Source organism: Melitaea cinxia, chromosome 9, assembly GCF_905220565.1.
Source record: "Melitaea cinxia chromosome 9, ilMelCinx1.1, whole genome shotgun sequence".
Lineage (NCBI taxonomy): Eukaryota > Metazoa > Arthropoda > Insecta > Lepidoptera > Nymphalidae > Melitaea > Melitaea cinxia.
Genome location: NC_059402.1, coordinates 14,757,639 through 14,901,817, shown reverse-complemented (window position 1 = coordinate 14,901,817; position 144,179 = coordinate 14,757,639). Strand labels below are relative to the sequence as shown.

At 33.7% G+C, this 144,179-nt stretch overlaps 1 long non-coding RNA gene across 1 annotated transcript; it reads left to right on the top strand.

The window, feature by feature from the left end:
• The first annotated feature begins 67,065 nt into the window (after positions 1 to 67,065).
• On the top strand, positions 67,066 to 123,233 carry LOC123656260. Its single transcript, XR_006743505.1, has 3 exons — positions 67,066 to 67,144; positions 76,174 to 76,241; positions 122,752 to 123,233. It is a non-coding gene; the product is annotated as an uncharacterized LOC123656260 (long non-coding RNA).
• Positions 123,234 to 144,179: the final 20,946 nt, after the last annotated feature.

Below are 144,179 nucleotides of genomic sequence, written 5' to 3'. Positions count from 1 at the left end.
TAGGTATTTTTACTTGTTTTTATTAAAATACATATTAGGCTACTCGAAAACATTAAATTTTTAGTCACCTTAATTATCTTTAGGATAATATGGGCCAATCAACATAACCACTAATTAAATCGAACTAAAATACCGTTTATCTCAGAATAATGAATTTGTCACATAATGACTTCTTGCAATAAGCCGACGAAATACACTTACAATTATTGAAAATTAAATAAAATACAGTTGAATTTAGAAATACTGAAAACTATTATTTCTTTTAAATAACAAAACAAAAGCGCGTAATGGTCAAATTCAAGTCGATATTTTCAAAATTAAATTAAGTTAAATGCTAGACATTTCTGCTAAAAATTCATTATTATTCTTTGTTATTGTCATTTATTTACTATATATTTATGTTATTTATTTATTTTCATAGTACCATTGATTTTATTTTTAGTCTTAAAACACAAGGAAGTTGCCACAGTCACTTGAAGAAAAGATTGATTGCAAAGAGTTTTTACAGAAGAATACCAATTTTTTAGCATTCGCTTGAACTACGTTTAAGCTTTTCATTTCCTGGCATCAACTTAATTCATTACGTTAATGTAAATTGCGGGCAGTAGCTAAGTTAAACAATATTTAAATTCGATTTATTGAAATCTTTAAAATAACGTAGGTACATATTTTTCAAATTTTTCGTTTAAATTAAAAGCTTTTTATAGTATATTCTATATATATAGGAAACTAAATCCATCAAAAATGACATGCAATTTAGTTCCAAGATTCTATAAAAAAAAAAAACAAAAGAAAATTGAACACGAAGTCTTGTCGAGGAATAAATCTAGCACTACATCATACACAAGCTTTCTCTTGCAGCTTCACATCTATAGATTTTTACTGCTACTTTTAGCTATTCATCGTCACGGGGCCTTGTTTCATTGACTATTCTACTTCTGAATAATTCAGCTTCCTAATGGTAAAAGGTATAATAAAATGAATTTAGTACTTCAAAAGTTTTTCGATTACAAACAAACCTAACTTTTCTCTTTGTAAAATTATTATACTAGAAGGTCTGATAGAATAAGAAACTGTAGAGGACCCTGGGGAACGCCATAATGGATTCTATCAGGCGGCAGACGACAATATCGGCAGTCCAACATTCGAAAGGTCATTTGTTACTTCGATGATACACTTGACTCGGACGTTTTGATAAACAGGAATTTACAAGCTCAACGCTGAGTAAATCGAGACGTTGGATTGAGTAAATTGAGTCGTAGGATTTCGATTTGAGCATTTGTATAAAGTTAGTTCGATTGGAAAATATTTGTTGTTACGATTAGGGACGGTTCGATTTCAGAATAGTAATCATATGTTAAAGTATATATTACTCCGCATTTTACTACGTACTACATCTATACAAATAAATAAAATTGGAGTGTCTGTTTGTAATATTACAATAATCGCTTACTAAATGCATATGGATGTATCCACGTTACATATACCAAAATAACATTTTTTATAATTTTTGTCGTTCTGTCTGTCTGTCTGATCGATTTTGACGGGACTTTTACTAGTAGATAGCTGATGTAATAAGGAGTAACACAGGTTTTATTTTAGAATTTTTTATTGTTACTCTGCGAACTGAACAATAATTATTTTTAAATTCCACGTGGACGAAGTCGCGGGCACAGCTGCTAGTATTTACATATGATCGATTGGTTAAGTTCGTCTTTTATATTTTTATCATAATTATATCGTATGTTATCTCAAAGTTTCTTAACATTTCTGTTGAATAGATAAAAGATTATTAGTTATAATAATATAAAATTTCAATAACTCGTATTTTCATTTTGTAAATAAATAAATTAATATACGACAGCGATATAAAGCGGGATTTCATAGGATTTTTAAACTTTGGAACGCATTTTGTTCGCACGTTGTACTGTTGCTATGGAAACAGAGTAAAACTAATGGGATGTCTAGATTTTACAGTAGTTTTCAACTGACGTGTGACTGACGTAAATATTGGACATTATACTACACAGAAACAAGGACTAAGTGATTAAATTTGTTGTCCTCTTCATATGTATATGTAGTTATCAAAAATAAATAGCTATAATAGTCGGCCGTGAACTATAACATAAGCATTAAGTGAACCTTAGGAATAGGTGACCGTGCGTGAATTTTATATGACATTTTATATTTTCATTTATTTGTATTATGTTTCATTGGCAGAATTATGTGTGCTATTTTTCCATTGTTGAATAAACTAAATGATCACCTTGTTTTTAAACAAAAAAATAAAATAAAAATACGTTAACAAGGTTTTGGGCGGTTTTCAATCACAACTTTCAGTTAAGTTAATCTTATTCAAGTCAAATAAAAAAGTGTTAAAGAAAACAACGCGGTTAAATTCGAATTTGAATTGAATTTGACACAATCAGTGAAATAATATAAATGAAAACAATATTCACTAATGACTTACGTGCTGTGTTTTATAATTGTTAAGATGAAACCAGATTGACTTAAATGTAATTAAATGCGATAAAAAAATAAAAAGCGCAACGTAGTCATCAGAAAAAAAATAGTTCCATGCCATCTAGTGGTATAGAGTATAAGATTATATATTGAACACAAAGTAATCAAGAATATAAAGCGTCTCGTTGAAGCTTAGAACAGCGTGACATTGTCACGTTAGTATTCCGTAAAAGCTATTAGAGTTTAGACATCGGTCCTAATGATAGCGATTTTACGATTGTGTATAATTATATTATAAAATAAATAAAAATGTAGCTATGTACTTTATATAACTACTAAAAATTTAATATGTGTGTAAAGATGCGCAGAATTAAAAATTTTATATAATTACTAGCTGTGTTGGGTAGTTTCATATGCGTTAATTTAAGGAAAAAGTGTACTAATATAAAATATGGCACATAGCCTTCTCGGTAAATGGACTATCCAACACAAAAATAGTTTTGGAGTTAACTACTTAATTCGGCCGTTTTTATTAAATTCCATGCGGACGAAGTCGCGAGCACAGCTAATAAATATATATAATACACATTATTTTGACATTAAGTATTATGTACATTTTGATATAAAACTACAGTATCATACCTTATTCTGAAAAAAATTCAAGTGTTTACCTACTAACTATGACAAAGTTACAAGAACGCAAAAGATCTTTTATAGAATGTCTTCAGAAGAAATTCTAAGTAAAAAAGTTGTGTTAACATCCTATTAGTATAAAATATGTATCTGTACTTTAAATCTACCTTAGAACACAATCAGAGATTATGTTATAGATTTCATTTTATCAATCCATTTATTCCAGTTCTACCAATCGTGCCTCTCTTTCTCTTATTGTACATACTTGTTCTTACATCATTCAAACTCCGGCTGGACTTGGACTATCTAAAGCCTATGCCTTTTTTGTACCCAGAGGAAATCCCTAACGGATGCCTCCAGCCCGAGGAGCTGGAGGGTATGTCTGATTCGCACGGACTAAAACCTCTGGGGTGTTCCTTTGACACGCCTGGGCGGAATCACTGGGACGCGGTTGCACTTCCGTGATACCGCTAGCGGTTCCCTTAAAAGCTCGATGCGATTAGTAACTCCTGAGAGGCTCCCTCGAAATCTAAAGCCTAAGCCTAATTTTAGTTTAGTTAAGCCTATATTTTATTTTACTTATCTAATGAACAGGGTTAATAAAAGAAAGTAAACATATATTTACTGCAATTTTCCTAGTTTTAGTACAAACACAATAATGTTAAAAATATTTATTTTAAAAAATCGCTTGTAATACAGCCATCCCTTAACATTTCGATATCGCGATAGCGTCGAGCGCTGAGTGCAAACCATTCTTTTGATGTTCGCCCATTTGGCCGAGGACTTTCAGAAAAACTACGCCCTTGCTTCAGCTGAGACTTGAACAAATCTTTTACAACACATCTTAATACTGCGCAGGTGACATGTAAGAGTGATGAATATTTGCTGTTAAATATGTCAACGTTGACGAGGGATTTTTAATACGGAATTTTTTAGGTGGAAACTAAGTTTTTATGTATGGTTATACTAGAGTATGCGATTTTACTTACGAATTTTTTTGTTTAAGAAAACATGTTGAGAATTTTTTTCCAACTTTTGTATTTTATGCAATTCATCATCATCATCATCACAGCCTATACAGTCCACTGCTGGACATAGGCCTCCACAAGTTTACGCCAAAAATAACGTGAACTCATGTGTTTTGCCCATAGTCACCACGCTGGGCAGGCGGGTTGGTGACCGCAGTACTGGCTTTGTCGCACCGAAGACGCTGCTGCCCGTCTTTGGCCTGTGTATTTCAAAGCCAGCATTGCCAGCTAACCATCCAGCCAAGCTTGGATGGTTATCCCGCCATCGGTCGGCTTATTAGGTTCCAAGGTGGTTGTGGAACCTTGTTATCCCTTAGTCGCCTCTTACGACACCCACGGGAAGAGAGGGGGTGGCTAAATTCTTTAGTGCCGTAGCCACACAGTACATTTTATGCAATTCTTGAAGGTTTATGAAGAGTTTTGATTGTGTGTTGTGTTTGAAGTGTTTGATAATTAAAATAAAAATCAAAAATAACCTTATTCAAATAGGCCCCAAGAGCACTTTAAAATCGTCATTTATAAAAATAAGATTTTAAATTGATTATTATTTTTGTAAAAGGTAAGCTACCACCGATTCGGAATGTAGATTTTGCAGAGAAATATCCGCAAGTAACTTCGTAATTACTCCATAATGTAATCATGAAAGCCGTAATATTTGATTAGTTTGTAAATACTGGTCTTTTTATTTGATTATATCTTCATAGAACATAAATATATACGCTTTTCTGAACATGGTTGGATAGACGGATTATGTAAAATAATAACATTTACTCTGACTTTGCCACGTCTATGTACTGTAGTTAACAAGTGCGTAAAATATTTTAAAATTTTATGTGAAATTTACAATCTAAGAGCAATAGAGAACGATAACTTAGATACAACTTTTATCATAATAAAACATTATTTTTTTTATTTCATAATACATTCATTAATCGTGGGCTTGAAAGGCGTCATTCACGAAGTTTGATAGATTTTTTTTTTCAGCGTCAAAGATTTAATATCTACGAAGAAATTTCGAAATTATGAAACTTTTTCGCCTCCTGTCACCGGCAGGAAATTAAATTTGCGGTGTTGTGTTTGAAAAGTCTTTTTTTTACTATCGTAACTTCAATTAGAATAACAAAGACGAGTCGAGTTATTTTTACGTTTCTAAGAATTTTAAAAGCGTAATCCATTGTGTACAGGACTTAATTCACGATTAAAAGTTTCAAATGATCTGTTTTAAATTCGTGATATTTTTGTTGGCGGCCGAACGCATAGATTCTTGTTTATTAATTTATTTATTTGTATTTATAATTCGAAACACACTTTCCTTTATCTTCCTCTTTTCTCCTATACCTTTGCTGAAGGAAGAAAAGGAAAACGCATAATGACGAGTCAACGGTGTTCACGTCGACTCGTGGACATGCTTGACGTAATATTAGTGATCATAACCATCTATGAGTGTATGCTCTACTTGAAGAGATTTGAAAAAATGAATTACATAAATAAAATTAGAAATATTGGCTACTAATGATAGGCCATACAGAATCGTACGTATTAAAACTTTGACTGCACACAAAATACTATTATAAATAAAATAAAATTACAAAAATAAACATTAATATAATTCTTATGATAACGAGATTAAATATAGTATAAATCGTAGAAACAGTACTTTTATCAAACTTTATGTAATGCAATCCATTTTCTTTTACCCTACTTAGAGAAATGATAACCTGACATGTCTATACACTCTCACATAACTATAGTTTATAAGCACATAAAGGGACAAATATGTAAAAATGATAGCTCGTAAAATAGATGTGTATCACTAAGCACCGCGGCGTCAGAGGATGTTTTAACTCAAGGTATATTATAAAGTTGAAAGTTAACGAGGATTAGGTACTTCAACGTTTAAACTACGGAACGATTTTGATGTAACTTTGTATACATGTTTTTTATTATATACTAAATATAAAATATAAAATAAATATTTGCAATGTAAGCGCAAAAATATGCTTATTTACGACATCACATTACAAACCTCTAAAACTATCAGTGTTTCTCTACTATATTATGCATTATACATATAAACCTTTCTCTGGAATCACTCTATTTACTAAAGAAAACCGCATCAAAATCTGTTGCGTAGTTTTAAAGATCTAAGCATGCAGAAAGCGGGAAGCGACTTTGTTTTATACTATGTAATGATTTACAACATCCATGGGCTCTTAGTTCCCTATGCCATTTATACAACATAAATATTTTATTTTATTATTGGCGTACGATTTCTTAGGTAAATAAGAATTATTCGAATTGAAGCTGTAGTTTAGAAACAAGATAGGTTTTACGATATAGATGTTTCAGATCTTTTTATATAAAACCTATTTGAAGATAAACTTCTTCACGCAGGCTTGACTTCAAGGAAAAGCTGGTGAATACGTGACGAGAACATTACGAAAAGTGTGATCAAGCGCCGCGAATGGAAGTTGAAGGGCTATGAGTAAGTGAAGATAGAAAGAAAGAGAGCTATATTTTGTGGGTTTTACTTCAGTCGTATGGTCTAAAACACACACAGTTTTTATAGGTATTTTATTTCTATAGGTATAAATTTTTATAGCATTGACGTAGTTGCAGGTACGTTGCCACTCTGATGAGTACCTTATTTACGCAATCCTGTATATAGTAAGAGAAAAAATAAGATTCATCATCATCATCATTTTAGCCTATTGCAGTACACTGCTGGATATAGGCCTCCACAAGTTTGGTCCAAAAATGACGTTAACTCATGTGTGTTGCCCATAGTCATTACGCTGGGCAGGTGGTGACCGCATGGCTGGCTTTGTCGCACCGAAGACGCTGCTGCCCGTCTTCGGCCTGTGTATTTCAAAGCCAGCAGTCGGATGGTTATCCCGTCATCGGTCGGTTTTATAAGTTCCAAGGTGGTAGTGGAACTGTTTTATCCCTTAGTCACCTCTTACGACACCCACGGGACGAGAGAGGGTGGCTATATTCTTTAATGCTGTAGCCACACAGCATACAAATAAGATTAAGCTCGATTAATCGAGTAAAACTGACTGGGGCAGATTAATATATATATCATTCTCAAGTAGTGTTCTGTCATTATGTACCAGTGTAAATAAGGCAGCCGGAGCTCCTGGAGAGGATCGGGTAGGATCAGCGACACGTTTGCAACGCTTTTTGTATTGTAAAATTTATGGTAACCACTTGGTGGAGAGGTGGGCCGTACTCTTATTTGTATAAAAATGCGTGACATATACGTATAATTCATATAAATATTTTATGAGACAGTATTGATTAAACATGTACGTATTATAAACGCCCATATTTGCACACATCAGCTCAGAGTGAGCAGCGAACCGTGTCGTTTAATATCCGTGACTTAAGTTCCTTGCGGGATTTATAAAAATCGCAATATTGGTATCGAGATCAAATTTTTGGTTAACAAGCATCGCGTTTGTCTCTGCTTACATTGTAAACCTTGCTCTATAGGGTGTACCTGTAATAATACATGTTTTGGGTGATAGCAATTGTCCAATATAATACTATTTTTTACAAGAAAAAATGATGAAATTATTGATGAAATTACTAAGCACACATAAAAATCAACAAAAAGCATCATTTGCATTTCTTACTTCCTCGTGTTTGTTGCATTGAACAATCTGAATTGGTGGACAATGTTGAAGTTATAGCTTTAATTAGATTATCTTCACTTTCTTAGATGTTCATTGTTTCATAATTAAAATTTGTGGGTTCGTTTTATAACATTGTTCTATGTTGGATGTTCAAATTTCCAACAAACAGTTTTAAGCAGTTTTATATAAAATTAACGCAAACGTATTAACATTAGTCTTCAACACAAAGTTGTTACAGACCTCAATACAAGCCATTTTTTTATACAACTAGGCGACGACTTAGTGACAAGCGCACGGTTCACCCGATTTGCATTTGCAACACCATAAGCATCACATGCGCGTATCCAACCCTACTCTCAATGCGTGAAACCTATCCAGGAGATCTGGATACCTTACTCACAAAGGAACACAACACTGCTTGAAAGCAGTATTACTTACCTGTGATATTCTGTAAGTTCGAGGTACTGGGGCTGCTCCAGATTTTGAGCAGGTTATATCCAGCTATTCCCTACCTCAGTGTAACATTACTAATGTATTTAGTATACTTTACAACTCAAAGTGATAAGATTATTTAATTAGCTATTCGTATTCCTTTATGATCAGAATAAGTCAAAACTCTAAATACAACACTAAAACAAGTCGTTTTACAATGAATTATGTGTATTATACATTGTTACTTAATTAAACAGCTTTTATATTTCAAACGCACAAAACTACTTACAAATTCATAGTATATATTTTATCGCAAGAGATAAAACATATAATGGTTTAAGGACGGGCGTTTCACGTTTCGGTACACATCGGCTGAGAGTGCCCAGTGGAGCGCGATGTTTAATATCCGTTCCTCTGTTGACTTCTTGTTACTGACCTTTAGATCATAATATGTACGAGTCTTGTGTACGCCCATCATTGCTTCTATACTAACGATAGAGAGCATGTTTGTTACCTTGTTAGGTTGTTTTGTATATTAAAACTGAAAGGGATAATTTCTCGTGCTTTATTCGGAACGTAGGAGCAGTGACATAAAATGTTAGAAGTAGCTTTGCTTATATAGAAGTTATTAAAAAAAAATAACTAGGTAATTTATTATTTTTGTAAAAAAAGTCAATACACAAAAAATACACAATTTTCAGACATTGTTTCATCTTAGAGTCATAGATATACAACTTTACTAGTTTTAAAAATCATATTGTTACACATTTTGCTTTCGAGGTATATTATCTATAACTAATATTATAAAGCTGAAAAGTTTGTTGAATACTGGTCTGAGTCAAAAAAAAATCAGTGTTAAATAGCCCATTTATTTGAGGAAGGCTATAGGATATGTAGGGAATAGGATATGTATCATCACGCTAAGACCAATAAGAGCGAAGCACCAATGAAGAATGTTTCAAAATCGGTTTTTCCCCTTTTGAGAGCTTCCACTGCGCGTGCTGCGTAAACAGTTTCGCAAAAGTTATGTACGACAGAATTGTTCCTATTTTAAAGTTCCATGCGTACGAAGTTAGTATGATAATTACAAATTAAGTAGAATTTTTTGAAAAAACATACTCAAATTTGTAAATGTATCTTAAAAATCTGTAAACAGACTAAATTTTATTATTTCAATAACTAATTTTAATCCGTCTCTTGCTTTTATATCCCATAAGGGTGAAAATCAAGAAGAAAATAATCGTTTTCACCAAACAAAGTCCCTGAGCCGGATACCAAATGAGTTTACTTCATTCCGATTCAAATATACAGTTTGGGAACTCGAATGCTTCCCTCGGCGTTAATAAATACGAATTGAAACACTTGGATTTCATTTGTTTCCTTTGACTGCTTACGCACTTATCCGATAGGATTAAAATACTGAAGTACACTTAGAATCGGACAACGATTTTGCATCCTCTAATTTCCTTTATCCTGAACTATTTATAGATTATATAATTTTCTTATGGCAGTCCATTCATTTGTAGTTGTAATCAAAGTTTGTTTGTGTGGGTGTGCTTATTAATCTTTCTTTCCATGCCTCAGAGATTACGTAAGTTGGTATTACATGTTTATCTAATGTGGTATTAAGTATTTGAAGCCTCTGCCTAATAATAATTTTGAAAAAGGAGTATTTATATGTTAAGTCTCTCTTATATTTGATTCGAAAATTATATGTTTATGAAAACAGAATTGAAAAAGAAATGCAATTAGAATTAATAAAAAGTCATATCTGACTAAATTGTATGTAATTGTAATATGATAAAAAAAAGAACTATCACAGATTCAATACTCAAAATTATCACACTTAATGTTGTTTGATTGTTTTGGTTTGTTAGATTAGAGCAGATTTGTGTCTGAAAAAGTGATTCACGAACATTTAGTTGTCAGTCATACCTATAAACCTTACGAGGTTCTGTTAGTGACATATATTAGACCAAGTACATTGATGGACAAACATATGAATTAAAGAACAACAAGGAAAGGGTTTTTGTTCTCATGTTTGTTAGCCTCTAATACGGCGTTCAAAACAATTTTTCTAGAACATAGACGTAGGTTTTTAACTACAAATTGTAACCAAAGAACTTTGATCTGTGCTCTAATAGCTACAATACAAAATGAAAATTCCTCTCTCGAATTTGTTGTATATCCTCGAAATATATACCTACACTAGTATCCCGCTCTGGTTTCGCACGGGTATTTAACAAAAAATTCAAAATATTTTTTTCTCATTTTTTTTTTAATATAATTATAATATAAGCCCACGTCACCCGCGGATAGTGTAGCTTCCTGACAATGAAATAATTTTTCAAATTGGTTCAGAAGTTTCTGAGCCTATTCAATGCAACCTAGCAATCCAATCTCTTTCTCTTTGTAATATTAGTATAGATAATAAAACTTATACTAATAAATCTCATATTTATCAAAGAACATTTTATTTATCAAATACAGAAATCTGAAGGCCGTAAATTATATAATGTAAACATTTCACTTCAACGTTAAAATTTAAACAAATGTAACATATGTTCTACCAACTAATGGTAGGCCACAAATTAGTCTGCCACTCAACTTGAAGCTAACGTAACCACATCGGTTTTTAGTGGAAACTGTATGTCAGAAGTGCAGACCACAAACTATTTATATACACTTTAAATAAGTATCCAATTACATATGACTGGTTTTATTTAAAACTTTGCTTTGTCAATAATTATATTTAAAAAAAAAAACTATCCGTAGCTTCGCTTGCCATTTCTGTAATTAAGGACCTAAAAAAATTTCACAAGCGACTTTAATAGTAAATAATTCTGCTAATAAACTTTTAAATCATGATTTTAAATATTAGAAAATTTGACTTGCCGTATCGGTTAAAATTAAGAAATTAAGGTATTATTAAAAATACTTAAGGACGATTTCGAAAAAGTATAAAGTAAGAAATTATGTTATCTTTTTTGTAAAGAATTTAACGGGCCCATAAAAACAACAGAGTCAATTTATTTTAATTTAAGACAATTCAAGATAATTTGCAAATTATCTACTCGAACCGAATTTTAATTATGAATTAATGAGTGTTAAAAGGGATAATAACAATTTCTTTTGTAATAAAGAAGTCCATAAAATACAAATGTTTAGACTAATTAAATAAAAATGGCTAATAACAGAAAATTATGAAATAAATTAACTTTAACAAGTTATTTTTGTATTTAAATTATATTTTAACTTGCAATTTTACATGGATAATCGTTAAAAGAAAAAGGAAATACGTGTTTCAAAAATGTGTTAAAATATAGTAATTTTTTTTATTTAATTCGTAATATGATTTGTTCGATCGCAAGCGAAAAAAAACCCGACTTCAATTATATCGATGAGTAATAGAACATAAAAAAATAAATAAAATCAAAATAAAATTTACATAGTAAAAAAGTACGCATAAGATTTTAATTAAATTTACACAGGACAACATGACAACTTCCATCTGTACCTAACGTAGGTACATTCATTTTCTAAATTACAGTTCTAAAAGCATTAGAGATTGCAGTGCGAACTAATGCACTGAGACAAGAGGCACTCTGTACGTCGGAAATGACTATATACGAGTAAGTTCAGAAAAGTATTAAATAGTATTTTAGATGTGTGACGTTCCTTTGTTTGTGAAAATGTGACTATTTTTATACTTTTACTGTATAATTATTTAGGTTTTAAATACATTTTGTAGAAAATGTTTTAGATTATAATAGTTGACAGTTTGTGAGTTGCAAATTACTAGTTTTTTTCTTCATTAATTTAATAATGATCATAAATCGTCTATAATATATATTATCACTAGCTGACCCCGCAAACGTTGTTTTGTTATATATTTTATTAACCTTGTCAATCCCCCCCCCCCCTTATAACTTAGGGGTATAAAAATAAATGTTGTTCGATTCTCAGATCTACCCGATATGCACACAAAATTGTGAGAACAATGAGAATCGGTCAAGCCGCTTAGGAGGAGTTTAACTACACACACCACGACACGAGAATTATATATATTAGATTATCATACTGTTTTTAATAGGGGTGAAGTAGGTAATGTCACTATTATATGGTTATATTATTGGAATTTACTCTTTAAGAATCGATTTTTATACAAGGTATGAAAAAAATGTGATGAGTAAAAGAATGCGTAGAAAATCGGAAAAGTTCAGAAGATGTAACGATTACTTAAACTAGGTACATGTATTTGACAGTTCGTAAGACAGGAAAACATCTGCGGGCTTAGCCAAGTTGACAATCTACAATCGATAACGCTATTAGAAAACTAACCAAATGTATAGGAATGACATCATCTCAACGTAAAGTCACGTGATCATAACAAACGAATAGAAAATTCGTAGACAAGTTTACTCGTTCAAAATGTTACAACGTCGAACGGAATCCTTTCCACAACGACGATCACTACATCCCATACAAATGGTAGCCATGTTACAGTTTTGACAAGCGTCAGCGAAACGATATCGAAATTTTTGAACGATAGTTAAAAGATTGCCGAAACCCAGTAGTAAACGTTAAAAAATGGCGTCTATTATGATAATATGAAAGAGTTGTGTTAGGACCGAGAATTATTTATTTACGATAATTTTGAACTATATGCAGCATTTAGCCATGATGATTTTGGAAGAGCCATGCTGAGTTATTATTGAATAGATTATAGTAATTTTAATTAGTAAGATTTTATTTACATTGTCTAGTTACAAACTTTTATTCTTTTTTTATAAAAATTAATAAACGCTTTACACTCAACGGATCCCCCAGTAGGACTTTCTCCTGTGTTGGGGGTCCGGAAACACACACAATACACAAACACAACACCCAGACCACGACTAACATCTATATGGTCGATATAAATGTCTGTCGGGAGCGGGAATCGAACCCGCGACCGCTAGCGCAACAGCCAGTGCATTTACCATTGCGCCAACGCGTCGTACTTAACTTCGTACGTCGTACGTAACTTTATCTAGGTCCTTCATATTTAATTTATCATTTACCTACATATGATTAATAAGTTATTAATAGTATTTTGTAAATGTCCAGTTAATTTTATGTTCAATGTAATGTACCTACTTAAATATAAAATAATTAATAAAACATTATTATTATTACAAATAAGTTTATTATTGTTTTATTAAAACACTGATGATATTCGTGGCATGCACAGTTGAAAAGAAAGGATTTTTCAGTCATGAATACTTTTTATTTACAATTCACTCAAAACCTACATTTTAGGTATTATTTGTTACTTTACATAAAAATCAATTAGCTGCAGTTATTGTACATAAATATTAGTTTCATTATTACATTTCAAGTATAAATTAAAATAGGTTTTGTTATATACAAACAAAAATTAATTGTTTCTCTGATATTGCAGGCAATTTGAAATTGTATATAGCCCTCAGCTGAGACCACTATCACTACATTAGACATTTTAAGGAATAGTGTTTGTCGGAGGTAGCGATGATGGTCTCAACTTGTAAAAAATGGTAAAATTTGCATCAAATTGTCTAGTATCAACTAAACGACTTAAAATTACATTTTGGCTTTCTTCCATTGCTATCCTTCGCAATTCTAATTACGACCTTTCCTTTTCTCTTCGTGGAATTTTGTTCCCTTTCCATGAATTCCAGTAAAGCTGCGAACTGTTCTGGGCTTGCTCAAGATCTATATTCCATCATATAAACAACTTAATTTTTAAGATTTTATTTTATTTTATTTAGGACAACAAACAATTGCATAATAAAAGTTTATCAGCGCCGTTATCCACATATAATATTATATACATGGCAGCACAATATTTCTGAAAATGTAAATTACAATTTAAGAGAAAAGAGAAAATGAATAAAATTAATGAACATGACAGCTAACGAAACGATAAGAACAAGTCCTAACCAATTCTTAAAATTAAAATTGCAAAGATTTAACACCTAATATTCTTCCAAGATATTTTTCATTCCTATTCAGAATCATGTTATCATAACATTTCGAGTTTTTCTAGACACAGTAATGTTTAAAATTAACACTGTGATATAATAATAATAAACCAAATATAAGAACTTTACCTTATTTCGGTTACGCATAAAACACTTAATAAGTTAATAACAATTTCTTCTTCAGGATTAATGGCTCTCAATAGTTCTAATAACAATTTATAATTTTATGTATTACGACGTTGTGACTTTGACGTTAGTTTGACGCTCGTAAAAACGCTCATCATAGACTAAAGTATTAGTTTTTTCTAAAGACGTTGTATAATGAGCGTTTGACTCAGTCGTGTCAACTTGGCTACCAATTTAAAATGACTTACGCCGAGCCGTCAACGATTGTAGAAAGACGTTCGATACGAAACGTCTGTAACTTGGCTAGGCCTTCTGTTCAGTTAGCTAGTATATTTACGTCGATAATATAAATTAAATAAATTATTAATTAATTTATTCACTCCTTTTAACATAACAATTTACAATAGGTCATCAGATAAAGGTTAACGGTTGGCAATTACGTAAGTGATTTTGAAATCAATGCAAACTATATTAACTGACGGCGTTATACCTATGTTTTATTTTTATAACCTTTTACTAATAAAAAAATTATGAGGTGCCCATTAATACTTTATACACTGTCTCAAAACTGTTTATTTTGGCTCAAAGTTTATTCTGGCTCATTTTTCGTCACCATCTCTTGAAATTCGAGCCTTTTTCCGTTATGTCCAATCAATTAATGGATTCAAATTGCATCCGAGCTACGTGGCAATGAATAAAACATCGCCACGACGACGAATGCGGTGGACAAATGGTTCGCTAGATAATAAAATCCCTCTACGTTTTATTGTAACACCATGTCAGGTGGGAAGAAACATTGTACGGGTATTTCGTTTAACAATAGAATGGAATGTAAACAAAATTTTACGTTGAAAATAACTCGCTTTAAATGTTGTTTTGATAAATAAATTTTGTTATTTATAAATATATGGATATTTTGGATCTTAACAATGATATATCTATACATATATAAAAGCGAAACTTAAAATTTGGCAGGTAGGCTTCTATAGGACATAGACATCCGCTAAGAACGGATTTTACGAAACTCGATCCCTATAGGGGTAAAACGGGGGTTGGAAGTTTGTATGAAAGTCCTATATTTTGAAGTAACAGACTTGAAATTTAAAATGTATGCTCTATAGATGGTGAGAAGGTGTCTAAACAATGTATCTTTAGAAATCAACTCCCTTTTAGGGTTATAACGGGGGATGGTAGGTAGACTCACTCATCACGAAATCTCCGAAAATATAACAACTATAAACTTGAAATTTGGCAGGTTCCTTATAGGGCGTAAACATCCGCTGAGAACGGATTTTACGAAACTCGACCCCTAAAGGGACAAAACAGGGGTTGGAAGTTTGTATGAAAGTCCTATGTTTTTGAAGTAAGATACTTGAAATTTAAAATGTATGGTCTGTAGATGGTGAGAAGATGTCCAAATAATGTATCTTTAGAAACCAACTCCCCTTTGGGGTTAAAACGGGGGATGATAGGTTGACTCACTCATCACGAAATCTCCGAAACTATAACACCTACATACTTGAAATTTGGCAAGTAGGTTTTGTATAGGACGTAAACATCCGCAAGAAACGAGAGAACGAATTTTACGAAACTCGACACCTAAGAGGATAAAAGGGGGTCGAAAGTTTGTATGAAAGGCCTATGTTTTTAAAGTAAGAGACGAAATTTAAAATGTATGCTCTTTAGATGGTGAAAAGGAGTCCAAATAATGCATCGTAATCTATATATATATATATAAAAGAGAAAGGTCACTGACTCACTTATCACGAGAACTCAAAAACCGCTGGATGGTCCATCCATCCAGGATGGACAAAGATGAAATTTAGCAGGGAGGTAGATTATAGTTAGTAAACGTCCGCTAAGAACGGATTTTATGATATTCCACTGCTAAGGGCGTTTGATTGGGGTTGATAGTTTGTATGAAACATATACAGAAGCTATAAGTTCAGCTGCTAGGTTATTTATACTGCAGCCTGAAAATAAAACTAAAAATGTGGTGTATAGAGAGGTTTTATAAAAATAACTAATAAATTATAGTAAATTGTGTCTTTTAAAAAATTACTCAGCGTGATAAGCATTTCAAGTGACTGAAATAAAAAAATGATTTGCTTAAACATCTTGATAGTAATGCATATCTTCACAACCACGCGAACGTAGACGCGGGCAACAGTTAGTGTATTATAACAATAAGTCCCCAAAAGTGTATGTGATCGATTCCCTCAAAATTTACTGAACGACTTTTCATGCGGTTTTACCAATGGAGAGAGGGCTTCAAGAGGAAGGTTTACGGAACGACTAAGCCGATTTTGATAAGATTTTGAGTTTCACTGGAAGTTTGCCGGGAAAACTTTTTAACTCACTGATTTAAACGCGGGCGAAGCCGCGGGCGCAGCTAGTAATTATATATAAATATATTGTTATATTGCGGAAAACCGGGATGTCTTGCGCGAACTCAGTGAGGCCTTTGTCCAGCAGTGGACTGACTGACTGACTTGATACAACGCTTAAACAGATAGTCGATTCCGTGTTCATTATCATCATCATCTTCACTTTAGCTTGATACAGTCTACTGCTGGACATAGGTCTCCGCAAGTTCAAGCTCCTCATGTGTGTTTGCCATAGTCACCACGGTGGGCAGGCGGATTGGTGACCGCAGGGCTGGCTTTGTCGCACCGAAGACGCTGCTGTCCGTCTTCAGCCTGTGTATTTCGAATCCAGAAGTTGGATGGTTATTCCGCCACCGGTCGGCTTTTTAAATGTGCCAATACGCCAACACGCCAATACGCCAACACGCCAATACGCCAATACGCCAAAACTCCAACATGCCAACACGCCAATACGCCAATGCGCCAACACGCCAATACGCCAACACGCCAACACGCCAATACGCCAATACGCCAACACGCCAATACGCCAACACGCCAATATGCCAATACGCCAACACGCCAAAACGCCAACACGCCAAAACGCCAACACGCCAATACGCCAACATGCCAATACACCAATACGCTAACACGCCAACACGCCAATACGCCAACACGCCAACACGCCAATACGCCAACACGCCAACATGCCAACAGTCCAATATGCCAACACGCCAATGTGCCAACACGCCAATGTGCCAATACGCCAACACGTCAACACGCCAACACGCCAATACGCCAACACGCCAACATGCCAACAGTCCAACACGCCAACATGCCAACACGCCAATACGCCAACACGCCAATGTGCCAATACGCCAACACGCCAAAACGCCAACACGCCAACACGCCAACACGCCAATACCCCAACACGCCAACACTCCAACACGCCAATACGCCAACACTCCAACATGTCAACACGCCAACACTCGAACATGCCAACACGCCAATACGCCAACACGCCAATACGCCAATGCGCCAACACGCCAACATGCCAACACGCCAATACGCCAATGAGCCAACACGCCAATGTGCCAATACGCCAACACGCCAGCACGCCAAAACGCCAACACGCCAATACGCCAACACACCAATACGCCAACACGCCAATACGCCAACACTCCAACATGCCAACACGCCAACACGCCAACACGCCAACACGCCAACACGCCAACACGCCAACACGCCAATACGCCAACACGCCAACACTCCAACACGCCAATACGCCAACATGCCAACACGCCAACACTCCAACATGCCAACATGCCAATACGCCAACACGCCAACACGCAAATACGCCAACACGCCAACACGCCAACACGCCAACGTGCCAATACGCCAATACGCCAACACGCCAATACGCTAATGCCCCAACACGCCAATGTGCCAATACGCCAACACGCCAACAGTCCAACACGCCAACACGCCAATACACCAATACGCTAACACGCCAATACGCCAACACGCTAGTACGCCAACACGCCAATACGCCAACACGCCAACATGCCAACACGCCAATACGCCAATGCGCCAACATGCCAACAGTCCAACACGCCAACATGCCAACACGCTAATACGCCAACAAGCCAACACGCCAACACGCCATACGCCAATGCGCCAACACGCCAACACGCCAATGTGCCAATACGCCAACACGTCAATGTGCCAATACGCCAACACGCCAACACGCCAACACGCCGACAGGTCAACACGCCAATACGCTAATGCCCCAATACGCCAGGACGCCAACAAAAATAACAAACTTCTTTAATAACGAACCGGTATTTATGATATTATATCTGTCCAGGTCCGGAAGAAGCCACTTCGCCATCTAAGGACATCGTGGCAGGATAGGAAATTGACTTACCCTTCTTGGGCTTGATAAAGCTCCAAAAAAGTTTAGGGTTTGAAGAAAAAGTTGTTTCCAGGCTATTCAAATACAATTTATAGTTTAGATTATGAAGCTTCGCGCAACGCTCCCTGAGCAACTTATAAGTAATTAAATCACGAGGGTTGCCATTTTTACGATACTTAAATTTTTCATTGATGACTTTTATCAGTGCTGCAGAAAACCATAGCGGATATTTAGATACTAGACCGTGTTTTGGATTTGGACACATGTTTAGCAATAATAATTCTCAGAAGAGCAATCATAATTCGACAATTTCTTCTCCCAAGAATATTATTCAGGGCACTTGTAATTTTGTCATAGTCAGCTTTGTAGAAGCGGAACCTAGCCCCAATACAAGATTCGAGCTTTTCCTGAAAGTTAATTTTAACGGAAAACTCAATAGGAGGGTGTAATGGTTCTATCCCGGAAAGAGGGTCCTTGCTTTCGCTCAATTGGGAGATAACCAGAGAGCTAATTACTAGGTCTAAAACACGATTTTTATTATTTTTACAACAATTATACTGTGTAAGAGCATTTAATGACATTAAATCAGTAATCATGTTATTCAACGAATTATTCGTTGTTATCGGAGTCAGTGTAGGGCCAGTCGTCTAGTTCCAAAACAGACCACCCAAGTTAAAATCCCCAAGAACGATTATGTTAAAGGAGCTAAGTTTATCAATTATATAATTTGTATTTAAAATGAAGTGTTCCAAGATATGTTTCTGTACCGAAGGGGAATATAAACGGTGCAAATGTACAGATAATCAGTTTGACCATTGGTATTTAGCAGTTCAAGTTTAATCCATAAATCCTCACTGTGTGTGATATACAATTTATGTGGAGTAATTGTAAGATTTTTCCCAAATAGGAAGGCAAACATCTTAACCTAAGTGTATTAATATAATATATGATATGATATTTGAGAGCCAATTAATTGACGAAAGCAATATATAAAATATTACGCTACAACGATTAATAAAATAAAAATATTCCAAAATCGAAAAAATGTATCTCTTTTCGTAGCATAACAGATGAGATAATATAAAAAAAATTATCCCAACTGTTATGATAAAAATAAGACATGATAAATAATTATAATATTTTTTGTACAACTAGGTCGCCAAACAAGAGTACGGCTCACCTGATGGTAAGCGATTACCAGAAGCATTGTAAGCGTGTTGCCGACCTTACCCCGAATCTCCCCCAGGAGCTCTGGTCACCTTACTCACCACAGAAACACAACAATCATTTATTTATATTAACCTATATAACCATTTATCCATTCCGTACTCTCAGTTATTTCATGATATTGAAAAATTAAAACGAAAAAGGTCCAATGAAAATAAGAAAATTACATTTAAGTTGTTACATAGCGAGCAATGAACACTTTGTGACTATCACAAACAAAAAAAAAACTGTATAATTATTATTTTATTTATTTATTGACAATTGACTTATCTCATATATAAAATTTTCGTGTCGCGGTGTTTGTAGTTAAACTCCTCCGAAACGGCTTGACCGATTCTCATGAAATTTTATGTGCATATTGGGTAGGTCTGAGAATCGAACAACATCTATTTTTCATACCACTAAGTTAAAAGGGGGGGGATTAAGGGGGTAGTAAAATATATGGCAAAACAACGTTTGCGGGGTCAGCTAGTAAATATATATTTCTAATGTACTTAATTAATAACCAATTATGAATATTATTATTTGTTTTTTTTTTTAGTTTTCAGTTCACATTTATGTTTAAAAACACCAATTTCTCTACGTTTATAATAATTGTGAAACCATTATGCTGTTACTGTCTGTTGTATTAAATAAAAAAAAAGGATGATGAAAAAAAAATGCAGAAATAATAAATACAAAAAATTCACAATGTGATTTATTACTAAAGCAATTTCAATTAAATATAAGACATGCTATTTTAAAAACAGTGTAATAAAAGAAAAATTGAATTCCATGTTTGAACCTGCCATCAAACAAAGAAAAGCCTGCATACATTATACGGAAATATATTTCAAGAATTAAGTAATTAAGCCAGTCATTTTCCTGAATTAAGTCGAGAGAGTCACGTGCCGAAGTTACTGTAGTTTGAAAAAGTTCGAGGTAAGTAAGTGTCGGCTTCCACTTAGTCTAGTATTATTTAACTTAGCGATATTGTCATCTTATGTTACAACGGTGATATTAAAAAAAAAGTTTTTAGAAACGACTCTTTCATTTGTTTGCTACTTAACTACTTATTCTTGTCTTACATTATAATTAGATCTGTTGTCTATCTACAGAATACTTAATTCTTTTGATTATGTTTTTGTTTTTTTTTTTGTTTTTTTTATTGCGTAGCTTTTTATTAATCATTTCCATCTTGACTTTGAAGACCTTAGGTGTTTTAACTAATAAAGAAAACACAGCAGTATGTTAGAGAATTTTATTGTTCTAAATGCTTTTTACTACTAAGGTGAAAAACGAGTCTAATCTGCCTGATATGAGCGATAACCGTAGCCTATGGAAGCCAGATGGATACTGTGTGGTTACGGCATTAAGAATATAGCCACCCCCTCTCTTCCCTTGGGTGTCGTAAGAGGCGACTAAGGGATAACACAGTTCCACTACCACCTTGGAACCTATAAAGCCGACCGATGGCGGGATAACCATCCAACTGCTGGTTTTGAAATAGACAGGCCGAAGACGGGCAGCAGCGTCTTCGGTGCGACAAAGCCAGTACTGCGGTCACCAACCCGCCTGCCCAGCGTGGTGACTATGGGCAAAGCACATGAGTTCGCGTTATTTTTGGCGTAAACTTGTGGAGGCCTATGTCCAGCAGTGGACAGTATAGGCTGTAATGATGATGGAAGCCAGAAGAACCAGACGCTTAACAAGTGAGTTGACAACCCTACTCTCGCTGTCAAGTCCATAAAGTAACGTAATTAAATCGTGTAAGTTACTTTTAGCCTACTTTTGTGTATTATGTGTAATTTTTTGATACTAATCAATTTTATCATTTGATACAACTGACCATTATAAAAAGGGCCTTGATTTGCATATAATATAAATAATACGAGTAAAGCCAACACAACATATCCTTCAAAATTCGTGCATCAAACATTCCTAAACATAAATCAATACTTCTCTTTAACGACTACCTTCGATATGCTTAAAAGGTGGTGAAATTACCTTAGCAACATTTTACTTTCCATCATAATTAAATTGCTACCCTCGATGTTCGCAGTTTTCAGTTTCGGGAGCTTGATTTATAGACATTTAATGTGTTTTCTTCAGGTAAACAACTAAATTCCTATTTGTATGCATTCGTTTCCAAGTTTAAAATTTAATGGGAATATCGTAGTAAAGATTTTTTTTTTAAATGTTAAATATTTAGTACATTTTTATCTTTGACTTTACTTATTATTAGTACCTCCTGCTTTATAGTTCCACGAAACGAATCAATCGTTTACTTGGTAAAGGAATTATCCGCAAATCTGCAGTGTTGCAGCGTTATGGTTTAATTAAGGCCAACAATTTTCTTGTAGGGGAAATAACTTCGTCGTTTATGAACCGATAACGTAACACGCCAACCAGCAGTGGAGTAGTGTGGTGGATTAAGCTCTGATCCTTCTCCTACATGGAGAGAGAGGCCTTATGTTGACCAAGTTAAGGTTGCACACAACACTGGGTATATTACCTAAGTTTGTACTGTATCCAATCTTAAGATATAAATTTTTGGAACAAAGTTCCTTACGGCAGGCTTGAAATTTGGCTGGGTGATCGAACTGAAAAAAATGTAATACTAGAACCGTAAGAAAAATATATAACGGAAGTGACGTAATATCAGTTACACGACTGTATAATATGACGTTTGTAAAACTAAAATATTACTAGTAAACTTTTTTAAAAATTATGTAATTTTATACTGTCGACAAAAATAAATAAAGACATATGTTTTTTTATTTCACTTAATAATTTGAATTATTATTATTTTGTTTAATTTATTTTATTTTACGGTATTTGTTATTTTTTAAATACTAAATTTTCTAAATACTTTTATGTAATTAATTAAAAACCAATCAACAACTTAAAAAAAAAAATCAAGAACTAGAAAATATATATAAAATTCAACATTTTTTTTTTTTCAAATTGTGTTGCTTCTATACTATCCGAAGGAACTTCGTTCCTACCTGTTGTCCCATGACACCACATAATTTTTTTATTTTATTGTTTGATTTTTTTGCTGCCTTAACTTTTTTTTTATTGTCGAGTTTTTTTTTTAATTTATTTGTATTATTATTTCTGTAATTGACATTATTTTGACTTTCGTTAAGTGTGCATATCACCTTATGACGAAATAAATGTTTCATTTCATTTCATTTCATTTAAGCCCAGCAATGGGATATTACAGGCTGAAACGAGCGCCCACATACACACGTATTATCAAATTTAGAATATCTGGAAATACTTATGTTTACTTTTAAAATTATTCAGTATAAATGCGTCTTTACTAGCTCAAGTACTCAACTAACTCAGTATAAACTATGTTTTTTTACTGAGTATAAACTGTTTTTTAACCGCCTTCAAAAAAGGATGAGGTTACTTAATTCAACCGTGTATATATATATATTTTATGTATGTTCGGCATAACTTCGTCGTTTATGAACCGATTTTGATAATTCTTTTTTTGTTGGAAAGGAGATATATCCCTAGTGTGGTACCATGATAAGGAAACCAGGATTTGATAATGGAATCCCAGAGAAATCGAGGGAAACTCGAAAATCCGTATAACTTTTTACTAGGTGTACCGATTTTGATGAGTTTTAATTCAATCGAAAGCCGATGTTTACCATGTGGTCACATTTAAGTTTTATTGAGATTTGATTACAACTTTTGAAGTAATCCTTGATAATGCGTATTAACTTGACTAATTGTTCGTTTACCTACGTTGTATTATTGGCGATATAATTGAAGTCGGTTTTTTTTTCATTTGCCTGCAAACACAATTATATGAATAAGACTGGATTAGAGCAAAGATAATGGCATTGAATATTTAAATTTAAAACGGAATAAAGAATTGCATTAGTCTCGATTATTTCATGAATATAATTGCAGTCTCGACATGGCGCACTAATCGTTTTAATTATGTTAAGCGCATTGTGGATTTGTTAGTTCCATTGCAATTTAAATGACCTCGCCACTGCGACAATGTTAGAAAGTTTATAATTGAATTTATCTAATAGTATATATTAATTACATTTCTGAAATAAAATAGTGCGGTAATTAAAATATTCAGTATGTTTATATTTTTTACATATGTTATGCGTAAGTTATATTATTACACATTTGGGGAAAGGATTTTGCTGTATACTATAACTCGCTACAGCCTGTATCATCCCACTGCTGGGCATAGGCATCTTTTCCCATATAGAAGAAAGATTAGAGCTTAATCGACCACGCTGCCTACAATGCAGGTTGACGGATGTAATGCCTAGTATGAGTAACGATCGCGACGACTAAACCTGCTCTGCGAGGCACAGTGGGGAGACCTACAAGGACTGCACAAACACCCAGACCACGGCAAACATCTGTATGGCCAATATAAAGGTTTGTCATGAGAAAGGATCGAACCCGCAACCGCCAGCGCAACAGCCACAAACAATAAATAATATAATCAGCCCCTCTCTTCCCGTGGGTGTCGTATGAGGCGGCTAAGGAATAACACAGTTCCGCTACCACCTTGGAACTTATAAAGCCAACCGTTGGCGGGATAACCATTCAACTGCTGGCTTTGACATACCCAGGCCGAAGACGGGCAGCAACGTCTTCGGTGCGACAAACCCAGCCCTGCGATCATCTACCCGCCTGCTCAGCGTGGTGACTATGGGCAACACACATGAGTACACGACATTTTTTGGCGCGAACTTGTAGAGGCATATGTCCAACAGTGGACTGCGATAGGCTGAAGTGAATAATTATACGTTATACGTATACGTTGTATTGTGACCGCAGCGTTTTTGAGATTGACACGTCTAATTAGTGTGGTTAAAAAGCGGACAGGTTCAAACGTAATTATGGAAATGTATGGTCGTTTTTTGTACTTGTTACAATAACCAACTATTTTATTTTACTTAGTACTTCACCATTCGTATTAAATTTAATTAAATTTGAAAGTTTCGTTTTGCATTGACAAGATATAAAACGATAAATTATGACGAACTAACTACTGACGAACTTTATGGATAGCGCTATAGCTCTCTACCAATACAATAATTTAATTGTTTTATATACTACAAGCAATCAAAGCACACATTATTAAAATAAACAAAAAATAATTGTCTGTCACTTCAGCTTGTAATATCCCACGGCTGGGCATTCGCCTTTTTCCCCATGCAGGAGAAGGATCAGAGCTTAATCCACCACGCTGCTTCAATGCGCGTTTGTGGGTATATTTCCTACTACGAGTAACGATCGATATCAGGTGTACATGATAACGATCGCGACCGACGGCTTAACGTGCTCTCCGAGGCACGGTGAGGAGACCCACAAGGCCTACACAAACACCTAAACCACGGCAAACATCTTCACGGCCAGTACAAATGTTTGTCATGTGCGGGGATCGAACCCGCAATCGTCAGCGCAACAGATATAAACCAGAGTCGTTGCGCCAACGCGTCGTCAATCATCTATTCTGCGTAAAAAAAATTTCATTTATAATTTATTTTGTAATGCTATTCTAATGAAAGTTTATTTTTCTATCAAAATTATGTTGATGGATCGAAATAACTAGATTAGTGAAAGACTGGTACCCAAAAAAAAGTATAACATGTCTGTACTATAAGTAGCTACAGTTTATTTTATTTATTTCACTAAGATATATGTAATAATATAAAATACAATTACGAATAATAAGACGCCACATGAACTCATTCGAGTTTTACCGGACATCGTATATATATATATTTATTTATACTTAAGGTTTTTCAGTTTAATGTAATTTATCTTATTAAATTATTATATCTTTTCATTCTTAAATTTTACAAAAATAATTTAGTTTATAAGTCATAATATTATCGACATTATTGCTGGGTAATTAGGTACATAATATATTCGACTTAATGTTGAAGCACATCATTTTATTATCAAAGCATTTATTAATTATTATATAATAATCGTCACACATATAATTAGAAATAAATAATCAAGATGTATAGTCCTGAGATAACTGGAAACAGGCCTCATAGCGGTGATGTACATAAGCTTACAAATCGATGTCATATGCTAACAAGTATATAAGACACTAGCTGACCCGGCCACGCGTTGCTGTGGCTAAAGTTTTTGTTATATTACATTATAGTAAACAATCTAAGAGGAACAATAAGAGAACATCAGTCATTGAATTATACGGTATTTCGTTCACTACAAAATAAATTTAATTAATTTTATAGCGTCAACAACACGTGGTAATTATGCTGTTAAAATGTAGCTTATATGACACGTTCGTAGATTTACCATAGCAGCGCCATCTATTGATAACTTACTCAACCCAGTCGAAAGGAACATCTGTTAGAATCATTTGGAGTTAACAGATAATTGTGACTGTCAAATAATAACAGACAAATAATTAGCAATAAATTAAAATTGCGACTATAATTTGAGATTTAAACTATCCTATCTCTCAAGTTGGATCGAACTGCACATGGTGTGCGAATTTTATTATAATCGGTTAAGTGGTTTAGGAGTCCATTGAGGACAAACATTGTGACACGAGATTTATATATATTAAGATATATCCCATGAGATCCTATTTCCATAGGAATATTAAACAATATAATTGAACAATTGGCTTAAAGCTTTGCTTTAGCTTTAAATATTTTATTAAATGTATATGTATATATATATATATATATATACATATGTTTGTATATTTACGTGTATGTTTATATCTATATATATGTATGTACACCTCCATGCCGTCTAATTTTTTGTCATGTCCTTTTTCGTGCTAGAGGTTGTCTGGAAGAGATCAATCACTTTTTCATGTTTATATTTTCCTTTCGATGTAAAAATTTCCTTTGTCAGTGTACAATAAAGAGTATTTGTATTGTATTGTATTGTATTATATAATTCACAATACATTATTATTTTACATAAAAGGCGCACTCAATGCTAATAGCATTCTTAACCAGCCAATCTTAGGAAGTACAAAAGTGCACGCTTGTGTACATTATAGAAAAGTGAAAAATTGAGTATTTTTTTTTTGTTTTAAAAGGTACGAAAGAGTCTATAAATATAATCGAAGTATTTTTTTTTATTTGCCGATGATTTTTAGTACATAATATTATATCCTACTGCTGTACACTTTCGTGGGAATGTAGGCTTGTACTGGCATAACTTACAGGACTATGGGATACAAATAATGTATAAATTACAGGTAGTATTAAACATGGAATTCAACAGAATATTTATAGCATGTAATTCATTAGCTAACTTGTTTTGGTTTTGCTCTAATCCACGATGAATCGACACCTGAATTCATGAGAATTTACACGAGTAAGCAACCCGTATTTACTGTTGAGGAATCCGCTTTTATCCAGTTAAATCCAGTTTTCGGTAGTTATGACAAGTTCTTAGTTTGAGGTCAGGCTAATACGAGTGTTTTACGAATAATCATGTTTTTATATCTTGATATGTGTAATATTTATTTTAATGTAGTATGTTTAATTTTTGTTTTATGATAGTTTAAAAACATTTTAAGAATATAAAGAAATTAATTACTGGTAACAGTCACGTCATTAAAAAATAATCAGAAAGTTTGACAGAATTTATTATTTATTATTAAGAGACATAAATATGAAATATCTTTAAACTAGTGATAACAGCAATTTTTTAAACAGTCTGAGAGAAACTTCTTGGGATTCCATGGATTCACCGTGCAGGTGCCGGTTCCATCGTGTGGTAGAAGGAGAAACTCAGAGCATTTCCCATGACTTGAGACCTGGGTTTGGGTTTAAGGAGGCCTCCTTTGAGATGCGCATCAACGCTCACCTTCACTGCTCGAGCCTCCCGCCCTGCCTAGCCAAATTTAGTAGGAACCTGTTAGTGCAGCTTTAGACACTCGTTCTAAAGATAGAACTTACTGCAGTTCTCGACAGGCTAAGGTCTTTTAGAAGATTATAGAGAGATAATGCATTATTCAATATGATATTCTGTAAAATATATAAATTTGTAAAAACTTCTAAATTGCTTTTATTTTGTAAAACTTCTAAATGGCTTTTAGTTTTTACTTCTATTTCTAATTTGTTATGTATAGCTGTAAGTTTTTCTGAATAAATAAAAAATAAATAAATAAAATATAAATATGACTTGCACAAAATAAAAAACAAAAGAAAATACGTTCATAGTAAATATTCTTATTTAATAAATAATCAGCGTAATGAACTTTTTTCTTGGTGCGTGCAGTGCCATATATAATATAAGTTTATCCATCGTTATCCATTATACGTTTTGTCAAGCTTAAGTTCTGTTGATTAATACATTTTCACCATTCCCTTTTTAAACCGCTTACAAAGATTAGCACAGTGAAAACTTCATCACTAATTTACAATATTTAAAATAGTTTTCCGAAGACATTATATTTTCTGTAACAAATTTTAAGATTACTTTTACAAATATATGAAATCTAGCATTCTTAGTTTTAGTAGTAGCATTGAGCTCTCTGCAGGCTTACTAGTGCACTAGAATTTCAAATTAGACCGGATTTAACCGGAGTAATACAAGTGAATGCTCAGCTCTTTATCCGTGATTTATCTTTAAAAAAGTATTCGGGATATTATTTACTTTTTCAAAGTCCCAAGATTTTTTTTTAAGTTGTTGAGTATGAATTTAATGTTTAAACATAGAAATGTTTATATTGAATTTTATTGAGGTGAGACACAGAAAGAACTATGTTGCACAAAATCGGGAGTGGCCGTGCTGGCCTCAACCTCACTGATGATCATAGCCAAAAAAAAATTGCAAGTAATTTTGTTTGCTCATGGTAACTAACGTAGAGATTGATCTGAGGAGTGTGACAGTGTCTATGGGCCACGGAAACTAGGTAATTACTGCACAAAAAGACAATATTAATTTTAAATAAATGTTTTGGTTCACTGACAAAGTTTGATTGTCAACTGTATGGATTTAGGAGTAGATCCGAGGAGGGTTACAGTTTTTAAATTAATGGACAAATTAGCTTGAAAAAGAATTGTAACTTTTATTACGTAAAAGTAATTACGAAATGTGTATTACTTGTAGCGAAAAAAGGAAACAAATATATACAAAATATATGAATTGGTTGTATTCTATTTAAAATCTTACATCTAATTTGTTAGCCAATCTATAAGATTGCATTTACTTTGACTTTGATTTGCTGTTTATGGTCACTGCTTCCACGAGCCATTCTGTGATAACTTTTATAGCCTACAATATTTCTCGATAAACAAGCTCTTGAACCCAAAATGGTTTCGAAATTCTAAGTTCGACAAATAGATTTCGGAATGGGTGAAATCATATAGACGAGCTATTTCGCTTTCAACTTACGCTAGCGTTTAAGTAAAGTATATTCGTATCAACTATAAAAATCATGTAAAGCAAAAAAAAAAATCTTGCAACTTCAGGGCGGTTGTTTGAGATTAAGTTAAGCTTTGCTAACACACTGTTATATTCTCTAGAGTCACTTAAGTCCAAAGAATAGTGAAAAAGAGAAATGGCAATGTTAAAATTAATTAAAAATAATAATTTAATTCTTGCCATTTTTTGTCAAATATTATAAGAACATGTAATATGAGAAGATTTAAATTGATATACTTATTACTAAATTAATTGTTTGATTAACTTGGCCTGTAATACTCCACGACTGGGAATATACCTTTTTACATGTAGGAGATGGATCGGACTAAATACACAATACCGCTCCACTACGAGTTTCCCTCTATTTCCCTACTATACTATAACCGTTATTACGATTGCCACTAGCTGGCTATGACAACAATCGAGACCGAAAGCTTAACGATTATTGCGTGGGACGATGGGGAGACCCACAGCCTACTGAATGTACTGACTGTAATTATGATTCAGCATGTGAATATGCCAGTGCTGGGCTAAGAGTATGTAAAAGAAATGTTGGTGCTTAATAAATTATATTACCTAACCAGTTACTTCGAATTATTTAATCATTTTTATACTACGATTAAAGATTTTTTTGAGATACAAGTTTACCTATAAAACACCTTGTCTGTCCAAAGTGTATTACTCTGAATATAATGATTTCCAAAAGAACAATTTTATTATTTGATTATTTAATGATTGAGTTTGAAATAATGCCATTTCTAATGATAGTGCTGTTCTGTCGCGAAAAAAGGGCGAAAATGCGATATTTCTGAGCGTTGCTGACGTTGAAGCTTATTTTTGTATGTTTAAAGTATCTGGCTATTTTTAGAACACTTTTCTTTACTTATATCTTCTATGGGTTTTTTTTAACATTCATTCAAGTTAACAGAAATTACATAAAAAGTAAGAAAAAATATATTTAATCGAAATAAATAAACATAACTGTTTTTTAACGTTTTTAAATTTCATCTCTAATCAAATTCGAATTACAATTTTAAACTCAAAATCGAATTAAAACATACCTTACTAATATTATTTGAGCATTATAATTTTATCACACAATTTTACGATATATTGCATATTTACAATTCACAACTTAAGAACTAAATATTTACAGATAATTATGATACAAATCATCTCCGCGTGGAATGGTGCCAAGAATGCTGGCAGTTTTATTATGGTAATATTATTCAATTAGGATGTATCTGATTATAGGTCTGTAGACGATCTCTGTCTACCCACCAATCCAAAACTAATAATATAAGTTGTTGTAAAACGCACATGGATAAGCAACACTTAATTTTGTATAATAATTGTAAAAACTTAAATTAAAAAAACCAACTTCAATTACATCGACAAGTAATACAACGTAAGTTGACGAAAAAAAAATATTAAATAACAAACACTAGTCAACACCAGTCGTCACTACGATTTCCGAGGCTTTCCCTTGATTTATCTGGGATCCCATCATTAGATCACCATGGTACCACACTTAAGATATCTCCTTTCCGACAAAAAAAGAATTATCAAAATCGGTTCATAAACGACGAAGTTATCCCCGAACACACACACACACACATATTATATATATATATATATATATGGTCGACTTGAGTAATCTCCACCTCTTTTGAAGTCTGTTAAAAATGGGCACGGACACTAAGACGAATGAATGGATGGATGGGTGGATGGATAGATTACGAAAACGGCAAGCAAGTATAAAGGATTATATATTGCAATTATATGCGTAATAAAATATGCGTTATATAAATAAAGAAATATAATATCATGTTTTAATGGAATGTGTGCGAATCGAAACTGAAAGAAGCTTGTTTTTTTATACAGTAACCGGAATATAATTTAAATAATGTAGGGGTATTCGACAGTATCTTGGCTTCACAGCTTCTGAAGAGGCTAGAAATGTATATAAATTATTTAATTTTTACCTTTAAAACCAAAATTGTGATCGATTGTTGTGAGAATTCGTAAGTAACGAAAAATTATGATTTTTGTAACACTTTATATTTGTAAACGCTATATGCGTAATATTCTTAATTTTTTTTTAAAGTAACAATAAAAATATGGTAACAATAGTTTTCATATTTAAAAAGGCAGTAATGTTAACAATTTTTTCATTTTGTTTTCATACCCCCATTTAATTTTCCTTACATCCCCCCTATTCTCGTTTCGGAATCCTGGTTGAAAACATAATCATCCGTTATATCTAGCTCGTTACCCAGGATTACTCTTATGCGCAACGACCGTATTGGGGTGGAGTGACGATCAATCTTCACCCTTACATTCCCTTTAATAGAGTTAATTCATTGATACAACCTTGCCCTACTAATGCCACTGTACATTTACTTATATAAGTTATTCATTGTTGCTTTAATTCTTCTTCGAGTCTCTTGTTTACACTTTAGTTAAATTCGCAGCGTTTTATGGATGACTTTGTACTTGTAAGTATTCACTACAGGTGTTGGCAAGCTATTGTCTGTCGGTACCTACGTACCTATAACTCCTATATATACAATATACGTGTGTATTGCCTTTTTTATCTACACGCTGTGTTCCTGACTGTAATATTTTTCTTTCAACGTAATTATGTTATCATCTAGCAATAACATTCAATATTTAAGATAATTTTTATGTCAAGTTATCACTACTGTTTCTTTTATAGTACTAAAGTGGAATATTAAAGTTTTTTACTTCGTAAATTTAAAAGAATTGGTAAAGATGTCTTAGAATTATATTAAGTCAAGGTTACTGGATAACACTGGGTACATTACCTAAGTTTGTAAAGTATCTAATGTTAAGCTTTAGCAAAATTTTATACCTACTTTGGCTTTTTTTTATTTTTATTTTTTTTTTTTTTTGAGTATGTAGATAATTTTGTGAGATTTGTTATGCGTCCTATTTGTATATTTCACCGTATGGCGAAAAAAATGTTTTCATTTCATACAATTTCATTTTATTAGAAATAATGCTGTTGTATTGTACATATCGTCTGTCTTTCAGTTTACGTCGATACGAACTTTTTTGAATAACTTTTCACATGCTCGTCTTAAATAATCACATCAACCTTTTCTAGTTCACTACTGGACATAGACCTCCACGAGTTTACGCCAAAAATGGCGTGAACTCATGTGTGTTGTTCATAGTCACCACGCTGGGCAGGCGGGTTGGTGACCGCAGGGCTTTGTCGCACCGAAGACGCTGCTGCCCGTCTTCAGCCTGTGTATTTCAAAGACAGCAGTTGGATGGTTATCCCACCATCGGTCAGATTTTTAAGTTCCAAGGTGGTAGTGGAACTGTGCAATCCCTTAGTCGCCTCTTACGACACCCTTTCTTAAAGAATAAGAATTATTTATTAATATTAACTTGAAAACTATGATTGTTTAATTAAATAAAATCTCATTAGAACAAAGATAATTCAATTGAAATAATGAAGCTGTTTCATAATAATACACTTCAGTCTGTAATATCCCACTGCTGGGCGTAGGCCTCTTTATCCATGTAGGAGAAGGATCAAAGCTTAATTCACCACGCTGCTCCTGCAGGTTTTGGAATCATAATAATAGCTTACCAATAAATCAAAAAATTGATCATGTTCCGGATAGTTTCGGTATTTTGTACGTTTTAGATTCCAGAACTCTAACCTTACTGAAACCTATTGATGTTTTTAAAAATATTTTCCTCCTGAGTTATGATGTGTACATTTCGATTAAATGAACGATGAAATTTTCTAAATAAACAAACATTACAATAAACGTGCATTCGTTTTCTCCATGTATGAACACAAAGTTCAGAATTGATAATCCTGCCACGATCACCCTCTAACAATAGTGGCAACGTAAAAGCACGTTACTTTGTTTAGTCGACGTGTAAGGAATTTCTTTTTAAGCTATGCTGTGCCCGTGATTTCGTATCTTGAATGATTTTTGTATTCTTTTACGCCAATAAAAATATATTAAATAGTGTAAGACAAGCCTTAATCATGCTCATAGAAAACTTTCCAGCTTATCCCAAGAAAATACTAACTATAAGACGCTAAACTATAAGACGAGCTCAAACATTGGAATCATTCAAGAGGCTAACTAAGGCAATGTACTTGTCATCGTAATATTATTTTATTTTTATTTTTTACTTATTTATTCGTTTATCAATTTATTTTTTTCTCTGTGTATGTATTTTTCTTTGTTATCAAATTATTATGTGTTTTTGTAGGTATTTGTGTACGTGTATATGTGTGTATTTGTTTAGGTGTATTTGTATGTATATGTATGTATATGTGTATGTATGTAAATATATAATATATACTTATGTTTATGACTGATAGCACTTATTTTGCGCCCATATCCCCAATAACAATCAATTCTAGTCCTCTGCCCAAAGGTTGCCTGGAAGAAATCGCTGCTTTAGCGATAAGGCCGCCTGTTGCAACTAATGCAAATTTATTATTATTTTTTTTTTACCTAATTAAACTTATTTTACTTTTGTGTTGGTGTGCAAAAGTGTATATAAAATAAAATAAATAAATAAATAAATACTGGTTAGATTAAGGTACGGAATAGAAAATATTTTGCACAAAATTCGGAACACTCTGAATGTGGATATAGCTATAGATAAAGTTAAGACTTTACAAAAGATTACTGCCAAATTATACTGCTGTCAAGTAAGCAGTAGTCGGTAATAGGTAATAAGCAACAAAAAATATTTATACAATATTTTGATAATATATGTAATCTTTGTGTGATATCATAATTTTGACCTGCTAACTATGTTGTAAACACCAAACCAATTGGGGGTTTTAGTATATTTTAAGGATTCAACATCAGATCATTGCAGCATTAATTAAATACTAACGAAAGTAGTAAGTAATTTCAAAGACAAGTAACAAATCAACGTAGTATTACAAGGAATATTATCTATGTTTTTTTTATGCGGATTTTTTGAAAATACATGTGAAATACCTTTGGTGCACGTGTGTTTTTTTTTTTATATTCATGAAACTCCATGAACATGACATGACTTTAACAGATATTTCAAAATATTTTTACGACTTACAATTTAAAAGTATCACCTTATAAATAAATTTAATAAAAAAATCCAGACAGACGTACAACCTCCTTGTGCGTCGGTTAAAATGAGCGAACGCGAATAGGGTTCGTAAATAGCAAATACATGTCAGTCAAATTTCGAACATGGAAGATTGTACCTAAAATTGTCGTATACAAGGAAAACATTGTGAGTGTAAGAAAAGAGCATGTCAAATTTACACACGGTGGAAGAGAAACTTCTGAAAAATAGCCTACAAGAGGTCACGGTCTTGTGAAAAAGATCGTAAGAACTAATTATATTATATAATTCATTCTATTATGTTACGCTATATTGTATTATTTTATATTATTATATTATTTTGAATATCATATCAAAAATTGACCGCTCCAGCGGGGTTCGAACCCGCGTCTCCGACTGACCGTGTCGGCGCTCTAACCAATTAAGCTATGGAACGATGTACCCGCTAGAGCGAAATTTTTGATATGATGATTTTTATTTTCGGTTTAAGCGAACCGTGTTATATTATTATATTATTTTGAATATCATATCAAAATGCTTAGAATCCCTAATGTGTGGGTAACACAAAAATAAAATCGACATATTATTATATTATATTATAAGTATTATGTTATGATATGTAATGTTATATTATATTATTTGTTTTTTTTTTGGCTGTACACCTATACACACTATACTTTTTTGCGTACACCAAGGTTGACTGATAGAAAGTGCATTAGCGTTAAGCCCGCCTTTTGTACACACTTGTATTAGTGTATTTGTTGTACAATAAAGAATTTAAATAAATAAATAATCATCCAAAGAACGTCGCATACGCGTTTTGAGCAGTATTCGATCTCATACATTTATGTGGTTCTTTCTTTATCGGGACTCATTTAAGTTTCATCGAGCTTAACATCACAATAATTCTAAAAAAGTTTCACTTCGAAAAATTCGAAAAATATTCAGTGGATTTAGTAAATACTTACAAATTTTCATTAACTTGACATGAATTTTTTTACACAACTATATTTAATATTATTAATCGCTTTCAAAGTGTGTCATATGTATACATAATAGATTTTAATAGTTATAAGCAAAATGGTCTTTATTTTATTAGACATAAGGGTGTTTATGGACCATTAGTGAAATACATTATTTCGTCAATCCATCACTTCGGTCGTTACACGTTACGTTCTGTCAGTTAGTGTAGGATAATTAGTGCTGCGTGGTTAGGACTTAAGACGTTTATTATATTAATTTAATTTTATTATTTTAATTTGAACTGCCAGGTACGTATCTAATATACTATTAAGTTTATTTAAGTTGTACTTAATACAGCTTCACGAGCTTATGAAGTAATATTGATTGATTAATAAATAATATTTAATAACTTTATTTATTAAACGATTTCTAAAATTACTCTAAATTTAAAATCGTTGACCAGCATCATTGTTGATATAGTAAATAATACAATTGAGATAGAATAACATCATATAAAATTAAAACCTGATGACGATTAGGAGCTTTAGGGGATGACGTACCAATATTTCTACCGCTTACCTTTTTTATAAATGAAAATAAAACTAAATCTTTGTAAGTATAAGATGAATTGTTTATGAATTATTTTTTTTGTTTTTAAAATGTAAGTGTAATGGAACATTTTTGTCGTGTTTCTGAAACCCCTTTGATTGTCAGTTTGCAGTAAATCCATGCAGTACTTTTTGAGTTTATCCCGGACATACATACAGACAAACAAACAAAAATTCTAAAAACTATATTTTTGGCTTCGGTATCGATTGTAGATCACACCCCAAGTATTCTTTTAAAAAAATATTCAATGTACAGTTTTGACTTTCCTACCATTTTATTATATGTATAGATATAAAAACATGTTTTAATTATTTATAAATATGAACAATCTTAAAGAAAAGTACAAATAAAATAAGACTAACATATTTGATACCAGAAAATAAAAATAGGAAATAATATTAAATACATACATACCCTTTGATTTTCAAACATTTAAGTCACAAATTTTCATATAGTATGTGACAAAATCACATAATTTGATCATCAGTTTGTTTTTAATGTGACATATTTAAGGTGAGGGTTTATTCCTATGGGATATTAGACGAATATGAGATTAGGTTTCCTTTACAGGAGTTTATGTAATTTATCATTTTTCTCCGTAAACCCTAACGTCAGTATATATGGCATGTGTCAGGAGGATAGAAAAAAGGCCCATTGCAGTTGAAGATGAAGAATAATACACAAGGGAGGTTTGACGTGACAAACAAATGGAATGATGTTAGGTCACAAGAAACTATACGGTGACGAAAAGATGACGCTGTTTTGTATCGTAACGCTTCGCGATGTTATTTTACTTAAAATGGTAATGCAATAAAAATATGTATCCCATAACTCTGATAGATATATACAACTATAAGTAATGTTCAAAATAATAATACGAATACACATTGTATAATAAAGCAGAAAAAGCACAAAGGGTAAAAATAAAACAAAGTATACTAAGGTACAATAAAACGTTGTTATTAAAAAAGCGATCTTTTCCACGGAATAAATGGTCTTGTGTCAGTTTAGGTATATAAAGCTTAATATTAATCAATAAACATGTACATGCACATATGCGTATATAATACATTCGAGAATATTCTTTCAAGTACTAATTGTCGTCCTTTGAAAAACGCTGCAACGCCAACTTACCGTGTACGAAACGATGACGTGTTGTGACATGTTGAAACAGTGCGGTTTGCACTACAGGCACCATCTAACGGTACTGTGGCTAAGCTAAAATGTCAACGGTAAATGTTAATCTCAATCATTGCAAGTACCGCAATCACGATACAGAATATTTTGAAGACCAAGATATCTATACAAATAAATAAAATTGGAGTGTCTATTTGTAATATTAAAATAACCGATTTTTAATAAATGTATAATATGGATGTATACACGGTACATATACCAAAATAACATTTTTTACGATTTGTCTGTCTGTTTGTTCCGGCTAATCTCTGAAACCGGTGGACCGATTTTGACGGGTATTTCACTGACAGATATTTGATGTAATAAGGAGTAACTCCCGCTACTTTCATTTTAGAAATTTATTTATTTTGTAACTTTGAGAACTTACCAATATTTCTTTTTGTTTCCACGCGGACGAAGTCGCGGGCATAGCTAGTCTTTAAATAAAATATGTTAATATAAAAGCAGTATAAATATACAGCAGTATGAACTAAGCTAGGGTTTGATTAGACAATATTACATTACTAAGAAAATAACGTGTAGTGTCATTTACTTGAATATTTATATTATAAAGCTCATAAGCTTCTTTGTATGTCAAATCTCAATGTCTATTGATCAAATTTCAGTTTCAAGTAGAAGCGTTATAACTTAAAATACTTCAAATGTGTAATAGTTTAGTAGATACCATAGGAACATATAACTGGAAGTCGAGCTACAGATTGGGAATATTAGGTCTAGCGAAGTTTCTCGTTCCTGCTAAGTATGAAATAAATTTGTAAATGTCATAAGATACAACTGTACTGTGTACAGTCTAAAATGTACTTTCCATGTAGTTAAAAATATTTATATAAACTGTATTTTGCCTTATATATAGTACTTTTGGAAAACGCATATAATAAAAACAATGAAGAATTACGTTTCAACTAATTCATCAAGCGGTTGGGTAGTCCCTATTCAGTTTGGTAAATTTTGAAATCGGTACATCGGAGGTCATCATAGGTTGCTACGCCTAAAGAGAAAAAATGAGGTCACATCTATTACATAATATTTTCAATTATATGTCTAAATTATTAATCAGAATTAAATATAAATATCTACTAAGGTTATTTATTTATTGCATTGCTAAATGTATCCTTTATACCAAATAATTAAAATTTGTTTGTAGTAGGAATAATATGTTATTTTTTCTTGTATAGCTACATTTATTATTATGGAGTGTTACATATAAAATAATCTTCACAATGATCGGTTTATGATTTCGGAATGCAGAAGAACACAATTTATATTGATGTGGTATGGCTATAACATTCTTAGACAACTACTAAGCATTCGTCATTATCAATACCTACGTATATACTTTTATTTAGATATAATATCTAATAATATCTTCACGATTATTTTGGCAAGATCGAGAATATTAGTTATACAAAATATTAATGTTAGATTTTCTGTCAACGAAGGTCGAAACACATGTTTCTTATAATAAATAATAAATAATAATAATAAATAAATATTTACACAGAACACACACGGTCGTCTGTTCCTAAAGTAAGCAACTTAATGCTTGTGTTATAGGTAACAGCCGACTGGTATATAGCTACATATTTTTTTTTCGATAAACATACTTATAAATAATACATATATAAATATATAAATAAATATTTATATTACACCCAGACTCGGGGTGGGAATCGAACCCACAACCCTCGGAGCAGAAAGCAGGGTCACTACAAACTGCGCCAACGAGCTAGTCGAAATGTTTCTTATATATATTTACATTTCATAACTTTATAAGTAACACGAAAGTTTTTATTGGCATTTAGCTCAGGCAAGAAGAATTTATTTAGCAGGTGGATTTATTTTGCCCAAATGATTCATTTCAAAAGAATTCTTTGAATTGTGATGCTATTAAAATAACCGCTTTTCACTAAATGTATATGGATGTATACACGGTACGTATACCAAAATAATATTTTTTACAAATTTTTTCTGCCTGTCTGTCTGTTTGTTCCGGCTAATCTCTGAAACGGCGCTGGGTCGATTTTGACGGGATTTTCACTGGAAGGTATAGTAAGGAGTAACTTAGGCTACTTTTATTTTAGAAATTTATTTATTTTATAACTCGGTAACTTTTTTGTTAAATTCCACGCGGACGAAGTCGCGGGCACAACTAGTGTATGAATACGTTTTTTGATTACATTTCTTCTTCTTCCTTTGAGACTATGGCTCCATCAGATTTACGCCGATGATCTTGCCAATGACAAGTGCTAAAAGTGAATTATAAAAGTTCGGAGACGATATCCGGTTTTGACAGTACAACAGTGGTTAAAGCCGCCGCTAATTGAAGTGGTTGTCCAATTCCACTCTTTGGCCAATTATAGTTTTCTATCATTGATTTCAATAAACTTAGTTAAGACAACACAAAAATAAGTTGCCATAGCACGCGTTATCTCCTGACAATTCGCGAATGTCACTCCTTGGTTACATTTCAAATATTTATTTTGACAGACTTGCTTACATTGACTTTTGCTTGACTAGCCCGTTTGGCATAGTTTGTAGTGACCCTACTTTCTGCTGTGAGGGTTGTGAGTTTGATTCCCACCTTGAGTCTGGGTGTGATATAAATATTTATTTTTATATTTATATTATTTATAAGTATGTTTATCGAATAAAAAAAATGTAACTATACCAGTCGGCTGTTACCTATAACACAAGCATTAAGTTGCTTACTTTAGGAACTCATGACCGTCTGTGTATTGTGTAGATATTTATTTATTTATTATTACATACATATCAGAATTTTAACTAACATACTGAATAAAAAGTCAGAATCGACTCAAGCCGACTATTCTCTCTGTATTACATTAGTGTCTTACAGCAAATAGTTGACCTCCAAAAGTGTTCCATTAAAATTTCCACAAAAAAATAATAATAATGGTTCCACAGAAAAAAATCCTTTACGTTTTATTTTTTTATTACTATGGCTTTGCAATTTTGTCCAACGAAACCTTATTTGCAGTATAACAAAAATATTTAATACGAATTTAACTTAGCACGTAAAGTAATTCACATCATTTAGTTACTACTTAACATATTGGCTACATCAGTTTCCATTTGAAATATAAACTCTGCTATACCTATGTATCAACGAAAATAGTACTAAACTTGGATTTTGTATAATCAAGCTCAAAATACCTGAAACATTTTTCGCTAAACACCAGCGTTGAAACAAAATGTTAACTTGGAATGTTATTCGCAAGAACCGCCTAATATTCGCCTCAAGGTTTAATACGTGAAAATGAAAATGTGCTGTTTACTGCAGAATTTCCTTTGCACATTCTTCGCCTTAAATATTCTTAGTAACAAAACACATGCAACCTTACATGACTTTATTAAATTACAAATATATTTATGTGTACATATGTTTTTTGGGTTCTGCGAATGAATAATTCCCAACATTACGATTTGGTTTGGACTTCAGTATTTTTATTATGGCTAAGATCTTGACATAGTGTGAGTTAATTGCTTTATAAACGTCACAAATACTTTTAGTGGTAAAGAGCCCTTTGTATTGTGGAACCCATTATATTAATAATACCTATACAAATAACTTATTTAAATTAAATTGTTTTTTTTTCGACTCTTCAAAAGTTTTTCGTAATTTTATCAGGAATTTTGAGTAGTGATAATCTGTAGATCGTCGGTCCAACGGGCCGGAGGACGTCCCACACTGCGTTTGCCAAGAAGGGGTCTCCACTCCAGGACCCGTCTAATCCAACGGCCATCGGTCCTGCGACACAGATGACCAGCCCACTGCCACTTCAACTTGCTAATTCTGTGGGCTACGTCGGTTACTTTCGTCCTCTCGCGAATAGTCTCATTTCTAATCCTGTCTTTGATAGAAACCCCAAGCAAAGCCCGTTCCATTGCACGTTGAGCGACTTTAAACGGCGGTGTAGGCTGGATGAGGATTGCGGAAGACCAGGATGTCTGGCGCGAACTTGGGGAGTCCTATATCCAGCAGTGGACTGCGATAGGCTGATGTGTGTGTGTGTGTGTGTGAGAAACTGTAACTTTCCGTAATTTAATACTTGATAATCAAGCAATAAACGTCGCTAATTATTACAAATTCTATAATTTGCGACAAGTAAGGCTGTTACAGTACAATAGTCTGTCTAATATTATTTAGTTTGTTACGCTCTGTGAGAAGTGCGAGTTGTACAGAGCAAATTTGCAATATTGCATAAGCCGAGGATCGCTTATTACCTACTTAGCTCTTAGTCGTTATTAGATCTTAGGGGCAATATAGAAGAAAGTAGTAACTTATTATTATTTATTGTAGTTATTATAAATTAAATGGTTATTTTTTCGAAGATTTTGTATTAGATAATATAGTTTGTCTTCAAGTAAACAAAGCAACGTACGAACACTTCTGTTTTATTATTTTTATGTGTTCAAATTTAGAAAATTACAGAATTTATTTGATACAACCCTTAAATGTTTAATTGCTAGGCTGTTAATATAATGGTTTGAAACTTAATCACCTAATTACAATTTTCTAACCAACCGTAATAGAATTTTCATCACTTCACCAGAACGGCTATCACTGCGTAAGAGTGTTTTTAATTAATAAAAACATCATCATCACATGACTATAATGATTAATTAAGTATCAACAGAACATATAAACGATCTCGTAACTCATTAACCCATAATTTTAAACAGCATTTCAAAACATTACATAAGTAATTCAACACACAAAACCCATAAACGCTTAATCTCGAAACTTGGCAAAACCACAGAATAGCGTTTCTCCTATATATGTTACTGTTAAGCAATTACCTCGCCCTTATTTGTAACGACAAAAGATATATTTCAAGATAAATACAGAATCTATACTATACAAATGACGTCATTAATCTCAAACTATATACCCCCGGTGTCGTTGTAATGTATACACGCTTCCATCAAACGGTCTAAGAGAGCGATTAAGCTTATTTTACGATGGTGCGTTATCAATCTTCAGTCTTAGATGCTATATTTATTTCATATATAGAAGAATCATATGTATGAAATAATAACACTTAACTGATTAATAATGTACAACCTAAAGCAACGGTCAAACTCATAGAGAATTGTAAATCCTGCACCTAGACATCAGTACTAGTTATATGAACTCTGCTATACGTTTCGAAAAAAACTGGCTAAGCTTAGGTTTAATATAATCAAGCAAAAAATACAAGGACAATGAGTAAATTACAGTTGAAGTATAAATCCTGAAAAGCATCTTGCCACACAATGCTGTTGCGTCACTATACATTATTCACAACATTACTTAATAATCACTACACTATTTTAAATCAGTTTAACCATGTTAATTTTGTATTGTTCCAAATTCAAAACAATATTTTTTTTTTCTAATTTATATTCACATTCAAGCGGTAAGGACAACTATATTGTTATTGAAGCGTTTGCCGTATCAATATATACTTACTATAATAACATCTATATATTTTCGAATATCATATCAAAAATCGACCGCTCCAGCGAGGTTCGAACCCGCGTCTCCGACTGACCGTGTCGGCGCTCTAGCCAATTAAGCTATGGAACGATGTACCCGCTAGATCGAAATTTTTGATATGATTGACCACAATCAAATCAATCGAGTCAATTTTTGATATGATATCCAAAAATGTTTAGAATTCCTAATGTGTGGGTAACACAAAAATAAAATCGCAGATATTATAACATCTATATGTTTGTAAGAACACGCACACATAGCAAGCGTACAAAAAAGAATGACATTTTTTTACGAAAATTGCGCGGACGGAGGAGTATGCGCACACTTATAGTTTATATAGAGGAAGAGTGCGGAATGTTAATATATTTTTAAAATTATGCGTAAAAATACATTAAATCAATAAAAATAATTGTGTTTGCGCGCAAACGAAAAAAAACCGACTTCAATTACATCGACAAGTAATACAACGCAGATCGACGAAAAAATAGTCAAGCAACTACGCGTTATCAAAGATTACTCAAAAACTAGTTATCAGATCTCGATAAAATTTATATGTGACCACATGATAAACATCAGCTTTCGATTAAATTAAAAATTATCAAAATCGGTACACCCAGTAAAAAGTTATTGCGGATTTTCGAGAGTTTCCCTCGATTTCTCTGGGATCCCATCATCAGATCCTGGTTTCCTTATCATGGTACTAAACTAGGGATATCCCCTTTCCAACAAAAAAAGAATTATCAAAATCGGTACATCCAGTAGAAAGTTATGTGGTATAATACAACGTAGGTCGACGAAAAAAGCGTCAAGTAAAAACGCATTATTGGATATAACTCGAAAAGTAGTTGTTAGATCTCAAATAAATTTAAATGGGACCAATTGGCACACACCACCTTTCGATTAAAACAAAATTTGTCGAAATCGGTCTACCCGGTCAAAAGTTCTGAGGTAACATACATAAAAAAAAAAAAAAAAAAAAAAAAAAAAAAAATACAGTCGAATTGAGAACCTCCTCCTTTTTTGGAAGTCGGTTAAAAAAAACATTACACACACTACCTAACTAAATGTATTTGACACACACACGCATATATACTATTTTGTGTATTGTTAAAGTCTGTAGTCAAATTGAAAATAGATTATAAATTAAGTAATAATGGCAAGCCGGATTTGTTAAAGGAAGAGGCACTCGCGAACAAATTCCTATATTGCGTCAGATTATTGAGAAGGCCAGAGAATTCAATACAACCCTTTACATCTGCTTTGTGGACTTTCGCAAAGCATTTGATACGGTCATATGGACACACCTTGCAGACAATACTTGCAGAAATGGGTGTACCGCAACATCTAATAGTTCTGTTGAGGAGGCTGTATGAAGATGGTACTGTAGCGGTAAAAGTGGATGATACCCTTTCAAGTAATTTTAAGACTGAGGCCGGTGTACGACAAGGATGCATCTTATCGCCATTACTCTTTAACACCTACACAGAGTACATTATGCGTATTGTCTTGGAAGGTTGGAACAAAGGAATATCGGTTGGGGGACACGTGATAAATAACCTTAGATACGCTGACGACACTGCCCTTCTCGCACAGATTAGAGAAGACATTGAAAATCTTTTGACCCGTCTAGAAAATATCAGCCTCCAATTCGGACTTGCTATCAACCGAGACAAGGCGAAGATGATGATAGTGGACCGGGCTGAACAAAGTGGAAGCAATGTACACAAAATAGCTAATCGAAGTGGTACAGAACGATATTTACCTCGGCTCCACTATATCAAGTACTGGAGGATGTGGCGACGAAATAAGGCGAAGGTGCGCCATGACCAGGTCTGCTGTGGAACGACTGGGAAAGATTTGGAGAGACAGAAGGATCACCAAGAAGACTAAAGTCAGGCTGATGAAATGCCTTGTGTTTCCAATCTTTCTCTATGGAGCCGAAACTTAGTCTCTGAAACTGCAGGATCGCCGTCAAATCGATGCATTAGAGATGTGGTGCTGGAGGCGCGTCCTAAAGATCCCGTGGACGGCGTTTCGCACCAACGTATCCATCCTCAGAGAACTTCGTATCAAAGACAGACTATCATCAACTGTACAACTGCGAATACTGAAGTTCTTTGGGCACATCTCTAGAAATGAAAACTCGATGGAGAAACTAGTGGTGCAGGGCCAGGTGGAAGGCAAGAGAGCACGCGGTCGAACGTCAACCCGCTGGACAGACGTCATCACAAGGGCTACTAAGTCCACCATGATCCAGTGTACTCGCGACGCCTCCAACAGAGGGAAATGGAAGCACATCGCCAGGAGAGCTACCCTCGAAAAAATTATCGACCCACCAAACACCCCACTATGTACCTCGTCAGCGCAACCACGACCACTCTGACAAGAGTGTGCGACTAAGAAGAAGAAGAATAATGGTCGAATTTCGACCACGGGGCGACCACTAGTAATATTAAAAGTTTAAAAACTCATATTTTTTCTGTACACCAGTGATGAGTGTACTAATTGTAGCTAAACTATTTTTCTACAATTAATTATCCTTTAAAAATAAAAATCATGTCACACATGCCTTCTCCCCTTCTCATTGTCAATACACTGCCATCTTTTTTATCGTAACTATATTGATTGATTCTTTTTAAATTTCATTTCATATTATCTTTGCTCTGAAAATAATATACCCAAAAAAGTATGATTCAATTTGGTATCGTATGATTTGGAAATTATGCGCGTACATACGTTTAGCTATTAATTTACTTACTTTTGGCTCTTATATATATGTGTAGATATACAAAATTTGTACATAAACTCAAATAGATTATTCAACGGTGGCATTTCAAAGGTCGCCAATATATAATTGTCGAGACGTCAGATGTGAAATACTTAGCGAAATTAATTTTAACCTTGTGAAACATAACTTTGAGGACATCGGGTCGCACATTTGACATGTTATGTGGTACTAATTACAGTATAGACCTTCGTTAAACTTCATAACTTTGTCGCACTATATCATATTTTTTCGGTATCATCTTCATTGAAATTGCTTTTTGTCTATCAAAAAACTGTTTTTGCGTGTGTGTGTGTTTTTTTAAGAACTTAAATTAAAAATTAAATATATATTTATGGTCAGATTTCGTGCATTTACAACATTTATCTATCTATTACATACACACACGGTTGTTTGTTGTAATGCATTTAAATAATACTTACGTAAATAAATACATATGTCACATCCAGCTTAAGGTGAACCCACTCCAACACAACAACTGAATCGAACACACAACCCCCGGAACAGAAAGCAAGGTCACTGCAAACAGCACCAGCGCTGCGCACCAGCACCAAAAGAAGCCACAACAGTACATATATTTTTTCATATCATGTGTCTGTCAATCAGTCTATCGTATTCGTAGATCACGCCTAAACAAATATGATTTGAGTTTTAAAGCTAAGATACTAAATATTTTGACGTGTCAACGTCTAATAAATCGATGAACGCCGGCTGCATGCACAAAAAAGGATGACTCGTTGTCCCGTTGCGCTCATTGTACGCTTGCGCCGGATCTATCTCTCTTCAACTCGATTGGCCCAAGCGTCCGAGGAGATGTTTTGTTATACGTTGTCACGTTAAACTATCGTCCGTAAACCAACTTTACAGACATCCAATTTTATTATCACGAAATTACGTACATTCTCCCTCGTGACGGGGATGAAAGTCAAAATGTCAATGCAAAGAAGTAACAGATAGTCAGTGTAAACTAAATTATATTTTATACCAAATGCTGCCATCCGTCCAAGTAATATTGAAACTGAATGAATATGGCTTAAGTTACCTGAACTTAAGTGATTTTGACTGAAATGAGATTCAAAAGAATTTATTTTGTGATGTGATATGACTAAACATTAACCTAAAAATATAAAATTTAAAAAAGTGGTTAGTGTTATGACACCACGATTATTTAGAAAATCGTTATCAATCGTTAACCTTTAATGTTATACAGTAACTAGCTGACCCCGCAAGCGTTGTTTTGCCATATATGTTACTAACCCCCTTATTCCCCCCCCTTACAAATTAGGGGGATGAAAAATAGATGTTGTTCGATTCTCAGACCTACCCAGTATGCACACAAAATTTCATGAGAATCGGTCAAGCCGTTTCGGAGGAGAACTACAAACACCGCGACTCGAGAATTTTATATATTAGATATAAATGTAGTTCAAACAAACAATGTTCTAACTATACTAAGTTCGAGATTATTCTATCGTTCGATTCAAAAGTTAGACCAAGGTTTGTTCTTACTCTAACGTTCGAAAGCAATTTCGAAGCTAAACCCGTAAAACTACCATTACTTAAATAAATATAACGGTAGCGTTTTGTAACTCTCGTAAAATCGTTCGCCCTTTCAAACGTAAACACATTACCTCACTTTGTCGAGTGTTCCTTAGGTTCCACTGGAAACTTGAAAATAGTTTTCACATAAAAATGTGAATCTAGATCTGGATATCGAATTTATAATTTTCAAAATTTTGTGGGAAAGAATATATCAATGTCAGCACAAATTGAATGACAATGAGACTGGAAAATATGAATGAGTTACAAGTAATCATAATAATATTTTGAATATATTACACATATAATGAAGAAATTAAATTAATTTTATGTTAGAATAGAAATGCGAATGAAAGATAAAACATATACTATATATTGAAACTTTAATTTTGAAGCTGCGTACATGAAAATATTAAACAGCATATTGTGAATATTACGATAAAGATACACGAGATGTTTATGTTTCACCCAGATTTTATGTAGCTTGTTTGGGTAGTTATTAGTACAGATAATAGAACCTGTAGATGATGACTATCTTTGAATATACCCTTCTATTTTATTGAGTTAATCCAACGCATATGATAGCAAGGACAATACTTTAAAAGCTTAATAAATATAGGTTAATAACGCCTTTCACTCAGCGACCCATTAGGACAAAATCCTTTGTTAATACATTTAATCTTTTAACACGAACCAAAAACACAGCTAAAATACAGTCCAGGCTATGATGAATATCTAAATGACCTATTTATCATAATCATCGGACACACATTCAAATCATGAGTCAAACATTCAAATCACATAGAATTTAAATAGAAATTTTCATTTTTCTAACTTGTCACCACAATTTTTAACCGACTTCCAAAAAAGGAGGAGGTTCTCAATTCGACTGTATTTTTTTTTTTTTTTAATGTATGTTACATCAGAACTTTTGACCGGGTAGACCGATTTCGACAAATTTTATTTTAATCGAAAGGTGGTGTGTGCCAATTGGTCCCATTTAAATTTATTTGAGATCTAACATCTACTTTTCGAGTTATATCTAATAATGCGTTTTTACTTGACGCTTTTTTCGTCGACCTACGTTGTATTATACCGCATAACTTTCTACTGGATGTACCGATTTTGATAATTCTTTTATTGTTGGAAAGGAGATATCCCTAGTTTGGTACCGTGATAAGGAAACCAGGATCTGATGATGGGATCCTAGAGAAATCGAGGGAAACTCTCGAAAATCCGTAATAACTTTTTACTAGGTGTACCGATTTTGATAATTTTTAATTTAATCGAAAGCTGATGTTTATCATGTGGTCACATATAAATTTTATCGAGATCTGATAACTACTTTTTGAGTAATCTTTGATAACGCGTAGTTGCTTGACTATTTTTTCGTCGATCTACGTTGTATTTATTACTTGTCGATGTAATTGAAGTCGGTTTTTTTTTCGTTTGCGAGCAAACACAATTATTTTTTTAATTTACAAAGAACTTTCCACATAGGTATTTTTAACATTTATAAGAAAATGAATAAATTTTCACAGTGTCATTTTAAAATCCCCTTAATCTGTGAAAATGGACGTCGCATATTCAGCTGTATTAACTCGGACGACTAATGTTTCAGTAAATCCTGACAATGGTTTCTTTGGACCCCAGATTATAGACCAATATATTATTAGGCATATGGCATGAAGGACAAAGAGTATGTTATATTAAAAGTATTTTAAATATAGATCATATCTTTAACATGCCAGTTCTATTTTTAAAATGATGATCGAAGTGCTTTTGAAGCCTATTTGAATAAAAATATTTTTGATTTTGATTTATAGTCGACTTCAAAAATGGAGGATGTTACTCAATTCGACCATATATATATATATATATATATATATATATATATATATATATATATATATATATATATATTTAATTTTTTTATGTATGTATGTTCGAGGATAACTTCGTCATTTACGAACCGATTTTGATATTTTTTTTTGGAAAGGAGATATCCTAAGTGTGATACCATGATAAGGAAACCAGGATCTGATGATGGGATCCCAGGTAAATCGAGGGAAACCCTCGAAAATCCGCATAACTTTTTACTGGGTGTACCGATTTTGATGATTTTTAATTTAATCGAAAGCCGATGTTTATCATGTGGTCACATTTAAATTTCATCATCACACAAAAAAACACAAAAACAGACAAACTCTGCAATAAAACAAAAACTTACAGCTAACATCAAATACATTAACACCGACAAAAAAAAATTGAGAAAGTATTGTTACGGCTTTCTTTGCTTTTACTACTTTTGACCTAGAAATAAAATTTTGCTCTTGAAAAATTATGTCACTTAGTTAAAATTAGTTAAAACTGTGTTTTTTTTTTTACACAATACACACACGGTCGTCTGTTCCTAAAGTAAGCAACTTAATGCTTGTGTTGCAGGTTACAGCCGACTGGTATATAGCTACATATTTTTTTTCGATAAACATACTTATAAATAATACATATATAAATATATAAATAAATATTTATATTACACCCAGACTCGGGGTGGGAATCGAACCCACAACCCTCGGAGCAGAAAGCAGGGTCACTACAAACTGCGCCAACGGGCTAGTCATAAGTATTATTATAATTAATCCAGCAATAAATGCATTAATGTATAAAACGAAGTACAATTCTCTTTGTTAAAAACTCTATAGAATATCTATCAAAGTAACTTCATTGTGTTTTGGTAACAACTAAAACAAACACTAATTCAGGAGACAATAAATATTTAGATGAAAAATAGTAAATATAATACGTCTAAGTAATTACAATGTCATATCAGATCCGTTCAGATGTCAAGCATCCATCTCGGTGTGTCATATTTAATCGCGGTTAATGTAGCAACGCTAATGCGCAACGGAACACGATGTCACGGGACATTACCTAACACTGTGGCTTCAGAGGTCTATGTGAAGAAATTGTTGTTTATTTAGAAATATTTAGTACAAAAATAGCTTTATTTATTTTTGATGTGTTAATGGAAATATGATGAACATTTGATTGTATTGGATACTAAGATTTACTAATGGGTAAAACACGAATTAACATCAGATAACCATCTGATACGGGATTAAATATAAATTGAAATTATTCTGTTTTTGATACTATACATCGTTTGTTTTTGTTTGCGTAGTAAATAAGTCTTCAACATGTGCAAAATAGTTATGAAATAATTTATATCTAATATATAAAATTCTCGTGGTATGGTGTTAAACATTGAACTCCTCCGAAACGGCTCGACCGATTTTAATAAAATCTGAGAATCGGCCAACATCTATTTTTCATACCCCTAAGTTATAAGGGGGGGGGATTAAGCGGGTTAATAACATATATAGCAAAGAAACGTTTGCGAGGTCAGCTTGTATTTATATGCTACCGCTCTGATGTAATGGTCCGTGCGCCATGTACGCGCCTAAACATCGACAGTTTGCGTATTTAATACGCTCGGGATGGATATTTGTATTTGTTACATTACATTACAAATATTTTTTTCCGGCTTGGATGTCTGTCCTTTTGGTTCTCCCCACCCTGCCTCGGAGAGCACGTTAAGCTGTCGGTCTTGGTTGTTATCATATACACCTGATAGCAATCGTTACTCATAGTAGGGAATAAATCCGTCAACCCGTAGTCATAGTCCCATACCGGTCCCATACCCGTAGTCGTAGTCGTAGCAGCGTGGTGGATTATGCTTTGATTCTTCTCTGGAGAAAGAGGCCTACTGGCTCGATCGATCGACACAATTACATATATTATTAAATTATAAACGGCCAATGTCTGTTCATAAAAAAAAAAAATAGGAAAAATAAATTTTAGAGATCTTTACGACAACAATTGAAACTGAAACAATTATTTTGATTATTATTTTTATTCTGTCTGTCTGTACTGTGTTTAAATTCAAATGTAGGTCAGGTTGATACACCATCTAATTGTTGAGTCAAGGCTGCTACAACCAGTTGTAGTGGAATCGCAAAATAGTATTTTTGTAGATACACATATCCATCAAACGATGACGCGTTAGCGCAACGATCAGATGTTTGTGGCTGTTGCGCAGGCGGTTGCGGCTTCAATCCCGGCTCACGGCGTACATTTGTATTGGCAATACAGATGTTTGCCGTAGTCTGAGCGTTCGAGCTTGTGTATTGTGTTTCCAGACCTCCGACACAAGAGTAAATTCTAGTATAGGGCCGTTGAGTGTAAGGCGTATTTATTTATTTATAAACACAGCAGAGCTAAAACTATAGCCAACCACATGCCTTTGTGTAGCAGTAGGAGTCTTATAACCTTTACGGTAAAGTACGAAAACCATTCAAAGCGCTATATTGTATCTGTTCACATGCAAAACAGATAGCCCTTAAGAGGAAAGGGTACCGAAGAGACTTTTCAAAAATAGGTATTTGAATAAAATGTTTCTGTCGCGCTGCATGCCGCTACCGCGCCCCGCGCCATCTCCGCCCCGTTTTTTCTATGTGTGACTGTCGTTTTGTTAGTGTGCGTGCGCCGGCTATTCAGCTATTAATTGTTGACGATATTTTAGTATTCGCATCTTTCGTTTGTGATTGACTACGAGTACATATAGCGCATAGTGCTATTTTTCTGAATTTGGCTTGTTTTATTGAATTTGTTCTGCATCGTATTGCTGTGACTCGGCTTACTATTATTGAATTTCGTAAACTACTTATTATTTATGTTTTATTATTTTGAATTGGATACTCTTTGTGACTTGATACATGTCTATATTTTTGTGGGTAATTATCGAAATACTTAGGTACTTTATTTATGAATTAGGTATGTAATTACATGGTTGAGGTGTGTGTAAGAATGGGTAATGAAATACATACATAATTATAGTGTATACATGTAGTACATAGTATAAGTGTAAGTATAGTATATATATGTAATATAGTACATACACAGTATAAAATGTTTGCCTTAGTACCTATATAATTTGTAATGTCTCATGTTTGTCGCAGTTATTAATACATAGGTATAGGTTATATATATTAATTAACATATAATTGCGGCGATATAACAATGGTTAAAAATAATATTATAAATAAAAAAAAAAAAACAAGAAAAGCCGCCTGCGTGAAGAACAACTATTAGAAAGTCAATTGAAAAAGCTGGAACAAGATAAAAATTCAATAATTACACAAAGATAGCTAAATAAATTACACCAATTTCAAACATTATGTACTGTACACTTACAAAAATCATGAAGGCGACTTTTTCAATTATTATTTTATTTATGTTTTTTTAGTTAGGCAAATTACGTAATCGATTGAATTTTTTTAAAGAGTGGTTGATTAACATGACATAACATAACAATACACTTTATTGAACACCAACAGAAAATAATAATACGTATCAGATTGATTTTTAACCGACTTCCAAAAAAGGAGGAGGTTCTTAATTCGACTGTATTTTTCTTTTTTTTTTGTATATATGTTACTTCAGAACTTTTGACTGGGTGGACCGAGTTCGACTTGTACGCAAAGGAAAAAAAGCCGACTTCAACTACATCGACATGTAATACAACAAAGGTAGACGAAAATATAGTCAAGTAAATACGCGTTATTAAAGATTACTCAAAAATTTGTTATCAGATCTCGATGAAATTTAAATATGACTACACGATAAACATCAGCTTTCGATTAAATTAAAAATCATCAAAATTGGTACACCTAGTAAAAAGTTATGCGGTATAATACAACGTAGGTCGACGAAAATAGTCAAGTAAAAACGTATTATTTATATTACTCGAAAAGTTGTTGTTAGATTTCAAATAAACTCAAGTGAGACCAAATGACACACACACCTTTCGATTAAAAAAAAATTTGTAGAAATCGGTCCACTCAGTCAAAAGTTCTGAAGTAACATACATAAAAAATACAGTTAAATTGAGAGCTTCCTCCTTTTTTGGAAGTGGGTTAAAAATAGAAACCGATTTTACACGTCTATAGAATTCCTAAGTCGACAAGCTTGAACAGTGAAAGATTAAGTATAAATGAAAGAGGAGTGAGAGGGAAATTCAAGAAGTAAGCTTTCCTCAGAACGAAAACTGCGTTCATTGGAATCACTAAGAAACTTAAATCGTCGTTTTAGATAAGCAGGTACAACAGGATTAAAAAGAATAGAGTAAAGTAAGTTGAGAATATACGTATTCCCGAAGTAGGGAATTGGGTGCCACTCAGGGCGTAACTACTGCCGTATCAGCCGTATCAATGAAACGGGGCCCCCTATTTACAGGGCCCCTAAGGTGTGTAAGCAAAAATTAGTAAAATGCTATCCACAATGTCACTTAATCTTGTGCTTCCTGGAAAAAAGAATAAAAAAACTGTCATACATACCTATAGAGTTTTAACTTCAGAAATGACTGAAGTCTGAAAAGCAGTCCCCTTTTATCCGAGTCAAGCGTGCGCCCAATTGTTGATAACATTCTGTATCGTTTATTTCGGGATTCAGTTAATCATTATGAACAATGAATTAATCTTTTTTATATGTATAAGAATGGGGCACACAAGCAGACGAAGCCATCTGATTTATAACGGCTACCGTCGCCCATGGCCTTTAGAGAAAAGATGTAGACACTAGACGCTTTAAAACCCCCAAATTTTAGCAAGGTCATTCCACACTTTGAATGTACGCGGAAACATTGCGCACGAAGCTCGCACATTGGTTGCAAACCACTGGTGGATACAATTGGCACCACTAGACTTCTTGACATCGAAATAATGCAGAACACGACAAACGACACTGCTCATAGTGCACATTACGCATCGCGTGTTCGCACCGTGGAATGCTCGGTGGTGCTTTTCCCTCATCGTTAAGAGTTGAATTCGACGCAAAAAGAGTGCAAAGAATTTCGCTTACTTTTTCGCATAATATGCCAGAGAGCCTTCAGGTTCGCGTAATGATGGAAGTGTAGACTAAAAAAAGTTACCTTCGACAGCTTTTGTAAGAAACAAAAGGCATGGGTTCCATTTGGAAAGCCCAATAGTCTCTCGCCAATTCTGCTGTGTTTGAACTTTGTCCTAGCGATTTACTACCTGTAAGACCTGGAGGCAGCGTTGAATCTCTTCTTCAGGTTATGCGCCTGTGAATCCCCCATATAGATGCGGAAGATTCATGGGAATTCACTAATAGTATTGGCCTCACAGGCTGAAGCGAACGATCCCCCGCATCTATTGCTGCAGGTCAAGGCTATTAACTCTCCAGCTTGGAACTACAAGCTCTTTAAATTAGCTTAAAATCCGAAATTCAAAACATTCATTCCGTTAAAGAACTCATGGAATTATTACTGATAAAATTCAATAGCCTTGCATCCAATTTTCCGGAGGTATTAACTTGATGTTTTTCAAAACTAAAACTGATAAAAAATTACCTAAGGATTTCGATGGAACAGGAACAGCTACAGCAGACTACACTCACTATTGTCTATTCTAGGAGGAAGTTATAACTCAATCAATAAACATTTATTTTAATTCAATGCAAGCATTTTTTGTGAGAAATCTTTACCCATCATTTGCCTGCCCCCCCACTAATTTTGATACAGGGTCCCAAGGTTCCCGGGGTTCCAAGGAATGCTACGCTAGTGGGGCCACTTGAGTTTTTTACGCAATTCAGAAATATGATTCTATTTGCGAAGTCCAAATACGAATCGCATAGGTACATAGATTCGACCAAATTTAATAATCTGCTCCTCAGTAATGTCAAGAAAACAACTAAGCAATTTTTTACCGATGAAAAAAAAACAGAGGAGGTTCTAAAGTCGCTACGTACCTATATTTATTTATGTTTGACCATGCATAGCTTTTTACAAAGTATTCCGAAATTGATAAAAAAATATATTGGAAAGAGTAAACCCCGAAGTTGTTTTTCGCCTAGGAGGCGAGGAAGAAGCGCGGCTCGCAGCTTGCTTGGCATAGGCATGGGAAAGAGCAGTCCTAATTTTTTAAACTTTCTTAGTGTATTTTTTATTAGTATTACGGTAATAATAATCATAATATACTTTTTTGAAATCCTTGTATTGAGCCCTTTTGATACCAAAAACAAACAACACAGTTATTTACCATAATTATCATTGTTATTTGTTAGCGAAACCCTTCGTTAGCCCAGGTTTGCACAGTGTTACAATAAAAACCGCATATACAAATACGGTTTTATTGTAGTTATGAAAAGAGAAATTATTTAATTTTGTTAATACGAATTTTAGAAAATATCGACTAAAAATAACATCACTAGTGTATCGATATAATTGTCGACTATGAGGCATCACTTCGCTGGCGTATATACGTATTGCTTTGACCCTTCCCTCCCCCAGACCTATCCCCCAAAAAGCAAGAAAGGGACAACTGCAGCTCAGACCGTTTTAGGTATATAATTTTTGACCAAAACAGTGTTTCGTAGTCGACTGTTTTCTCCTCAGAACATGGCAATTTTTAAAAAATTTTTTTTTTAGAAAATAAAAGAAGACTTCGGCTATGCCCCTATGTTTTCATTTTTTTGAAAATATGCATATATTTTTTTTAATGAGTGTCTGAAAATGTACAAAAAATTATGCAATATTTCGAGTTTTTGAAGTCTCCTAATTCCTATGATAATAAGAATATGAAAAAAATCAAAACATAGGGGCATGGTCATGGCAGCAAAGAATTCTATGTCACAAAAATATTTGATCTAGTGTCATTATCCAGGGAGAAAACAGTCGACTACGTTTGTATGGAGAAAGACCCGGTACCCTTTCCTCTTAACCTGTTCTCTCCACAAATAAACACTGGAACGGACCGCTTGCCAAACCGTTGCGACATCAAACAATCTTTCCGAGCTATTTCGCTTGTTAATAAAACACGAGTAAACAAAAATGCTCTAAATTAACGTAAACGAAAACAAAAATACCGTAAAAATAGAGCTACAATGGGCAAAGCTTTTATTCGCTTTTAATATTGATTGTTAAGTAAACTGTTAACGTTGTTCTACTAAAAGATAAACTCGCGATAACTTTATGTACAATTATTTTGGAGAAAAACCTTGCAAAGAAACTAATCATATATATAATATTATTATCGTTATATTATAACTAGCGACCTGTCCCGGCTTCGCACGGGTGCAATGCTGATGACAAATATAATTATAGTATAGAATGTCTATATATACAACGTCCACACCTTTTTTGTCATTAGACAATACAAACTTGAAAGAGTGACCCATAATTGCCGTGTTTTATACATTTGAATCTTTTTTTGGAATCACTCTATTTACTAAAGAAAACCGCATTAAAATCCTTTGCGTAGTTTTAAAGATCTAAGCATACAGACAGCGGGAAGCGACTTTGTTTTATGGTATGTAATGTTAATGTAGAAGTATTTTATTGTATTTTTATTATTATATTTATTATATATATATATATATATATATATATAGAAATTGTATTAATTTAGTAACAAAATAGACATTAAAGCAAGACTATGTTTACATATTTATAAAGCTTTGCTCGCGACTTCGTCCGCTTGAAATTTAATAAAATAATTATTCTTCAGTTCACAGAGTTATAAAATTAAAAAAAAAAAAAAAAAAAAAATTAAAATTAAAAGTAGCCTATGTTACTCCTTATGACATCGACTATCTGCCAGTGAAAGTCCCGTCAAAATCGGTCCAGCCCTTCAGAGATTAGTCGGAACAAACAGATAGACAGACAAAAATTGTTAAAAATGTTATTTTGGTATAGGTACCGTGTATCCATCCATATGCATTTAGTAAAAAGCGGTTATTTTAATATTACAAACAGAAACTCCAATTTTATTTATTTGTATAGATTGTAAACAGTATTACTTATCGTCGTGACTAAGTCACTTCGAAATTCGAAACATTTTGATCTGTTTACTGACAGATTCGTCAAACGATTCTGTGACAAAGAGACTTCCTAATCACTAGTCACTTAGGCCTTATTTCAGAGAGATTGCTTTTAGATACACAGAAAGAGAAGTCAACTGTATCTACGAATACTTGCATCTACTCTAGCGATTTAGAATAGTATCCTTCAAATCCTTTCTCATTTCGAATTTAAAAAAATAAAAAAATTAATTATGCAACAAACATTACTTACAATATAATTATTAACTAAATTGATTGAAGTAGAAGTGAATATCTAACTAAAAATGTGGAGCAAGTATCTAAACCGGGCAAGCATCTCAATCCTAATATTACAGTCAAATACTACTGTCAAGTTGACAGTAATATACGTGAAACAGGAGTCACAGAGCAGGAGAATACAGGAGCACTACTAGCTAATACTAGTAGCAGGAGAATTTTTATGTCATTACAGAGTTGGGTTGTAATTACAGAGTGCGTAGAATTGCAACATGGACATCGCTCTGGTGTAGCGATTGCATTGCAAGTTCGATTCCCGCTCAGGATAGATAATTTTAAACGACTTTAAAAAAGGAGGAGGTTTCTCAATTTGACCGTATATGTATATATTTTTTATGTGTGTTCGCGGATACCTTCGTTATTTATAAACCGATTATGATAATTTTTGTTGGAAAAGAGATATCTCAAGGTTGGTACCACGATAAGGAAGCCAGGATCTGACGATGGCATACCAGAGAAATCGAGGCGAACCCTCGAAAATGGTAGTGGTAACTAGTACGTTTGTTAATTTTTTTTTCATCTCCTTACGTTGTATTACTTGTCGATGTAATCTCTCTCTTGAAATCGTAAAATCGTTCGCCCAACACATTACCTCACTTTGTCAAGTCTTCCTTAGATTACACACTGGAAACATGAAAATATTTTTGACATAAAAAGGTGAATTTAGATCTTGATATCGAATTTATAATTTTGAAAATTTTGTAGAAAAGATATATTAATGTCAGCACAAAGTGACTGATAATGAGACTGGAAAATATGAATTAGTTACACGTAATCAAAATAATATTTTTCATATATTACACATATAATGCGAAGTTTCAATTAATTATATATATATATATACTAGCTGTGCCCGCGGCTTCGCCCGCGTAGAAATCAGTGTGTCACAAAGTTTTCCCGGCAAACTTCCAGTGAAACTATTATCGAAATCGGCTTAGGCGTTCCGTAAACCTTTTTCTCCAAGCCCTCTCTCCATTGGTGAAATCGCATGAAAATCCGTTCAGTAGATTTTGAAGGAATCTTTCACATATATATTTGGGGACTTTATTTTATAATACACTAACTGTCACCTGCGACTACGTCCGCGTGGTTATGAAGATATGCATTACTATCAAGATGTTTAACGCAACTTATTTTTTTATTTCAGTCACTTGAAATGCTTATCAAACTAAGTAACTTTTTAAAAGGCACAATTTAGTATAATTTAATAGTTATTTTTATAAAACCTCTCTATACACCACATTTTTAGTTTTATTTTCAGGCTGTATATGTTTCATAAAAACTATCAACCCTAATTAAACCCTCTTAGCGGTGGAATATCGCAAAATCTTCTTTCTTAGCGGACGTCAACTAACTATAATCTACCTCCCTGCCTCATCTTTGTCCATCCTGGATGGATGGACCATCCAGCGGTTATTAAGTTCTCGTGATGAGTGAGTCAGTGAACTTTCTCTTTTATATATATAGATTACGATGCATTATTTGGACACCTTCTCGCTATCTATAGAGCATACATTTTAAATTTCTTTTACTCCTAAAACATAGGACTTTCATACAAACTTCCAAACCCCGTTTTACCCCCTTAGAGGTCGAGTTTCGTAAAATCCGTTCTTAGCGGATCTCTACGCCCTATAAGGAACCTACCTGCCAAATTTTAAGTTTGTAGGTGTTATAGTTTCGGAGATTTCGTGATCAGTGAGTCAACGTACCATCCCCCGTTTTAACCCCAAAAAGGGGTTGACTTCTAAAGATACATTATTTGGACACTTTCTCACCATGTATAGAGCATACATTTTAAATTTCAAATCTCTTACTTCAAAAACATAGGACTTTCATACAAACTTCCAACCCCCGTTTTACCCCCTTAGGGGTCGAGTTTCATAAAATCCGTTCTTAACGGATATCTACGTCTTATAAGGACCCTACCTGCCAAATTTCAAGTTTATAGGTGTTATAGTTTCGGAGATTTCGTGATCAGTGAGTCAACCTACCATCCCCGTTTTAACCCCAAAAAGGGGTTGATTTCTAAAGATACATTATTTGAACGCCTTCTCATCATCTATAGAGCATACATTTTAAATTTCAAGTCTTTTACTTCTAAAACATAGGACTTTCATACAAACTTCCAACCCCCCGTTTTACCCCCTTAGGGGTCGAGTTTCGTAAAATTCGTTCTTAACGGATACTTACGTCCTATAAGGAGCCTACCTGCCAAATTTAAAGTTTATAGGTGTTATAGTTTCGGAGATTTCGTGATCAGTGAATCAACGTACCATCCCCCGTTTCAACCCCAAAAAGGGGTTGATTTCTAAAGATACATTATTTGGACACTTTCTTACCATCTATAGAGCATACATTTTAAATTTCAAATCTCTTACTTCAAAAACATAGGACTTTCATACAAACTTCCAACCCCCGTTTTACCCCCTTAGGGGTCGAGTTTCATAAAATCCGTTCTTAACGGATATCTACGTCCTATAAGAACCCTACCTGCCAAATTTCAAGTTTATAGGTGTTATAGTTTCGGAGATTTCGTGATCAGTGAGTCAACCTACCATCCCCGTTTTAACCCCAAAAAGGGGTTGATTTCTAAAGATACATTATTTGAACGCCTTCTCATCATCTATAGAGCATACATTTTAAATTTCAAGTCTTTTACTTCTAAAACATAGGACTTTCATACAAACTTCCAACCCCCCGTTTTACCCCCTTAGGGGTCGAGTTTCGTAAAATTCGTTCTTAACGGATGTCTACGCCCTATAAGGAGCCTTTTTGCCAAATTTCAAGTTTGTAGGTGTTATAGTTTCAGAGATTTCGTGATCAGTGAGTCAACCTACCATCCCCCGTTTTAACCCCGAAAAGGGGTTGATTTCTAAAGATACATTATTTGGACACTTTCTCACCATCTATAGAGCATACATTTTAAATTTCAAATCTCTTACTTCAAAAACATAGGACTTTCATACAAACTTCCAACCCCCGTTTTACCCCCTTAGGGGTCGATTTTCGTAAAATTCGTTCTTAATGGACGTTTACGTCCTATAAGGAGCTTTCCTGCCAAATTTCAAGTTTGTAGATGTTATAGTTTCGGAGATTTCGTGATCAGTGAGTCAACGTACCATCCCCCGTTTCAACCCCAAAAAGGGGTTGATTTCTAAAGATACATTATTTGAACACTTTCTCACCATCTATAGAGCATACATTTTAAATTTCAGGTCTCTTACTTCAAAAACATAGGACTTTCATACAAACTTCCAACCCCCGTTTTACCCCCTTAGGGGTCGAGTTTCGTAAAATCCGTTCTTAGCGGATGTCTACGTCCTATAAGGAGCCTACCTGCCAAATTTCAAGTTTGTAGGTGTTATAGTTTCGGAGATTTCGTGATGAGTGAGTGACCTTTCGCTTTTATATATATTATATATTATAGATATATCGCTACTAAGCGATAAGATCGCCTGTGTACATTACTATCTCTATGTGTAAATAACTGTTTCATGGAATTTTTTTTTCTCCGAGTGGTGTACACTAAAGTATATTCTATCTATCTATCTATATATATATATGTGTGTGTGTGTTGGAATAGAAATGCGAATGAAATATAAAACTTATGTTATTAATATTTTACAATTTAAATTTTGAAGTGTGTAGGTACATGAAAATATTAAACAATTTATTATTTACAAGAATATTAAATTCTTGAAATAAGTAATTGAAAGTCTGGTATAATTTACTTCGCGGTTCACTTTGTGTAATAAATGCTATGTTATCATATAACGAGGCGTTAGCGCAACGGTCACAGCACTGGTTTGTGGCTGTTTTACTGGCGGTTGCGGGTTCGATTCCCGCACATGACAAACATTTGTATTGGCGTACATATGTTTGCTGTGGTATGGGTGCAGTTCTTGTGGGTCTCCCCACCGTGCCACGGAGAGCACGTTAAGCTATCTGTCTCTGTTGTTATCATTTACACCTGATACAGATCGTTACTCAAAGTAGGGAATTTATCCGCTAACCCGTAGAAGAGTAATAGACTAAGCTCAGATTCTACACCTACTCGTATATATATATAGAAAGAGGCCTTAATCCAGCAATGGGATGTTACAGGCTGAATCGTATTGAAACCATTTCTGATGCTCTTGATGTTGCGATAGACAACTAAATTGAATGGTAATAGTGAAGATACAAATGTCAATGGCTTCTACAGACTATAGTTTCAACTGGGATAAGTCGACAAAAATATCAATAAATTAATATAAATATATATATTTATATTTTGTAGTTACATTTTTATTTATATTTATACATTTTTATACAAATGTATTTAATGATCAATTTATTCTAATATAAAGAAAGGATAAATATTTAACTTTTAAACATCTAATTATTTTTTTGAGCGGGATTATACGAAAAATTGTAATAAAATGCCTTTTAAACTATAATACATAAATTATAACTTAATATATACACATACGTATATGTAATAGAATAAAACAAACTAAAACTATACTTCAGCCTGTATTATCCCACTGCTGGGCATAGGCCTCTTTCCCCATGTAGGATCAGAGCTTAATCCACCACGCTGCTCCAATACGGGTTGGCGGGTAACAAAAACGAATATATTATTAATTAAAACAAACTAAATGTAACTATTATAGAGGTCTTTCAACGAAACCATACAGTTAGAAATTTAAATAATAATTATATTTGTACACTATAGCATTTAATTTCGTATAGCCAATAATATACCACGATAAAGACTGCTTTTCGTATTAAAATGTTGTATTTTAATGATAAAATTTCATCTCATTAGACTTGTATGCATTTATATGATAGACGCTTGTAAATGAATCATAACAATATTTGGACGTGGATATTTTAGAATTCCGTATCGATTCTACTGACTTTGATTATAAATCTATTCCTTTATACCTTACACTATACCATAAATAAAATTACACTAACTAGATCCTCCTTAATTGAACTTTCGAAGTTTTTACTTTTCGTTAAGTATCATTTCGCTTTTCTTGTCCGACGTTGTAGATAACTAACCGCATAAATAATAAATGGGCCGTGAAGGTGTAAGATCCGATGACGTGCCTGACTCGCGTTCGAAATTTAAATGTTCAGAAATAAAGCGAATATTTTTTTACATACAGAGAAATTACTTGAAACTATATTTTATACAGAACCGCTACTGTTTCGGACGTACCGTACCTAGCGTTTTCTTTACCTCCATCTGCCCACACTGCGGTTCATGCCAAGCACGTGCCGACACACATTACAGCCGTGATATAAAATTTAAATAAGTGCTTGTAAAAGTTTTATGGCACCGCCGTTAAGAGTTCCCACTGAGATACACATATGTTTATTTATTTATTTATTTTATTTATTTATTTATTTATTTATTTAAGGTGAATTTACAGTTATGATAATACACAATTATAGTTTATACATATTAGAAAATTAAAGAAACCAATTACAAATTCACACAGATAGACATAAAATAGTAATTAAGGCAGATGTTGAGCTTGCAATAGAAACAACTTATACACATTATATTAGTAAATATTTATGTAACTGTTTGTAAATATTTAAGTAAATATTTATGTACTTATAATAATACTAGGATGGTTTTATTCTAGTTCAAAATAGATGTTGGAAAGCTTGCGTCTTGCAGAGATATGACTTACATTGGACAGATCGAAATCAATAGTCATACACAAGTCATTGAAGTGTTTACCAGCTCTTAGTAAAAATGAATTCTGCCTATAATTGCTTTTTGCCAAAGGCACATGTATAGGTTTAAAATTTCTGAGATTACCAGTAGGAACATTAAACTGTAACAGAGACAGAAGGTCGGGGCAATCAACATCATTAGAAATGATTTTAATCCAGAATGCTGTGTCGGCTATTTTGCGACGATATGCCAACGGTAGAAGATGGTGCTTCCGACAAATGTGATCGTATTGGTCGGACTTATATGTTTCTCCAGTACGATAACATAAGTATTTTAAAAATCTTTTTTGTATGTTTTCGATCCTATCGATATAAACAGAGTACCTCGGACTCCAAACTTGTGAGGCATATTCTAAGCCACTCCGGACCAGTGAACAATATAATATCTTCAGCGTCTTAGCATTAACGAAATCTTGCGTATTACGAATTAAAAATCCCAGAGCTTTCGATGCTTTGGACACTATACCGTCAACATGTTTGTCAAACAGAAGTTTGGAGTCGTGCGTAACACCAAGATCACGCATGGAACACACCCGCCGAAGAACCCTTTGTTGGAGTGAGTATTCGTACGATATTGTGTTGACTCTACGACTAAATGACATTACTGTACATTTTTCTGGATTCAGGTCGAGTTTATTTTTAAGACAATACGATTGGAGTAGATTAAGATCTTCCTGCAACAAGATGGTGTCAGCGTATGTGCGTATCCTTGCGAAGATCTTCATGTCGTCAGCAAAGCAAAGAAGTTTAGATGTTTTTAAGCACTTCTCGATGTCGTTCACGAAGATAATGAACAGTAGTGGGCCAAGTAGTGAGCCTTGTGGCACGCCACTAGGGATTTCAACCCAACTAGAGATATAATTATTAATAACTACTGCCTGAGAACGATTTTCGACATAGGAAGCAAACCAACGCAACAAGTCACCGTGGATACCGATCATTTCCAGCTTATCCAAAAGGATTTCATGTGGTATTCGGTCAAAAGCTTTGCTATAATCGGTATAAACTACGTCCACCTGACAGCCATCATCCATAGCATTAGTAATGTAGTCACCAAGTAAGACCAGATTAGACACCGTTGAACGTCCCTTAATAAAGCCGTGTTGCGAAAGACTGATGGAGTGACATAAAGCCGAGTAAGTCTGTCCATATATCAATTTCTCAAAAACCTTTGCAATAATACATAATTTAGAAATAGGTCTGTAATTTGATACCTCAGACTTGGAACCTTTTTTGTGGACAGGAGTGATATATGCCCGTTTCCATATATCGGGGACACGGCATTGAGAAAGAGAAAGCTTAAATAATAATGCAATTGGTTTTGAAATTAATGCAGAGCAATTGATTAGAAAGCAGGTTGGTAAATTATCGGGCCCCGCTGTCTTACCAGGATCAAGACGTATCAAAATATCATGTATAATCTTCTCATCTACTGTGATAGACGAGATGTAAGAAGTGCAGTTAGAAGCTTCCCGAGACACTCGATGAGATCCACTTCCCTATGTTCTATTGTTCTACTATGTTCTTTAAATTTTTATTAATTTTACCAATGAGGTTGAAATTACTTTATTGATACTGTCTTTTTTTATTTAATTTTTTTATTATATTATTATATTATTTTTTATTTTATTTTTAAATTTGAAAAAAGCTCTATTTAGAAATATACAAATGACTACAAGCTGGCGTCTACTTATAACCTAGAACGTGAACCAAACCACCAGCGCACCACCAAAGCATCAGGTTAAGAAATATTAATCTTATTACTGCGTACCAACGTTGATTCAACAATCTAGTAACAGTTTTTTAAGGTGGTGGTCGAAACTTTTACCTAATAAGCCATTGACCAGCACAATTGTTTGAAAAATCCTTAATATATAATAGGCATATGTCTTAACAATGATGCTTTTTTGCCAACACATTAAAAAGGAAGTCCATAAAATAGGATTTTTTTTGTTTAAAGAATAAAAGTAAAACTATTTTTTTTTTAAGTTTTATGGCGAAGTAGAAAAGATAGCAAAAATCAATTTATTTATTTATTTAACAAGTCTATTAAAACAAATTAGTTTAGGTAACTTAATTATAATTCAAAAATATTACGCAATCACGCAAAATTACGATGTGGAAAATACAATTTCCTGTTTGAACTTATATGAAGGCTGGAAAAGCAGAAGCAGTAATTTAGACGCGATTGCATAAAAAATGAAGCAATTCCTAGCATAACAACCAAAGAGGGGATTTGACAAATCTCCGAAATTTGTTACTAAACTGGTACTATTTGCATTTTATTTATTTATTTATTCTTAATGTACACCAAAATACAGACACATATAAAGAAAGATACAATACAAGATGTACAAAGGCGATCTTATCGCTAAATAGCGATTTCTTCCAGATAACCTTTGGGAACTGGACACGATACAGTAGCAGCGGTTAGAAGTGTGCACAAATTAAGGAGGAAAAATCAATAATAAATAGATAAAAAACTACGATATGATAGACTTACATAATTATTAAAGAAAAAAAACATATAAATAAGTAAATATTTTAGTGTATACTATATAATATACATATACACACACATAAACATACACACACACATACATACATACACATATAAAAATATATACATATATACATATACACATATAAATATATACATATATGTACACTTAAAGTAAACTACAAATCGCGACAGTTATGACTTAATGAGCGACATATAATGCTTTTTAAGGCGTTGCTTGAAGCAAGCTTGTGTTGGAGCTTGTTTTATTGAAAGCGGAAGAGAGTTCCACAGACGGGCAGCATTAACAGTAAATGAATTGGAGTAGAAGGAGGTACAATGGGGAGGAATTTTCAGAAGCAAATTGCATTGTGTTTTCTATTTTTGTCTGCAATTTCGTTTTTAATTTTAGCCCTTTTATTTTATATCACAAAACTTAAAAAAATATATATTATTTACTTGTAATTTTAGTATAAATTTTTCCCAAGTTAGAATAGTGGTAAGAATGCTAGCAATATTTCCTGGTTGAATCCCGTTGTCGACTCTCCGGGCAATGAAATAGAAATCTCGTCACCAGTGACGACCTATAGTCGTTGGGTTAAATTTCGTATTACTGTTTTTTGCGTTGTCATTCAAAGGCCACAAAGTTCTACTATTTGGTATAAATGGCAAATACTTGGATCATATATCCAAGTAAGCAGCATCTTAAGCGGCTTTTTCTAGACTAAAGGTCACCTTGATAAATACAAGTATGTCGACAAAAATACCACCTAGCAAAACATGTTGCTTTTTTAGAGAATCAGCAATAATCTATCCGGTTTCGTATCATCGTTATGTTTCAGTTATTGACTGCATTTATCCGTATTAATCCATAAACTATTTGAATTGAAAAATTATACTTGACTAAAAGTATGCGCGTCGGTCACCAACTCGTCTGCCCAGCGTGGTGACTATGGGCAACACACATGGGTTCACGTGATTTTTGGCGAGAACTTGTGGAGGCTTTTGTCCAGCAGTTGCCTGCAATAGGCTGTAGTGATGATTAATGATGAAAAGTATTTTAAAATATTAGTAATTTACTGATATGACAGATATCGTACTTACCAAATTTAATGTAACAATTGCTTTCAAATACCATCGCATTCCTTCTCTGGTTACTAAAGGCAACGAGTACTCAAATAGCTGGCACTTTTAAAGAATTTTACGTAAAGCAATTCTTATTTTGTTTTAAACTGTTACTGACATCAGGAAATTCCAAATTGCTTTAGATACTCCCAGTAAAGCGGCTAATAAGAAACAATTCAGTTTAATTTGCATTTTACATAATAGTGGTTTCAAGACAAAAAATAATTCGGTTTGACAATAATCAATTTTAGTCACTTGAAAATTGTATATTCTAGCTATTTATACCGCTCTATGATAATATGCGTGGGTTTTTAACCTTCCTCAATACATTGGCTAATAAATGAAACGACATTTTTAAAATTGGTTTGGTAATTTGCACTTGTTATCATAATCGAAGTTCAATAAATCCAAAAGCTTTGTAGTTTTGTATTTTAAAAATTAATTCTGAACGTATCATTACGAATATTTAATTATATTTAAAATAACTTTGCAATTTATCGGTTCTATAAAAAAATTATGGCACTTGACACCTACGCTCACGAAATTGTCGTGTGAGTGTTCAATCTTTTTTTAGATGCAGCGAACGAATGATGAGATGATTCGGAAGAGTAGTAGCGGTGTGTTAGGCGCGCGCACTACAGTAAGTGTAAATATAAAAAAAAGTACAAAATACTGGTTATCTTTGCCCTCATTTAAAAAAAATAGATAATAATAGTATTTAAAAGTATTATTTAAATTAAGAAATGACTTTTTTTTATTAAAAATTAAATTTGGAATGTGGGTGAAGGTTCCAGTTTTTTTGAGTGTTTGGCGCGGAATTCGGTGTGTTCTATTTTAATATGTTTTTTGCTTTATGTTTGAAAGTGTATATAACCAAGGACAAAGCGATAATTTGTATACTTTAAATTTGTACGTTCGGATTGGGACAGGGATGAATTAATCATGCACACATTTTTGCTTTGCATGATTCTCTTGCTTCCAGTTTCAATACTTCCGTAATCGATTTAACGCATTTAAATGATTACATACTAATTAAATAAAATTCAGGCTCATTAGGTACTACATATGTACACATTCAAAAAAGAAAGGTCACACGATGGCATATAGATTATATTACAACATTTCAAGAACAAAAAAAATATATATATATAAATACATCTCAAGCTTTACAAAATAAAATACTTAGAATAAATCTGTATTTTATACTAAAATTTCACATCTCGTATCATCACCAATCCGCAGCTCAGTAATTTGGCATATTAAACACCAATCTTTCTCCTCCTTAGTAAAGTATTTTTGTTCATTAATAGGACATTAATCTTACAGTACCCTAGTGGCACTTTTAATCAAACTAGCTATTCCCCGTGAACTTGAACTAATTTTAATGATAATTCTGTGTGTTATATCTTACACTACGATTTATCATGGAAATCGTGTTTTTAGAACTAAGATTATTAAATTTTATAATTATATGATTTTTATTCATGTATTATTAGTATTTAGCTAATATAATACTAAAAAAAAAAAAAATTTTAAATATTTTACTTCTTTGAAGGATAAAATTCAAAAGATGCACACGTGGTATTTATAAACAATTAGCGGCGAATGACATATTTAATTCATTAATATTTACATATTGCAAATATTTATACAAACTTTTATATCCTACTACATGTAGGTACCAGGCGCGCGTTGCTACGTTTTTTTTGTGTTGTTGTCTTGTTTGTTTTTAGTTTATAATTCTATAAAGGACAAACAGACAAACATTCATATATAAATGAATGAATATATATATATATATATATATATATATATATATCCTCCGAAATGGCTGGTCCGATTTTTATGAAATTTTGTGTGCATATCGGGTATGTCTGAGAATTGGCCAACATCTACTTTTCATACCCCGAAGTTACGGGGGGGGGGGGGGGGGTAAGGGGGTTAATATATGGCAAAACGTTTGCTGGATCAACTAATTAACAATATAACAAACAGTCAGATAAGCTTATTAAAACGTCACATTACTTTGTTAACTACATGAAAAGTTGTATAACGAGAGAATTTTCATCATCTAAAAATTTTAATTATGCTAGTATATATATTATTTAGATTTCGAACTTTGGAGGGAATGAATTTCAAAAAAACTCTCATTAATGACACGGCACGAAATCAATAACGTTACAAAATTTTAAATTTAAGACAGCCTTTTGCATACATAATTATACAAGTACAACATAATGATAAATACTTGTAAGCAGTTCTCAAATTATAAAAAAAAATAACAAAAATAATATACGCCACGGTTCGCTTAAACCGAAAATAAAAATCATCATATCAAAGATTTCGCTCTAGCGGGTATATCGTTCCATAGCTTAATTGGCTAGAGCGCCGACACGGTCAGTCGGAGACGCGGGTTCGAATCCCGCTGGAGCGGTCAATTTTTGATATGATATTCAAAAATGTTTAGAATTCCTAATGTGTGGGTAACACAAAAATAAAATCGTACATATTAAAAATAATATAAATAACAAATAACTAATTTACAATATCCTTAATTATTCATATACAAAATGTTAGATCGAGGCCAATTCTATTCACACTGCGTCGTCAATTTCCGTTGGCTAATTTAATATTAATTTGAAAATAATCCATTCATGTCAAAGTGAAGTATTTCAATAATCCTTCTAAACTCAATAACAAAATTACTTCGTACGTGAACACGTTAATATGAATAATGTTTAACTGCTTATATTGTGAACTTGGTCTTTCATATCGACACTAACAATTTATACTACGCAAACTCGAATTTTCGATAAGTTGGTTTTTTTTAATGCGAACTTGATAAAATGTGTTTTTATATGTAATAAAAAAAATTGTGAAATTGCAATGAATAAATTAACTATTAAAGATACCAAACTTCAAATAAGTTTCTTAATAAATGTAAAAGGTATCAATCACGCTTTCCCCTTTATAAGCCTCTATTGTAACGTTCACTTTTATAAGTTAGCTTAGTATAAATTGCTGGTGTCGATATTGTTGTATATTACAGAAAAGAGGCAATCAAATTATAATATACCATAATTAGCGCATCGTTCCGGCTTCGCGCAGTTGCAAATACTATCACTGTTCCTCTACTATATTATGCATTATACATAATATAAACCTTTCTCTGTAATCATTCTTTTTACTAAGGCAAACCGTATCAAAATCAGCTGAGTTATTTTAAAGATCTACGCATACAGGCAGCGGGAAGTGACTTTGTTTTTTCTATGTAGTGATGATTAATTGCTGTGTGGTTACGGAATTAAGAATATAGCCACCTCCTCTCTTCCCGTGGGTGTCGTAAGAAGCGACTATGGGATAACACAATTCCATTACTGCCTTGGAACTTATAAAGCCGACCGATGGCGGGATAACCATCTAACTGCTCGGTTTGAAATACACAGGCCGAAGACGGGCAGCAGCGTCTTCGGTGCGACAAAGCCAGCCCTGCGATCACCAACCCGCCTGCCCAGCGTGATGACTGTGGGCAAAATACACGAGTTCACTCCATTTTTGGCGCGAACTTGTGGAGGCAGGCCTATGTCCAGCAGGGGGCTATATTAGGCTGAAGTGATGATTAATAGTTTCATACAATTTTTGTAACAAATTATATATTATATTGATTATATGTTAATGAATAATATATTAGGCTGTTTGTAAAAAAATTCTTCTTGCAATTAATCAAGTTTGTCTTTTTATATATTAAATACTGTGTACTCGGAAATTTCTGAAGGTCTAACTTATTATAGTTTTCATTTTATATGGCCACCTAGGCCGTATAATCACTACTCTTTAAGCAAACGTGTAGAGATCGTAACTTAGCTGGTATACTTTAATAATTGTTTAAAGTCGAATTTCTATTAAAACGACTGTTGATATTAAGTGAAAAAGTAATTTTTGATATAGAAAAAAAGCGTTAATTTAGATTTAAACAGTCAAAGCGTTAGCATAAAGGCATAAAGGTTTAACTGAGGTGGGGCACAGCAGGAACTTTCCTGCTCAAAATATGGAGCAGCCCGACTTGGGTAGTAGTACCTCGACCTTATAGAAGATTACAGCTAAATAATACTGTTTTCAAGCAGTGTTGTATTACTGTTGGTGAGTAAGGTGACCAGAGCCCCTGGGGGGGATTTCGTGTCACGATTCTGGTGTTGTAGACATAAGCTACAGTAATCGCTAACTATCAGGTGAACCATATGCTTATTCTAGTTGAAAAAAAAAATTACTTAGGCCACTTTATATCATGACCAGTATTTTTTTCGACTAACCCGTTGGCGCAGTTTGTAGTGACCCATGCCTTCTGTTCCGCGGGTTGCGGGTTCGATTCCCACCTGAGTCTGGTTATAATATTTGTATTTATATATTACTAGCGGTTACCCGCGGTTTCGCTCGCATTGTTTTTTTTAAATAAAAAGTATCCTATGTTACTTCTAATACCTCCAAAAAGATGTGTACAAAGTTTCATAATGATCGGTTAAGTAGTTTTCGCGTGAAAGCGTAACAAACAAACTTACATTCAAATTTATAATATTAGTAGGGATTTCTATGTATATTTTAAATGAAATATAAATATTTACCTTATCAGTCGGCTGTTAGTTATAACACAAACATTAAGTTGCTTTCTTTAGTAACAGACGACCGTGTGTGGAAGTTATATTTATTTATTTATTTTTAATTTAGGTAATTATTAGTACATCTAACACCGATAATTATTTTAATTCAATATAATCTTCAGATTTTGTACATACGCCACTTGGGAATCACATAAATTGGGGTTAATGATATTACTTATTATGGGTGTCGGAATCAGATTATGGAAACTTCGACGGTTATCTGTCTATTATAAGCGATTTGCTCACGCCATAGTATTGATAATAGATTAATAATGGAAAAGAATTATTATATTTTCGTTATGCGTGTGGGAATTCGTATAATGAAAAAAGTTGGAAGTTAGGGATAAGGTTTCGATAAATTATCGCAGAATACCTTTCCAGATATATTCATGTCGTATTAGTTAGTTTCGCCCTATATTATTTGATTTGGTATATTTTGTGATTGGGAAATGTACCAAATCTTACATAGTGAAGAAATAGTGAGTCAACTCTGACAAGCGACTTTCTGTTTTCGTAATCCGATTTTCATGTTTCCTTCCATATAGAGTTAATTGTTTTTAAATTATCCTTCCCAGGGGTATTTATAGGTTTAATATGAAAACAAGTTTGTTTTTTTTTTTGTGTTTTTCCTTTTATTTTATTTTTTCACGTTTGTTAATTTAAATTTTAAACGGATGATGGATGGTCGTAATTGGCCTTTTTGATTATATTTCATTCTAGTTTGTTTTATAATTTTTTCTGTGCTGTGTACCATCCCTTATAAGTAAATAAATAAATAAATAAGTAATGAGTTTACTCCTTAAATAAATAAATAAACCCACAAACGCCCAGACCACATCAAACATCTACATGGTATGCACAAATGTTTGTAGTGAGCGGGGATCGAACCCGCGACCGCCAACGCAACAGCCAGTACTGTGACCGCTGCGCCAACGTACCGTCAATTATTATTAAGTCGATTACCGTGACATTAAATCATTTTATATTAAAATAATCAAAATATAATTATTTAAAATAATTAATTTCTAAAATAAAAATATAAATTGTTACTTACTATTCATATCGGCACAGTAAATGCTGGTTTATCTTAATATAATATATATACATTATCATATAATATATAGGTCACGATGATTGTTCGCAATAGACTCCTAAACTACTTAACCGATTTTAATCAAATTTGCACACCGTTTTCACTTTGATCCAACTTGAAAGATAGGCTATATTTTATTTTCATATAAGTAATCATTATATTTAGGAAAAAAAAAGCGGTATGAAGTTCGCCAGATCAGCTAATTATCGCCAGGCCAGCTAGTCATATATATTTCCCTCATAAACAGCTTAAAGTATTGTAAAGCGCCACTGAGCAACAGCGTCAGTTGATTTACATGATAAGGCTGTGACCCTCATATATACATACCTACAGGTGTATATTGTTTAGTAAGGAGTAAAATCCAAAAAAGAGTTTCAGTATTTAATCTTGAAATTGTTGATAGTATTTTCTGGTATTTAAAAAGCCGACCGATAGCGGGATAACCATCCAACTGCTGGTTTTGAAATACGCAGGCCGAAGACGGGCAACAGCGTCTTCGGTGCGACAAAGCCAGCCCTGCGGTCACCAACCCGCCTGCCAAGCGTGGTGATTATGAGCAAAAGACGTGAGTTCACGCCATTTTTGGCACGAACTTCGGGAGGCCTATGTCAAGCAATGGACTGCGATAGGCATAAGTGATGATAATGTTGATTTTCTGGTACGACATAGTTGAATTACTCACTCACTCACTCACTTCAGCCTATCGCAGTCCACTGCTGGACATAGGCCTCCCCAAGTTCGAGCCAGACATCCCGGTCTTCCGCAATCCTCATCCAGCCTATACCGTGGACACTGACGAAGGGACTGGTCCACAAGTTTAGGGTCGCTCAACGTGCAATGGAACGGGCTATGCTTGGGGTTTGAACACTTTTTCCTTTAAACAAGTGGTCAAACACAAACGAAAATGTTAATTGAAATTGGTCGGACACTAAATGCGTTTTTCAGTTCAGTATACAAATTTGAATCCAATTTCATTTATTGGCGTAGATTCACAATTACTGTAGCTCGATAATTCGCTGAAATAACCTTCAACATGTAAATATTAACATGATTAAGCCACACGTTACTGTCACTCCGCGTCAGATATCAAGGGTTGTTAATCTCGTTCATAATGAATTATCGCAATTCAAAATTCCGTTTTAGTATACAACAAACAATAGAAACGTATCAAATATTTATTATTTCTTTTTAATTAATTTTGTAGTCATTAAATCATAAACAATTAACAGCAATCGTTTCTCATAGTTAGGATTAAGTTTCGACCCTTCGCCTGCATGAAAATATGTATGTGTCAGCTCCAACGCGACTGGAGTTAACTCCTTTACGGCGACTGTCTAAACAGAAACAAAAAGGCTTACTAGTCTAAGAAAAATATTAATAACATATTAAATGGTAAATAAACGGATCAAATAACGCCATCTATCGAAACCCTATTGGATTCAGATAGATGGCGTTACTATGGCGTTATCAGAAAACGTTGTCCTCTATCGAAACCCTATTGGTATCCGATAGATGGCGTTACGAGAAACGTGACGAGGTCATTCGTGCAGTAGATTTTGTTCCTAAAATTTTTTTCATACCGGGGCCTTATATGAAGATCGATTCTTAAAGAGTAAACTCCGAAAATAAGTCTATGCCCAGAAAAGGGATATCTGTCACTGGCTGAGTCAATTAACCAATCCATGAAAATCGAAACATTGATAATCATTTGAATATAATATAAAAAAATGGTTTAAAATTGTGATTCAAATTACTTTTAGCTTCCAATTCTACTAAACTATATCCATGTAACAAAAGAAGATAAATAATGACTTCATAAAAAAATTACATCAGAAAAAAAAACTTAATAACAGTTTTTTTTTTAAACTTAATTTAAAATAATATTAAAAGATTTGTTTCTTATAGAAAATTTTAATTATGAATTGAAAAAATGTAGTCTGCCAAAATGAAAGATGATTAAAAATTAATAAACATAGTTAGATTATTCCATATGTACCCATATATAAACTACAGGTGCGAGTAATTTTCGTATAGTCTGCCTGATTGTAAGCGGTCACGGTAGACTCTTGGATGCCTGTAGTTTACCACAGGAACACTATATGAGAGTAGTCGGAGTAACATATCGTTATAATTTATGATATATGAGCAATAGATTTTCTGTCGTATTCTAAACCTATCAAAAGTGACATTTATAATTAATCACTTTTTATGTTGGCTTATGCACTATCGCAGTGGTGACCTACTGTATACATATATTATTATGTATTATGTTTGCTAAAATGTATGTTGCGGTTCTGTTAAAAACCACAAAACTAATTATTAGCTACTTCCATTAAAAATAATCCAATCATGTTATAATTAGCTTTGAAAATGATTTTCTGATGTGTCATTTGTGTTGACTATTGTTTTGAAATAGTTTAATATTTATTTTATTTGTATATAAAGGTTATTAGCAATAAATATTAATTGTAGTCTATACTATATATTAAACATATAAACGAAATATCGTTTTAGCGTGAAATATTGAAAAACAAAATTTATTGACGTTTCCAGTGACAGGTGGTTCTTTATCGTAGTCAGTTTGATTACTGCTTAGAATATTTTTTCGAATAAAATTATTATGTAGATCTGGGTGTATTTGTGATTCTTCCCATCACTCTCCGGAGAGCACGTAAAGTTATCGGTCCCGAGTGTTATCATGAATATCAGAAAACTGTCGCTACTTTTGGGAGATTTTTTTTATCAAAACGGTTAACAGCCGACTATAACGGTATGGAAAAACCTAATGGCAATCGTTATGGTAAAGAATCGGTAAACTGACGATTTCTGAATAGAATACTAAGCAGGTTATTTTAATGCCGAAAAACTTTGAATAAAACTGAGTAATAGATAAACGTAAGTCTGGTAGCAGTTGATAAGATATTTAAATATGATATATAGGTATTAAGTGAAATGGCGATACATTCTTAGGGTTATGATAAAGTTTTCCAACATAATGTGTGTTGTTCCCAATTCCCAAATTATTATTCTAGTTTCATTAGAAAGGGTTCTGCCCTATGGGGCAATAGTAATAGATTTGCTAAATTATTGATAACACTGAAGGCCATCGTTGTACGCTAGGGATCTAAACATATCAATCACCTAACATAATTAATACCGTTTTTGTCGAATATTGAAATATGACCATATGTGACCTTGATCTTTTATTGTTTTTAAATTATAATTTATATTGATAATAATTGTGTTTGCAGGCAAACAAAGAAAAACCGACTTCAATTATATCGACAAGTAATACAACGTAGGTAGACAAAAAAATAGTCAAGTAAATACGCATTATCAAAGATTACGAGAGTTGTAATCTGATCTCGATGAAATTTAAATGTGACCACACGATAAACATCGGCTTTCGATTAAATTAAAAATCATCAAAATCGGTAAAGCGAGTAAAAAGTTATGCGGATTTTCGAGAGGTTCCCTTGATTTCTCTGGGATCCCATCATCAGATCCTGGTTTCCTTATCATGGTACCAAACTAAGGATTTCTCCTTTCCAAAAATTTATTTTTATCAAAATCGGTTCATAAATGACGGAGTTATCCCGGAACATACATAAAAAAAATATATACGGTCGAATTGAGTAACCTCCTCCTTTTTTGAAGTCGGTTAAAAAATAAACAAAATTTATAGTATATTTAATTTTCATCGCATGTTCACACTTTTATCTTCTACAAAATCGATATAGTTCGTTTCTTAGGTTTGTTGGTTGATTCAACCTAGAACACGCTATTCTGAGCATAGGCATCTTTCTCCACGTCTAATGTAGAGTTATTTTATAGGATTGTTTGTTTTGGATTTTGCCTGCGCGTAGAGTGTTTCTATACGAAAGTATTTTCTTTGTAATTACATTATGTTTTTTGTTCCAGGTGCGCCGCCGTGTATACAAAATGTTTTCTAGACAATACCTTAAGTGTTGCCAGATTTTTGTTGAAGGGTAAGTTCCTTTTTTTCCGTTCATCTGTTTTAGTTTTTGCTCATTAAGTTCAGTCGCAGTGAAGCTGCGGTAATTAAGGTCATTACTCAATGTATATTATAACGAAGGCTATGAAACATATAAAAATGTAATGGGTATTAACTATTATATTACTTTGACTAGATGTTATGGCTATTATGAAAATTAGAATTTTAGATCAGAGATGGATATATTAATTAATTCTTCTCTATTAAATATTCATCTAAATATTTTACTTAGATGATTTAAATTTTCAATTTAAATTTATAATGAATATATTAATCTATAATATAAAAATGAGTCGCTGAATGTGTTGCTAAGCGCAAAACTCGAGAACGGTTGGACCGATTTCACTAATTCTTTTTTTAAAATATTCCTTTAAGTACGAGGATGTTTCTTACGGAGAGAAAAATTCTAAAAAAAAATAATAATAAAATTAAAGAATCGACTGTTAGGCGATACGAAGTTCGCCGGGTCAGCTAGTTACTTAATAGTTTTAATATACATTTACATACAACTCTACATAATGACATATTATTCAAGAACAATAACTAGTATCGAGTGACATAAGTCTGAGTATTCTGAAGCTGTGTATAAACACATGTGACCAATGACTCACGTCGCATTTAGACCTGGCACCTGGGGCTTCCGGCTATATATTGCTGTCAGCGTAACAGACGTGAGACTTAAATGAGACGTCTCTAACGTATTTATAGGTCGCGTATGTTACACAAAAACTATTTGGTGATAGGATAAGAGATCGCATTATGTTAAATTTGTGATAAATCGACCTCTTCGAAAAACACTACCAATATTATCACCTGTCTGAAGCTGAACATGTTAAATACGAGTATATGTATGTAAATTTATTTATACTTTTTACTTGTGTTGCTATATTCCTACTTCTACTACGGGCTGCTAAACTTTATAAGTTTATTTTTTTTTAATAATTTTAGCAGTTGTACATTTTTTTTTCTTGAGAAGCCTCTGTGTTAAACCGACTACACGTAGAGTTGGTGTGGTATTTCATGGATAAATCGATGATAACTGTAAGTACATAAAATCGCTATGATGACACAGGCTATTTAGACCTAATAGCAATTCGGTGATACCAATTGAAAGTGTCTTTTCGTAGGAAACAACCTTTATATCATGAAAGGTAAAGGTATTGTATAGCATTGTAAGTGTTTGTAAAATTTCAATTGCTTGGCTTAGCGCTTCCCTTATGAATGAGAAGGGTTAGACCTTTTTCTGCAATGTGTCGGCAAATATATTTTACAAAATTTTATCTTTGGGCACGAATAATTTCTCGTAATATTTTTATTTGAAATTCGGGTTTCGATTCATTGATTCATTGTAATAAAAGGAACTGTGTTTAAAAGTCTAAAACGAGTCTTATATGTTGACAAATGATGAAATAAGAGTGCGGTCTAAGCATGCCATTGGAAAAGAGTGAGTCAAATTAATGGAAACATTATGACCGTCGCTTTGTGTTACATTTATGGCGTCTTTGTTTGTAAAAAGAAACTAATTTTGTTGTATAATTTTAATAGTGAGATTCTGTATTTCACTTTTAGTCAAAAGAACAAGTAACGTGTCCCTTTTAGCAATATTCACAGTACTGGGCCGGGCTTTAAACGGAATATGGTCAATTATTTATCTATACTATCTTTTTGTATAAGCAAATTTATTGTATCTAAAAAATCAAATACAACAATATTCATGCATAGGATTTTAATATCAAATGCATATGTTACGATGTCACATCAATTTAAATCCGTTCTTTTTGGGGTTAAAAGTAGCATCTCCTGTTTATTATGTCAGTTTTAATTGTTGTATCTTGACATTATAGATGACATCACAGTGTATTGCTTAAGATTATCTAGTTGTTTGACCATACTTCATCATTACGACAATTGACCGAGACACTGGCCGGTGGAAAATATATTAAAACTTATGTAAAAATTTAAAAACTTATGTAAAAAATTGGCCGTGTGCTGCCGGCAGAGTAGAATAGCACCACCCCCTTTCTTCCCGTGGGGGTCGTAAAAGGCGACCGAGGGATTAACCTGGCTCAAAATTATCAGGGTCCTGGAGAAGGAAAACTTCACTTGAAACCCGGAACGGGGTCTCCGTCAGGCATTCGTGGCATAGCTCTAAATGCGAAAGACCCCTGCAGCCAAACTGGCTCCACACGTATCGACTCGTCGTTCCTGTGGGCCTCGCCAGTGAGGTCGAGAGGGTGGCGCAGAGCTTAGGCAACTCTGCGTTTTCCTTAAGAATGTCCTAGGCGACACAGTGTCTGTCTGTGGAGAGGATACTCCACCCACGTCAGCTCGGCTTCGTGGAAAATAACACGGGGAGTGGCAGTTACCAGTTTTAAGTCCGCGCGTATGGACGTAAGCGCGGGCGCTAGGGGTCGCTCTCGTCAGTGGGAGGGTCCATCGAAGGCCCACTGATTGGTTACCGCCCGCTTCAAGCTGGGCAGCCCCCGGCCAGTAGGGTACCGATCCGTCTCGGTGCTGGTTTGTTCCTTTAGGGTGTAGGGAGCACCAGACTATATCTGGATAATTGGCGCCGTTATCTAGCACACCTGCGGATAAAGGTCAAAATAATAATAAAAAAACAAAGAACCAACATAACACTGCCATGCGCATTTCGACATGGAATGTCCGTACTATGAGGACAGGTCTCCCGAACACCTGCGGAGATTTACAGAACGTACAAGATCCGCGTAAAACCGCAGTGATTGATATGGAGCTCTGTCGGCTGGGTGTATCATTATGTGCCTTGCAAGAAACGAGACTGCCTGGTGAGGGATCCATTCGTGAAAAAAATTATACGTTTTTCTGGAAAGGTAAAGACACTGAAGCCGTTCGCGAGCATGGTGTTGGCTTTGCGGTAAGAAACGACCTCCTGTCATCCATAGAAACACCACACGGTGTGTCGGAACGTGTTATGGTGTTGCGTCTAAATACCAAGTGCGGTTTTATTACAATCATCTCCGCCTACGCTCCAACGTTGATGGCAACCGATGAAGCCAAAAGTCAGTTCTACGACCAACTTGAATCTGTGATACAGAAAGTAAAACCCCGAGACCGCCTTTACATATTGGGTGATTTAAATGCTCGCGTCGGCCAAAATCACAGTGCGTGGCCAGAATGTATTGGCACCCATGGCATTGGTAAGATCAACGAGAACGGGCAACGCTTGCTCGAATTCTCTTCAAGACACTCACTTTGCGTTACCAATACCTACTTCAAGGGAAAGCCATCAAGTAAGGTTTCCTGGAGACATCCACGCTCTGGTCATTGGCATCAACTTGACCTAATACTCACTAGAAAGAGCGACCTGGGCGAAACACTTCACACACGTACCTTTCACAGCGCCGAATGCGAAACAGACCACTCCCTCGTCGTGGCGTGTATTGCCGTCGTAAAAAAAAAGATCCACTCATCCAGGCCGTTCGGTAGAAGACGAATTGCTCTTCAAAATACCAGAGACGATGAGGTGGTCCAAAAATATGAGACTTCGGTTCGCAGCGAAACCGCTTCCTGGGATGCTTCTATGTCTGTGGATGAAGAGTGGAGTAAAGTCAAACGACTCCTAACAACAACAGCTTGTGAAGTGTTTGGCCACCAGGATACTAAATCACAGGACTGGTTTATTGACAACATCCAGCAACTTCAACCTCTGCTGGATTCCAAACGTAAGGCAGCTCTAAACTACCGAAAAAACCCCTGTCCGAAATCATCCGATGAGCTTAGAATTGCTAAAGCAAATTTGCAACGTAGTACGCGACACTTTGTTAACGCTTACTGGAACGACCTCTGTATGAGCATTCAATCTTGCGCAGACACGGGTAATTTTGGCGGCGTTTACTCAGGAATCAGAACCGCTTTAGGGCCAGTTATTAAGAAGACAGCTCCACTAAAAGAAGCTGATGGCACTATTATATCAGATAGCCTGAGGCAAATGTCGAGATGGGTGGAATATTACACCGGTCTATATTCACAACCAGTGGACGTTCAGCGGGAGGCTGTGCATAACATGCCGAAACTGGCCACCTGGGAGGAGCTAGACGATCCGCCTACTGTAGAGGAATTGCTCAAAGCTGTCAAGCAGCTAAAATGCGGCAAAAGCCCCGGCAGCGATGGCACCCACGCCGAAATAATCAGACTCAAGTGTATATTACCTGTTCTGCACAATCTATTGTGGAAATGCTGGGAAAAAGGATACATACCGCAAGATATGCGCGACGCTAACATCATAACTTTATATAAGGGTAAAGGCGACCGCGGCGATTGTAACTGCTACCGTGGGATATCCTTACTAAGCATAGTAGGCAAGCTTTTTGGACGAGTGGTTCTTGGGCGAATCCAGAAACTAGCTAATCGTGTGTATCCGGAATCACAGTGCGGGTTTCGTGCACAGCGTTCCGCAATCGATGTGGTGTTTACGCTCCGACAACTACAGGAGAAGAGTAGGGAGCAGAACATACCTCTGTTTGTGGCGTTCGTTGACCTGAATAAGGCTTTCGATACGGTTAGCAGAGATGGACTATATAACGGACTTGAAAGCATTGGGTGTCCATCAAAACTTCTGAGCCTGACGAAATGCTTCCATAAAGATATGAAAGGTTCTGTCATATTCAACGGAAACACATCCGGTCCGTTCGAGATGCGTAGAGGTGTACGACAGGGCTGCGTATTGGCCCCTATCCTGTTTGGTATATTCTTTTCATTACTCTTAAGAGAAGCGTTCGGCAATGACCAACAGGGTATCCATTTTTATACGAGGACGGATGGGAAGCTCTATAACATCACAAAACTTCTCAAATCCAAGCGTAATCGCGAGGACATTTTTGTAGACAGCCTCTTATTTGCCGATGACGCAGCTTTTGTCGCTGACTCCGCTCTCGAGCTTCAGACCATATTGGACAGGTTCGCCCGGGCGTGTGCACTGTTCTCAATGACGATAAATGCCAAAAAAAACCGTTGTGATGGTGCAGGGAAGCACGAAAATACCGAAAATTACGTTGGATGGCGTGCCCCTGGCTGTCGTAAACAAGTTTGCGTATCTAGGGTCTACCGTGTCGAACAATCTCTCGCTTGAAGCGGAGATCGATATTCGTATCGGCAAAGCGGCGACCACCTTCGGGCAGCTTAATACGAGAGTATGGAAAAACAAACATCTTACCACGCGTACCAAGATGATCGTCTATCAGGCATGCATCTTGAGTATTCTCTCTTACGGAGCTGAAACCTGGACGACGTACGCGAAACAAGAACGTCGACTAAACGCCTTCCATATGCGCTGTCTTCGTAACATCTTGGGCATATCCTGGGAGAACAGAGTTACCAACGAGCGGGTTCTTAATATTGCACAGCTGCCTAGCTTCACAGCGTTACTCAAGCAGAAGCGGTTGCGTTGGCTAGGGCATGTGCATCGAATGGAGCCCTCGCGCCTGCCTCGGCGGATCTTGCTTGGTGCTGTAGCAAACGCAAAACGTAACTTGGGGAGGCCCATGCTACGGTTTAAGGATTGCGCTAAACGAGATATGCACGCCTTTGGTATCGACCACCAAAACTGGGAAGCAGTTGCCGAGAGTCGTGACGGATGGCGTAAAGTTGTTGTGGACGGACGCAAGATACACGATCAAGCTTGGTTTGAGACTTTAGCGGCAAGAAGAACGCGACAACAACAAGCTTCTTCCGTCGCTGACACCACCCGGTTTACCTGCAGGGCGTGTGGCAAAGGTTGTCGCTCACGTATCGGCTTATTTAGTCACGAAAAGAGCTGTGTAATTAACTCAAGCTGACACTGTTTAAATCGTCTGCAACAGACGGATTGAGGCCAATGATGATGTAAAAATATGCCACATGATCAAAATTTTGTAATTTTATTTAGAAATGTCGAACTATTGATAAAATAAAGTTTATTTTAAGTTATTATTACAGCAAGTCGACCTAAATCAAGACTAACGAACAAGTCTGTTTCTTCAAATTTGTATTTTGTAAAGCTAAATTTAGATCCCGATTTCGTTACTAAATTTCATTTGAAACCGCTTTCAAGTTTCCAACTCATTCAAGTCTATTGTGTTGATTTTCAAACGCTATTTAAAGGGATTTACTAAAATAAAAAACGATATTTTTACTCTATAAGATAATTTAAATATAAAGATCAGAAAAATATCTCAGAAAATGAAAGATAAATTTAGTAAAAAAATAATTTTAGTTTCTCATAAGGTTTTGTTCAACTTCGAATCGACTAATATGTCGAATGTAATATTTAACCACACCTAACAAAGTTTTTGGTAATTTGTATACTATATTCATATGGCACTTAAATTTTATGTAATATTTAAATTGGTATTAACAATACGTTTATACAAGTACACAGTCAGCATCTTCGCCTGCAACCAGCCTATAAATTATGTTGGCCTATTAGCTAAATTTAGTCAACTTGAGATAATCGCGCAGACATCATACAATCGATTGCTAGTATGCGATGGCAATTGCAGATCATCTACTTAATATGTATTGTAACAAAACCAGCTCAAACGTACTCTTTAAAGATATTCGGTCCATAATATTAACAGTGCTTCCGTTCGAATGACAACAATATTCCAAACGCAATTTGATTGTGGTTCAATTATTGTAATCGCTCGATTCGTGAAAGTCACGTAATATCTCGACTAGCTTAGATTATTTTAAGATAATATAATCTAGGAATTTAATTTAGTGCCTTTCCTGAGACATAAGCGAAATGCTTGCGTAATTCAACTTGGTATATTTCCAAGTTTCAGACAACTTTGTTTCCATATATGAATTCTTCAGTCGTTTCAAATTTATATTATTCATTTAAAAAAAATCATTTATATATAGTATACCCAAAATAATCTAGCGTAACAATATAAAAGTCAATTTAAATAACAAAAAGGAAATTGAGAATATAAGAAATACATACCATTCTTACAACTCTAATGGAAACAAACAATAAAATAAACGGTTTACTGCGAAATAAAACGATGGAACTGCATTAAAATAATGAAACGAAAAGACACGGAAAATAATAACAGTAGACACAGGAAGGTAATAATGGAGTTTTTAGTAGTACGTAAGTATATACTTACATATACTTATTACGTATATAAACATAAATATTACTGCTGAGCTAATATAACCACATGGATAAACAATTTTGGAATTGTCTCAACATAAATTTAAAGTTGTTATAAAAAAAATAGATATAGTTTATTATTCGGTGCAGGGCTACATAATTGATAAAGATGTGTGGACTTAGTGACGCTGCATTCTATGCAACACGTCACTAATTTTGTAAAATAAATAAATATAATAATTGATTTTTAAAGTTATTCGAATAAAGCTGTCTTTGATTTTGATTTTGATTGATTATTTATATTATTTATATCAACACTGATATGATGTCTGATGGTCATGAGACTAAATCTGGATTATCATCAAATTTTTAATTGCTGGAATTAAACTGAAATTCTTGTGATAATCCCCTCACTGGAACTCCGCTGCTGGGACTCTAGTGCTGGAAAAAAATCACTTCTCCATATTAGATGAAGAGTTGGAACTTATTCATCACGCTGCTCCACTATGGTAACAATCGCTATCATAATTATGTCCTTAGTAACAGTGCTCTCTGAAGCATGACCAATACCCAAAAGGACTAAAAAAAAACATCACAAAAAGTATTTCTTCACACACAAGGGACCCAAGCGGGAACCGGACATACGACACTAGAACGATGTGGCGTGTAACATTCGGTGCAGGGCTACATACTCGTAGTTGATAAAGATGTGTGGACTTAGTGACGCTGCATTTTATGCAACATTTTTTCACACTTTTTAAATCCTATATGTTTAAAATCTTTTGATGCTGATGACTCAATTGTCTAAAGCGCACGCTGTAACTACCTTTAAGAGGAATTATATGTATATATTTAATACCTTTGCATATATCTAATTGTAATTTTTTTAAACATGCAATTCTGTTGGTGGTTCTAATTAAATAAATAAATAAAGCAATAAGCATTAAAACTCGAAGCGTAGTATTAGCGAATATACACTTAAAATACTATTAAGTTAACACGGACTCGGGTGCATTAAGTAAAGTCTGCTGCAAGTTCTCAAATAAATCACGACTGAGGCAGCAACTTTAATTATTATAAGCCCGCGGTTGCATCTATCGCGGCGATATTGTAAATAATTTATGTATAAAATTTTGTACTAAGGATGTCTTATAAATGACATTGTAAGACTAAACGGCCGCTGCAGTTTTATTTCTACTAACAATGAGTTGAGTTTCTCTTTAATTACTTTTATTATAGAAGAAAAATTAGGACTTTTTTTATGTCACCAGGTCGGCAAACAAGCGTACGGCTCACCTGATGGTAAGCGATTACCGTAGCTTATAGACGCCTGCAACACCAGAAGCATCGCAAGCGCGTTGCCGACCCAATCCCCAACCCCCAGGAGCTCTGGTCACCTTACTCGTCAACAGGAACACAATACTGCTTGAAAACAGTATTATTTTGCTATGATCTTCTGTAAGGTCGAGGTACTACCCCAGTCGGGCTGCTCCATATTTTGAGCAGGAAATTCCTGCTGTGCCCTACCTCAGTTACTTATCCACTCCTTAACTCTTCACCTGTATGTATCAGAGAAATATTGGAATTTATTTCCTTACACCGCTGAACTAGTAGTCAGCAAATTTATATATTATTGCATTTACTAAAGTAACAGTACAAAAACTTAAGAACCTGTTCACAAAGGAACAGTACTTGGGTCCAACACAAATAAAAAATACTCACGAGTGACTACAGCACTGTATTGGTCTTTATAAGTGAATCTAATAATTTTGTTTGCTGGCTAACGAAAAAAAAACCGACTTCAATTACATCGACAAGTAATACAATGTAGGTAAACGAAAAAATAGTCAAGTAAATACCCAGTATCAAAGATTACTCCAAAAGTTGTAATCAAATCTCGATTAATGTTAATTAAATGTGACCACATGGTAAACACCAGCTTTCGATTAAATTAAAAATCAACAAAATCAGTACACCCAGTAAAAAGTTATGCGGATTTTCGAGAGATTCCCTCGATTTCTCTGGGATCCCATCTTACTCACACTTAGGATATTTTCTTTCCAACAAAAAAGAATTATCAATATCGGTTCATAAACGCCGAAGTTATCCCCGGACGTACATAAAAAAAATATACATATATACGGTCGAATTAAAAACCTCCTCCTTTTTTGAAGTTGTTTAAAAATATATAAAAACGATTTAACTCTACCCCAGTGTCTTCTATTAACATATTTTGACAAATAACTAATTATAATCGTTTATTTTAGTTATTATGAGGTTGCATTCGTTAAACTAAATTTATTTGTGTGTACTCGTATGAATGTGTTCGTTGTTGATAATTGTTCTGAATTTCAGTCCCATTTGTTGTCAATGCGAATAATGAACTATGTTATTCTTGGCACGATTTGTTGTGTTGCAATCTAACGTAAGTTCGGTCTAGTTTTGTAAATTTAATATTGTTACAAATGAAATGATTGTTGCGAATTTCTGTTACACTATTGTTAAAACTTTGTAAGGAATAATAATAATAATAATAATAATACACTTCATCGTACACCAAAAACAGAAATAATACATATGAAAGAAAGAAAAAAAATATTGACAATAATACTTCGTGAAGTAGTTTTTTTTTCTATTTCATATTGGTTCTTTGGTTAAAACTGTTAATTTTTAACATACATGCTGATATCCTTTTCCTTACTACATACTTTAAGTTTATTCCTTTCTAAACAATAACATTCTCCTTCATCAAGTTCTGCTAGAAATGGATTTGCGATTCCTTAATTCCTGCAAGTATCCATACTATGCTATGCTATGACCAGTTATCACGAGGTGAACTGAAATTGTTTACGTATACAAACTATAATATAATTATACATGAACTAGTCATTACACGTGCTATGTATATAAAGATTACATATCACCTACTAATTCTAATTCTTCATCTTCCATCATAAGAAAATAGAGAAAAGAAATCCTCTACTCTTGTCCAGAAATACATAGTCTCTTATAATATTATTTTCGGCCAACATTTTACTTGCCTGCAGCTTGATATAAACCCTTTAGCCTGTAATATCCCACTGCTGGGCATAGGCCTCTTCCTCCAAGTAGGAGAAGGATCAGAGCTTAATCCATTACATTGCTTCAATGCGGGTTGGATATATTTCCTATTATGAGCAACGATCGCTGTCAGGTGTACATGATAACAACTGGGACCGGCTTAACGTGCTCACCGCGTGCTTGATATAAAATTGAAATATAAATTTTAAACTTTTCGAACAAAATATGTCGTAACGATAATTATATCCAAAACAAGGAAACAAACTATAATATGTCTTCGCTAGCTAGTTTTATAAAACAAATTACTCTTTAAAACACGTCCCAAAGCCCCGACGGTTTAATTTATGTCACAGTAACACCAAACTGCACAAAGCCTCGCCTCTGCTAATATTATTTTGACACAGTTAACTTCGTTCGAAACAACGTCCTCGGAATGAAACTTTTCCTCGGCATATCACGTTTCTAGATAAATTGTATTATTTCGTTAACAGAAATTTCGTTATTTTATTAATATAAGCTAACACATGAGCAAGATATTTGAAGACTAGCAAAAATAAGAGAACTATGAAAGTACTTCTGTAAAATAATTTCTCATTCAATTTAACAGAAGTGAAACAAACCGAAAACGACTTATTGCTGTACATAATCAGAGGCTTTCTATGACAAAGAAGAGTTAAAGTTGAATTTGCTACATTGCTTTACTAATAAAGTAACAATATTTATGTTTTTTTTTATTACTATTATACCGACGAATTTAAATTCCAGAGCCATTATTTATAAGGACCAATATCTAAATCAAAAATAAATATTTAAATAAATAAAACAATTATTCGCTCCGAGCTTTAATTTCGTCCTTGACAGTTGCGCCACAAAGGAAAATTCACCACCACCCCTACTACACAAAAACGATTCCTTAAGTTTTAATATATGTGACGGCGGCAGCGATAGAGTCGTCTTCGTCTATGTTCGGTTGTAAGGGGTCCATCACGATGTTGTATCAAAAAAAATAAATCCAATGCAGTTAAATAAAACAAAGATTTATTAATGTAGTGTTCTAGGTAGGTTAACTGACAGTTTCACCTTGGAGGTGTGGACTGGTCGGTTTCTCAAATACAACTATCGGTTTCTTTCTTTTTTTTTTTTTTCGAAATGACAGTTGCTGTTGGCCTTACTGGCCTTTACAGCGTCACCGGTGAGAGGGGCCGGGCACTTAGGCAAACCAGCCGCGAAGGAAGATGTGGGCCCTTTTCGGCGGGCACGGGGTTGACGTTCGTCCTAAGGGTGTCTCCTAGCGAGATCGCACCTCGGCTTAGAACGTCGTGAGTGCAAGTGTTTTTTATACAGTCACCCCACTCTCCAACACGACTCTGTTCACGTGACTTCAACAACAAATGACGTCACCGCGTTTACCCGCTACTAATATAATCAACTCAGCTACTTTTAATTAAAATTATAGTTTTTCCACGTCATATGTTTTTTTTTTTGGCTTGATAATTGAATCGCAGTTAATCTAACCAGTAAAATTTAGAGGAAGAATACATAATAAGTTTAATATTCTACTTGAATAGTATAAAAAAAAATTACCCTTTCTGATATAGAAATGCAACATAAATAAAACAGTAATGGAATTATAATTTCATAAATATTATAGGTCAATATTATAATATTATTAAAAACAAAGTTTTCGATGGAATTAATACAGATTTAATTATATCCATTTATGTGTAAAAGTTAATGAAACGAAAGCATTCCAATTTAACGAGTCACTGGTTTTTTACAAAATAACTTTGAGATATTACCGCAGCTTGGCACGATAATGATACAAAGCATATAATATTATCACTAAATTCTTCGAAAATATTAACCATATAATGAATTAATTACGAATATAATGTTAGTCTATTTTATTATTAAATAGCGCAATAAACTATAAATATTTAATAATGGCTTATAAAATTTATTATATAAAATTGAATCTAAAATAGTTTAATTTTTTTTTTGTCATAGTTATAATTCGTAGGATTAGCTCGTTCGAATGCTGTTTGTTTTCATCAATCTTGCATATATCTATAAAATAATACTTCTAAAGAATTTCCAAAAGATATAGATTAACAGAGTGACTAAAAAATTTGAAAGATATAACTCAAAGACTCTTGACTCTTCCACTAATAGAGAGACCATGGACTTCAAAACTAAATAAATCAAAATGAAAACTTCACTATTATAAAAGCAATATAGATTTATCATTAATAATTAATTTCTCATTAAATTTTCTTATCCAATTGCTGACGATAAAGTATACATCACACGAAGGAAACAAACGCTGCGTTTATAAATTTCTCACCATAAAAAGAGTGGCCAAAGGAGAATTTCATAAGGATATAAAATAATCCTTTCATGCGCCTTCAAAGCCTATATCTCATTTATTAGGGGATATATCCGAAAATAATATCAAAAGCGACCCACGGTTATTCGGAAACGTATTCTTGCTAACTCAACGAAATGTGACAAAAGTTCCCTTTGAACTATTCCATTGTATCACACAATTTTCGATTGACACTGAAAATAGGCATGCGTTACAGAGTTGAGAATTTCTTTGAATTCCGAATACGGATAAACGTTAAATCCTTACATTGTGTAATATTGGATTCAAGTACTGGTTTCAGAAGAATTATTCAAATATGGATTTTATATTATACATCTATCTAGGAGCCGGTTTTTTTTATGTTCGGGTTATACTGCGAAAACTACCGTCCGTAAACGTCCGTATTAACCGATCGGAATAATACGGACCTAAGTATTTATAAATATGGATGGACAGAGGTCGCCAGTATGTAAATAAATAATATAATATAGTTAGTTTCACTTATATCGTATATATTAATACGCTAAGGTTAAAATGTTTGCCTTCCTTTTTAGAAAAACCCTCACAATTACTCCACATAAATTATATATCATTTTATAGATAATTGCTTGCTCTACCGACATTAACAACTAAAAAAATTATTATTGCATTTGTTTTTGTAAATTAATTAATTATTGAAATTAAATATATGACTGCTTTAATTTTGAAACAACGTCAACATGATTGACGGTCATTAATTTTTTTACTTATTTAGTGCGAATTATTCGCACGGGTATTGCTAGACTACTGTATCTCCATAAAAGAATACTCATTTTCCATAAATTCAGATTAAACAGTTTCAAAGATACGTTTCAGTTTCCTTAAGCCCTAACATTTCGCTGTAAGCGATGAAGGATATCAAATAAAATATCCTCACTCGGATTTAGAAATAAAAGACCGCTGTTAATAATAAAGATTTACTTAACGATAACGCATGTTGCCATCTAGCAAAGTCCACTCGGAGTTTACGACTCGGATTATGACGGACGAAAAAACGTTACTTTTTGTCTAGACGTAAATTGCTTTTACGTGTGAAGTGACCGTGTGTGGAGTGGGTATTTTTTTTTACAAAGAAAAATGACAAAACGTTACTTTTTCACAACCGGAAAAAGGTTTTTTCTGTTCGGGATAACGATATGGCATCTAAGACGCCACGTTACTTACGACACACGACGTTATAAATGTATTCTGAACTCATACGTTTGTCTAAAAAAGAGTACAATATAATTGTGATTTCTCGTTAACGAAATAAACCGACTTCAATTACATCGACAAGTAAGAGTCGGTAAAATAGTCAAGTAAATACGCATTATGAGGGATAACACAAAAAGTACTCCTCAGTTCTCGATTAAATTTATTAGATAATTATTTATTTATTAATAATTAGATATTTATTTATTTATTTATTTGTTAAATTTGAATGAGATAACATGGCAAGCACAAGTTTTCGATTATAATGAGAATCATCAAATTTGGTATTCCTAGAAGGAAACTATGACGTAAAAAAGTCAAATTGCGAACCTTTTCCGAAGTCACGAAGTCAAGAAACTCACTACGAAATTTCTTGTTCTTTTATGCGATACACAGTATAAACTTATTACAAACAACGGACAAATAGAAAAAAAAACAACACTCAAGTTAAGTGAATTGAATTTGTACTTCAGGTGTTCGCAGCTTTTTTACAATAAAAGAACCGTGTATAAACTTTATTTTTATACACTATGAGATAAATTTCAAAGCTAGTCAAGTCTACTTACCATAATTCTATTTTAGAACAACATTTGAAAGACATGATGGGATATTTTTTTTTATTTATGTACAATAAATATTATTTCATATTAGTTTTTAGGGATTTAAAATATAGTAGACTTGATTTGAAAGGAATGAATTTGTTTCTAATAGGGAAGTTTGAAAGTAGCACCTGTGACAGAGAAAATAAGGAGCAATAGGTTAGCGTGGTATGGGCATGTAATGAGGAGGGATGACCGCTATGTCGGTAAAAGAATGTTAGGGATGAATGTCGAAGGACGAAGAGCGATCGGCAGACCGAAAAAGCGATGGATGGATTGTGTGAGTGAGGATATGAGAAAGAAAGGAGTAAGCACTAAAGTGACGAATAATAGAGAGGAATGGAAGAGAAAAACATGTTGTGCCGACCCTACATAAGTGGGATAAGGGCAGGAAGATGATGATGAATTTGTTTTTAATCCTCTAGTCTGGTCTGAGAATCGTACATCTATTTTTCAAACCCCAATTTATAAGGGGGGGGGGGGGTAACAGGGTTAATAAAATATTATGAAATTTTGTGTGCATATCGGGTAGGTCTGAGAATCGGCCAACATCTATTTTTCATTCATTTTTTCCCCTCAGTTATAATCCCCCCGATTGAGAAGGTTAATAAAATATATGGCAAAAAAACGTTTGCGGGGTCAGCTAGTAGGATATAATAATTATTTACAAGTATTTAAAAAAACTGTCATGTTTGACAAGCTCAGCACTAATAAAATCGTGTAATTACCGTCGTCAATTCTTTGACAAATTTGACAATGAGACAATATAAAATTCCTTCTATTTCATTTCATTATTTGGAATTCTTTTTATATCCATATTTTAAAATTAATTTAATAAACAATATGTCTATTTTTAAAACTCTATTCGTTTCTTGAATTTAAATAATCTAATTTTCGTATATTAAAAAACTGGGGAATTAAATTTATTTTCAAGTGTATTATGAGACCTAATCCAGGCATTTAAACCGGATAAATGTAATCGTTTAGCGCTAAACAACAAAAGGCTGAATTCGAGTAAATCCAACCATGCAGCCTCTCAAACTCCCAAGATTAAAGTAAAAGTTGCACGAGCTTTCATAGGGTCGTAACCGAGTCAAGAACGAATAAAATACATTCGCTTTCTTGTTTCAACTGAGGAAATTACTGGTCTGCAAAATTGTTCTAAGTTCGGTACGAAATGGAATATCATAAGACAAGTTATTAACTTTTTAATATGTATCAAAAACCAGGTAATCATGAGGAATGCCGTACGCCTTTACATAGTAATTAATGCATTAAATTTTTCGATACTAATTATGAATCTTTTTTATGACTTTGAAATCAACATATTGATTTGGAAAAAAAAAACGAATTTGCTTAAGACCACACGACTTAAGTAAAGCTTCTTTAGCGATAGGCCTGCACTGTGTTTTAGATATACGAAATATAACGGGCTATGAGAGAAAGAGAGAATAAATGTGTACTCGCACCTGTCTCTCTTGCTCCGTTCGCCTCGCTCGATCACACTTTTCGTAACGCTCTCGTCACGCATTGACCAGCTTACTCCACAAGTCAAGCTTGCGTAAAGAAGTTTTACTGCAAAAAGTTAATCTACGCACTGCATTTTATATTTATTAAATTCCTTAACTTTAAATAAGCATATAAAATTTTATCGTATTTAAATCGAATACAAATGAAAAACTTATAACTCAAATAGCTAATGTTACATATAAGAACTATAAGATGAGCTTGTTATACGTATAACATCATTAATAACGATAATTTTGTACGTTCCATCGCACAAAAACCGAAACTACTTACATACGATTCTATATACAGTATACACATACATATACATATACATATACAGTCTGTAATATCCCACTGCTGGGCACGGGCCTCTTTTTCATGTAAGAGAAGAATTGGCGCTTAGTCCACCACGCTGATCCACTGCGGATTGGCGGATAAGTTCCTACTATGAGTAACGATCGCTATCAGAGATTTGTGACAACAAGCTGTACCGACGGCTTAACGTGCCCACAAGGACAGATATCCAAAGCGGAAAGAAATATTTGTACAAATACAAGCATCCATTCCGAGCGAGAATCGAACCCGCAAACCGTCGGTATTTAAGGCCACCAGATACCAGAGCAGTTGTTATTACTTACATACGAATAAGTTTATTCTTTTTTTTATGTCACTAAGTCGGCAAACAAGCGTACGGCTCACCTGATGGTAAGCGATTACCGTAGCTTATAGACACCTGCAACACCAGAAGCATCGCAAGCGCGTTGCCGACCCAATCCCCAATCGCCCCAGGAGCTCTGGTCACCTTACTCACCAACAGGAACACAATACTGCTTGAAAATAGTATTATTTTGCTGTGATCTTCTGTAAGGTCGAGGTACTACCCCAGTCGGGCTGCTCCATATTTTGAGCGGGAAATTCCTGCTGTGCTCTACCTCAGTTAGAGTTATTCATAACAACTCCTGGTGTTGATAACATTTGAAGGATCAAAGTATCAGAGGAAAATTATTTCAAAACATATATAAGATAAAATTTTCACCCCTCGGACAAAATAAACCAGCAACCCTAGTTTCGGGTAAATTTATTTATAATTTTCCTTATGAAATACTTCAAAACGTTGCGCGAGAATTTATTAGAGGACTTCGCAAAAGTAATTCGAAGTTTCAACGTCGAGCCGTAGCTGTGCTGCGTTGTTCGCTTAAGACTCTTACTAACATTTTTAAATTGTTATTGTTGCAGTGTAAATTGTTTCCGTTTTACAATAAAAACTATGATGAATACGTAAATTTTCTAAGAGTTTCTTTGTTGTTTCATATACGCGTTTTCTGTGAGAACACTAAAAACTACTTAAATTTGCTATATTTTACTAAAGTCAACTACGTTTAGTATATTTATGTAAATTTTTGCATTTGTATTTTAATCATATTCACTTTACTTCGATCTATCGCAATCAACTGCTGGTCTCAGGCCTCCCCAAGTTCGTAACAAAAACGGCGTGAACTCGTGTGTTTTGCCCATAGTCACCACGCTGGGCAGGCGGGGTGGCGACCACAGGGTTGAATTATCGCACAGAAAATGCTGCTGCTCGTCTTCGGCCTGTGTATATTTCAAAGCCAGCAGTTCGCCATCGGTCAGATTTTTAAGTTCCAAGGTGGTAATGGAACTGTGTCATCCCTTAGTCGCTTTTACGAAACCCATGGGATGGCCGGGGGTTATATTCTTTACTGCCGTAACCACACAGCAGTTGCATCTATCATATTGTGTTACATAATCCGTGTAACTTACTTGCTTTGATTAAGGATGTATGTATAAAAAATGTAAAAATAGAAAAAACTAAGAGCTAACGCTTGGATCTTGCTAGTTATATCATGCCAACAGTCTAATTATAATGGAATGTTGCAATTTAAAATATACGTTTCAACCTGTAATATCCCACTACTGGGCATAGGCCTCTTTCCCCATATAGGAGAATGATCAGAGCTTTATCCACCACGCTGCTTCAATGCGGGTTGGCGGATATATTCCCTACTATGAGTAAAGATCGCTATCAGATGCACATGATAACAACCGGGACCGACGGCTTAACGTGCTCTCCGAGGCACGGTGGGAAGACCCACAAAGACTGCACAAACACACAGCGTGGTCTGTATGGCCAATACAAATGTTTGTCATGTGCGAGGATCGAACCCGCAACCGCCAGCGCAACAGGTACAATCCATGTCTGTAACCGTTGCGCTAACACGGCATCTAACCTAAAATATAAATAATTCAAAAACTGATATGCCATGATTGTGATACTAATGAGCTGTTTTTTTTTTTTTTAAATTAGCCATAGTATTAAAAAAGTAATTAACCGTTAAATGAAAATAATGGACTATTATTGGACAGGATTATTATAGAAAGAAGTGGTCAAGTACATCTAATAACAAAGAAAGATTTTCAGCTGCCAAGGAAATCGTTAAAGTAACTGAGTTTTACAAACTGAGCAATTTAAAAAACAATGAAAACGAAGCTATTTTGCTGTTGAGTTGAAATTATTATGACATTTTATTTTTTCGTTTACCTACTTTTGGAGAAAATAACATAATCTCTTTTTAACCGACTTCCAAAAAAGGAGGAGGTTCCTAATTCGACTGTATTTTTTTTATGTATGTTACATCAGAACTTTTGACTGGGTGGACCAATTTCGATAAAAAAAAAATTAATCGAAAGGCGGTGTGTGTTATTTGGTCCCATTTAAATTTATTTGAGATCTAAGAACTACTTTTCGAGTTATATCTAATAATGTGTTTTTTTGACAATTTTTTCAACGACCTATGTTGTATTTATTACTTGTTGGTGTAATTGAAGTCGGTTTTTTTTCGTTTGCGAGCAAATACAATTATCGTGTGTGCTGTTACCAGAACTTTCATCTGTATCATTATTTTGATGCCACGGGCGTTATACCTTACATAATTCCTTAAAACTGTTCATACTCGTCTAGTATTGAGAATTTTATGTACATGGACAGTCAATTTTCGAAGACTTGGGGAGTAAGCTGGTGAATACGTGAACAGAGCGTTAAGAAACCTTATCAAAGATCACAGCTAAATAACTCCTCGGAGGGATTGGGGATTGGGTCGGCAACGCGCTTGCGATGCTTCTGGTGTTGCAGGCGTCATAAGCTACGGTAATCTCTTACCATCAGGTGAGCCGTACGCTTGTTTGTCGACCTAGTGGTATAAAAAAAAAGAAAAGTGTGACTGGGCGATGCGAACAAAACTTGAGTGGGAGATGTAAGTAAGTGAATATAAAAAAAGAGAGATAGTTACGTTTCGTGAGTTTTACTTCAGTCGTGTGGTTTAAAGCGCATTCGTTTTTTTTTTAAATCTTTAATAGGGGTCTGATAAGTCTTTTACCGATGTAATGATACGAACTAGCGTTTTAAAACTTTCCTTAATAAATTAATCAATTGTATCCATATAAAAGTACTACGTGACAACTAATTACTAGACATACTAAATAGACCGCTTTGCTGGTCGTATGTTAATAACTATTTAATCTAAAAGAAGAAATAAAACAACGTAATAATTTTAACAATGTCAGCTTGTTTTCTTTTCACAAAATAGTTCGCAATAATTTACCAAAGTAATGGGGGCGTAAAAACTATATACCAATTACTGTTTCTGTAATCTGAACTTGAGGCTTTATCGAAGAGCGTGTGTATCGTAAAACTAAACATACTGCCGATAAGAGAAAGGTTCGCGTTCTGTATAGTTTTATTACCGTTTCATTATTTCCACTAACTTTAAGGATAAGGCGAAATTCCGCTATTTTTGTATCTCATGAATTCACTATAAAATTGGCTTTTAAGGTAATAATATAGTAAGTAGGCTTAATATGTAGGGGATTTAGTTAAGTTTATGTATTTATTATTTTAATTAATTTTATTTGATATTCATATTTAATAGGCTTCTTTGTTAATAGTTTTCTAACATAATTAAAAAAAAAAAACAACGAATTGCACTCCAGGAGTGCCCAGGAGGAGGCAGAAGTGAAAACTTGAAAATTAACCTTGTTTATTTTTGTGATATTTTGGAATGGTTAGGGAATTATTTTGCACGAATTACTTTAACTGTCAATATAAAAGTACTATCATTTATTGCGCTGTCGTACACAAACATGACAATTTAAATTACACACGAACAATCGCGCAATCGCCCTGCGCCGGCGCTGCCTAAACGAAACAGGTAGAAAGAGAGAAAAACTTCCTCTACTACGCCGCTCTAGCGGTCTACCCTCCCCCCGTCTTCGAATTTTCGATCAGGTCACGTGTTCTGACGCGAGTTTAACATTTTTTACCCACCACAAAAAAAGTGCACAACGCCGCTAGAGAAGTTTTTACTTCAAAAAAAAAAAAAAAAGAACAGCTTATTTTCGTCAAGTTGTTCTTATGTTATTTTGCTATCATCCATACATCCAAAACGTAGACGTCCAACATCATATTTTTTAACCGATTCTGTTTACTATAATAGTATTCAAGAATGAGTTTAAACGTAATTGAATATATAGTTTGATACGTACTGTGTCTGTACTATAAAAGCGTGCATTATACCAAATTAATGCATTTTTTTATAAAAAATATAGTGGTGTAAAGGTAAGCTCTTCCCATAATTTTCATTTTGTGAGTGTAAAGCACAGCTGGAGGCGTGCATAAGTCGAGCGTTATTGGTACAGAAATTGTGATTCAAGAATATAAGTATATTTACTATATAATTATACTATAATAGTTTTCAAGTTTTTGAACATGCCTCATACTTATCCATATATAATAATAATAATATGGTAAGAAAATTTCTACAAAGTGAGCCCAACCCATCCGACTAAAGACTAACACTTATATAAGCTGTCACACTATCGATTATGAAATACAGTATATATAAAGTTAATAACCCTTTATTTGCTAACCCGTTGATGTACATTTGGCCTAGGCCCGTGTCATCGACTACCCGGCTTAATGGTTACTAGCCGAGATTATACAACGTAGAAATAATAATAATAATAATAAATAATAATAAACGTTTATTTCAGACATGTACTTCCATAGTGTATTAGTGTGTTAGTAACAATATTTACTTATAATCTATGTTAGTTATTGTTAGTAAGATGATAATAAAATAAAATAATCATTTTTTAATAATCATTTCATATATGTATGTATTTTATATAACACAGAAGAATAGCACCAAGGCTTACGTTCATGTTTGTAAAAAATATTACCAAAAAATTGAAAGGGCGAGGGATTTTACGCTTCCAGCGAAATGTTAAAGAGCTGTCGATGAGAATTATATTTATACGTGCCAATATACCCGTTTCGATTGATAATGATTGATCTTAACCCTCTCTATATCTCTATATATATATATATATATATCTGTATCTTATACATGCATATAACCTGTATAAATAAAAATGGATCGCTAAGTATTTATACTAGGTAACGGCTGGAACAAATCTTTTTTTTTATATATATATCACTAGGTCGGCAAACAAGCGTACGGCTCACCTGATGGTAAGCGATTACCGTAGCACATAGACACCTGCAACACCAGAAGCATCGCAAGCGCGTTGCCGACCCAATCCCCAATCCCCCCAAGAGCTCTGGTCACCTTACTCACCAACAGGAACACAATACTGCTTGAAAACAGTATTATTTAGCTGTGATCTTTTGTAAGGTCGAGGTACTACCCCAGCCGGGCTGCTCCATATTTTGACCAGGAAATTCCTGCTGTGCCCAACCTCAGTTGAAATTTAAGTGATTTTTAAGTGTGTGTACTTATGGGCGCATGTAAGAAGTTATACTTTATTGGCTAGCTAACTTCACGTTGCTAACTTCTTCTTCGTTGATCAGCTAACTTCAGGGTGACGGTTTTCTTCATCACGGTGTGCTCGCATCGTAAAAATTTACTTTCATAATTTTTCCCTTATGTCACTAGGTCAGCAAACAAGCGTATGGCTCACCTGATGGTAAGCGATTACCGTAGCTTATAGACGCCTGCAACACCAGAAGCATCGCAAGTGCGTTGCCGACCCAATCAACAATCCCCCAGGAGCTCTGGTCACCTTACTCACCAACAGGAACACAATACTGCTTGAAAACAGTATTATTTTGCTTTGATCTTATGTAAGGTATCTTTCTGTATGTATAATTTTTCTGTACATTATTTTTAGTGCAATAAAGTATATAAATAAGGTCGAGGTACTACCCCAGTCGGGCTGCTCCATATTTTGAGCAGGAAATTCCGCATTCCCTAACTCGCCAAAAGGAGTATAACTTCAAAAAGTTTCAGCAACGATTATTTCAATTTTAAAACAACGTCTTTTCGGTCAGCTAATTTCAAATAACATTTGATCATACTCTTAGTATTATTAAATATGAAATTTTTTTTTTTTCGTGTCTCGAAGAACACGTTTAGCAATCGATTCTGGTTGTCATCATAAACATCTGACAAAAATCGAAACTTACAAGAAATTTTATCCGTATGGGGTAAGTTTATGGATGCATTGTATTCAGCATGATATTGAAATTAGTGAATTACAATTTTATTGAAAAAAAAAACAAACAAATTAAAGATTATGACAGATAACACCACAAACTTTTTTGAACTCGATGGCCTTATTAATTAGACGAGGCTACGCAAAAAAATATTTATTACATTTTTAAAACAATTGCACAATCACGATCGATCACGATTCAGCCTGTAACATCCCACTGCTGGGCCTCTTTCTTCATATAGGAGAAGGATTGGAGCTTAATCCACCACGCTGTTCTACTGCAGGTTAGAGAATATGTTGCGTACTACGAGTAATGATCGCCATCAACAAAAACACCCACACGACGATAAATATTTGTTTAGATTAAAGCATCCTCGCTTCTCAAAATTTGACTGCAGACGATTTATGTATCAACAAATTTATTGTAATAAATTATTGTAATCTCGAGCCAAATGATCTTTTCGAATCTAACCACATGCTATTTATCAACGTTAATGCATCGTAACGCCCCTCGCCATTATTCTTAAATACAATCATGCCATCTACTAATGCTGTGGTTAAACGACGCGTGATAACGGGTGCGTAACCCACTGGTAAAGGATCACATCAGTTTAAGCCCGGTTCCTATATTTGAAAAACGATTCGTTTTGTTTACGATACATTTCGTTTCGAAACCGTTGGTATTTTACAAAAAAATAATTAAACTAAGTTCTTCTCATATTGTTTTTTAATGTTTACGCGAATTCCATAGATTCTAATGAAACAACTTTAATAACAAATAATCTTTTTATTAAAACATTTATAATATGTATTAAAATCGTTCGATTAATTTAATAATAATATTGAAAAATGATTAAAAAAGGCCCTAATTTCAATGTATTTTGTAAATTATAAATGTCTATCTTTATTCTTAGATTACTTTTGAAATTATAAATTACCTATATATACAAAATATAAGGTATAATTACATTACGCTACTGTGTTATGCTAGGACAATAAGAAATATATATTTATACACACCTAATGAGTATTTACAATTTAATTCTAATTAAAAGAAAAGTATTTATTTAAAATATTCTAATTTAAATAATTTTTATTACATTTTAACGTATATTAAATTAAATCCCATTAATAAAAAATTTAATAAAAAATGTAATTTACGTGTATGTAATTACATAAATAAAATGCAAGAAAATAAAAGAGAGAGACACAAAGAGAGGTGCGAGAGAGAAGGGGAAGGGAAAAGGAAGATATAATGGTTATTTCGTGTATTTTTCTAAACCCTACTTAGATTTGCTACTTATCCAAGTTTCTCTGTGTGAATGTGAGGTAATTATTATATTAGCAAATTGAAAACATTTATGCGATGTACGAGTCAAATGATTTTATTTATTCAAGCTACGATTATACCGTCACCGTTATAATTCGTCATTAGCTGCACGTATTTCAAACACGATATTAATTACTAACTGATTCGTTTCTAAACATTGGATAATTTATGATATTAAACGTCTGAATATTTTATTATACATGCCGAGCGATTCTGAACTCTTTACGTTATGAAATAAGCTTGAATTTGAGGTTATTTAACTTAGGTAAATTAACCAATATCCCGCGGATATATTTAAAATCGTTATTGTGTTTCGAAGATAAATTTGATAGACATTATAATAACAAAACTAGATCGAGTTCCCCTTGTATTAAATTTCGATATTTGTATATTATTTTCGGTAGGTATGATGTTTTTAATCGGCTTACGATTTATTTATTTATTTATTGATAACGTGTTGGCGCAACGGTCACAGCACTGGTTGGTTGCGCCGGCGTTTGCGGTTTCAATCCCCGCACATGACTAACATTTGTATTGGGCATACAGATGATTGCCGTGGTCTGGGTGTTTGTGCAGTCCTTGTGGGTCTCCCCACCGTGCCTCGGAGAGCACGGTGTTACAACACCAACACAACAACTTACATACAAGTTAACTGTGTCAAAATATTATTAGCAAAAGCGAGGCTTTTTGCAGTTTGGTGTTACTGTGACAAATTAAACCGTCGGGGCTTTGGAGCGCGTTTTGAAGAGTAACTTGTTTTATAAAACTAGCTAGCGAAGACATATTATAGTTTGTTTCCTTGTTTTGGATATAATTATCGTTACGACATATTTTGTTCGAAAAGTTTAAAATTTATATTTCAATTTTACGAGTATATCAAGCACGCGGAGAGCACGTTAAGCCGTCGGTCCCGGTTGTTATCATGTACAACTGATAGCGATCGTTACTCATAGCAGGGAATATATCCGCCAACTCGCATTGAAGCAGCGTGGTGGATTAAGCTCTGATCCTTCTCCTACATGGGAAAAGCGGCCTATGCCCAGCAGTAGGATATTACATGCTGAGGTGATTATTTATTTATTTACTATTTGAAAGAAAATTCAAATAAAACCTTGAACTTTACTCAGTGAAACCGCTGTGAAACTTTGAGACGACACTATACTCGAGCTAAATAATCAAATATCCTTGTTAATTGATACAACGTAACAATATTAGTAGATATGACGCTCGGGGTTTCAATAGAATTAAGGCGAAGCGTATACTAAGATAGAGTTTTCAAACAGTGTATGTTGAGTTGCTGTAGTTTCTGTGTAGTGTCTGAGGTCAGCCTATATAGCTGCCCAATTCTTACATATCTCGTAGGTATACTAAGATGATAAAAAAATCCCTATATTGAAGGAAAGCAAAGCAATCCAACATATTTTTAACCGACTTCAAAAAAGCAGGACGTTACTCAATTCGACCGTATATCGTAGTGACGACTGCATTACTACACGACTACATTACGAGTATATTACTTATCTATGTTATTGAAGTCGGTTTTTTCGTTAAATAACATAATTATAAACCATTAAACCACTTAGAATTAGCCAGAACAGTACATCGGGTTATACATACATATATAATATACATAATTATTTGTTTACTTCCTAACTGCAGTTTCTATTTCGTGTCCTATACCCAAAGGTTGTCTGGAAGAGATCGCTCTTTCAGCGATAAGACCGCCTTTGTACATCTTGCATTTTATGTTTTTTTTTTGTTGTTTCTTTTAATGGTGTACAATAAAGAGTATTATTATTATTATAATTTACAAAGTCCTTTACTTCCTCCATTTTTATAACACGGTATGATATTTTTTTTCCTCGATTTTCCGTAAAAAATGCCGCTTCCTACAAGCATTTCCATTTACAAGTGACTATGGGGGTCGTAAATGACAGGAACTTCATATTGATTGATGCGAAAACTGGTGCTACAGATGTCAAGTAGTTTTAGAAAAAAATGTATGTAAAAAATAAAAATTCTTGATAATGACTGCGGATAAGCCCGAGAAAAAATACAATGTCACTGACACCCGTAGTTTGGCAAAATATTATCTAATCATAGGTAACATTTCTCATTACCTTTTTAATTTTTCAAGTCTCTTCATGCTGATATACGATGCGAAAATGTTAACTTTTTATTGTTTTTAGTAGTATTCAAATAATAAAAGCTAATTTTGTAATTATAATTGTACTTCTCAGTGTAGGATCATCCTAAAGAGACGCAAAACTACAAGATATACTCGTAATTGATAGTAAGCCGGAGCACGCTTGCAATATTGGGAACTAGACTTACAGTTTTAACTGTGATTAAATAAATTCTAGAATATTTGGAGTTCTTAATTTTACATCAATGTACTACGTACTAGGTTGTGGTTACCTATAAAGTACAGTTGAAATGAAATAGTAGAGAGAAAGTAGTCGTCACGAGATAGTCACGGCTTTGAACCTAAAATTGTATCGATAATTTTTCATATACCTACCAAATTTATCTTAAAAATGTTTATGGACACGGTAAAAATAGAACAAATCGAAAATTCGAATACGTTCTAAGACATATATGACATGATAAGTTTTCGCCACTTATAGAAATTTTACAGTACTATACTTATATTAACATAATAACGACGCTAAACCTTTCATTAAATATGTTTATCACAGCATCAACGAAAAAGTTTTTTTTTATGTTTTTTTTTTCTGTAACAGAACTTGTTTATTGAGTATATTTATAAAACATAACGTTATGACTTATACAAACTGTGGAATAAACACGAATGTCAAATAATTTGACAGACAATTATATTAAATGCAGATATATAACATCCGGTACATGATAAGACGATTATCAAACACAGTTAAAACTAACACTTACACTATAATAAAATAAATAAATAAATAAATAGTTTTTATTTTGCTCAAATTATGTAGTTTACATTATCAAGAAGCCCTGAGACCCGTGCTAGCTTAAAAAACTATGTTACAGGCCACAGTGTCTTCCCCAAAAATTAGTTTATTGTTACATAATCAGACTTTGTGTTCAGATAGCGAAAACATAAATAATACTAGTCTGTATACAAAGATGACAACACAACAATAAAACAATGATTATAAATACAAAATTTGGAAAAAAATAAAAAATATTGACAATTATTATTTGTTTGGAAATATTTGCCATCAAAATATATTTGTTTTTAAAAATATAAATAAATATCATAATTATGTAAATAAACGCTCCGACCTAAACGGTAAAATCTAAGAAGTAATGGTAAATTAAATCTTAAACACCGTAAACCCCTAAATAGATCCCTACGTGATCCGTATTCAAGCCCGGTCCCAAGAAGTTTATCAAGTACATTCTATTAACTAAGTCTTAATTGCTAAGAGATAAGTGTCGTAAATGTGTAAATTCTATTATAATATTACAATTAAACCCGATAATAACGATCCTTTATCACGTATTTGAAAGTCTTATTTGAAATTATTACCGTTTTGCAGGTAATTTTAGCGAATACTATTCAAAGCCTCAAAGCGAAATCGTTCAATTAGGCTTATCGTAAAGATAATACGAATTAAGAAAGAAAAGGCAGGGAGGTCTGATTACATTAGGATAGCCATGATTTTGTTCGTTTTTTTTTTAAATAGTAATAAATTTATTTTTTAGAATAATCGTATACTTTTTGTGTCATGTTGACAGTCGTATTTTTAACTTGAATGATAAAATTAGTAGCAATAGTCTGTTTTTTAACTATTTTAATTATTTTCTCACTCAAGTTTTCTTGAAAATACATATATTTAATTTTTTAAATGCTTTTAAGAAATTTACAGAAGGTGGTCGATGAATAATATGCATATCGTTTACTATATTGTTTGTATTACTACGATATAAAAAAGTTATTTTCTTGTCTGCAATTCATTGTTCGGCTACAATTGAAATTTTTATAAAATTTTATACCAAGAAAAATATAGGTAAATATAAAAATTTCATGTTCTTTTTTTTCATGGCCTCACTATTGATAGGACACAGAGCGACAATGCTTCTAAACCAATTCCCGTTTTTTGAAATCCAATGCGGAGACTACAGAGACTCTTTATAAAGGGCGCCAAATGACAATGCCAAACCGATACCTTATCTTACCCTTGGCGTTTCACATTTTGTCCTTATTCGTTAAGATAAGTCGCTTTAAGAAAAATCTAATTATACTGTCAGACAATTTCGTTTGTAGGCGTTTAGACTAGTTAGTGGATTTGTTTAATATTTCTTCAAAAAAGCGTTGATTTTTTTAAATGCAGGTTGATAACGTTTTCTTAGCGGGGATATAAAGGAATATTATTATCGTTAATTATTATTTTACAACATCTAAAAGAGATAAGGCAGCGTTTAATATGATATGATATGAATTAACTGAGGTAGGGGCACGGAAGAAACTTTAGAGCTAAAAATATGGAGCAGCTCGACTGGGGACCAGAGCTCCTGTAGGCAATTGGGAATAGGGTCAACGCGCTTGTTTCTAGTGTTGCTGACGTCTATAAGCTACGGCAATCGCTTACCATCAGGTGAGCCGTAGGTACTCTTGTTTGCCGACCAAGTTATCTTAAAAATAAATGAAAACCTTATGGGCTTGACATTATTTTTAACTTTTTTTAACCGACTTCCAAAAAAGGAGGAGGTTCTCAATTCGACTGTATTTTTTTTTTTATTTTTTTTTTTTATGTATGTTACATCAGAACTTTTGACCGGGTAGACCGATTTCGACAAATTTTGTTTTAATCGAAAGGTGGTGTGTGCCAATTGGTCCCATTTAAATTTATTTGAGATCTAACAACTACTTTTCGAGTTATATCTAATAATGCGTTTTTACTTGATGCTTTTTTCGTCGACCTACGTTGTATTATACCGCATAACTTTCTACTGGATGTACCGATTTTGATAATTCTTTTTTTGTTGGAAAGGGGATATCCCTAGTTTAGTACCGTGATAAGGAAACCAGGATCTGATGATGGGGTCCCAGAGAAATCGAGGGAAACTCTCGAAAATCCGTAATAACTTTTTACTGGGTGTACCGATTTTGATAATTTTTAATTTAATCGAAAGCTGATGTTTATCATGTAGTCACATATATATTTTATCGAGATCTGATAACTACTTTTTGAGTAATCTTTGATAACGCGTAGTCGCTTGACTATTTTTTCGTCGATCTACGTTGTATTACTTGTCGATGTAATTGAAGTCGGTTTTTTTTTCGTTTGCGAGCAAACACAATTATTTCAATTACATTCCATCATTCATCTATCAGTAAAAATCGTATGACAATCGGTTTGGCTGTCTTTCAGTTTATTATTCAAATAGACAAATGACTGGTTATGTTAAATTAATAAACGCTTCATACTCAATGGAGTAGGATAGGACAGTAGGGTCCGGAAACACACACAGTACACAAGCACAAACGCCCAGACCGTGACAAACATCTATATGGCAAATACAAATGTCTCTCGTGAGCGGGGACTGAACCCGCGACCACCAACGTAACAGCCAGGGCTTGTGACTGTTGCACCAACGCGTTGTCGATGTGTATCAATTAAGCTAATGGTCCATTTGATGGCTAACGAAAATCGTAAGCCTTTTGCATTTTAAGAGCACTGCAGACCCTACTTATAACTATTCCCAGGAGTTCCTCTTCCAGTTTGTTAAAATGTATCACTGTATGCTTTCCTAATAAAATATAATTAATAATAAATAAATAAAACACTACTTGAAAGCAGTATTATTTGGCTGTGGTCTTCTGTAAGCTTGAGGCACTTACCCAGCTTGAGCACTCCCAAATTATGAGCTAGATAGTTCCTGCTGCATCTTATCTCAATAAATAATTTACTGCACGTATTTGTACTCAAGATAATTATAATTAAGCATTTGTAATGATTATGTACTTTCGTTCTCTCGCTGATAGTCTCATTTCTAATCCTATCTTTGAGCCCCCAAGCATAGCCCGTTCCATTGCACGTTCAGTGACTTTAAGCTTGTGTGCCAGTCGCTTAGTCAGTATCCACGTCTCGGCTCCGTATGTTAACACAGGCAGGACGCATTGCTCGAAACAGACATAGTCTACAGAATTAGCAAGTTGAAGTAGCAGTGGGCTGGTCATCTGTGTCGCAGGACCGATGACCGTTGGAGCAGACGGGTCCTGGAGTAAATACCGCGTCTTGTCAAACGCAGTGTGGGACGTCCGCCGGCCCGTTGGATTGACGATCTACGTAAGATTGCCGGTGTAGGCTGGATGAGGATTCCGGAAATCCAGGATGTCTGGCACTTGCAGAGGCCTATGTCCAGCAGTGGACTGCAATAGCCTGAACTGACTGACTGACAGAGTTATGATTACAAAGTAGAAAAAAAAACTTCTAATAATACCGTTTTTGATCTATCTCTCTTTCTATCTATATATTTGTGGCAAAAGGTTATTTGGAAGATACAGCTCTTTCAACTATTAACCGCCTGATAAGGGGTCAATCCATAGCCAACCATCAGGCGGATTGTGTAATAGTTTGTTGCTCTAGTGGTATACGACAAGTAGGTGAAACTGGGTAGAGTGCCTTGTTTATTTATATTCTTAAATCGAAGTAATCATCTTAAGATTTACCCTGAGTTATATTCTTTCGAAGTAGCCATTTTATTTCTATTTTATGAATCGTAAAGCGCTTCACGCAAAAGGTATGCTAAAGGTTCTCATTTTTATTTCACTCATTTCCAAGACAATTGAGCGTTAAATCAAAATAGAAAAAGTTTAAGTGAGACTCTTTGAAATTACAAGAAGCCGTAAATTATACGTCGAAGTGTTTAAAAGTGCTATGTTTAAGCTTTGAATTGTCTGTTGATTTATTCTGGCTATATAATTATTTAGTCCAATTTATTTAATTATACTTTCTGTAGTTTTGATTTATAGATGAATTGATTTGTTTATATTTATTTTTAAAAATAGTAATTCACTTCATCATCACTTTAGCTTATTCACAGACCACTGCTGGCCATAGGCCTCCATAAGTTCGCGATCAAAATGACCTGAACTCATATGTGTTGCCCATAGTCACCACGCTGGATAGTCGGGTTGGTGACCGCAGGGCTGGCTTTGTCGCACCGAAGGCACTGCTGCCCGTCTTCGGCCTTTGTATTTCAAAGCCAGCAGTTGGATGGTTATCCCGCCATCGATCGGCTTTTTAAATTCCAAGGTTGTAACTATGTTATCCCTTAGTCGCCTCTTACGACATCCACGGGAAGAGAGGAGGTGGCTATATTCTTTACTGTCGTAACCACACAGAATAAAAAATAATTAGGAATTATAAATTGAAACAATTTTAAACTGGATGAACTCTAGAAAACTTTCTAACCATGTACATATAAAATAGGCTAAGAAGGCTTTTAGGTAAGCTCTATTCGCCATAGTTAATTTGCTGTAACGCAGATTGGTCGATAATTTTCCTACCAAGCAATATTGATCAACAGCTTTTGATGTTAATTAGATTGTTTATGGTTTATTAAAACAGTAGAAAGACTTTTAATAACAAAAACTCGAAGAGAGAAATGTGATTAAAAATATTTCATTTTATTTTGTGTAAGGTCCTAATAGATGGCGTTGTGTTACGATATAACTAAAGTTCACTCCAAAATACCAATATGTTACCAAATATATTGAAGTCATATTGTGAAATGCGATGTAAAGATTCGCAGTTACTGATTGACGTGCGGCCTTGAATTTCAAAACATATTGTTTGCTCAGGTGTAAATAATTATCTAATGCTACGAACGTTTGTTATAGAATTGTTTTGTTTTCGTTTGAAATTCGAATTTTCAATTCAATGGTTTCATGTTTAAAATGTCGGATGTAACAACACTGACTGTCCATATTTGTTGTGTTACCTAATGTAAATAATACTGTAATGTAAATAAGTCTGTTAATATCTAAGCAACAAAACATAATTATATAAAAAAATCGAATATATTTCTAGTTATAACAACTTCCGCTTATGTCTTATATTTTCTCGTAATACACCTATTAAAATGACAATATACATATATACATATATGCATATATTATGCAATATGCTTAGTTATTTAAGTTAGGTTCTTAACACAATCCATCGATTTCAATATATTAAACAAATATATTTGTTATTAGATGGATCTATGTACCTACTTTTACACTTTCCCTAACTTTTTTATGCATCAAAGTTATATTAAATACTTTAAAAAAAATATTTATTTTTTAATTTTAAACAATTTTATTTGGATATATTTAAAGTTGTTCTCATTTCCTATTAAAGTAAGTACACTTTTTCTAAACATTAAAATATATTAAATTAAAATATACAAAAAAAAAACAATAAGGAAAAAGTAAAACAGCTTACGATAATTCGTCAATGATAAAAAGACTTAATTAATCCGGTTATATTTTATGAAATTATTTAATAAAATCATAAGAAGTAAATATACCAATCTGGTAAATATAAATGTTTGTTTGATTTGAGATGGAGTAATGTCGATAAACAAGAAAAATAAATAACCTGATTTTAATTTTTAAAATTTTCAAACTTAGTAAAAATATTGACTATATTTTTTATTTTCATTTTGCGGAGCTCGATCATTCAACATTAACTGAAAATGTCTTGTCCACGAGAAATTGCGTTGAAATTTCCGGGTAGATTTTGACGGCTTTAGCAGTGTCCTTACGGACTACCCACTTTCTCACGCGTTTCCTGCGTAAACACTGGTCACCACTACCATTGTTACTTTCACCCCTACCATTGTCCTTTGATTTACGCACACTCGACACTCGATCCCGTGTTTTACAGACGACACTCACCGTATCGATTCGCGATTTGTTTATATCACTCTTCATGGATTTGCATAAAACAATCACCGGATTCTACACCCTCGAATGCAAAAATAAAAATAAAAAATATGTTAAATATCCCGTTTTTTTAATAGTTTTACATATATTAAGTTGATAGGTTTAAGCGAAGTATTTATGTTTATGTGTTTAAGTGTAATAACAATAATATAACAATTACTATACTAAATTACACGTAATATGCTAAACAATATTCATTCATAATTAATTACACGCGGTACGGTTAATCTAAAAACGGGATTAGTGTTCTGACAGTTGGCATTTGAATAGTTACTGCTTTACGCAAATTTCGCACATATATTTTACATGTATACACATTTTCTACGCATGACGAATGTTTTTGTGTAAATATACTGAAATCAAGACAATTTGATTTCGCTCGTAGTCAAGAGCGGATCCAGCTTTGGCGCCGGGGGGGGGAGGAAGTTATAATTTAATCTTGATAATAATAGATACCGACCGACACGACACGATCAGTCGGAGACGCGGGTTCGAACCTCGCTGGAGCGGTCAATTTTTGATATGATATTTAAAAATGTTTAGAATTCCTAATGTGTGGGTAACACAAAAATAAAATCGTAGATATAAATAAAGTATAGTAGTGAGATAAGTACCAAAAAACAACAAGGGTAAGTGATTAGATAGTTTTTAAAAAAGTTTTGTATAGTTACGATATATTTCTATATACACACATGTACAAAACTCGTAATCCAAGTATCATAAAAACTAAAAGAAAATCGAAAGATTTTCTTTCTATTAACTATATAGGTTTCCGTACATTTTCAATTGACCTTTTCATACCATCTATGTTTCCTATCGAAGAATTTTTTCGACCCTTAACTGTGAATATAATACAAAAAAAAACTTATATATTTCCAAAGATAGTCAAAAACAAATATTCCTTTATAACATTCGCCTGAAAATAAAACAGAAGTGTTTACCATCAATAGAATTTTTATTACAAAAGGTACTTGAATCCAAGAGTTCGCTTATCTCGAGTTCGAAGTGGTTAAAAGGGCTGAACCATCGAACCCTTTGACGCAAGGGATGATTTATTTAATCTAGAAAGGTCTGCGAACTATATTATTGTTTCTGTCTTGGTCCATTTAATATCGGTCTGGAAAAAAACACGTAAAAATTGTTAAGTTGTTCGTTCACTGGAATGCTATAAATCATATTTGGCAAACTCTTGACCGTTTTTTCTTTGTTTTTTTCCTTTAAATTACAAAAAAAAAATGTCATGGATTTCTTAATTTACAAACAGCAATAATCGTTAAATGTTGTATTATCAATAAACGAATCAATAAAGCAAGAAGTTCTAAAATAGATACACGGCCATCTGTTCCTAAGTTAAATAACTAAATACTTGCGTTTTAAGCAGCCGACGGATATATACAATTTTTTTTTCATTAAATAAACAGAAAGAAGAAAAAAGTTACTAGTTTGCCATTAAATAGTAATATTTACAATTTATAAAATATTATCTAATGACTAGTAACGATAGTATAAAATGATAATAAAAAGAATATAATATATTAGCATAAAAAAGTTTAACATAATAATTGTATTTGCTCGCAAACGAAAAAACCGACTTCAATTACATCGACAAGTAATACAGTGTAAGTAAACGAAAAATATTAACAAACGCTCTAGTTGTCACTACGATTTTCGCTAGCCTACGGTCACGAACCCGCCTGCCCAGCATGGTGACTATGGGCAAAACACATAAGTTCACGCCATTTTTAGCTCGAACTTGTGGAGGCCTATGTCCAGCAGTAGACTGCGAGAGGCTGAGCTGATGACAATAATGGATGGACGACGAAGATATTATCCCCAACCATAGATAATTATATATATATACAGGGTCGAATTGAGTACTGTAGAGACTTTTTGTAGTCGGTTAAAAATAATGATAAAAAGAATACAGCATAAAAATAGTATAACATAAAAAAGACACACAAAGACCGGAATAAAGAAAAGGCCCACCAAAACTCTGCCTCAAAATTGCTTTTGGCAGTAAACGTTTACTGCAATTACGCTTTTCTTCTTGCAGAATCCGTAAAGGTGACGGAATACGTCAAACGTCAAACAAAGAAGAACAGTAGGTATAAAAATACAAATTTTCATACTAAAGTATAACAGTTTCTTATATTTGTGCGTGCTCGTGTGGATTACTAAATAAATAAAAAATACATCAAATAAAATAAAAATAAACAAAATAATAGAGAAAATGCAAACTTGATAACTACTGTTTTGAGTGAATATGCAAACGTCTAAGGCCGTAATCTGTTTGCGAAGAAAATGTGAATATAATGGCAGGAGGACGAAGACGTTTATTATTATTTCTAAATAAATTAAGTTATTCAGTATAGCTTTTCGTACGCAATGAAGAATCAGCATTAAATCTGGACTCAATGCTTCGTTTCTGGACGTTAATTTATATATTCACGGTCGTAAATTCCATTCTACGCGAAAATATACTTTTATATAAGTTGAGAAATAAAGTAAGAAGAAATGTTTTATTTGTCAAATCATTAAGTTTTTTTGTTAGAATCGTATTTTCGTTGGCAATTAAGTTATAGAAATTTAATTTTTTGTGTATCAACAAATTGACTTTTGATATGTAAATGGTTTCTAAGTAAAACTGAAATATTTATAAACAACGCATAGAGCTATTTTTAACATGAAATAAATTCTTTGATTTATTGAAAAATTGTCCAACATGGATGGTCACGGATCGATTCCATCTCGGGCGTTTGTATTTATAGAAATTTTAGTCACTGTTCTGGTTGTATTCCCTTTTTGTTATGACTTCTCACCGTGCTTTTGTGAAAACGTTTATTGCAAAATAGACATCAGAGATTGTAACTCATGGTGCATATGTTTCCCACCCCTTCACTCCTAAATGGAAAAGCGTTCTTGTCCCAGAAATGGGACGTTTCCAGTTAACTTCAGCTTTGTCTACCCATAATTGAACATTTACTGAATATTTTTGAGACACGTTTACACTTTGAAACATTGCAAAACAAATAAACGCAAAAGCTGGTAAAGCATTAAATAATTACGAACAGTTTTAAATAAAACAAGTAATTACAATTACAAAGCGAACTGTTTGAATAAGAAGTCGTCTTTAGAACTTTGTTTCTTTATTAGAGGGATAACATTTTAATCTGTTTGTAAAGACGTAATGTGTGCGTTTGTTTTACTATATACGGTTAAAATGATTAAACTCTTGTGAAATTGTAAACTTAACTAATTACCATAAGCCTTGTATGTCTTAGTTTAATATAATGGAGCAGAAATGTTTGTTTGTTCGTTTCGTTTTCGTGCGTATAGTAATTTATTAATTTTTCGCAAGAAAATAAATAGCAGCTTTATATTAAAGCAAATAAAGTTTATAAGACTCACTCAGAAATACTATATTTCCAGCAGAAATTCTTTAAAATCCTCAATCGTAAAGAATGTCTGGAGCGAAAACCTATCAAGCCCTAACCGCATTAGAATTCTTGTCATAGTCTTTGACAACTTCAATTTTCTATGAAAATGCAGTGTCTTCGAGTGAGTCCGTGTCACTTGGACGTTGGACGCAGGCCAGAACCACTCATCTCAAGTTCTTAGAATTAGCAAAGTTGAAGACATGCTGAGCCTTTGAAACTGCTCGAAGCGATTAATTTGTGGTGAAGCATATTAATTTATAATATTTTTTTTTTGTGTTAACACTTGTAGACATCTGTTTGGAACAACAAGAAATAGTTGGGACTTACTAAGGCACGTTCTTTCATACTGGTTGAGCTTCACGTTGGCTGATCTGTATCAGCTTTCTAAGCTAACAAGAACAACGGTTTAAGAAGCTTTGACAATGTGCTATGGTATCTAACCCGAGTAAACATCGAAACGTCAAACGAAAGTCAGTATAATTTGAATTTTCGTCCACCAGAATGACTATCATTGAACTGTTTAGTTACTATTATTTTGTCGTTTATACGAGTAGACAGACAGACAGTAATTTTTGTTTCCTAATGTAGCAAAAGGGACAACCTAACAGTATTGAGTGTTTGTGTATGGATATTGTAAATTATAAGGTATTCGTATATGTTCAGGTTTGCATTTATATTGAGGTTTCACTTTATTTTTGTTAATTATTATTACTACTTGAAACTTTTTTTGTATGTCCTCGAAACACATTGTAGATAATTATTTCTGTGTGGCTTTAAACTCACTTTCTGCGGACAGAAATGCACAAAATAGCTACCTAATAGAAAAGTTAAAAAATATTCCATTTCCGATTGTTATTTGTACTAATTGTTGTTGCCTGTAAATTGGTGAGCACAGTGTGTGTGTATTTTTTTATATCGTTTTTTTTTTATGTATCATCTGTAAGCGATTCCTTAAATAAATAAATAAAATAAGTTATGTTAATTTTTTCTTATTAAAATGGAGCTCAAATCTGACTCATTTTAAAATTTTGAGCAAATCTCTCATTTAAAAATGAATGATCGATACGGAATAAAATTAGTACATTTATGTATATACAATTCTTAAGACTTATCGCTAGTGCTTCAATTCCCGAAATTGTATCCTCTTGAGGATAAGCCTTGTCTTATATTCAAGTTAATGTGTTTCTGAGTGGTCCAATAAAGCAATGACATTTACTTCAACGTCAATTTTATCGTATAACTCAATCAATTATCGTGTTTCTTTAATAATAATAGGGAAGCTAACAAGCATGTGGATCACCTGGTGGTAAGCGGTTACCGTAGCTAATGGAAGCCTGAAATATAAGAAAAATTGCAAGTTCGTTTCCAAAACTACTCCCGACCCTCCCCAGTTCTTACCTTACCCACCACAGGAACACAACAATTGTTAAGAGCAGTCTTATTAAATTGTGATCTTCTTTAAGAGTGAAGTACTGTTCCCCCGTCAGGCTTATTTAGATTTTGAGCTGGATCTTCATTATAAAAACATAAATAATAAAACACTATTCTATATACATATATTATTATTCAAAATTTGCACAATTTATTATAACAATATTGAAAAGGTTGGTAAAGAATTTACGTAATTTAATGATGTATTCAAAAATTAAACTTATAACGAATAATTTTGAATATCATATCAAAAATTGACCGTTCCAGCGGGGATCCAACCTGCGTCTCCGACTGACAGTGTCGGCGCTCTAGCCAATTAAGCTATGGAACGATGTACCCGTTAGATCGAAATTTTTGATATGATGATTTTATTTTCGGTTTAACCGAAACGCTGGAACGATCAATTTTTGATATGATATTCAAAAATGTTTAGAATTCTTAATGTGTGGGTAACACAAAAATAAAATCGTACATAACGAATATTTTGCATACAATATTTTTTATCTGGATAAAATCAGATGGCTCGGTTGCAATATTTGATTACTAAATATTTATTTTAAAATCGCTTAAGCGTTTACCACAAGGCATAAACCCACTGGCGTTACGCCAAATATCCTCGGCTGAGGGGGCAGATAGGCGACAAAAGAAACAGTGCTAGTTCGCTGCATTACATTTATGTACTGTGTTGAATGTTCCTTGCTGCTTTTGCAGATAACGTCAGTAGTAACTTAATACCTAACTTTTAGGTTAAATTCAATGAATATATCCTCCTGAAACTCTCAAGTAGATTAAGCTGATATATTTTAACTAGATAAGTTGTGAAGTGTTCAATAATATTTGAAATAAATCTGTCAAAAATGACACGTTAACTAATTAACGTCTTTTGATTGTATCCACATATGATGGACCACTTATTTTTGGATTTTTTAAAGAGCATTGCTTGTTATTTTATTTTCTAATAAGTATTAGATCTCTGCTATCTTTGGGTTATATTTCAAAGAATAGTTATCCGAATGTTATTTGTTTTTACTTTAAAAAAACTATATACGTTATGAATAAATCCGTATAGTCAGTAAGTTTAGTAATATTACGAAGAAGTCGTTACTCCATAATATTAACGTTATTTCATTAAAATTAAACATTACATTCAGCCTGTAATGTACCACTACTGGGCATAGGCTTCTTTCTGCGTGTAGGGGAGGGATTGGAGCTTAATCCACCACGCTGCTCCACTGCGAGTTTGTGAATATATTCTCGAATAATGATCGTTAACCGTTACCAACAGCTTACCAAGCTTTCCGAGTCTTGGTGGTGTGACCCACAAGGACATGTATGCATACCGAGAAAGCAATATTTGTAGAATTACAACTATCCATCCCTAATGGGAATCAAATCCATAAACCGTCAGTGTTTTAGGCAACTATCGGCACCACTACCACTACACCAGAGCGGTAGTTAAAGTAAGCATATAAACATATGAATAAAATAAACGAAATAGAATAAAAATATATTAATAAAAAGGTAGACCTTTTGAAATTAAAATATTATTTATTTTTAAATGAGATACCAACATGGAAGAAAATACTTTGCTTGAGTATAATATCCAAATATTTTTTTATTTTATCGAGAATAATATTAAAGTACTATTTGCAGTGAGGCCAGTTCTCAACAAAAATATATTACAGAAGTCCGCCCTAACTTCCGTACTGGTATAATTAAACCTAACCAGCAATTTTTTCAGGTAAATTTATTTATTTTAATTTCGGCTTACCTTTGGTTTACTGATAATACAAAGTTATTTTAACGAATATCTTAGGAATGTTCAATAAATTTTAATAAGCCAGTATTTATATTAATATGAACAAAACTTAAAATAACACTCATGTACCTTCATGTACCTATTCAATAGGCATTTGTGACGAAATACCTACACCTGGCAATGGTCAGCGATAAGACTTCAAATTGTACATAATTACGATTTTGTTATACAAATTTTATTTGTGTTTAGTTTACAACTAGATAATTAGAAAACATACTAGAATTCAAATTATTCAATGCAACTATACATCTATTATAATAAAAACCACAGTAAGAAAACTTCTACTTTGATTAAGTTATGCCTATTTGATTTATGTATAGTTTACTTTTTTCGTGGGTAGGTGCCAAATAAGTAGTAACAACAAAATTTTGTGCCAAGACTTTTATTATTTAAAAATAGTAATCTTTGTACAATTTATGTTTAATTGTGATATTTATGTTCCATTACCCACCAGCAAGTAATTCCTCTCACTAAAAATCACCCCTAAACATCGTTATCAATATGGATTCCTTGAAAGACACAGTGGCATCTCTGACTGAAACATTTCAAGCCCAGATGTATGAATTTCAGCAAGATTTGTTGAAGACTTCGCCTCATGCGACTACCACATCATTGGCTGCTGACTTCAACAACTTCAAAAGGTTCATTCTTTCTGCTCTCACAGCACTCCAGCGGCAAGTCGAATTTTTGACCCTAGTTATTGACCGCCAAGAGATGAAGACTAGGCGCAAGCTGATTCTTTTCCACGGTGTCCCTGAAGACAAGGGTGAAGATACATCGGCGCGAGTTACCAGCATTGTTGCTGAGAATTTGAACCTAGCCAATTTCTCTAGTACCAGCATCAAAACCTCTTATAGATTAGGCCGTCCATCTGCGGGGAAACCGCGTCCTATTGTGGTTCGCTTTAGGGATATCGCAGTCCGTGATAAAGTCTGGTACGCCAAGACGAAGTTGAAAGGAACTGGTGTCACACAATCAGAATTCTTAACTAAGGTTCGTCATGATGCATTCCTTGTGGCTAGAGAGAGGTTTGGTGTCAGTCGGTGCTGGACACGTGAAGGCACTATCTTCGTAATTACCCCGGACGGAACGCGGCATCGGGCCGAGTGTCTGGCTGACCTCGATAAAATCCCAGGATCCAGTTCGACAGAAGCGTCTAAGTCGCCGTCTAAAAACACCACTGCCGTCCAGAAACAGCCGGAAAGCAAGGTGGCTGCATCTCGACCAAAACGGGGGTTAAAGAAATAGCTTTGTGTTTTGCAGTTTACACCGTGACAGGCATCTCCTCCAGTCCTGTTATTCGTCATCGGTATTTAATTATTTAATTTGCTGTATTAACTTATATTAATTTTAATAACTCGTTACTTAGTATAAATTATGCCTTTTTTTTGCTATTTTAACTTATTGATATTGATAGCTAGTTGATAGTGTTACCCGATGTGCACAGGTAATAGATGCATTTACTGCTATTTGATAATAGTTTTTTGTCTATGAAATTGCGTAATTTTACTAAGACTTCTTTATATACATGTAAATGTTTTCATAGTAAGTACATGAATAGTTTAGTGATGGTTTTGTAATGATTTTAGTTACGACTCATGTTTATTAATCTTTTGTTATTTTTAGTATATTAAATTACTCTCCATGCAGCTGGTGGGTGCATTGAACGGTATTTACACATATTTTATTATAATATATATATACGTATAATTTTATATCAACCTATTATTATTATTATTATTTCTTAATTTTAATATATATTGGTTTTTAATTATTATTTATTTATTTTATCATAATATATTTTTAGAAATATACATCACAAATATTTTATTTAGTTATTTCGTTAATTTATTTATATATCTTTAATATCATAAATGTCATTCATTAATGATAGTGATGCTTTTTTATCGCTATCTTCTGCTTCCGATGATTTAAGTAGTGTTGACAGTTATTATAGTATTCCATCTTTGAGCGACACGTTAGACTCCTGTTTTGCGAATACTCCTAAGAACTTCAATTTAGTACACATAAATGCACAGAGTATCCCTGCTCATTATCCAGACTTGTTGTCTTCTCTCAATAATGGCAATATTCATGGTGTCCTAGTCTCCGAGTCTTGGCTCAAACCTTGTTTGCCCTCTACTTCTTTCTCTTTACCGGGATTCCACCTGATCCGTAACGACCGCATTGGTCGGGCTGGTGGAGGGGTTGCAATATATATCCGCTCTCATATCCCTTTTAATATCATTGACACTTCGCAACCTCAGACCGGCGGTGCAGAGCATCTTTTTGTGGAGGTGATTTTTTCTCATACAAAACTTCTTCTTGGTGTCTTCTATAGCCCATGCCTTACTGTTGATTACTTTAACTCATTAGAATCTTTACTTCAAAATTTAACTCCTCTGTATAGTCACACAGTGATCATGGGTGATTTTAACACCTGCCTGCTCAAAAACGATCACCGGTCTTCCCGTCTTAAAACTCTTATTAATGCGCCAAATCTTCATATCCTGCCTTTACTTGCTACTCATGCTTTTCCTAATAGTGTTCCATCTCTTTTAGATCTCATTATTGTTTCTTCCGTTGACCATGTCGAAAAACACGGTCAATGTTCTGCCGATGCATTCTCCTTTCACGATTTGTTGTATCTATCGTACAAAATTAAGCCCCCTAAACTTAAATCTAGAATTCTTCTGCAACGGAATTTTGGTGGGATGGATTTAGATAGACTCCAGAATGATGCAGCGAAAATCGATTGGTCGGTTGTCTGTAATGCAGATACAATCGACGACCAAGTGGCTGTTTTTAACTCTCTGTTAATCCAACTATATGATGTACACGCACCCATTCGACCTGTAAGGGTAAGACATCACCCTGCTCCATGGATTACTCCTGAAATTAGAAAATTACAGGAGAAAAAGGTTCGCGCAAAGTCACGATACAGATTGAATAGCTGTGAAGCTAATAGAGAGATATATATTAAGGCTCGGAATCGTTGTAATAGGGTGTGTAGAGATGCACAACGGCGCCACATCTATAAATCTGTCATCGAAGAAGAAGATCCTAGTAAAGTCTGGAACTTTCTAAAATCACTGGGAGTTGGCAAAGCGCATCAGAATTATCGCTCTCAAAATTTAGACCTTAACGAGTTGAATCTCCATTTTTCCTCATCTGTTACCATTGATAGTGTGACTAAATCTTTGACAAGAAATCGACTTTCAACCTTGCCAACTCCTAATACTCCCACTTTCTTTCTTAATCAGTTGGCTGAATGTGATGTTAAGAAGAACATTTTAGCTATTAAGTCCAACTCCGTCGGATCTGACAGCATTAGTCGTAAGATGATCATTCCTCTCCTTAATTTACTTACACCCATATTAACCAAAATTTTTAATACTTCAATCTCCACTGGCTCTTTTCCGTCTACGTGGAAAGATGCTGATATTATACCTATCCCGAAAAAACTTAATCCATCATCCCTGGCCGAATATCGTCCCATTTCGATTCTTCCCTTTTTATCCAAAGTCTTCGAGCGCCTTGTGTATAATCAACTTAACCTATTCCTTTTGAAACACAGTCTCCTAAATACCTCGCAATCCGGTTTCCGTCCTGGTCATAGTACGACTACTGCACTTGTCAAAATAACTGACGATATACGATCTAGCATGGATAGGCGCGAGGTTACAGTATTGACGTTGCTTGGTTTCAGTAACGCTTTCAATACTGTAGACTTTGATATACTTTGTGACATTATGCGTTCTCTTAACATATCTCCAGAGGCCACTGATTGGTTTCAAAGTTACTTACAGGGTCGCCGGCAGCGAATTAAATTGAATGACACATTTTCAAACTGGTCATTGGTTGCTGCTGGTGTCCCCCAGGGTGGTGTGCTCTCCCCTCTCTTATTTTCTATATTTATTAATTCCATTTGTAATATTATAACTTCTCTCTATCACTTCTATGCAGACGATCTCCAAATATACTCTCATTCTACTGTAAGTGACTTGCCTCAATGTGTTTCTCGTATAAATGGTGATCTACTTGCCATTACCACATGGAGTAAAGCTTACGGATTAGTAGTAAATCCAACCAAAACTAAGACTATAATTATAGGAAGTTCTAAATTAATTAGCCGTATAAATCGATCTCAACTACCTCCTGTAATTTTTAATGGTATTGTAATTCCATATAGTGAAAGTGTGAAGAATCTTGGCGTTATTTTTGATCAACATCTATCATGGGGCCCACAGATTTGTGAAGTCAGTCGTAAAGTTTTTGCTTCGGCTGGATCTCTTCGCAGGCTGCGTAATCTACTTCCAATTCCCACCAAAATTGCTCTTGCAAATAGTCTTCTATTACCAATTCTGGACTACGCAGACACATGTTATCTTGACATTACTGAAGAGCAGATTAATAAACTTGAGCGAATCCAGAATTTATGTATACGATTCGTATTTGGACTTCGTAAATATGATCATATCTCTGAATTCCGTAAAAAACTTAAGTGGCTCCCTATTCGCTTTCGCAGGAATACGCATATTCTTAACTTACTTTACTCTATTCTATTTAACCCTGTTGCACCTGCTTATCTAAAGCAACGATTTAAATTTCTTAGTGATATCCATGAACGCAGTCTTCGTTCTGAGAATACCTTACTTCTTGAAATTCCCCCTCACTCCTCTTCCTTTTATTCTAAATCTTTCACTGTTCAAGCTTCTCGACTTTGGAATTCTTTACCCTTGCATATTAGACGTGTACAATCGCTTTCTATTTTTAAAAAGGCTGTCAAGAAGCATTATCTTGATATTCAACGTGAATAAAATTATATATATATATACATATGTATGTATGTTTGTATGTATGTGTTTGTGTATGTATATGTTTATGTATATATGTATGTATATGTGTATGTATGTATGTATGTACGTATGTATGTATTTATGTATATGTTTATGTATGTATGTATGTAAATAAGTAAATATATTCAAACGTTTATGTCTCAATTTGTACACCTACACTGACACAATACCATCTCCTCTGCCCCTAGGTTGCCTGGAAGAGATCGCTTTTTAGCGATAAGGCCGCCCTTTGTGCCTGATGATACTCTGTTTAAGTTCATAATATGTATTATTTCTGTTTTGGTGTACAATAAAGTGTATTGTTATGTTATGTTATGTTATGTTTACTCCCTTCTCCTTTACAAGTTTAAATCATAAACAAATTTTCAAACATAATATCCTGTATATTTAAAAAAAAAGTTTTTATAGCCAATTTATCAGCATTATCGTAAATGTTTTCACAGATTTTTAAATTTCATTCATTCTAATCAACGAATGTCAGAAATGCTAATATCTTGATTTGTGATTAAATTTTGACCAATTAATTTGAAACAATTTGACAACTTGACTTTCTTTGATCGTTACAAGAGCTTTAATCTTTCTCAATATGATAAATTTCAGGTCGTTTTTGTATTTTAGACACACAGGTGATATCCAAAAAACTTAGGTAATTTGGAAAATATTTAGAGCCCACATCTTTTGACCGATTTTAAATATGGAACTAAATTTTTCAAAGTTTCCTTTTAAAAATGGAAACATTTTTACAACAAACCCAACAATGTCTTTTTTTAAATATCTCTACAAATTTATTTATCTATGTATTACTATTCCACGAAATAACGGCGGAATGTTACTATAATAAGGTTCACGGCTATATTTCCACCTTTTGTACCCAAATACTGAACCATAAAAATACAGAATATAGTAACATTCCTTACATATAGATAAAAGGAAAAGTATCGTATGATAAGAAATCTATGCTCCATAAATAATATGGCAACTACTCCCATATTGTGCGTATAGACATAAATTTGTACGAAGGTCTATTTGAACGAGTTGGATTCGTAACAAATAAATAAAATGGTAGAGTGGTTGTGATATCGAAACAACAGCGTTTTCTCAATGTAAATAAATGTCTTGGTACTTATGTTATATTTGAGAGACAAAGTTATTTTAACTATCGTCAGACTTCGTGACGTGTTGGTAATGTCCACCGTCTTGACCGGATTGCTCGACAGTGCTGCCAGCTGTAGGACGCCGTGCCAAACTTCCTTTTTTATTTCGTATTAATGACTTTCCCCGATATATATATGTAGCAACATCTATTAAATTAGATCTAAAAACTTACGTATCCTACGAACGATTGAGTATATATAAAATAACCCGACAAAAACCGTCGGGGCGGTAGCACACCAGACACAACATCCGTCTGGTCGGAGAATGCTCCCTTTGCGATGGCGAATGAGGAAGTTCACAACCTGTTCCTCACAATCCCCAAAATACTTTTGAGCCTATTTTAATATACTATTATTGCATTTATTTTAGAATGACGACCAGGGCGCCAAAAAAATAGAAAGCAATGAAGCTCAAACAATTTGTAACGCGGGTGAAGACTGTGGGAAGGAACGCTGGAGACTAGGATTTTAGGCACCAACGAATATGAAAAAGATTTGAAATAAATTGCAAACATTTAAAAACTTAGCAACTTTGTCCTACATAATTATGATCGAAAGCATCAATTTTGAGATCAATTACATACATAATGTTAAAATGCACTGTATTAATGTAACCGAAATGAATAAATTAATTCACATATAAGTACATTACACAAACGTCTAGTCAAAAAGGACACATAAAATGGTCACGGTAAAAATGGGAATGCGTTTTTGCTACTATCTTCACCTCGTATATTTTACACAATTTTTATAAGGCGTCTTTGATTTTTTGTTAAAAATACTCTACGATGCTTCTCAAGTTACTGACAAGAATTTACTGTATTATGGATTTCATACAAAAACACTTAGTATATACGAAACGTGTAAAGTTAAAAACATAAAAAAAAATTGGTTACCTCATAAAGTAGGTAGGAATTACCGAATCATAGAAATTAGAATTCATACATATACAGCTAGAAGTATTGCTTACAGCACTACGCATGTTGCAACTGCAGCTGAAAAAAAAACCCTTTCACTAAACTATGTTTTTATTCATTATTTTTCATATAAATCTATTTTCATAACCTAATATCTTCGAAACAATTTTAATTTAAGATTATTTTGATTTCAGGTGGTGATATCACCTTTTAAGAAAGTGAAATAAGAAGAGAAAAAGTGCGGGCCCGCCAACTGGCTGGGCCCGCCACTGTTTCTGAAGCTGTAAGTCTTTTATTAATTGAATCATTTTTACTACTACGGTTATATTCTAACCAGTTATCTTCACGGTAAAAATAATTCCAGTATTATAAAATTATTTTAAGCATGAGAGGAGATCATTGTATAATTATGGTATATATTATTTATTTAACAATTTATTCCACATTTAAAATTACATAAGGAAAATAACAATATTTTAACTTGAAATAGGTACAAATCAGTCTGATCACTAATGGTTATCTCTTACAGACAACCAAATACATTGTTAGACAATGCAGAAAATATTGATAAAAAAAAAACAATAAACTTTAAAAACTCTTTATTCGAAATCTGTATTTACATACACTGCTCATAAATATAAATAAATTAAATTCAATGTACATATAAAAACGATATAAACTTCTATATATATTATATGACATGATATAACAAATAATGAAACATACGTAAAATATTTAATATTAGTGCATCGTATTTAAGAATATTAAATCTGTTCACAAATGATGATAATATGAAGTAACATACACATATAAAAGAAAAATAAGTACAACATTTACCCTTGTCAAACTTCTTTATACTTACCCTTATTATGAAATATGTTACACGGCTACACACAATAAAATAACCTTTTAATTATTGTCATATTAAAAACTATTTTCATACCTACTACTCTTCTATGTAATACTGATAAATGTCATATTGATTACTCCGACTACAAATAAAGATAAGGTCTTTAACACAAAAATATATAATTGTGTTTGCACGCAAACGAAAAAAAAAACCGACTTCAATTACATCGACACGTAATACAACGTAAGTAGACGAAAAAACTAACAAACGCACTTGTTATCACTGTGATTTTCGTAAGTTTCCCTCGATTTATCTGGGATTCCATCACCAGATCCTGGTTTCCTTATCATGGTACCACACTTGGGATATCTCCTTTCCAACAAAAAAAAAGAATTATCAAAATCGATTCATCGTCGTTTTATCAATATGTAATTCGTATTTAAATATGATTTCCAACAACACAACACAACAAATACACGATTTACTAAAAATACCGAGCTAAACTCGGTCACCCAGGTACTATAATATTAAACGTAAATATTGTCAGCTATCTGTCAAAAAAAATCACAGTATGTAATTACTAAACACTATCACAATATATAATTACTAATAATTATTAAACACTATAACGTAAAAATAACAAATAATTCAATATGTGATCATATAACCTGTTTCTTAGTTTTACGTTTAGTTCAGAAATTAGGTCGAAGAGAGATTAAGTGAAAAGAGGGTGCGTATGTAAGAAATTGTTTTATTTCAAATCCCGAAAATCTCGGGACTCAATAAATGTTATCCCGGGATTTGAATATCAAACTTTGAGCTGGGATCCCTAGTATTTCATACTTATGTTATTTAAAGTCACATTGAAGCTAGGGCTGTCATCGATCCACTCATTATTACACATTATTTCTTAATTCGTCTTAGTTTCAGTGGGTATACTGGCCTCTCAGATTTTCAAAAATTTAAAAAAAAGTCATTTGTAAATTACATCGACACGTAATACAACGTAAGTAGACGAAAAAACTAACAAACGCACTTGTTATCACTGTGATTTTCGTAAGTTTCCCTCGATTTATCTGGGATTCCATCACCAGATCCTGGTTTCCTTATCATGGTACCACACTTGGGATATCTCCTTTCCAACAAAAAAAAAAGAATTATCAAAATCGATTCATCGTCGTTTTATCAATATGTAATTCGTATTTAAATATGATTTCCAACAACACAACACAACAAATACACGATTTACTAAAAATACCGAGCTAAACTCGGTCACCCAGGTACTATAATATTAAACGTAAATATTGTCAGCTATCTGTCAAAAAAAATCACAGTATGTAATTACTAAACACTATCACAATATATAATTACTAATAATTATTAAACACTATAACGTAAAAATAACAAATAATTCAATATGTGATCATATAACCTGTTTCTTAGTTTTACGTTTAGTTCAGAAATTAGGTCGAAGAGAGATTAAGTGAAAAGAGGGTGCGTATGTAAGAAATTGTTTTATTTCAAATCCCGAAAATCTCGGGACTCAATAAATGTTATCCCGGGATTTGAATATCAAACTTTGAGCTGGGATCCCTAGTATTTCATACTTATGTTATTTAAAGTCACATTGAAGCTAGGGCTGTCATCGATCCACTCATTATTACACATTATTTCTTAATTCGTCTTAGTTTCAGTGGGTATACTGGCCTCTCAGATTTTCAAAAATTTAAAAAAAAGTCATTTGTAATTTTCGTCAGATGTGTTCTTAGATTAGATAATTTTATGTAAATAGTCACTGTTTTAGAAGGTATGGCCGATCGACTGAAATTTGGTATAAGATGATTTACTTGTAAATTGTAGAACTATTAGACTTAATGAAAAGAACTCTACGATAAAAATAATAACTTTTCCCAATCCGCCCAGGAGCTCTGGTCACCTTACTCACCAACAGGAACACAATACTGCTTGAAAACAGTATTATTTTGCTGTGATGATGTGTGCAACTGTTTTTTTAATGTAATAAATAAGATATAAATACTAGGTAGGTCTTATAAATGGGACTATTTGTGACAAGGACGGGGCCGGGGGAGTGGTAACAAAATCGTGAGATTTATGTGCCCCAAGGCACCGGGGCATCTATTAGGCAAATATTAAAATGAAAACTATGGCACTAGTTTTTGTCACTATTATACTGTTATATAACTTAATATAAAGTTCTTCTTAGTTCGATAACTTTATTGTTTTTATGAAGCTATAAAAATTAATATTAATGTGTTTTTAATAATTCATTGAACAAGTAAGTACACGTCTTTAGTTAAGTGCCAAGGCGTGCTTTACGTAACTGTCGAATGGGTTTCTGTATTTATTTGTCTATAGTACAAAAATATATAATTTTTAAACCGGAAAAGTACTTCAAATAAATGTTGAGTGACTGTAAAAAACTTTCGTGATAGTTTCTTTTTACTAATAGGAAAATGTATTTTTTTCCACGGGCTATCGTGGTTATCTATAATATATATAAACGCGAAAGGTCATTCATCACGAAATCTCCGAAACTATAACACCTAGAAACTTGAAATTTGGCAGGTAGATTCCTTATAGAGCGTAGGCATCCGCTAAGAACTGATTTTACGAAACTCGACCCCTAAGGGGGTAAAACGGGGGTTGCAAGTTTGTATGAAAGTCCTATGTTTTTAAAGTTGAGACTTGAAATTTAAAATGTATGCTCTATAGATGGTGAAAAGGTGTCCAAATTATGTATCTTTAGAAATCAACCCCTTTTTGGGGTTAAAACGGGGGATAGTAGGTTGGCTCATTGATCACGAAATCTCCGAAACTATAACAGTTATAAACTTGAAATTTGGCAGAAAGGCTTCTTATAGGGCGTAGACATCCGCTAAGAACGAATTTTACAAAATTCGATCCTTAAAGGGGTAAAACGGGGGTTGGAAGTTTGTGTGAAAGTCCCATGTTTTTGAAGTAAGAGACTTGAAATTTAAAATGTATACCTTATAGATGATGAGAAGGTGTCCAAATAATGAATCTTTAGAAATCAACTCCCTTTTGGGGTTAAAACGGGGGATGGTAGGTTTACGCACTCATCACGAAATCTCCGAAACTATAAAACCTACAAACTTGAAATTCACAGATAGGCTCCTTATAGGGCGTAGACATTCGATAAGAACGGGTTTTACAAAACTCGACCCCTAAGGGGGTAAAACGGGGGTTGGAAGTTTGTATGAAAGTCCTATGTTTTTGAAGTGAGAGACTTGAAATTTAAAACGTATGCTGTATAGATTGTAGAAAGGTGACCAAATAATGTATCTTTAGAAATCAACTCTCTTTTGGAGTTAAAACGGGGGATGGTAGGTTGACTCACTCATCACGAAACCGCCGAAACTATAACAGCTACAAACTTAAAATTTGGTAGGTAGGTTCTTTATAGGACTTAGACATCCGCTAAGAACTGATTTTACGAAAATTGACCCCTAAGGGTATAAAGCGGGGGTCGGAAGTTTGTATGAAAGTCTTATATTTTTGAAGTAAGAGACTTGAAATTTAAAATATATGCTCTATAGATGGTGAGGAGGTGTCCGAAAAATGCATCGTAATGTATATATATATAAAAGAGAAAGGTCACTAACTCACTCATCACGAGAACTCAAAAACCGCTGGATGGTATATCTATCCAGGTTGGACAAAGATAAAATTTGGCAGGGAGGTAGATTATAGTTAGCAGACGTCCGCTAAGAACGGATTTTACGATATTCCACCTCTAAGGGGGTTTAATTGGGGTTGATAGTTTGTATGAAACATATACAGCCTGAAAATAAAACTAAAAATGTGGTGTATACAGAGGTTTTATAAAAATAACTATTAAATTGTACTAAATTGTGCCTTTTAAAAAGTTACTCAGTTTGATAAGCATTTCAAGTGACTGAAATAAAAAAATAAATTGCGTTAAACATGTTAATAGTAATGCATATCTTCATAACCACGCGGACGTGATCGATTCGCTCAAAACTTACTGAACAGATTTTCACGCAGTTTCACCATTGGAGAGAGGGCTCCACCATTGGCAAGAAGAAGGTTTAGGAACGGGTAAGCCGATTTTGATGAGAGTTTCACTGGAAGTTTGCCGGGAAAACTTTGTGACACACTAATTTCAACGCGGGCGAAGCCGCGGGCACAGCTAGTCGTAGTAAAAAACCTTTTTTTTACGTGGGGAAAATCTTTCATGGATACTCTCCAGCGCGGGGGCTAGAGGGTTATGTCAGACTCCTACTGACAAAAACCACCACGTGTGAGCAGTCGTCCGCCTGGGTGGGGCGAGATGGGGTCGCGCTAACATTCACCACATCGCCCCGGCGGTAGACCCGGACAAAGCCTCCGAGCCCCGGCACAATGGTGGGGTGGCCTCGCTCACAACAAGGCCACCCCTCAGACGTGTGGGGTCGTGTCGTCCGGCCGGCCGAAGTCCCCCGACTATCGGCTGGTGACCCCACTATTACGAAGGGGAAGAAGGTGGCAAACTGTCTCCTCCTTGCCCCCGTACGTCTGCGCCGGAGTGGGTCAGCGGAGACGTCATTCTCCCTGGCCCGCTCCGCGGCCTCCTTCTGCTTCATTACCTCTTCGTAGAAGGAGACCGCCGCCTCCCACGATCTCTCACTGTCGAGCATGGCTTTTACGACGCTCGGCAGTGAGAGATCCCATCCAAATCGTAGTATAAGCCTATCACAGCTATTGGCGAGTAAGTGTCATAATGGATGGACGGATGGTTGCTACTCTTTCGAACAAAAATTGATCATTTAATAGCTGGAGGTCCCATAAAACCGCAAAACTATTTTATATACATACTAGCGACCCGATCCGGCTTCGCACAGTTGCAAAGACTATCAGCGTTCCTCTACTATATTATGCGAGTATTATATATATAAACCTTTCTCTGGAATCACTCGATTTACTAAAGAAAACCGCATCAAAATCCATTCTGTAGTTTTTAAGATCTAAGCATACAGACGGTGGGAAGCGACTTTGTTTTATACTATGTAATGATACTCGTATTTAACGACATTTTTGGATTTACTCGCGAAAAACCGCGATATACTAGTTACATGAAATCTAATGCTTAATTTTATTTACAATCAAAATTTCATAGATATTTTTTTACATGTATAAAATACATACAACGGAAACATCAATAATAATTTCCCTTTCGAATAATCTTTCATAAAATACAAGACAGCGTTATCACATTTTTTATAAATACAATATGTTTTAACATATAACGTAACGAATAGCTACATTTATCTTATGAAAATGTAATTTTACAGAACAGAACGAAATAGAGTTTCTTACATCTTGTTAAAGTCGGTGGATATAACAGTAAAAAATAAAATATTGATACCGTAAAAAGAATATATTGTTCATGTACGTGTGTGTACCAAAATACGATATTTAAATAATCAAAATATCCTGTTCTTATTACTATATAAATAAAAATGAATGTTGCTAAGCGCATAACTCGAGAATGGCTCATCCAATTCTACTAATTTATTTTTATGGATGTTCACGGAATGTCACACGGAATGTCCACGGTATGTCCCACGGAAGGTTTTAATACAAAAAAAAATCTTTTTATAGAACGAAGTCTGTTTGGGCAGTTAGTTACTATATAAAGCTAAAAAGGTTGAATAAAAATCTTCAGAACGAATTTTTAAAATCCCTCTTAATTATAATGTTCATGCGATAAAAATCTATTTCTTGGGTAGATAGTATAAAATATCATATTATGTAAACTTTGATGCAGCAAAAACAAAACACATATATTATCTGTTACGGAGGAAAGTTGCATTAGTACAGGACGTAGTAATAAATAGTAAATATTAATATTGGCAGTAGTTATTGATGGACACAGTGCAAAGACAGCCTAACTAGGAAATTAAAATTGTAGGCGATAATATTCAATTAACTCTGTCCTCAAGTAGCATTATGTTTGTATGATGATTTTGATAGTTAGAGCTACTGCATTATGTTGACAGCGAGGATAGGAACACCAACACGCTTGTAAATCTGGATTTACAGGTGTCCATAGGTTAGTTAATTGTTTACCAACAAGAGTATCTTATTATGTTTGCTACCCTAGTGATATAGAAAAAAATGTGAGCCGTCACGTGACGGCTGGCAGATGTGAAACTTTTATACATTTTTTTATTTATTTTTTTCTTTATATACAAAATATTTTAATTCAAAAATTTCTTTTAATTCCAAAAATCAGGTTTACCCTCGCCTATAGATGTTTCACATCAAGAACCCTTATAGTTAACATTTGAAAATAATACACGGAATCAATTTAACAGGATTGGTTTTCATTGTATATAAGTATCAATAACAAAACGGTAATGGTTTAAAGAACTCAACAAAATGTACACATTAAACACGCTGAACGCTATAAAGGCCTCGTTACATTAGCCGAGTACACTTACCGAGTAATAGTTCCACAATAATAAAGGCAATAAAAAGTAATATTGTGACTGGTGATAAGCTTAGAATGTTATGTTGTTTTACCAACATTATTATATATTATTATACAATATGTTGTAATGACGAATAGTCCTTATAATAGACCTTATAGAAGATTACAACTAAATAATACTGCTTTCAACAAGTGTTGTGTTCCTGTTATGAGTAAGGTGACCAGAGCTCCAGGGGGCGGGGGGTTAGCAACGCTTGCGATGCTTCTAGTGTTGCAGGCGTATTTAAGCTACTGTAATCGCTTACCATCAGGTGAGCCATATGCTTGTTTGCCGACCTAGTCGTATACGCTTCAGCCTATAATATCCCACTACTGGGCACAGCCCTCTTTCCCCATGTAGGAGAAGGATCAGAGCTTAATCCATCACGCTGCTCCAATACGGGTTGGCGGATATATTCCCTACTATGAGTAACGTTCGCTATCAGGTGTACATGATAACAACCGGGACCGACGGCTTAACGTGCTCTCCGATCACTATAACAACAAATTAAATAATAAAATATAAATACAGTAAGGACTGCACAAACACCCAGACCACGGCAAACACCTGTATGGCCAATACAAATGTTTGTCATGTGCGGGAATCGAACCCGCAACCGCCAGCGCAACATCTAGTCGTATAATAAAGTAAAAAAATTGTTGATAGATCAATTTAACCCTTTCAATCGTATAAGACTATAATCTCAAATAGAAGTCATAACATGTAGGTACTGCACTATTCTTATAATTAGTGTTATTTTCTGACTTACAGTTTTTCTTAATAAACTATAGTTCTAAATGCAAAATAGACCTTTCACGATTGTAAAAGAATCAATTCTGATGTTATAGTATCAAAGAAAACCCACCGCATTAATCTAAATAAAATGTTCATAGTATTACATATATATAACCTTTTTTATACCTAGTTTACTTAGAAAACAAAGAACATTTTGTAGTAGATTTATCGCAGCCCCATTTACCTTTTAGTTTATTTCATAACAAAATTAAGGTAACGGACATCCCTTGTCGCAGCTTATAAAGTTAATTGAAACTATAACGACGGTATTCCCTTTAGGTGATAAGTCAGGAAAGATTAAGAAGGTATTGACAAAAACATTATTAAATGGGAGATCTAATGGCTTATATATAGATATGGCTTATATAAAGATCCGATCTTTGCGAGTGGAGAGCCTCACGGGCGCGCGTATTCCTGCAAGAAGAGACCGAACCTTATACCTGGTCTTTACGCAAGAGGAGAAGAGGTTGCTGACTGACCAGGGATACGGATCCGGGGAGGGATCGCGCGTCTTAACCATCCACGAGGCGCAGGGCCAGACCTACGAGGACGTCATTGTCCTCCAGACGAAGGCGAGGAGGCTCAGGATCCACGACAGCGTTTCGCACGCTGTAGTGGCGGTGACTAGACACACCAACACCTGTGTCTATTACACCGACGACCGTGACGACGCAATTGGTCGCTTTGTGGCGAGGGCAGCGGAGACCGCGGATAAGAAAATACTCGAGCACAGTCTCAAGATGGCGATTCATCACAGAGATGCCGCCGTCACTGAGAGTGTGCTCGACATGTTGAAAACTATTGGCGGGTGAAGACACTTGTTTGAATGAATAAATAGTGTGTATATAAACATAAGTACTAAGTGCTAAATTAAATAGGATTAATTATATAAATATAAATACTAATTACTAAATTAAATAGGATTAATTACATATAACATAACGTGTACAAATTATTTATATTTAACATGTGTAACAAATTAATTAAGATTAATTATATAATATTAATTATAAAAAAAAATTACATATATGGTGATAAATATATAAGAATATATATAAAAAAAAGAAACAAAAAACGAAAAAAAAAATATCTTACTAACAGTAACCTAGGCTAAGTGTATATTGTAAGTAGGCCAGTAGGCCATAAGTGTATATATATAAGGTAACTAGGAAATAAGTGTACATATATGATAACTAGCATATAAGTGTAAATATAAACTTAGATAATAAAAATAACAGTATAAATACAAAAATGTCAAGAAATGTACACAGCTTCTACCCCTGGATAATTGTAAGATAAAAGTGAAGAAAAGGAAAAAGTAATAATAATTAGTAGTAATTATATATATAAGTAAATTAAGTTAGCATAACTTTAAATTTTGGTCGGTGGACTCACGTAGGATTAGAGATACTAAGCTTAGTTTAACTAGTCTCTAAGTTGCATATGTAGGTGCCAAGGTAATCGAGAGTAACAAAAAAATAATTGGAATAACAAGAGCACGGGCATTATAAGCCCGTGGATATATATTGTTATAAAAAAAAAAAAATGGCTTATATATTGTCCAAACAACTGTAAGTTGTTATGCAGTTTTTGTTATAAACTCGCAGTGTTGCCATTTATACTGAGACAATTTTAAGTCTACCCCATAATTTGAATCTGTGTATAACATACAATTTTTATGTTTTTGTTTTTTTTTTTTTTTAAATTATTATAGTACAGTTCAAGCTAATTAAACATTGTAGTTAAGACAGTCAACGTGTATGATGCACACTATCTCTTTCCTCTCAATTAAAAACGGTATTGCATATAAACAACAATAATAACAAATATTATCAAAAAGCAAACAAAAATATCATTATCAAGGTCCGTTATGTTTAATTATATTTAAAACAAAGCTTTAAATACCATTAAATTTTTAAAGAAAGAAAAAATAAACAAGAAAAAAGTGTATAAAATTTGTTTTTGTTGTTTTTTCTTTTTGTAACTTTTGTTAATTATTATTTTCTGTCTTTTTTGTCTACTTTATTTTTATATATTTAGATATTTCTGTTTTTTTGTCTACTTTAATATCATATATTCACTTATAAATTGAAATGCTTCATTTAAAACGTTCTATTTTTAGATGCAACGTTTATAATGCACTGAATTTTATATACTTTTTGTACTACAAGACAAATAGAATTGTTGAAAGCTTTATTATGAAGCTGTAAGTGCATAAAGCTTTTTCTATTCGCCTTTGTTCACTTTCCTCTACAAATATCAGTTGTTATTTTATTTAATAATTATAAAATGAAAACAACGTTGGAGTGTTGTGCGATAGTTTTATCGAGTGTAATTTGAAATTTCTCTTTGTATTGTTATTTTAAACGTAATTTCCTGGAAATTTGTTTTTCGAACTTCGACACAACAAATTGTTTTACAGTTAAAATCACATGAAGTAAAACATAGAAGCTAATTCAAAAAATTATATAAAGTTAGCTGTGTGGCTACGGCAATAAAGAATATAGCCACCCCCTCTCTTCCCGTGGGTGTATGAGGCGACTAAGGGATAACACAATTCCACTACCACCTTGGAACTTATAAAGCCGACCGATGGTGGGATAACCATCCAACTGCTGACTTTGAAATATACAGGCCGAAGACAGGCAGCAGCGTTTTCGGTGCGATGAAGCCAGCCCTGCGGTCACCAACCCGCCTGTCCAGCATGGTGACTATGTGCAACACACGTGAGTTCACGCCATTTTATAGCGCGAACTTGTGGAGGCCTATGTCTAGCGGTAGACTGCGATAGGCTGTAGTGATGTGATGTGAATAAAGTTAATATTCATAAATTCAATTATTAAATAAATTAATTAATAAATTCATGATTATTTATTAGGAAAATTTATGTTTTTTTTTTTCCTAAATATAGAATTTGATCATAAGCTAGTAATATACAAATTTTGTCATATTTTGTCATTATATTTAGTTCATACTGAAAACCAAAAATAAATATTATTATTTCAATTCATCTTGGCAGGTGTTGTTATTAATACGTCAAACTTGTATAAATATAGTAATAGTAGGAGATTCGAACTAAAGTCGAACTACAATCTGATTAATGGATGAAAATTATTTTATATTTATTTTATTATATTAGAAAAATAATTGCGAAGTAAGAAAGCGAGTGTCGAGCCGATAGAAAATGCGTATGTTGGGTTATCTATTATTTTCCTGACATATCTACTGGGTTGGTAGGTATATACAGGTACATTTATATATACTGTTCTAGTTACTTTCACCCACATGTTTAAAAATAAATCTTACATTAAAATTAGGGCTGTTTCATTGCGAATACGACGACATAGGGCTGTCTGCTAAAAGTCTGGTTTTAATGGCAGTTAGCGAATATAAATAGGCTGGCCAGGAATTTTCCAGAAAACTTTTTTGCGTTTTATTTTTAAATGAATAAACATGATAATCATTTAATTTTTATCCACTAAGCAAATGGCAGAAGATCAAGTCTAATTCGTATCTTAGACTATAATGTACACCTGTCAAGAGGTACAATAAAAAACTTTATTATACACAAATATATATAATATATATAAAATATATCATTTTTTTTTTGTTTTCTAAAACATAGTTTGATTGATTTTGCATGTGTGTGTAACTTCATACCATTTTACTGCGTGTACCGATTTCGATAATTCTATATTCTGAAAGCTGGTGCTTGATGTGTGGTCCCGTTTCAATTTGAGCGAGATATGATAAGTGTTTTTGAGTTATCTCAACTAATGTGTATTGTACTTATCAGATTTTGTTTGTTGTTACAAACGCAATTAAATTTTTAATTGAATTTACTCGGTGCACTAAAACCATTAAATTATTTACAAAAACACGCACGCATTTATTACAAAAACAGACACATGCATACCGCACTAAAATAATTAATTAAACAATCCGTTCGTTCTGGACGTTGAAAAAACACTATTCAATTAATCAGTATTTTAAACGTGTGTATGTTGTCACTTGTTCAAGGGCTAAATTGATACAGATAACATTTTACATACAATATTCATAAAGACATGTGCAATGTATAATATGCGATCAAAACGTTCCCGTACCGATATTTTTATTGTGATCGTAAAATATTTTACATTTCAATAATAATGTTATCATACAAACGAGTCATCGTAAAGTTATCGACTTATATTTATTTAATATTGTAACCTTTTTGACCGACACAGGTGTATCTTTCCGGGTTGATTTCAATTTTTTTTTAAATCAGCCCGGTTTTGGTGTTTCTAGTTTAATTTTTCATTGATTAGAGCCCTTTAATATCAGGACAAGATACGTCTAAAAAGTAATAAAAGGATAATTTAAAAAACTGAAAATATTATGTGGTGTCATGGGACACCAGGTAGGAACGAAGTTCCTTCGGATAGTAATTTTGTTGATTGGTTTTTAATTAAGTACATAAAAGTATTTAGGAAATTTAGTATTTTAGAAAATAACAAATACCGTAAAATAAAATAAATCAAACAAAATAATAATAATAATAATTAAAACTATTAAGTGAAATAAATAACATGTGTCTTTATTTATTTTTGTCGACAGTATAAAATTACATAAATAATTTTAAAAAAGTTTACTAGTAATATTTTAGTTTTACAAACGTCATATCATACAGTCGTGTGACTGACATTACGTCACTTCTGTTATATATTTTTCTTACGGTTTTAGTATCATCACATTTTTTTCAGTTCGGTCGCCCTGCCAAATGTCAAGCCTGCCGTAAGGAACTTCGTTCCAAAAAATATCATCCTATATTATTTTTATTCGAATTGTTACATTAAACTCTAAAATGTTTACATCACTAACAGATAATATGGTCCTGAAGACTAAAACATTTCAGTTCGCTTTAAAGCGCTTTAAGCACATCCCGAAACTATTACAGTATACATTAACAGTTTGTCTTGTCTCACTTCCGAACTTCGAACTGATTGTGAGCTAAATTAAACCAAGCCGCAATCAAATGGCTGTGTTACACGAAACAATTAGCCTGATAAATCCTAATAATTAATTAATGTACGGATGACATCTAATTTATATGTACTCAGTTAACCCTTAATTCGACACCGTGCAGTATACTTCTCGTTAACAAAATAAAAATCTGTGTCAAAAATTAAACCGCACACATAGATTTTTAGGTGTTATATGAAATCTTAAACTATGCAACCATCTTGTAAAAAATCAGTGGCGCGTGCGATTCAACGGTACGCCAGCAATCACCATCGAAATGGTGGGGAGGAAGGACTTGCTGCGAGGACTCTCCGTAAGTTGTAATTTATTCGTCATTTTACAACTTGTCTCAATGTAAAAATCATTGAAAATGAAATAAAAACCATCCCGGTAGCTACTCATAAGGATTTGATTGTTTTATCGATATTTGAAAAGTTTTGACGACGCCCCAAACTTTTATGTCCAGTATGCTTCCCGTCGTCGAGTGATTAGTTAAGCAACGGTTAAGTAGTATGTCCAGTGTTCTTCCCCTTGTCAACGTTGTAGAAAACTAAATACAAAATTATAGTCTAGTATACTTCACGATACAGCATTATTAGAAAATATATTTTTACTTTTTTGTGTCATAATATCTTTAGGGATCTGCAGATAAAAATGTTTTATAACTCATTACTTTTCGTTTTCAAATCTTTAAGTCTAGAGGACATCATTTAGTAGCACTGGTTCCGCCTGAAAACGCTTCTTCCGATATTGATACTGCATTCGAACCTGAAAATGAGGAGGAAATTCCTGTACACAGAACTGAAGAGTTATCCTTTTCACCATGCCCCTCTATAAACTCAGTCTTAGAGCGCATGAATATACTGGACAGCTCCGAAAATGATACTATCGACAGTAGCGACTCTTATGTTGATGCAAATTATTTTACGGAGTTAGTAAACGAAAATGTTGAAAAAGAGGACAATTCTATCGTATCCAGCAAAGAAAATAATCCTATTCTCGAAATTGTCAAAGATAAGTTGAACAATGAACAAGCTCCGTTGACACCAATTATAAACAACGTGTTACCACCGACAGGCGAAGTAAATTATAATGTTTTGCCAAGTTTGGCTTCATTATTATCCATTCCGTCATCAAGTGCTTCTTCCATTGGTAGTCCCTCGACACCAAGACTAACCAGGCGTAAGAGAAAGCTTCCAGTAAGAGCTGTCCCAACGGTCACAAAAAAGACCAAGACTCTAATTGTAAGTTACAAATGGTAGAAAGGATATTTTAGACACAGAGCTGACACTCTATCAAACGAATTCTTGTTTGATTTACCAGATACTGACTGCTGGAATATTTTTATCGGTTTTGTGAAAAGCAGATGGCGCTCGGTGCAAAGTTAGTGTTAGCTCTTTGTAAGACGATTCAGGTTCAAGGATGTGCTGTTTATTTCGACAATTACTTCACAACGCTGGATTTGATTAGGTATCTTCGTGAACACTACGGGATTTTCAGCCTCGAAACTATACGGTAAAATAGACTAAAGGGTTGCTGCAAATTGCTAAGTGACAAAGAACTCAAGAAAAAAGGCCGAGGTTCACGATAAAAAGATTACCATTGTCAATTGGTACGACAATAAAGTTATGACTTTAGCTTGTTCTTATGCCGATGCTTACCCAGTTTAAGAGATTATTAGATGGAGTAAATCACTGAAAAAGAAAATTAGTGTTAAGTGTCCACATCTAGTTCGACACTACAACCAAAATATGGGAAGCGTCGATATGTGCGACATGTTAATAGCTCTTTACAGAACATCTTTCAAGAGCCGTCGTTAGAACATGAACATCTTTGGCCAAATGTTAGATATAGCAGTTAACAGTGCTTGGCTACTCTACAGAAGAAAATGCAACAAGAATAACCTGAAAAACATAAGTCTGAAACAGTTTTGACAGAAGTTAGCAGTTGAATTGAGACAAAGAGAAAGATCATTGCACACGGAAACACCAAGCCCTCTACCAAAGAAAATGCTCATTCAAAACTCAAGTGCACCGATGCCTCCAGTTTCTGTGCGTTATGATGGCTACAACCACTGGCCTGAATACTTAACATAAGGGCGTTGCAAGTTCTGTAAGAATAATAAAACGAAAATCCAATGTTCCAAATGCAAACAGAGGTTATACTTAGTGGCCAAAAGAAATTGATTTTATAATTTCCATAATGAGTATGTAAGTAGGAAGGCTGGAGACCAAGTGGCATAAATAATTTAGATTTATAATTTTTATGTTTTTGATAACTAAAAGGCTGATTGTTAGTTATGGCTGTGATTTGAATAACCTAGATTGTTGATATTTATGAAAATTTAATCATTATTTTATTATTATGTTTCAAGAATAACTTAGTTCTTCGTATATTAAGTTTTTTTTAGTTTCTTAAGAGTAAACCAATGTATAAAGAGGCTATTTTTCAATATAGTGAGTATTTGTTTACGAAATCGTTGGTTAATCCTATTTGACAGTGGGAAGTATACTACACATGGTAAGAGTGCTTCAGTATCTTACAAATTTGACAACGTCCAGTATAATGGACGTACGTTTTTCAGGAAACTGAAAAAGGTAGAATTTTTTAAGTAATTTTTCTAGGGTCCCTAAAAAGCTAAGAACCTAATCTGTAAAGATTTCGCAATTTGAATGAAATTAAAAATCCGTCGAATTAAGGGTTAATATACAATTATAGCTGAAGTTTGTACATCTATTGAAATTTAAAACTTTAGACTTCAAAAACTGTAGTTGTTTTTCTATGTAGGTGTATTTCGATGTTTGTTTTTGATAAACTGTTTCTTGTTATGAGTTTTGATATGGCAACTAGTTTTTTATTCTATTGATTTCAACTACAATGACGTTCTCATTTTATTAGTTTTCGATTTTTTTTTGTATCCGAACAAGTACAGTTATTTTTATACAGCTTTTTATTAAGAAAAGAGACACCATGATAAAATTCATTAAAACGAAATAATCACAGTAAATCTTAAACTAAGTAAAAGCGAGTTAGTCAAGCATTTTATATGAAATAAGAACGACATATTTGAAGCATATATATACATTTTATATATTATTTCTCACAATTGGAAATTATATAAAAAGGAACGAATAAAAGAAATAAATGTGTAATTAGATTTGTCGTAATCCCGCTGTGCCAGGATCGAAGTAGTTAGGGAACCGTGACCGAAATACTTATATTCATTAAGCTGTGTTAAACAGACCGTGAATTTTTTTATGTATCAATTAATAGATATGACAAGTGCCTTAGTTTTTTAATTTCTCTACTTTTTACTTTTATTTTAACTAATAATTTAATAATGTTACACTATATTTTAAGCTAAATCATGTATTAGATAATAATAAATAAGTAGTGTGCGTAACAAAGAAATAATACTAAAAATAACTTCACTTCGATAAAACTCAAAATATATAAGGGTATAAATTTTTTTTAGAACTTTCTTTACTTAAATGCAAAAATTAAACTATTTTTTCTTTTTTTTTTTACATTTTAAATTCTATTTTTAAAATTAAACAGCGCTTATACAATACGATTCTTCAGGTCTATTACATTTTAGGAACAGTTAAAATAAATATCAACAACCATAAATTATCTTCGTTTAATGCAAGTGAAATTGTGTGGATTGCTTAGTGTTAACACTTTCAGTATATCTACTCGTTAATGTTCCACTTAAAACATTTTAATTTTTAACTACTCTCAATACACGTGTACAAAATTAATCTCAACTAACATTAACCGTTTTACCGAACTGCCAATCATTAATTACAAATGTATTCAATTATTGCGCATATCGCTTATTTATCTACAGTTCAAACTTGTAATTGTCGAATGCGGTTTCGGATACCAGGAACCGGCGCAGCGATGCTGTTCCCTAATTTTAATAATCAATTACTAGGCAACGTAGCGCTACATTTGAGGACAATCCGCTTCAGAGGATTTACGTGGACATGGGCTTAGCATAGTTATATTCTCGAATGTTAAATAGTATGATTGCAGTAGACTAAGACTTAACCTTTCAAATTTTTTTATAGGAATGCAGATGAACATGCAATTTCTTTAATTTCAGAGCACATATTGATTATAAATAAATAAATATGTACACAATACACACACGGTCGTCTGTTCCTAAAGTAAGCAACTTAATGCTTGTGTCATAGGTAACAGCGGACTGGTATAGCTACATTTTTTCAATAAACATACTTGTAAATAATACATATATAAATATAAAAATAAATATTTATATTACACTCTGACTAGGGGTGGGAATCAAACCCACAACCCTCGAAGCAGAAAGCGGGGTTACTTCAAACTGCGCCAACGAGCTGATCGAAAAATATTTAAGAAAAGTGATAGTTGCAGCTAACTGCACTGTGCAGGTATTATATTCTCAAATTGTAAATTTAATCTATAAGCATTTTTATTCATAAAATTTATAGCTCGTTTTTATGACGCATGGGATAAAAGTATGTCGATTAAAATCATAACTCAAGGATTATAAACGTTCAAAGCGTCGTTGAAAAGATTTTCTGGTCTAGCATTCTTTTATATTATAGGCCATATACTAACTGTACTGAAGTAGGGGATAGCGGGATATATCATGCTCAAAATCTGGAGCAACCCGACTGGGGTAGTACCTCGACCTTACAGAAGATGACAGCTAAATAACACTGCTTTCAAGCAGTCGTCTATAGACTGCGGTAATCGCTCCACCATCACTCACCATCAGGTGAGCCGTACGTTTATTTGTTGACCTAGTTGTATAAAAAATATTAAATTATAATGTATTTATATGTACGTATTGTATGACGCCGCGTTGGCGCAACGGTCACAGCCATGGATTGTACCTGTTGCGCTGGGGGTTGCAGGTTCGATCCCCGCGCATGACAAACATTTGTATTGGCCATACAGGTGTTTGCTGTGGTCTGGGTGTTTGTGCAGTCCTTGTAGGTCTCCCCAACGTGCCTCGGAGAGCACGTTAAGCCGTCGTCGGTCCTGGTTGTTATCATATAGACCTGATAGCGATCGTTACTCATAGTAGGGAATATATCCGCCAACCCGCATTGGAGTAGCGTGGTCGATTAAGCTCTGATCCTTGTCCTACATGGGGAAAGAGGCCTATGCCCAGTAGTGGAATACTACAGGCTGAAGCGTATGTATGTATGCATGTATGTAGGTATGTATGTATGTATATGTTTAATTATTTGAATATTTAATATAAGTTTGTTGTAAATTGTACACCTATGCTGACGCTAGACCATTTCCTTTGCCCTGAGGTTGCCTGGAAGAGATCGCTTTATAGCGATAAGGCCGCCCTTTGTATCCAATGAATATATTGTTGAACACATGAGTTCATACCATTTTTGGCACGAACTTATGGAGGCCTATGTCCAGCAGAGTGGACTGCGATAGGCTGAAATGATGATGATGATGAATATATTGTTAAAATTTTTCTTTCTTTGCTATCTATTGTTTCTGTTTTTGGTGTACAATAAAGTGTATTATTATTATCATTAAATTGCTATGTAATGTCTACAGTGTTTGTAATAATTTTCTCGGAAATTATGCACATTTTATGGGAAAGAGACATACACGTATATGATTTTATCAATATTAAATTTTAACATGAGAAGTTTTTGTAGGTATTCTGTGACAAATCCCATATCTAAATAATATTATTTTTATTTGATCATTATTTCTTTTTGAATTAAAACAATGTTGAAGATTAGCAATGCTTACTTTCTAACATTTCTTGCTTCAAAAACTTCGAACGAAAATAGTATTTATATAAAATCGTATTGTTACCTTCCAAAGGATTTTTTTTTGTACTCTTTCATAATATTTTCGTTATAATAGACTGACAGTTTAGTGAGCCAGAAAGAAAAGGGTTGGTTGGGCCTTCCCCTTCAAGTCAATTTCGTACCCTTTTGTAATGCAAAAGTTTACGTTAACTTAAGGAGTAAAAATATTATATTGAAAATTATACGTTTATTGTAATAGAAAAGAATATTTTTGAACGCCATACTATTAAATTCAATATAAAATAAATCTAACACTTTAATCAAATTATAACATTTATAGTTAATTATAGGTTTAGCACTTAAACTACAGTTATTATTACTTATACACTTCAGCCTGTAATATCCTACTACTGGGCATAGGCCTCTTTCTCCATGTAGGAGAAGGATCAGAGCTTAATCCACCACGCTGCTCAATGCTGGTTGGCGGATATATTCCCTACTATGAGTAACGATCGCTATCACGTGTACGTGGTAACAACCGGGATCGACGGCTTAACGTGCTCTCCGAGGTACGGTGGGGAGACCCACAAGGACTGCACAAACACCCAGACCACGGCAAACACCTGTATGACTATTACAAATGTTAGTCATGTTATAACTTATATGAACTATTAAATTTATCAAAGCAACAACAACAATTAAATATATTTTGTTCAAGAATACATATTACATCAGAGATCATAATTTCAATTAATGAATTTTACAGGACTTTAGCTCTCATTATAACTCATCTCTCATATAAGTATTATATCAATAAAATACTTATTAACTTTCGTAAAAAGAAACAAAAAGAAATTGACATATTGAGTAAACATACTTATAGAAAATCTTTTGAGGCCGCAAGTTAGAGTTTTTATTTTATAGCTCCTTAGAGATTTATTGCCCAGAGTGCCACTTTAAACTGACGGTTTAGGAGTTTGAAGAACTTGCTTTGAGGTTACGACTACGATACGATATTTTTAATTAAACCTTCATTCGATGTTTACACGAGACACATAAATGGCACAAGTAGGCCAAAAGTTGCCTATTATCATTTTTTAAAAATGGTTGATCATTAGTATTGAAACAGTCTGGTCTGTTACTTCAATGACGTGAAGAAGTCACTATTAATAATAATAATAATAATATTCTTTATTGCACACCATTAAAAGATACAAACAAAAGTAGTACATTTAGAGGAAGATGTACAAATGCAGTCTTATCGCTAAAAGAGCGATTTCTTCCAGACAACCTTTGGGTATAGGACAGGGCATAGAAAAGCGGTTAGGAAATGTACAAATAATAACACACTATATATGTACAACACTATATATATTTTATACGACTAGGTTGGCAAGCAAGCGTACAGCAAGTATGTTGGTAAGCGGTTATCCTAGCTTATAGACGTCTGCAACACCAGAAGCATCGCAATTGCGCTGCCGAACCCATCCCCAACCTTTTACAGGAGCTTGGCCAACTCACCACTACAGTAACATAACACTAATAGAGAGCAGCTATTATTTAGCTGCGACCTTTGCAAGGTTAAGGTACTTCCTAACCGGGGTGCTCCAGGTTTTGAGTAAGATACATCAGAAATATACTGGAAACAGAATATATTTGAAAATAGAGGAAGAGAAAGAGAAATGATTAATTATTCGCTTTCTCTCTCATAATCTCACTATAAGCTTAAAATCAATAATATTATATCCTTTTCTTTATACATTTCACATCGTAAACTAAAAATGTCACAAAAATGCAATCAAGGTACACGCTTCAAAGCCAGGCTTTATAGGTGATAAAACTTAACGCTCTACGTCATCTCACTTAACTTCATCGAAGAAACGTAAATAATTAAAAATTTTATTTCCTTTAACTGCTTATTATGGCGCTATCGATTAACACTTTTATACGTTGGTTATTTTCCTTGGTAGTCCTTCTTATCTTTCTCACCTACAACAATGCGTTGACAATGCGTTATTATATTTGAACTAATCCGTGGTGTTGGTGCTATGTTAAGTACTTTTTATTTATATTTAGTATATGTTTTACCTATTGTAATACTGTTTAAACCCAAATAATAAAAAAAGTGGTCACAGCAACTGTCCAACTGTACAAGTATCATTTATCACATAATTTAAACTCTTAATAATTGTGAAAGAGGATGCCACTAAAAATTGTTTTTAGTAATTAAATGTTTACCAAAAAAAAAAAAAAACTAAAAAGCGTAGTGAAAGAAAATGTTTTAGTCTACAAAAGAAAACACTCCAGTTGAACCTATCCCACTTAGTTCACAGAGAAGAATTTTTTGAAATCTTAATTTTGCTCTCACGTAAAATTATTGATTATTTTCGACTTGCATATGTTTTAGTGTTCATATCTTAAGTTGCATATTTTCGAAATACAATTGTAAACCGTTAATAAAATCATCCATTTCCATATTTTAAACTAAAACAATGGCGGATAAAAAGCTCCGTTAGTAATCTTAAAGTAAGGATGAGCGTGGAACGAAATTATTTACTTTTTAATTCTCTTAGTAACTAATGACTAGGATTTCCGTGTTGAATCGCAATTTGTTTTATTGCAGGATATCGCCAATTTCCGTACTATTAAAAATTCTGCAACAGGAATTACGTGCCATA